Source organism: Equus przewalskii, chromosome 9, assembly GCF_037783145.1.
Source record: "Equus przewalskii isolate Varuska chromosome 9, EquPr2, whole genome shotgun sequence".
Lineage (NCBI taxonomy): Eukaryota > Metazoa > Chordata > Mammalia > Perissodactyla > Equidae > Equus > Equus przewalskii.
Genome location: NC_091839.1, coordinates 69,596,366 through 69,725,045, shown reverse-complemented (window position 1 = coordinate 69,725,045; position 128,680 = coordinate 69,596,366). Strand labels below are relative to the sequence as shown.

The 128,680-nt window shown below is 38.5% G+C and overlaps 1 protein-coding gene across 9 annotated transcripts; it reads right to left on the bottom strand.

The window, feature by feature from the left end:
• Nucleotides 1-29,505: 29,505 nt before the first annotated feature.
• On the bottom strand, nt 29,506-128,412 carry PKIB (cAMP-dependent protein kinase inhibitor beta). Of its 9 annotated transcripts, none has more exons than XM_070556921.1 (7): nt 128,058-128,326; nt 126,010-126,085; nt 105,187-105,284; nt 66,170-66,239; nt 49,312-49,416; nt 38,540-38,716; nt 29,506-30,786 (listed from the first exon to the last, which is right to left on the bottom strand). In XM_070556921.1, the coding sequence occupies exons 5-7, from the start codon at nt 49,394-49,396 to the stop codon at nt 30,719-30,721; spliced, it is 330 nt and encodes a 109-aa protein (XP_070413022.1). In that variant the 5' UTR covers nt 49,397-49,416; nt 66,170-66,239; nt 105,187-105,284; nt 126,010-126,085; nt 128,058-128,326; the 3' UTR covers nt 29,506-30,718. The 9 variants fall into 9 exon arrangements, with proteins under 9 accessions (XP_070413022.1, XP_070413023.1, XP_070413020.1 ...); XM_070556922.1 differs by lacking the exons at nt 126,010-126,085; nt 128,058-128,326 and adding exons at nt 76,974-77,257; nt 112,190-112,319; XM_070556919.1 differs by lacking the exon at nt 126,010-126,085 and having other exon boundaries at nt 128,058-128,201.
• Between the last annotated feature and the right edge of the window lie 268 nt (nt 128,413-128,680).

Below are 128,680 nucleotides of genomic sequence, written 5' to 3'. Positions count from 1 at the left end.
TATTGGTCTATGAAGTTTCTTCCTCTGTGAAATATATCTGTTTATCTTCTACCCAATTTCATACAGGTTGTTTGTTTTCTTATTCTTATTCTTGATCCTAACAATTTTAGAGTGTGGGTGTCATGAATAACTTCTGCCAGTTTGTAACTTTCGCTTTCTTTAAAGTAGCTTTTGATGCTCAAAAATTCTTACTTCAAATATGGCCAAATTTGTTAGTATTTTATTTTGTGGTCAATATCTTTTATCTTGTTTAAAGAAACAACCTACCAAAGGTCCAAAAGATAATCATCTTTATTTTCTACCAAGAATTTTAAAGTTTTGAGTCCTTAATTATCTGGACTATATTTTTATATATATCATGAGAATTTTATAGTTTTATAACAGTCCTAATATTTGGCAGAGCAAGTCTATTCATGGGCCTTTATTTATATATATATATATTAGAATTTTATTAACATCATGAAAAATTTTGGGTTTTTTAATTGGAATTGCATCTACTTTATAGATCAATTTGAAAGAGTTGACACCTTTATGATATTGACTTCCTATTCATGAAAATGATGTATCTATTTACATACATAGTCTTTAATATTGTGTAATAATGTTTTATAATATTCCCCATAGGGTTTTTATACATATTTTATAGATTTATTCTTAGATAACTGAGGTTCCTTGAGACTACTGAAAATGATGTCTTCTCCTTCATTATATTTTTCTAGTACTTTGTTGCTGTTATATAGAAATATGACTGAGTTTTGTATACATCTTATTTCTAGCCTGCTTTCTACATTATTCTATTATTTTTAATAATCCATAGGTTATTTTTCTATGTAAATAATAACCTATGCAACTAATGATATTTTAGTTTACTCTTTTCTGATTTAATTTTTCTTATGATATTATTGTAATGTCTAAAAACTTCAATTCAAAGTCAAATATAAGCTGTCACATAGGACATTGTTGTCACATTCCTGATTTTCAAAGGAAAGTTTCTAATGATCACCTATTTATTAAGTCATTTCCAAGCGTTTTGTAGTTAAACTTTTTTCAGGGTAAACACTTTCCCTTAAATTCCTAGTTCTCTAATTATTTCTATTATGAATGAGTCTGCTGGTGGGCCATATGCCTTTTGCCATCTAATGCCGTATGGTCTTTAATAAGGCCTAAAACAAAGCAAGAAAGTCTTTGATCTACCCCACCATCTGCCACCCGGCTATGAGATGCTACGTCTGTGTCAACCAGAAACCTAGCAAGAAGTTTTTCCTTGGATATTGTGAACAGGAACATTACATTTTAGATTATTATAGTTCTGCTTCCTCTTTCCTGCACTTTCTGTCTTCTCCCTCTAACCTCTTGAAATTAAAGAAGGAACAGAAGTAGCGTATTGCACCATAGGAAGTGTGGTTCCTACAAACAAGGTGGTATCATCTTGAACAAATACTCAAAACCCACTTAAAGCAGTAAATGATAGATATCATAGTTTTCCTGCACAGAACATATCAAAAATGTCAGAGAATTTGGCAGTGAGGGCAGAAGAATATCCCAACTCATTTCAAAGTTGTTTCACAACTGGTAGCTGATCCATCAGCTTATCTTCCAGCTGAGATAGCTAGCTCAGATAGCTCCTCTATCTGAGAGGAGGATCTTGCCAGTGACCATCTGGGCAGCAAGTTTAGTAAAAAAAAAAAAAAAAATCCACTCCCATTGTTTGTGACAAAAACCATGTCTGATGATTATTTCTCTTTGTTTAAAGAGGAGAGATGGAAAATAACAATCAAATGCAGCACGAAATCTGTGGCATATCTACAAAAAAGTAGAGGACACTATCATAAAGACAGAGAATAAGAGTACACCCTTGAAAAATGATTTATCAAAGAAACAGAAGGAAAAAACAGAAAAGTGTCTCTTTGGTATATTAATATGTACAAGTGGCTTGGATAAAACAGGAGCGAGAACCCATAAGAAAGGAACAGATTGAAATAAAAATATGAGCCAATTGAAAACAGACAAAAAAAGGGCCGAGATTCAAAAATAAGTTGGATGTGATCAGAAGATTCAAAGAAATTAATAACTAAATAGAAGAAGCTAGATCAACCAAGGAGACAGTAATAAATAGCATGATATTGAAATTTCCAGAATGTAGAGAGATGTTATGGGTAGTAAAGTAAAAATGTTGGACATGAAGAGAATGAAAATACAGCCTAATAATTGCAGATATTACAAAGAAGGACATCAAAACAATTGGAATAAGATACGTAATAAACAAAATCATAATTGAGGAAAACTTTCTGTAACAGTATATAGAGCAAAATGCCACGTCATTTGAGATAACGAATGTAAATAAAACTGAAATTCTCTAACGGTAACAGTATTTTTTAATGAAATGTAATCAAATAAGTAAATGTAAAAAATAAGGAAAAAAGCCAATAAACATTCAATCAGAGGAAGAGATGCATAAAATGTTATAAGAAGTATGGCCGACCATAGTCTTTTCCATTGCAGCATTTAGATACCAAGTAAATATAGAGTAATGTCACAGAGTTTTTGGAAAAAGCTGTGGCCCAATTTTTTTTCATTATAGCTGAATGTAGAAGAGATTTTCTCTTTGAAAATCAATCAGCAGGCATTCTCATTATACCGTTTTTGTGTGGTGTTGGTCTGCAGGAAAAGAGTATATTAAGCAACGGACTTGAGAACTCAATTTATTCTACAATTATATTTCTCTTGCAAAATAGTAAATATTAATTGCAGGCGTCAGTCTGGATGGCCTAATTGACTTGCATCTGCCCCTGAGACAAGATCAAGGTTTGCTGTCAATTCATGTTTCGAAATCCTTGGGAACAAGACCAGATTCTGACCAATGACAGACATTTGAAGGAAATGACTTTGAACTCATAGGAAAGATACACATGTACAGCACTTCCTTGAGGCGGAGGATTGTGGGTGTGGGAAGGGAGGCTCTCTTCAGTTTAAGCAACCATGTTCAAAACTCCATTGTTTTGCTTACCGTGTCAAGGGAAATCATATAGTTTTTATCAAAGAAAGGATGGATCAGAAAAGATTGAAGTAATGCTTCAGTTCAGAATTTCTTGGGGATCTTTCAGGAGAGGATTGTGCTTCTATCTCTTTGAACATTATCTTTTCAAAACTTGAACAGATCAGGGGCCAGGCTGGTGGTGCCGAGGTTAAGCGTGCGCTTTCTGCTTCGGGTTCCGGGGTCTGCCGGCCCGGATCCCGGGTGCGGACACGACACCGCTTGGCACGCCATGCTGTGGTAGGAATCCCACGTATAAAGTAGAGGAAGATGGACACGGATGTTAGCTCAGGGCCAGTCTTCCTCAGCAAAAAGAGGACGATTGGCAGATGTTAGCTCAGGGCTGATCTTCCTCAAAAAGAAAAAAAAACTTGAACAGATCAGAATTGAGTTAAAATTTATAAATTCTTTCAGAAAGGATTCTCATTATTATATGTATTTCCATTTACAGACCATAAGGTTTTAGCTCCATGTATTCAAAGTTCTTTCAGTAATATGTATATTTTCTATATAAAAGTCTATGTTCTCAATCTATTTATTCTCTTCAAGATATGCTTCAGTTGCAAAAAGAATTAAGACAAAAACTCCATAACCCAGGAATTAGCACTTTTAATCTTAAATCTATACAAGTCCAGTACTTAGAAAAATTAATATAATAATCTTTGGCTGTCCTATATTAAAATCCTATTATGAGAAGATTTTCTTGCTTTGACTTTGAAAGATTACCGTCCAGGCTCAAAACATACTGTTTCTTCCACTGGCGATCTGTGTATTTATCCTTAGATAAATTATCTAACCACTTTAGCATTTGTATCATAGTCTGGAAATGATGGTGTTACTCTGGATCACCAATTAGGTTTCTTCTTTCTCTAATGTCCTAGGAGTCTTTAGTATGTAGGGGAATAGAATTTGCTACTCCAAAATGTATCTCTTTGGCTTGATTATTTTTAAGAACAAAGGACTCAGGAAGAAGCTTTGACCCACCCTCTAACTGCCTAAAAGAATTTAAGTTAGGCCTGTTCCAGGAAGAAGCTATGACCTAGATAACTATAGTATGCCACGAACTAGGTGTGGTAGACAGGGAGGAACCTAGCAACACTCATTTAATCAAAGTCCTCTCCACATCTGGTTGTCTTTGCAAGGCAGGCAGACGTTTGTTTACCGAACATTTGCTTTTCCATCTCCATGTGAATTACCTTCGTCCCCTCCCCTTTGAAGTATCAAACCACTGCCCCCAACATCCGCCTTTGGCTTTAGTTGAAGTTGGTATTTAAGTGGTGGCTGTGGCCATTCAGTTTTCCTGGGTTTCTCCCATGTACACATGTTACTAAATTTGTTTGATTTTCTCCTGTTCTGTTTCATGTCAATTTAATTCTTAGACCAGCCAGAAGGACCTGGAAGATAGAGGAATATTTCTCCCTCTCCTACAGATACTTCTACATTATGTTGGTTCATTTGCAAATTTAACTTGAGGGAAACCCTACCCGAGAAGTTAAGACATCTTTGACGCTTGTATGTTAACAGTCACCTCGTAGGAGCCTCACTCTTCGTACGTCATGCACTCACCCAGAGGCACTCAGGATTCTAATTCAGGGGAAACAAAACAATTCTACTGAAGTAAAACTTGGAGATAAAAAAAATTTGTAATGTTTTTATGAGGATAAAATTGGAGAGGGGGCGAGAAGGAACTAAATAGCTGTTTGAGTTTCTCAGGTAAATAAAGCTAAATTTAACCTGGAAATCTCAAAAATTTTGCTTCACCATAAGTTTTATTAAATATTTAATTACCTACTTAATGAGGACTGTAAACTAATCATTTGCAAAATTGCAAAAACATGAATTTTCAGTTGTTGTATATGCTCAATTCACCATTTTCTTTCAAGTGTTTATGGCTAATAAAATAGCCGTAGTCAGCATCAAAGGGAACACTTGGCAAAGACTCATTTTATTGTTCACATCAATTTTGAAACAAGTAATTCACTGAAGATGCCTCACTTACAGAGTCATGCCTCAAAAACCTTCATTTTCTTATTTCTTACATTTTGTAGTTTTTTCATTATATCCATTTTATTAATTTTATTTAATTTGAATAAAAATAGTTCAATATAGTATAACAAATTGAGATATTTACTCTTTTAAAAAAAGAGCCACTGGGGCCTGACCCATGGCATAGTGGTTAAGTTTGGCATGCTCCACTTCAGCTGCCCAGGTACACAGGCTGGGATCCTGGGCACGGACCTACACCACTTGTCAGCCATGCTGTGGGGGCAACCCACATATAAAGTGAAGGAAGATTGGCAAAGTTGTTAGCTCAGGGCTGATCTTCCTCAACAAAGAAAAAAAAAGAGCCAGTTATAAAAAACTAGATGTTCAACTGACCGATTTAATAATAAATGCAAATTACTCCTCAGCCATATTTTTTAGAGTCAAAAATGAAATGAAAAGATTTATAGCTAATAAGCAAAAAGTGGCTATAAAAAAAAATGCTGAAAAAGATTAAGTTAATCCTAAAGAAGGCAGGAACAGAGGAAAAAAGGAACAAAGAACAGATAGAATTTAACATAGAAAACAAAAAGCAAGACAGTAGAATTAAAAAAAACAACCCAAGTATATGCTATCAGTAAGAATTTTTTTTTTTTTTTTTTTTTTAAAGATTTTTTATTATTTCCTTTTTCTCTCCAAAGCCCCCCGGTACATAGTTGTATATTCTTCGTTGTGGGTTCTTCTAGTTGCGGCATGTGGGACGCTGCCTCAGCGTGGTCTGATGAGCAGTGCCATGTCCGCGCCCAGGATTCGAACCAATGAAACACTGGGATGCCTGCAGCAGAGCGCGCGAACTTAACCACTCAGCCACGGGGCCAGCCCAGAAATTTTACTTTAATTATAAAATCACATAGGCTACAAGTAAAATGACAGAAAAAATATCATGCAAACGCTCATCGTAAGAAAGCTGAAGTGCTTGTGTTATTATGAGGCAAAGTAGACCAAGACAAGGAACCTTACTAGGGATTAAGAGAGACATATTATAATGATGAAAGGGTCAATTATTCAATTACTATTTCTTGCAAAGGGACTTGAGAGAACATTTTAGAGTGATGAAAATACTCTCCATCTTGATTACTTTGTTAGATACTTGGGTATGAACATTTGTCAGAACTATCAAACTGTACACTTTCAATGGATACATTTGTTGTATGTAAATTATATCTTAATAAAAGTTAAAAAGGAAAAAAAAGATGACATTTGCCAAATGAACCATAAGTGGGCTAGAGTTGTATTATAGCATAATAATTTGAAACAAATGCTCTGGAGCCAGACTGCCAGGAGCTAAGTCCTGCTTCTGCTCCGTACTGTAAATAAGATTAACTGAATTAATTAACTTCTCTGTTTCTCGGTTCCTCTTTAAAATGGGTATTGTCATAGTTAAATGGTCATTGTAAGGATTAAATGAGTTAATACAAATAAAGCGCTTAGAATAGTGAACCAGCAAGTACTCAATAGACGTTAGCTCTTATATTCTGTATCCTCTGCTTAACCCTGATTAACAGTAGGTGTTTCTGACAATTTGTAACATTACTATGATACATTCAAAGGAGAAAAATAAGAAGACAAAGAGAAACAGGAAGAAAAAAATAGCCCTTTATTGCAAATCAACTTTTAACCCAGGAATTAACTAGAATTCATTTGCATGTCTGGATTTTTAACTTGAGCAATGACAAACCTCTTCCTGTAATTTGATTTGCGTAGTTGGCACACACCCTATAGGGAAAGATGGCAGCCAAATACAATTTAGAATTAGTGCCGAGAATTCTTGTTAGTTAATTTGGAAACTCTGAGGAAGAACCTTTGGGCGCTGTACTGTCACGTTACACCTAGGATGTGCTTAATAAGTATATTTGAATAGATTAATGAATGGGAGGGCATGGGACACATTCTGAGTATATGACACTAGTGGCTGTGCTTTGTAGATTTACAAGGGGAAGACCCAAGAGGAGAACAAAATATGATGTTGTTGATCCCAAGGGATCTTGTTTCTTTAAGACTCTACTTAAAGCACTGTGTAGCTCTACCATTTTCCACTATAAAATTTAGAAGCAGACCTGCTAATTTGTGTCCTGTTGAACAACTGTCTCTAGATAATTTTTTATTTCACACTCTATCAATAAAATGCTTGTTAACCTCATATATGTGTATTTATTCATTGATAACTTGCATGAGTATATTGCCATATTAAGAGTATGAATATTATAATACATATTAAATAGAAATTGCTGAGAATGAGATAAAATAAATAATATTTTATATATTGTCTTGCTAATTACTTTATATATCGCCTTGCTAATTACTTCGTGTTACTGTTAGCTACTATTTTGAGGCCAAATGTACACTTAGGGTTGAGGATTATCTTCAGCAATAGAGGACATAAATTCACATTTCAAGTGGTCTTCTTGTAATTGTGAAGTTTCTTAGCCAAATTTTTTTTTTGTTAAAACTATTTTTATGCTCCCAATTTATGCCTTAGAATGTGGCTGGTAAGAACTTGCACTAGGAATGGAACACATATTGGCCCTCACTTTCTTTTGTTAGGTCATATGTTATTAGCATCGTTTTATATTTTATTTTTTATATTTTTTTTTATTGTGGTACCATTGGTTTATAACATCATATAAATTTCAGGTGTACATAACTATATTTCAATTTCTGTGTTGATTACATCATGTTCACCACCCAAAGACTAACTACAATCTATCACCATACACGTGTGTCTAATGACCACTTTCACCATCCTCCCTCTCTGCTTCCCCTCTGGTGACCACCAATCCAATCTCTGTCTCTTTCTGTTTGTTTATTGTTGTTATTATCTTCTATTTACGATTGAGACTATATGGTATTTGACTTTCTCCCTCTGACTTATTTCACTTAGCATAATACCCGCACAGTCCATCCATGTTATTGCAAATGGCCAGATTTTGCCCTTTTTATGGCTAAGTAGTATTCCATTGTGTATATATACCACATCTTCTTTATCCATTCATCCCTTGATGGAAACTTAGGTTGCTTCCAAGTCTTGGCTATTGTGAATAATGCTGCAGTGAAGATCGGGGTGCATATATCTTTATATATCTTTGACCTCTTGCTAAAAGATCTACTCTTTTACTCCCCTCCTCCCACATTCTATGTTTTTCATATCATATTTAACCTCTTTTTGTGCCCATGTTCCTATTACCCTCTTATCATGGAAATAGATAATTTTAATTCTTTTGTCTTTTGACCTTCATATTAGCTTCATAGGTGGGTGATCTGGAACTTTTACTGTATTTTTGTATTTACCACTGATTTTATGGGTGTTTTTCTTTTTTTTGATAACTTTATTATTCCTATTTTTGGTCTTCTCTTTCCCACTTAAATGAGTCCCTTTAGCATTTCTTGTAGGGGTGGTTTCTTGGTGATAAACTCTTTTAGTTTTTGCTTGTCTGGGAAATTTTTTATCTCTCCTTCCATTCTGAATGATAACCTTGCTGAGTATAGTATTTGGGCTATAAGTTTTTTCCTTTTAGCACTTTAAGTATATCATGCCACTCCCTTCCAGCCTGTAAGGTTTCTGCTGAGAAGTCAGCTGATGGCCTTATGGGGTTTCCTGTGTATGTGACTTATATTTCTCTTGTGTTTTTTAGGATTCTCTCTTTATCTTCAATTCTTGACATTTTAATTATAATGTGTCTTGGTGTGGGCCTCTTTGAGTTCATTTTACGTTGTGGTCTCTGCGCTTCCTGCACCTGGGAGTCTGTTTCCCTCCTTAGGTTAGAAAACTTTTCAGCTATTATTTCTTCAAATAGATCTTCCGCCCCTTGTCTCTCTCTTCTCCTTCTGGGACCCCTATAATACTGATGTTAGTGCACTTAATATTGTCCCGGGGATCCCCTAGAATATCCTCATTCTTTCTAATTCTTTTATCTTATATCCGTTCAGTTTGAGTGATTTCCTCTAGTCTTTCAGCCAGCTCGCTGACCTGTTCTTCTGCATCATCTACTCTGCTATTAAGTCCCTCTAGTGAAATTTTCATTTCCAATATTATATTCTTCACTTCTGATTAGTTCTTTTATATATTTTCCAATTCTTTGTGGAAGTTCTCACTGAGTTAATCCATTCTTCTCCCAACATCGGTGAACATCCTTACGACTATTAGTTTGTGCTCTTTGTCAGGCAGACTGTTTGTCCTCTCTGATTCATTTAGTTCTGTTCCTGGGGTTTTGTCCTATTCCCTTATTTGGAAGGTATTTTTTTGTCTCTTCATTTTACCTCTTTCTCTGTGCTTACATCTACGTATTAGGTAGGTCAGCTATGTATCCCAATATTGGAGAGGTGACCTATGTAAGAGATGCCTTATGAGGCTCAGCAGTATGCTTCCCTCTCCTCACCAGTTCCAAATGTTCAGGAGTGACCCCTGTGTGGGTCACATGTGCCCTTCTGTTGTGGCAGCACTCCTATTGCTGCAGGTACCCAGAGAAGCTAGGGTATCCCCCTGGCCAGCTGGTTGCAATGCTCAGTTGCGTGTGGCTGCTATGGTCTCTTCAGTCTCTTTATTGGACATGGGGAGCCCCAGCACAGTTGGCTGCAAGGTCTGATAGCACATTCCTGATGCAGTTTTTCTGTTAAGTGAGTAGGCTCCTAGCATGGGTGGTTGCTAGGCTCAGAGTCTTACATTTTCTTTAGGTCTCTAGCCTGCAAGGCTGTTGTCAGTTCCTTCATGACTGCAGCTGAGTGGGGCTGGCCCCAGGCAGGGGAGCACCCAACCATTTCAGGCTTTGGAGGGTGGGGCTGATGCCATATGTGGCTGTTTGAGAAACACAAGTCTGCTGCAGCTGATAAGCCCCACCACCTGCAAGGCCACACACCCTGTCAACATAGTCCTGCTTTGTGTGTATGCCCAAACCCACTGAAGCAGACCCAGCCACCCCACTGCAGAGACCCCACACACTCTAGCAATGCAGGCCCGCCCCTCACACATGCCCTGCCCCACAGAGGCAGACCCACTCACCTGGCTGTAGAGGTTCCAGGCAACCTGCCTATGTGGGCCCACAAGTTGTCCAAGGGCTTGCTATTGGGTGTGGACAGTCCCTAGGGTGGGCTGCCTGAGCTGATATTAGCATTGTTTTAAATCCAGTTTTTTAAAGACATTTTTCCAATCTTTTGTCTCAATCGATAATATTTAGTTTAAATAAAAATAGATAACATTATTTATGAATTTACTTAATTGGATCCACATGCAATACAAAGAGTCATAGTAAGCTGAAATGGGATGAAAAGTGAGACTGCCAGTGTCTATCATGCACTCTTTCCTCAGGATCCTTCATGACAAGTGACTGTCTGACATATGCCTAAGTAAAGGACCAATGTCTACCCACAACTAAATTGTAGTAAAGATTAATTTATATCTCATTTTACATAAAATTAAATATGAATGGAAATATTGATATTTTCTTCTGGCACCTTAATACATCTTCTTGCAGACTCACTGGGATTCATGTACCTTCCTTGAGTGACCAATCAGAAAAACAGGTCCACAAGCCACACAAGGAGGAGAGAAACCTCAAGGATAGTGGGTATGAATTTGCAGCCCAGACCTACATATAATAATACATATCTTTGTTTTTCTGTAACTGAACTTGATTACTAGCTCAACTTTTCATTTTTATCTAATAGCAGAAAACTTTATAATATAGTCATTTTTCTGCAAAGTCAGTAAAAGTTGTGATTATTGAGGCATTTTAGGTTTTCACTAAGTCGATTCAAGGATTCCTTCTTCCTCCTTCTCCATGAGGTTTCATCTAAGATCTGAAGACAGGGGATGAGATGAAAGAGCTAGGGGCCAGTGGGCAGGAAGGAACTAGTTACTATGGTAGCATCACAATATCTAGTCCTCAGTCATCTTCTTTGGACATTGGCATCATCCCAGTGCATCTGATGTTGGTGTTTCCTGCCCCAAATGGGAGAAAGGGTAATGTCAAGAAAGATTATAAGACATTTGGCTGGAGCAACTTATTGAATTGTAATTCCATTTAGTGCACTGAGGAATCTAAGGGAAAAACTAGTTTAGAAGGGGTTAACCAGCATTTAAGATGTCTATTATGCATTTAAGGCAGATATCTAGTAGATTCTTGAATATGGTAGTCTGGAGCTCAGAGGAGAGATTTACGGTTAAGATATACATTTAGGAGCCACTGGAAAGATATAAAACCATGGGACTGAATTGGGTCATTTAATCTTAGGTTCCCAGGAACAAATGTGGACAGCACAGAGAACTGATTCAAAGACTGAGCCTTAGGAATCCTCCATTAATAAATCAGGAAGAGTAGAAGAATCCAGAAAAGGAAACTGAGAAAAAGTGGCTGGTGAGGTGGGAGGAAAACAAGGATAAGTACCATGTATCAGAAGCAAAAGGAACAAGCACTGGAGAAGGAGTGACCGATTAACTTCGTGAAATGTGGGTGAGAAATCGGGAGAGATGAAGACAGAGTTTATCTTCAGACTGGGTAACATGGTGGTCACTGATGCCTTTGACAGGAGTGATTTTCATAGACTGGATGAGAGTAAGTTCCAGAGAAACTAAGAGAGAAATTGGATGCAGTGAGTACAGACAAATCGTTTAAAAAGTTTCTCATAAAGAAGAACCCATAAATTGGGGAAGTGGTTGGAAGGTTATGTGGAGTAATGGGAATTTTTTCTTTTTTAAGATGGGTGATATTACAGCATGTTGGTATGCTAATGAGAATTGTGCAGTAGATAGGGAATGATTGTAGGAACAAAGCACTTAGGTGAGGAAGAGAGCACAGGATCCAGGGAATAATTTGAAGTTTGAGATTAGATGCAAATAGAATGCAGATTATATGGCTATAAATGCGTGCATGTTGGTTAACGGAGTGTTGGAGGGAGGAAGTCCTTTTCTGATTGCGTCTATTTTCTCACTGTAGTTAGAAGCAACTTCATTAGTGGAATGAAGAGGGAAAGTGTTTGAGGAGAGGAAATGTATGAAATAGATGCCTCAGAGAGCGCAGGAAGGAACTCATTCAGGAAATGCCTTTGGAGGTATAGAAAGTGTTTAGGGTCTACTTCAGAATCATGGTTATAAATAGAAATTAATACTCTATATTATATACTTTATGACATAGTAGTTTATATTACATTAAAATAAAATATTATCTAAATATAAATTAGTAATGTAAAATAATCAGAATGGGTGTGTGTTTTTTAGCTATAAGTACAGCCCAGAGTAGGAAGAGAGATGGCTTTTACCAGATTGGGTTTCACATGGCGAGAACAATGGAAAGAGAGAGGGTCAAGTGACTTTAAGATACACATAAGGAAGTATAGCCATGAGTCATGGAGATCCCTGGTGGGTCAAAGGATTGTTGGGTGGGCAGTATTAGATGTAGAGAACTGGAAAAAAAAAAATAAGTGGTTGTTAGAGAATAAGAATCTAGAAGTGGTACAGTAATTGGTGATGCCAATATCTGGAATATGATCGGAAGAAGAGTTGGTGAGTAAAGGTAGAGAACAGAGTAATTGGAAGGGACACTAAGTAACTGCAAGGTCTGGGCGTTGGCTAGATCTTCTGTATGGATATTAAAGCTACAAAAATTATGAGGAGTTTAAGGGACAGACAATGAGCCAGGTGATTTAATCATCGTGAAATGAAGAGGTGTGATGGAAAGTTCTTAACCTAACAGGAGGAACAACAGAGAAGATTATCTTAAAGTATGTGCTTCAAAGGAGGCTATACATACAGAGCGGGAAGAAGCAATGATCTGGAAGAGTTGGAGAGAACAAGGAAGAAAGTTGCTCCACCTCCAGCTTCACATGTCCAAGAGGTGTGGGAGGAGACGGGTCACTGTTGTTCAGGGAAAACCAGAATTCAGTTAGAGCAAAGGATGTGAAGGAAAAATTTAAATAAGAAGATGAAGTATAGGAGGGTTTTTCTAATGATGGGCTTTTTTGAATTTCTGCAGGCTGGCACAGTGAAGTTTTAAAGGATTGGAGAGGGGCTATGTTAGAGCCATGAAGGACGAGACCATGAGTTATGAAAGATGACCAGGGAGGCTTGGACATCAGGGGCACTAAGGCTATTCCTAATGATTGTCCCTAGAGGCGGTCAGTGCTCAGTCCTCATTACAGCCTTCATGGAGATGGTATCATTGACTATTTGCAGTAGTAAGAAGTGGGAGTGGTGGGGGGCAGTGTGGTCTCGATAGAGGCACTGAGCACCCCATGGGTCTGCTTTAGAGCTGCTATGGGCAGGGTCAAAGCTTGAGGAGCCACAGTAACATTGTAAGTCTAAGTGAAATAGGATAATGTATTTTGCACTGTTTAACTAATGTGTTTTTTTCACCCTGGAAATTCTCTTTTATCTTGTTGCTCTTTCAAACTAGACTTCGAGGCACCTGGTGTCTCCACTGAAGCATAGGGAAAGGGAAAGGCAAAAAAAAAAAAAAAAAAGGTTTCAGAAGCTAACACTTTCAAGTTGAAAAAGCCTGACCATTTGAATTACTTGAAAGTCTCAGGGAAAATTAAGGAAAAGGTTATAATTTCAGGAGTGAAGTCCTGGAGGAGGTGGGAGGGTCTGAGAACTACAGCCCAGTACAGGAGTTGCCTGAGGAGAAGGGACGTTTCTTCCATTGAAAAAGGAGAGGATGGCAGAGCACGTGGGCACTGAAGCAGGCAAGATGGTGGGTTTGACCGGAGAAGATGAGGAAATGCTTGCTTGATTTTCCTCTATGAAATATGCTATATCCATCAGCTAAAAATAAACCTTAAATGAATTGAGATTATCTAGAATTGATAGAGATTAGGTGGAAACCACTTTGTGGAACTCTTAATTGAAACTAAGTTCTACTTTAGAGAGATAATGCTAAATTTCTTATGCAACTTAGTCTTGTGGGCTGATAGTGGTACCCACTGTGTGTAGGAGCCTGTCTGTAACAAATACATGAGCTGGAGAATCAAATCATCTTGAGGTGACAGATGGGAGGAAATTTGCATAAGGGGATGAGGCCGACTGCAAAGTCAATACTAATTTCAGATAAACTGCTGGACAGTGATGAGACTGAGTATGGACAAATTACTGAGTGCTTTAAATTTTCTAGGTAGAAGCATAGGAATCTATATAAGGAAAGAAACAGGAGTCAACAGAGCCTTATAAATTGCTACAGATTCAATTCTCTAAATCCCTGGAGAACACCTCAGAAGGAGTGAAAGTTTTATTTAGAGCCCATTCTTTAGGTTCTGAATCCCTAAAAAAAGCTGTCTACAAAAGCACAGCAAGACAGAGAGCCCCAATTAACTTGAAGAACTGCCATCAAGCAGTGACCTGGGGTACGTGCCCGGGGACAGACCATTCTTGGGGAGAGGAGTTTGGACTCTGTGGTAAAGCCAGAGGGAACCACTTAGTTCCAGAGAGAGAATTGTTTCAGACAGCTGCTAAACATTTAGTCTGGAGTAAGCAGTTTTCTTTTTCTTTGGCTTTATGAAAACAGTATTTTATTCTTAGCTGAGGCTCTTAAAAAGAAGCCAGAGCTAAAAACAGCAGAGACCATGTGGCTTAAGAGGACTCAACAAATCAGAGAGCGGCCGCTGACCCTTTGTAGCCTAAGCTAGGCCAGTATTTTCTTGGACTGGACAACTGATGGCAAAAGACAGCAATCACCATGTGAAAGGGAGGGATACGCCTAGAACTTTGGGTGGGAAACAGGCTATATTGCTGGTAAACTCTGAGTACCATAAAGCTTGGTTTGTGCAGTGGGAGAGAGGTTATCCCCAAGCACATGTGTTGTGTTGGCATACAGTAATCAGAAATAGCATCCCCCTTCACTTTCAAAAGTGTCCAAAGCTTAGATAAAGAGTAGTACAAGGCACCCTATCTATAAGCAAAGCTAACTCTTCACTCCTTGTGCAAGGGCTTTCATCAGGGCTTTCTCACGAAGACTAGCTTCTGTCAGCGTCATGACCAATGTCCCCAGAGGAGGGTAACGAAGGAAAGGAGAAGCCTAGGTAGCACTTGAAGGAGGGAAAAATCCCTATAAAATGACTGGCAATTCTAGTCAAGGGAGTTGCATGTGGAACCCACTATTTGGGCCTGACCCAGGAGAGGCAAGAGGAAATGTTACCCAGAGAACCACAGGCTGCATTGCACGATGAGGAGGTTCACATGCTTCTCACCCCTTTGGAAACTGCAGACAGGAGCAAACACATTTGCATGAGAAGTCAGTTTCCTTTCTCAGAACACAAAGAGTTACTAGAGCAAAATTGTATTTTAAAATATAAATCGTTGATTCTTTCTTTTTGCTCCTTGGCCTTTCTCTCAATCAAATCAGTAAACTATCTTGCTAGTCAGCTAAGTCACCAAGGGAGGGAGTCTGCCGCAGAGAAAAGCAGAGTGGGCACGGGGGTGGAAAGCTGGGGAGCGGCAGTGGATTTTCAGTGATAGAAGTCAAAGCATTTGAGTTTGGGGACCCAGGGATGTAAACAACGGATCTGGAAGAGTGCTTAATGATATAAGACCCAGTCCCCCCCAGATCAAATTCCATAAAACTCGATAGGAAGTAAAGATTACCTGGGCTGGGGCAAAGGGACAAGAAAAAAGGAAGTAGGGACCTAATCATGGAAGCCAGAGAGCTTGGGAGCTAGTGAGTACCTGCTGACGCCCAGTGTCTGCCACCAGCTTCCTTTTGCCAGATTGAGTCCTGATGTAGAGTACAGGACAAAAATCCTGTGTAGGTTTGGAAGGGTCTGAGAGACAAAGAGTCTGTGCCTGGGTTCTCAGGTGGAGCGAGAGAAGGTAGCAACCTTCGCTGAGTTCTTTTCTCACCCAGTAGTGCAGCAGAGCACTAGGCAGCCATTTGCATCTAAGTAGATATGTCTGACACAGAATTTTCCTGAGCTAAATGTGCTGAAAAGAGGTGTGAAAATTGCTAAGTGTGAAATGAAACCAGAAAGGCCTTGAAGACAGGATGTGGTAGCAACCTCAGTGGAAACATTAAAGGAACGTGACTTCTCAGCATGCATGCAGGCACGCATTGAAGATGGAATCAAGGACAAGATGCACCCCTGCCATACCTTGCTCCTTTACGACCACCGTCATCACCTGGAATGTAGGCCCAACAGCAAGGCTGAGAGCAGAGGTGATAACAATAGTAGCGAACACATAGGGCTTTCTATAGACCAGGCACTATTCTATGTAATTTACGTATATTAACACATTTAATTCTCACAACAGTCCTATGATGTAGATACCACTATAAACCCATTGTACAGATGAGGAAACAGGCACACAGAGGTTAAGAATAAAAATCTTGAATTAATTAAGATTAAGTAAAATTGACGTCAGTTTTATGATACCTTCTAGACTAGAGTGCTTAAAGAAAAAATGTAAGTATACGTACATATTTATGTATATATATGTGTGTATGAATTTATTACACACCTGAATTTTCACACAAAGATTTAATCCCACTAAAAATAAGCCTGATATGAATTTTTAATTATGAGGTGTTATATATACCAGATAATAGAGAATCAAAGTAACAGTATATTTGGCACAAAACCACAGAAAAAATCGGAGTAACTCTAGCAACCCAGAAGAACAGGAAAAATTCCACAGTCTGTCCTTTCCTCTTTAGCATAAACCTAGTCTTTCAATTTTTCCTTGTCCTCCCACCTATCAACTACCTCCTCCCTTCATTCCTCTCTCTTTAGACACCTTGCCCTAGAGTGAATCATCCCAATGCTGCTTTTATCAACACCTTTAACTCTCTCACGACCTCCAGGTGTACACCAAGTCTGTCGTCTTCTCTATTTATCCTGCCTTTGACATTAGCGGATTCAGGGTAAGAGTAAAGACAGAGGCCCAGAGACTGTTAAATGCATGTTCTATCTCCCTACCTTGTCAGGTATACCTTCATAATCACTCCCTCTCTTGATAAATAGCCCTTCGTATGACTCCCTACCTTGACAAGTATACCTTTGTAATCCAAAGTCATGCGTAACATTATTATTTCATAAGGCTGAATATTAGCAAAATATCAAAGACAAAAGAATTTAGTTATATTGCACGTCTACACTGTTAATAAACTATCAATGTGTGATCAATAATAATTACAAACATAATTTATGAATTATTATTCCATAAAATGTATTTTCTTGCGATGATTTAAATAATGATGTGATAATTGAGATTTTTCACTTATTTTGTATTCTATTTACAGTAGTTATTCTAAAGGATTAAAAGACAGTATGTAATTATATTCAATGTGCACAAAGCTTGAACACAGTTTTATTAAAAAGTAAATTAAAATAAAACAAAAAATCCCAAAATTAAAATTATTTTCTATATTTTCAAAGCATTTTTCTCCTGAAATATCCAACATTACCTATTAAAATTTTAAAGCAAATCTAAAATAAAAATTAATGGTATTAATGAGTGTTAAACATTAAAATTAATGAATATTAAACATTTTAATTTTAAAATTTGCATAATTCTTATTATATATGTTAATGAAATTAAAATTATTCAGAATTCTAGCATTCAGTTTTCATCTAGTTGAACTGGTATTGCAATTCCTGTTACATCTAAAAGTCATATAAATTGCTTAAAACTATAAAATGTTCCTTGCCTGCCATGTGCACCTGTTGTGAATGCTGTTATAATTTATGGTCAATACTGGAACCACAAGTTGCAACATGAAAAGAAGCAAGAAACAGTATGCCTGGTGTTATGGGAAATGATGTTTCATGATGCAAGAATCTACTGCATTCTCACTGCCTGTGAGAATTTGACAAGTTGATCTGTCTTCTATCTTAGCTAGATAATTCTCCTGCTCAAACCTTCCCCACACTCAAAGCATTGTCTGTCTCTGACAGTGACAGTAGCCCACAAACACTCCTGGCATTTAAGCATAGTTGCCTTTCATTTAAGAATATGGGCTATAGGAAAGGATATATGTGGAGAAGTGATTCCCTGGGGCCTGTACGGTGTTAGTCATGAAGCAGATATTTAGCGTTGTAAGTCAGGCTACTCCACCTGGGAGCACCAGGTCGTTAGAACAGAGAAGCCCTTCTTTTTCCTAATATAGATATGCTGACATACACACAGATGTAGAGAGAAAATATACTTGTAAAAAGCTGGCTATCATAACGCTCTCATATGTAAAACCTTTTTCCAACGTTAGTTCTTAATTCCTTTAAAGCAATGAAAATACTTAAATATATATATATATTTAAGTATTTTGTTTTATTGTGCATAATTCATTAGATGGAAAAGGTATTTTCTTAGTTAAAAAAACATGTTTTATGCCTAATACCTCCATATTTCTTGATGATTAAAGAGCCTAAATATAGGTAGCTATAGATTTATTGTAAATATATTAAACAAACTAGAAGAATCTCTCAAAAATCTTATATGAAAAATAAGCAATGTGGTAAAATCATGTAGTAACTGATTAGTGAAAAATGTCAATATTATTGCAGATAGACAAGTTTATTGAATTTAAGCGTAAAATTGCCCATAGTTAGGTTTTGAAAACTATACAGCTAGAAATTTTAGAGACTTGTGGGCATTACCAAAAAAATTTTTTAAATTAATATTCATCTGGAAAATCACCCGAAATAAATTTCTTAATTTTCGTAAATAAAATCTCATGTTTGTTCAAATTTTCAAAATAAGATACAAAATTTACTATACAATGGTGATAAATATACCCTTTAACAAACATCAATGAGATTTTATTTAGATTTTTTTTGTCTATATATATATATATGCACATGTATCTGTACATATATAGATGTATATATGTATATTGTATATGCACATATATATACACATATTAATGTATATGTGTATGTATATGCATATATATGTGTGTATATATATTATTCTCATAGAATAAGATATTGAGTCAAAACAGCCTAGAAGTTAATAGCTTTTGCAAAAGGGACAATCTAGGAAGATTTAATTCACTGTAGTTTCCAAACTGGGATTGCTAGATCCATTTTCTGGTGTTATTATAAACTATTTAAAGCGTGGTAAGGACTACTTAACATTTTACCAATACATTATCCAACTGCTTATTAAAATATCTGCGCCGTTGTACATTTCCACCAGCATGAGGGCAACGATAACTTAAGATTAAACTCTTAATATATGCTAGAGTCTGTGCTAAACACGTTACAGGAATCTCATTTAAATCATCATTAATCACCTATGAGGTGGATGCTATTATTACTCCCAATTTACTGTGGGGAAGTGGAGGCTTGCCCAAGGCTTGCAAGCTGTGAGAGGTACAGCAGCGACTCCAGTCAGGTCTGTGTCTCGGAGCTCAGGCTCTGTACCATCACGTCATCCTGGTTTATCTTGGCTCACTCAATAGGCAAAAAGTAAATAAGTTTGTATTTTATTTACATTCTCATCATTTTTTCAAACATTCATTTTTCCTTTTATGTGGCCTATTTTTTGTACCATTCTTTATTTCTCAATTTGAATACTAATGCTTTTCTTATTGTATTGAGTTCTTCTCCATTGTCTAAGTAACTATCAATATTTTCCCCAATTTTTATCTTTCCTTTGTTTTATATAATAAATTCTTCCTTAAATAATTAAACATACAGAATTTTTTCAGAATAGAAGTTTTGAAAGAGTGTCTAGTCCATTTCCCTCATGTAGTATTTGAGGACAGTCAAGGTCACACACAGCTAATTGTTAGTCTCTGAGTGTAACCTGGGAAGGAGCAGGTAAGAAATATACTATATGAACATTATAACACCAAATTTGATTGGAACTTCCAAAATTATTTGTTTCATTACAATCTTTATTCTTGAATTAGACTATTTTTTACTCTTCTATAAGATTTACTTAGAATTAAAATGTGTGACTATCTTGCTCAATTAAAACATACAAAGATTTGAAAAAAATGTGTGTGAATATTCATAAACTATGGGTAAGTGGTAGAAATGGAGATACGGTAATTATAGCTTTCTTTTTATTTATTTATTTTTTTAAGAAAGATTGCCCCTGAGCTAACTGCTGCCAATCCTCTTCTTTTTGCTGAGGAAGACTGGCCCTGAGCTAACCTGCTTCCTCTACTTTATATGTGGGACACCTACCACAGCATGGCATGCCAAGCAGTGCCATGTCCGCACCGAGGATCCGAACCGGCGAACCACAGGCTGCTGAAGCAAATGCAAACTTAACCACTGCGCCACCGGGCTGGCCCCTCTAGTTGACTTTCTTTTTCAATGTTAGCTAGATCCAGGAAAATAAATCGATACAACTAGAGCAAAATCCCACCATGATTTTCTTGACTTTCTCTGCCCCATTCTTATTTTGGAAACAATCTTGACCTTAATCCAGATGGGTGGCCAAGGGTTAAGTATTACTTTGCTTTGCTCCTAGTCCCGCTATGAACTTCTTAGATTTCTTTTTCCATACTAGATGAAAGTAAGGAGGAACAAATGACTGACAAAATGAATTCCAAGGAGGAAATTCAAACATTTGCCAAGAACCAAAGATAAGTTTTTTGTTTTATGCTATGCCTTTCCAATTTGTTGCCTACAAGCATAAATATTTGTGACCTAGGATTCGTTCTAAGCCAGAGGATAAAACATGATTTTGGAAGTTTCCCTTATAGAAAATGTGTGTTAATGTGAACAAAAATAGGGTGACAAAACCAAAGTATATTTCCAAACAACAGCAAAAATTCTCACACTCTTAACTCCTATTTTTGTTTAGAAAAGAGAGATGGTGTAAAACAACCCCTCTTACTCCTGTGGCCCCTTGCCCCCTCCCACACTACTCCAAACACACATACACACACACGCACACACATACACACGACACCCAAACTGAGAATTCAGCCAAAGAAATACAAGAGGGACAACTTCGTAGAGATGAGTTTATTTATAACAACGTAATATTAGCATTTTCTGGAAAATACAGTAAAATACAGGAAAGACAAAATCAAGTGGGAGCACTGAAGCATTCGGTCATGCTTTTTGTTCTTTATAATTCTTTGATTAAAAGGAAAACCCTGATAATAGGATCCATAGAAGCTGCATGTTAATGGAAGATAACAATCTGCTTTGGAATGTGAAATTTTTTTGTCTCTACACTACATGGCTTTAAGTGTACCAAGGTTTTTACAAGGAAAATGTTTTTCAGCAGCATGCTTGGCAAACTATGAAGATGATCTCGCTTTGCCAAATGGACTTTGAGCAGCTTCCTAAGTGACTTTCGTCACAGTGTGTTACTCAGTTACGCATGCTAACGTGCCATCCTAGATGAATCTGACCTCTCAAAAATCTCACCATGCCTCTGTTTCGAGCCCGCTATTCCTCCCCTGTTACCCTCTAAGACTGTCAAAATCAACCACTTCTACTGTCAGGAGAAAAGCATAATATAAAAAATGTAAGCATAACTAGTACGCCTGAAACTTGTTTGTTTTCCAGTTGTTGGTGGACGGTTGTTTAGGGCCAACAAACTCTAAATTCGGTGTGTCCTTCAACAGTTACTCAGCAGAGACAGAACCACTCCTACTTGTTTCCAGCCATTTGGTGAGAAATCTGCAGTTATATTTTTTCTCTCATTTTCAATTTTTATAGAACTAATTCTTTGCCCTTATTTTCCAATATCCATTCTTCCTCACATTTCTCTTTATATATTATCTTTAGTATTTCTTCTCTTTACTCTCTTCTTCTCTTTTCGTCTACTAATTATCTAAATTTCTTTCTCTTAGGAAAGAGATCAAAACAAATACTTGCCTGTAAAGTTGACCTGTCAACTACCATCTGGTTACTGTTTTGTTCCTTTTTAGAAAATCAACAGTAGATCTTTCACGAAAGTGGAAATTCTGAACACTTACGCTGCCAGAGTGTGGCTGTGTACCAGCCTATTAAAATGCAAGAGTCTTAGTGATAGAGACAACAGCGGTGCAGACTCTCATTTTCACCTCTGCCTGCTTTCTCAAAGGCTGAGAGCATTTGAAATGCTATTTCTTAAACAACACTAAAACCAATCAAAGAGAAAGGGTGGAGAAACTTCGATCTGAGGAGAGATTGCCTTTGTTAGCAGGTTTTTAGCCAGGGTTAAGTTAGATTTGCAAGAAACACATCAAGTATTCCAGGAGAGAAGATGTGAGTGCTGAGCAGCCATTTGTATGGTTGAGGTTTCTTGCAGCATGTACAGGTTGTTCTCTGATGTGGAGATCTTTTTGACAGAGTTGGCTAGTTTTTGTAAGTTGCCATCCATTTCCCATGTATTGGCTAAGAGTAAGGTATAAAATATTTTCATTTATACAACTTGAGAAACATAAGGATTTTGATAACTTTTATCTCATTGCTCCACTACTCGAAAAAAAAATCTTTAAGGGGCCGGCCAGGTGCGCGCAGTTAAGTTCACACATTCCACTTCAGTAGCCTGGGGTTCACTCTTTCTGATCCCAGGGGTGGACCTATGCACCACTTATCAAGCCATGCTGTGGCAGGCATCCCACATATAAAGTAGAGGAAGTTAGGCACAGATGTTAGCTCAGGGCCAGTCTTCCTCAAAAGAAAGAAAGAAAGAAAGAAAGAAACTTTAACTGTATCTATCACCTACAGGATACTGTCCAGATGCCTCAGCCTACCTTTCCCAAGTCTCTAGAATCTAATGTTAATCTCATTTGCAATCTTACTTGCCGTATCTTGCACTGCTTCTCTCTGCACTTCGATACTTCGATGCCAACCACACCAGCCCATTTCTCCCCACATGTGCTTCGTGCATTTCTGCCTCCTCTCAAGCTCTGGACACAGCGGAAATGCTGTCCCCGCTCCTTACTTTGCATTGTCCATCATCTCCGGCTGGGCCTGTATTCAGGGAGGCAGTAGATACTCTACAAGAACACCCAGAAAGGCAGCCACTGCTGGTTTCGCCTCCGCCTCCTCTCTTATCTGATTGTAGCCGGAAGACCTCAAATGTGCTAACTCCAAAGAGATCTGAGAATAGAGACCGGATGAGGTGAGGAGGAACGAGAAGATTATTTTGAGGGGTGAAAGCCTTAAGAAAGGGAGAGGAATGTCCTTATAGTCACCAGCCGCTCAGGTGGGGTGGCTCCTTACCAAGTGTAACAGGACGTATCAGGACAAGGTAAGTCGGACCTGAGTCAGAGTGGAGCTATTTCTGTATCTTGGAGAAGCAGCGAGGGAGGAGTGGGGACAGCTGTGGGAAGGCATTCAGCTGAATTAAACTGAGTAAGTGAAAGTTTTATATAGCATTGCTTGCTATAGAGAGTCTGATCATTCCTTCAGTCAATACTGAGAATTTATAATACCACTCATCTGAGTGTGTATTTGTGAATACTGCACACACAATGGACAGTGTGTCTCTTCTCAGCCAGAAAATTGAAATAAGTAGCGCAGAAAAAAAAAATAAAAACAAAACAAAATATGAATTTGTTTGCAGGGTAGAAGTACGTATGCTACCATTACTAAAAATCAATTTTATTCTCTCAAAATATCTCTTAAGATGAGTCCAAAAATCAGCTACTATCAGAATTAGGTAGGATTTAGAGGACTATTCAGTAACTTCATTCTATCTCTGAGAAAAGTGAAGTCCCAAGAAATTAAGAATGCTTGTATTTGAAAAGAACTTCTATGGAAAAGAACCTCTCCTTCTTCCTCTCTTGGATTTTCTGTCACTCCTGGTGACAGAATCATCCAGGCCACTTAGCCTCATTTTTTGCTAATAGGTGAAGTAATAGGTTATCTCCCTGGGTCTGCGTCCTCTGATGGAGCAAAGTCCGCTCACACTGTCTCCTGGCCAACCCCCCGAACGCCGATCGCTGTAGGGAAGCAGGTGTTCTTGTCGGAAGAGTGGGGCTGATCCTTTTGTTAATTACCAGTAGGGGTGACAAACATTTGGGGAGGAGACCCAAGGCCATCTTAGATGTGGGGGAAAGGGGAAGACTGGTGGGAGGATGGCGTCCATGGAGAGCAGGCTGGCTTCAGGGAAGTTGCCCCAGAACCTCGTTGCACTATTTCAGGGTGTAGCGCTCAGTGCAGACAAAGTTAGTGTTTCTTGTTCTCCCTTTATATTTAATGTCACATTGTTTTGAAAATCCCAGCCATGACAGGAGGCGCCAAGAGAAGAAGCTCATCCCCATACTTATACCAAAGCCACCCAAGAGAGGCAGGGAGCAGCCTGAAGGGGGCCGAGTCAATGGAAGTAAGAGAACTCCAAGAGAAAGGAAAAAGGGGAGATGGGCTAAGAGCTGAATTCTGCACCTGCTGAGCATTCTTCAAAGAGACTTTAAGTCCTGTCTTTAAACACACCCTCACCTTCAATCACCATCTTAACCATTTAATTAATCTGTGCCTCAGTTTCCTCAGCTGTAAAGTGGGAACAATAATATCTACACCACGGGGTTGTGAGAATTTAAAGAATTAAAATGGGTAAAGCCCATGGTATCAGGTTCTGGTATAAAGTTATTACTGTTTAAGTGTTTGCTTTCCTCTGGGGAGACGATACAGGTTAGTGGTTAAGGGCACAGATTCTGGATTCAACCTGATTTGGTTTGAAACTTGGTTCTGCCATGTACTAGTGTGACCTTGGGCAAGGACTTCTCTGGGCCCATTTTTTCATGTGTAGGGCCTTGTAAGAATTAAATAGGTTAACACACAAAAAGCACTGGAAACAGTCCTTAATGCATGTTGCCAGCTGTTAATGCTCATTATCTGTCCCTTCCCCTCTTTGTTTACCCACTTGCGGCCCATCATTGAATATGGAATTTCTTGTCCAGTGAAAGCACGCCAGAGACATCAAGAAGCTGTGCTCAGAGCCTCTTACTCCGAGCAGGTACCCTGCCAAGACTTACTTGGTCAGCACTCCCTGAGTGCACTCAACTTTCCCACATAAAATACAATGGGGTTTGTGGGAACAGGTAACCCTGTTTCCCTTCCTGCCCTTGGAAGATCAGGAACAATCACTTAGTTAACCCCCATTCTGTTTTCATGAGACCCACCTTTCTCCTAAGCAGAGGGGGAAACGGTTAAGTCATAGAAGATATTTTGAATTAAATCAAGAATAAAGCCACACATTCACATACCAATTACTCAGGCTCAAGCTGCTGGGAGCTTTTCAAAGTCTCAAGGTCAAGATTGAAAATCGTGCTTTTAACTTGAAAAACATCAAAGGTTAATTGTGAATCTAAAATTTTAGAGCATTCAGAACTGTTTTTAACTTGATTTTAACGAATAAAGCATTTGTTCATAATGGCTTAAATTTTTAAAAAAGAAAGAAATCCAGTCGACCTTGCAATACAGAAAAAAGAATTCTTTGTTGCATGGAAGAAAAAGTTGTAGCCTTTGTACTCCTAAGAAGTGTATTTTTAATATGTATTAGAGCACTCTTTTTTGGTACCTAAGAACATAGGGTATCCTAAAAATCAATAGCCAGGGGTTAGCACACTTTCTATTATGATTTCCTTTCCAAACTGTCTCTCAGAAAAATTGTGTTTGAATACTGTAGTTTTTGCTTGTCGTCTTATTTTGTTTTTGCAATAATCCTGCCCAACATATGTAGCAGACTTGGTAAAGCAAACAAATCAAAACAAATTGGAAACCTTAAGAAACTTGATAAAATTTTTTGTGAAGTCAAGAAGTGTGATGCTAGCACCACCTAGTGTCTATATTGCGTAATTGCCGCAAGTGAAATTATAAGAGGAAAATAATTAATCCAAGGTACACAGCCAATTTAGGTGAAAATCCTGGAATTAAATCCACATTGACTGATAGCGCCCTGCTTTTTTTCTATTGTTCTACACAATCTTATAATATCAAAGAAAGCAAAGATTTAAAAAGTAAATCCTTCCACTAACAGAAATCCAATTTAAGTGAAAATTTTATTATAAAACAGGAATATTTGAATGTCTAATATGTCTGAAGAACCACGAGAGCCTTCACAGAGCTGCCAAAGTCAATTCCATACACTCTACGGTGGGGCAAGACTGTTTGCATAATTTCTTGCTCTGAGAAGCACGGTTCCCCGAGGCCTCTGCAGCGAACCCCACCCAGGGCTTCCGGTGTTGCTGTGCCGTCAGTGTTGCCGTCAGTGTTGCCATACAGTATTCAACCTCTGGAATACATCTACATGGAACAAAGGAGATCATCTCATTCGCCTACGTGGCCCTACTTTTAAGATATTTAGTTACTTCATGCCACATTATTTTTGTGTTTCCCACAGAAAGTCGATGTGCCCTTTTCACAGGCATGACCAGCCCCAGGACAAATGTGAAATGAGTCAAGTTTGGGTTTGATGTCTCTGTTCTCTTCAGTTCAGCCTGTATACCCTTTGCCTCACTTCCGGGTACTACCTCCCACCCAAAAAAGCCACCGGCTCCTCGCCAATTTTCCATTCCTCAGGGTCCTGCAAGTCAACGGCAAATTAAATGGTAATTGTGCTCTCCACATAAAATCTTTTCTGGAATAAAGTAAAATGTGAATGAATGAAGGAGCAAATGAATGACTAAATACTAAACAAACAAGTCAAATTGCTTGTGCAAAAATATGAATGCCTCACGATGACTTAAGTGCTACTCTGCCTATATACGGCTTTTCAATTTTCCCTAGGAGTTCTGAGTGGAACTCAGACAAATTTAATAAGACCTGTGGATGAGATGGTTTGGGGCAGAGGGCCCTTTTGGTGCAGAGGTGGTGCACATCCTGGCTCAGATCCCCATCCCAGATCACTGTTGTCACTTTCTTACTTGCCTGAATTCCCAAAGGCACTCCCTGAATCTACATCCTTCATCTGTAAAGTGAGAAATATGAACAACTATTTCCTATGACTATTATTATGAAGTTTCAAAAGGATCTACTATGGTACTTAGTAATCACTAGTTACTCAAAGTATGACCATAATAATAATAATTACTGTTATTACTGTTCCTATTGATGTGTGCTCAATGTGAAATTCATTCGAGGATTTTAGCAGGTGGCAACAATACCTTCCCTAGCCCTTTGTTTGAGACAATGCGTCCATTTTTAAATACCTGCAGATTTTCAATGTTCTGAGAGTTGTCATCAATAACTCCGAAAAAAAGTGGAACCCACTCTGATTAATCGGTCCTAGTTTTAGCTAAGGAGGTGCTGCTCATGGAAAGAAATGAGAGCAAAGGAATAGAAGAAAAATCTACTTTGGCAAATAACAGAAAGGAATCGACAGATGTAGGACATTCACCTTAAAGTCTCCACCATCCTTTATGCTCAGGCAATTAATAATGATAGTAGTAATAGTTTTTGCTATATATCAGGTACTTTCCTTAGCAATGTACTCATTTAAGTCTCATAATAATTCACCATTTTGCACACTGAAGAAGCTGAAGCACAGAGAGTAAAATAACTTGACCAAAGTCTCGAGAACAAATGGCAGAGCTGTCATTTGAACTTGAGGTATCCGCTTCCACAGATAAGACAGCAGGCTCCGTGGTGGCCCTTCCTCTTTCTCTCTCTGCCTCTCCACCATCATCTGCCCCAGCCACCTGAGCTGGCAAAACTGAAGCGAATGCACCATTGCCTTTTGCAAGTAGGACGCCTCCCCTTGTGGTTGCTCACATTCTAAGAAGATTCAAACCTTTCCAGCCCAGATCACGAAAATATCTCTTGGCACATGACACAGAACAGTTTCCTTTTGTTCTTCTTTCTCCTCGTTCATACAGAGTCAAGTTTCCGGATAGCCACTTTATAGCGTTATCACCCCCTTTTGTCCTGGTTTGTCTGACAGTATTAATGAAGACTTTATAGCTATTGACTAAAGCAAGAGGCTTATAAAAAGAAAATGACAAAAATGGGCATGGAGACGTTCTTTACTGAGCTCCGACTAGGTAGCTTTGTTGAAAGTGTCTGCTTCCTATGACAAAACACCATAGCTTCCCCCAAATAGCTTGATTTTTTTAAAAACTTGGTAGGAGAATTCAATTTTGTCTTTAAACTACTACTGACCTTTCATTATTCTTTGTCTGGATTCCTTCGCAGCAAAAAAATCCTTTTGCTGGCAAATACTCAACAAACCTGATACCTTGGGTAACACAAAATACTTATAAATATGTATACAATGGGACATTTATGTGTGCATTGTGAGGAATAAGTGATTTAGGATATACATCACTCGGAATATGTCACCACTAGCAATAATGAAGATGGACATGGCTTCATTTCTGGTCTTCTAAATACCATATAACACTATGACCCAAGAGCTATAATGCTTTTTTTCCTTCTACATTTTTATGGAACAAGTTATTCATTTAAACACTGGCTCAAAATTCTGTTTCATTGCAGTAACTGTCATAAAACACTAGCGAGGTGACTCATTGTTACAGGGTAATACTCATCACCTGTCAGCAGCTCATTAGCATGAATGAGTTGGCACTAATGTGGCAATTACCATGAATTGTCAATTGCTATCCTTGTGTCTTCTCCCAGCACCAAGAATCAGGGATGTTTGTGAAATCGCAGAAGAGGGCAGAAGAGAGTCAAATTGACAAATCCAGCTGCCCACCACCTCTACTACCAGCGAATAATGGCAAAAGCATCTGGAATAAAAATGATGATGATGATGATAGCTAATATTTATTGAACAATTGTTCTTTGCTAGGCACTAGTCAAGTGTTTTACATATACAATCTCATTTACTACTTCCACTTGCCCCATAAAGTACATACTATTATTAATACCATTCCACAGAGGGTAAAACAGACTTCGAGACATGACGTAAATTGCCCAAGATCACACAGCTGGTGAGTAGGTCATCTGAATCCAAAATCCACGTGGTTAACAGTTTAACTGTCTTCCAGGATTTCTCAACCTCAGCTCTACTGACACACGTGGCCAGATAACTCTTTGCTGTGAGGCTCTGCCCTGTAGGACTGCAGGATGCTTAGCAGCTTAGCAGCATCCCTGGCCTCTGCCCACTAGATGCCAGTAGCGCCTTCTCTCCCCGGCCCCGTTCCCTAGTTGTGGTGGCCGAAAATGTCTCCAGACATTACCAAATGTCCTCCAGGGGCCAAAATTGCCACTACCCCCAAGCTGAAAACCACTGTTCTATTCTAACCCCTCTTTATACTGATTATATAATATCATGTCATTAAATAACTCTCAGAAATATAATTGTAATGGCTATAATACATTTTATTGAATATGAAATTAGTGCTACACCTTAAGTGTTACTTTTGATTATTTTATAAAGAAAAATCTATATTTGAGAACTTAAAACAATCAGGTGCTTTGGAATCTATCCCTTTGGTGTATATTAGACATAAAAGTAAACGTTGTCAATGAAATAACAAGCAGGGGGTGTTTTATGTTGCAGAGACAATCACCTTCCTGCTTTCAAACGTGCTGCTATTGTCACGTGGTCTACTTTAGAAGATAAAATGAAGGAGACTGTCAGCAACGAGTTTCTTAAACAGTGAAGAGTTTATTTGATTACTGTATACAGACATAGCCTAAGTCACATCAAAGAAAATATAATTGCATGCATATATATCTGAAAATGAAAACAGACTCATTAGTCAAATTTTTTTAAATTCAGAATTCTATTATTTTCTTAAAATGTCTAATAAATCAAAATTTACTAAAGCTTTGGTTTTGGTTTTGTTCCTTTTAAAATACATACTTCAATATATATTAAAAGCTAGTATTTTGCTATTCCTACTTACATCATTCACTAAATATTTAGGTGCCTATTCTCCTATTTACCTCTTTAGGAAAGATATAAAAATTAAGGTCTGCATTCCTGAGGAAATTATTTTAGGGACAAGATATTTATACACAAAAGCCCTAAGAATAAGAACAGATAGTGTAAAGCAACTAGTAAGGTGTTTTGTATAATTCACATTAAAGAAAAACGTATACAGACACTTACACACATCAAAGTTAAGGAAGATAGTGAAATTCATTTGATAGGCATGTCTATATAAACAATTTGTTGCAAATTTTGCATTTGAAGAGTCCGCATGAAAAAATCACAGTATGCATAGACTAGAGGCAAAATATAGCAGACAAAAACATCCCAGAGATGTTTAGGTTGTCAAACTTTTACTATTTTCCCAAATCTTTCTAGGGTTGGGGGAAAAACTGATGCACTTCTAATTAAAAACTGAGAATTAGAGACATGATGTAATTGCCCAAGATCACACAGCTACACCCTCTATCCATGAATTTGTGACTATTCTATTATTCCTTCTCCCTAAAAAACATAATTTCCCACATATTCCATCAAGTTTTAAATTAATTGTGCTTGGTTTATATCTACCAAGAGATGGTTTACTTGTTACCATAAAAATGGAATTGAAAATACATCTGGCTAAATTAATCCAAAAAGAACAGTGGATTTTGTTGGGTTTATAGACAATGTGTATTTAAGCGACTATACATTTTCAACCTTTTCTTTGGGTGCACTTTGGAAGTGATGTGCCTTTTAATAACCTACGTTGCACATCATGGTTGCAATCCAAGTGAATAGCATCACAACAAAATGATGTAGCACACACATGTTGCTGAGGGCTGCAATGTTAGCACAGTTACTACCAGATCAAACGTCTCTGGAGAGCAGAGCCACTACGTCTTCCAACGTGAAGAAATTCAGCACTTTTTTTAAGTTGTGAGCCTTCATTTTGCTTCATTGTTGGGCTTTTTCAGTTGATCTTGTGTTGTTTCTTCACCTTTCTTTTTCACATCTAAAAGGATAAATAATTTTCATTCATATATAGAATATATTGATATATATTTCACATTATATTGGAATAAAACAGTTGTTTTTTTTTCTTTATGCAGTCTAGTCATTTCCTACTTGATTAGGACACATTTTCCCTAAATCCAGATATGGAAACTACTGAAAGAAAAGAGATACCAGTAAGTTGGGGGATCTACGTTCTCCTAATTACCTTTCTCTCTTATTGTCCAAAATTACTATGTGCCAGGCAGTCTTCTAAGATATTATTACAATCTCTCATTACAGATTAGTCCTTTGAAGTACAAACAGGTTAAGTGACTCACCCAAAGTCACAGAACTAGGTAGTAACAGAGCCACAATTTGGACACAGGCTGACTGGCTCCATAGTCCACACAATTCCTCATCTCCCTATGCTGAATCACACTCTCTCCAGCTTCCCCACTTTTTCCTCCTCCTTTGCTCTTAGAAGATGATCACACTTTCTACTTCACAGGAAATAAAAATCAAGGCCATCAGATAAGAACTGCCTCAACTTTCTGCCATCAAACTTCTAAAACCCCCTGTGGTCGGCACCGATTCCTTCTGCCCTCCCTCCTAGAACAATGGAAGACGACGTGCTACTTAGGACTAGCTAGATAATTTATGGGAGCCCCGTGCAAAGTGAAAACACAGCATCCCTTATTCAAAACACATGGAAAATTTCAAGATGGCCACAGTAGACTATTAAACCAAGTGTGAGTCTCTTCCGAGCCCAGAGCCTTGTGCAACTACACTGGTTGCACAGCTTTGGAGCTGGCCCTGGTGCTGCTTACCCTATCTGAGTCTAATTCCTTCATGAACCAGGATCCTATCCATTTCTGCCTCATCAGGAAGCTGACTCTAATGATCATGCCCTCTCTCCATTTCATCTGACTTTCCCTCTTTCTCTTGGTTCCCTCATTTCCTCAAGTCACTACCATCTTCAAACTAACAAGCAAAGACCTTCTTTCAACGGCAATTCTTCCACTTATTGTCTTTTCCTTTGTCCTTTAAAATGTATCATCTTTCATTATCTCCATTTAAAAATAAAACGGTTAAGTCTCTACTACTTCTCGAAAACTGCTCTTACCAAAATCATCAATGGCATCTGAAGATAAATCTGATGAACTCTATTCAGTTCTTCAACTTTCATTCATGAAATATTTATTAAGCATATATTATGTACCAAGCAGTGAAAAAAATATGCATTCCAGCTCTCAGGGAACTTCTAGTGAAGGAAATGGACAATAAACAAAATAAACAAAATGTGTGGCAAGTGAGAAGTGATACGTGCTATGGAGAAAATTAAAGAATATGAATTGTGAAGTCTTGGGGCCTGGAGGTTGCAATTTTAGATAGGGTTGTCTGGGAATACCTCGTGGAGAAGGAGGCATGTGAGTAAAGACCTGAGGAGGTGATGGAGGGACCCCCTAGCTATGTGGATAAAAGAGAGAAGAGTATTCCTAGGAGAAGGAACAGAAAAGCCCAAGGCAGCAACGTGCAGGAAGGAACTGCGGGCGAGACAGTGTGGAGAATAAAAGAGTGGAAGAAGGGGTCAGATTGGTATCAAAGGACGAGATCTTTTAGGTGAAAAATGGCAGATTTCTGGACCAATTCTGAAAGTAGAGCTGAAAATATTTGCTGATGAATTAGATGGAGAGTTGAGAGAAGAGAGGAGATGAAGATGATTCCAAAGTTTTTGGCTTTAGCCACTGGACAAATGAAATTGCCATTCGCCAAGATGGTGAAGATGCAGGAAGAGCAGTTTTCAGGGACAATATCTGGAGTTCATTTTAGTATCCATCAAGTTTGAGATTCCTGTTAGATGTCCAAGTAGAGATGTCAAGTAGGCAATTAAACACGTGAGTGTGAAGTTCAGAGGAGCTTGAGGCTAAAGATGGCAAATGAGTGAGTTATCAGAAGGATGATCATTATCCCAGTGAGATTGGATAATATCACAAGAAAGGGAGTGTTGACAGAGAGGATGTCCAAAGACTGAGTTCTAGTACCAGCCAATTCATTAAAAGATAGAGGAAATAAAAAAACAAAAGTGTGAAGAGCAGCCAGTGAGGCAAGAAGAAAACCAGGAGAGTAGGGTGTCCTGGAAGCTGAGGGAAGAAAAGTGTTGAGAAGAAGGGACAATCAATCATGATAAAACTGCTAAGAGATCCTGTAAGATGAGAACTAAGAATTGGCCACTGAATTCAGCAGAGACGTCACTTATGATCCTGAAGTAGCAGTGGGGTGGTGCAGTGGGATGAAAGCCCTATATTAGGGTTAGAGAAAAAAATGGGACAGAGGATTTGGAGGCAGAAAAATAGTCTTTTGAAGAGCTTTGCTACAAAACAGTAGCTGGAAGGAGAATTGGGATCAAGAGAGGGTTTGAATCTTAGCAATCACACTCAATTGCCTTCTGATTAGTATGGCAGGTGCTTAATAAGTGTTTACTGAAACAACTCCCTCAGGAAAATGGTCTTGGTAATAAATGGTACGCAAAGCACTAAATTATTTCCAGAATGATTTCAGCAGCATTTGCCACCATAGGTTCTAAGCAAGCTACCCACATAGCATTAGAGCTTTCAGAGAAGAGCTGTCAGCTACGCTTTCTCTAAGTTGGTCTAATGAGGAGACGGTGATATGAAGGCGCCTTAAGTAGTCTTCTTGCTATGAAGTCAATTAGAAACTCAGGATAATGATTAGATGAAGACTAGCAGGAGATCATCTTTTGACGACCTAGTATCTTGCTCAGGACTATCAGCTAAAATATGAAATGTAGGTCCAAACACCTCTTATACCAGTCTCATTTTTTGCTTTAAAATATGAAATTGGATATTTAGAAATATACTGAAAGATGATTGGAGATTAAAGGAAACAATAAACTCAAAGAAGTTATGATTGTTGCTAACTTTGTATTGTAATGTTAATAAAAGGAAAACAGTAGTCAAACAAAGAAGTTATCTTATTTATAAAATCAAGCAATTTCTAGGATATTTATCATTATTATTATTATTCCGCCTTCTGCACTTGTCAATTGTTTTTCATTATAATTGAGTATATTTTCAGTATATTTCCCAAACATCATTTCTCTGAGTATACAACATCAAATTTTCCTTTCAAACCTGTTTCCTTTCAAATGTGGAAAAGCTTTGTACAACATTTGTTTATCTCATTTTCGCGGCCATAATTAGTAAGAACTTTTGGAAAGGTAAGAAAATGCTGGTTCCTAAATTATCTGTGTTGATTCTGTTTTCCTTATGTATAGCTTTGAAATGATTGTCTTTATATATATATATAGGTGGTAACCTGTGTTATTTTATATAAAGATCACATGCAGAATGCAATGATGTATCCTTTAGGCAATACACCACTTGAATTATTTACTGAACTATGCTTTTAAATTAATATAGGTTTAAAACATGCCATATCGAATAGTCTTTTTTTTCACATTTTTCTATTTCCATTATCATGTTCTCTTCGTGTCAGTTGCTTTTTCCACTTCTTGTGAGAACATGAGGTACAGTACAACATTTTCAGAGTGCCTCACAGAACAATAACTCTAAGATGCTTCTTCAAAGATGGCCAAATAAATGAGAGAAGGAAGTGCCGTGTGTCCTATCCTTAGAGGTATGTAGGCACAAGGGCATGGTAAAGTCTTTGTAACAAAGGATCTGAGAAGTCCTTGTTTATAAAGGAAACATTCTGAGAAGTGTAAAAAGCCAATTACATTTACATCAGTAATTCCGAACTTATGTGACCACAGCACCCTCTTCTGTATGTGACACATTAACATCCAGAAGAATTTCCATGAAATATTCGTCGAGAAAAGTTGGTATAATGAGAAAGATGAAAGCCCTGGAGCCAGAGATCTTATCGTCACCCAAGTTTGTGAGCTGGGCGAGTCACCTAATGTGCTTGGGGCTTAGTCATGGTAACATCTATATTTTGAAAGGCTGGATCTTCTAAAGGTCCTTCTCCTTCTTACATTTGTGTTTCCATAGGTATTAAAAGTCTACTCATGTGGCTTGTCAGTTATGGGGTAATTTCATTTGCACTGTTTTCTCCTCTATCATATAAAAGATATTTCGAAACTACAAATTCAAATATTCCAAAATGTACATCTCCAAATATCTTTTTTATTGTTCCCCCAGAACTATATATCCAGCTGCTTAACCAACATGTCCATTTGGACGTCATAAGCATCTCCTGGGCATCTCAAATGGAATATGGAGGAAGCAGAAATCACTCCTTTAACTCTCAAAATTCCCCCTCCTCCAGGCTGGCCCTTCTCAGTATATGGCACCACCATAAACTCTATTGCTTTAAGAATTATCCTCCATTTCCCTTCTTCATTATCTGTAGTCATCTCCACCACATCCAATTCATCAGCAAGTCCCATTGATTCTGCCTACAAAACATACCCCAAATTCATCTACCTTTCTCCATCTTTTATACCTATTGAAACTTTCATTTCTCACTGGACTATGGCAACAGTCCCCATGGGCAAAGGTTAACAAAACCCTTTCCCCTTCTCTAAAGAAATTTGAAATTCAGGTTAATTTTCTAGCTCTGTTACCCTGGAACCTGATTAAGGTGGAATGTCATCCTGGTTACTAAGCTTACGGAAAAAAGGATCCAAATGGTCAAATACAACTGTACAGAGAGAAACTATATAGGAACTATAAATACCACGTAAGAAACCATAGGGTTAGGCTTCCATGAATGCAACGACTCTGTAACTGCGCATGTCTCTTGCAGGGAAGCTACTTTGAAGGATTTGTTACAAAGTATTAGCTCCCATGAGACACAGGGCTTCTAACTCATTGCCTCCATTGATGCAGATCTTGTCTACCTGCAGCTGAGTTTTCACTTAGTGCTGAGGTGGGGGTGGCACAGAGACTAGCCCCCAGGACTGCTATATGGATTGCTGCAAGGACTCCCATGGAAGAAGACTTTGAGAGGCTGTCCTTCTGGTCTGCTGTGTTTTCAACCTGTATACTTCTGAGTAGATTGGTGCCCATGGGGTCTTGTGAGTCCGAATGTTTAATTTGGCCTCAAAAGATTTCCTAACAGGAGTTGCACCTCTTAATTCAACTATTTCCACGATTTCTCTTCTACAATCTATTCTCCACATAACAGATAAAGTGAACATTCAAACATATATGTCACTCTCCTTCTGAAAAGCCTCACATTTAGAATAAAATTCTATTCATTCATCTAGGTTTCTAAAACCATAAAAGATCTAGCCCTTGTTTATTTCTCCATCATTGTGTACCACTCTCCCTCTCACCCACTGCCTGCAAGTCATAGGATTTTGTTTCTTGGTCCCGTTCCTCTTCTTCCACTCTAAGAATTTTTTACTAACTGCTCCTTCTGCAAAGAACGCTCTTAGCTCTGATCTGCATGTGCCTGGATCATTCAGTGGCTATTCAAAATATATCACTGTCAGTTGTCAGATTTCAATTAGGGCTTTTCTAATTTCTTGATCTAATATAGCCATCCAGTAGCTCTCTACCATAGCATCTTATTTTAATTCTCTGATAGAACATATCTTGGTTGACTTCTATATTTATTTGTTTACAATCTAACTCTCCCATTGGAATATAAGATCCATGACAGCAAGAATTCATATCTGTCTTATTCACCACCATACTGCTGGTTTTGAGAATGGTGCTTAGCGCTTAGTGGGTGCTAAGTTGAATGATGGATCAAATGAATAGTAAATGATAGTGGGAGTTAAGAAAAGGACCTTTGTGACATTCACAGTTTCCTGGGCTGCCATCCTTTGTCACCTCTTGCTGATATGTTATAAGGCATCATTGTCCTCCTTACTATGGTTACCAATCAATAAGAGATAGATTAAGGCAGATTATGAACAAGGAAAATTTTGGATGGGTTAATTTCATGCGGGATTCAAGACGTTTGAGATCCTAGATTTCTTCCCACCTGAGAATATCAAAAAACAAAAACAAAGGAAGATAGATCTGAGGTAAACTTGCAGATCTTTCCCAGAATTTGTATTTTTAAATGACAAAAACATTGAAACCATAATGCCTGAGACAGACAGCTTTCCATTTTTACTAACAATTGGAAACTATTCATTTTAAAATTCTCAATAATATTTGTACTTAGCTAATGAAAAAGAAGATACGCATTAAAGCTACTTATTTATAGCTTTGTTAATAAAGCATCGTCTAAGCCATCTACCTATGTAACTTATTGCCTTTTGCATATTCTTCAACATCTGGTGTTATATGTTGATCCACTTTTAACATTTTGAGTTTCTTATTTAATACTTTGACTCTTTCAAAATTATTTAAAGAAAATCATAAAAATAGGAACAATGTTCTTTCAGATAATGGTGTCTTTAGTGAACAAAACAAAATGGAGAAGACTGACTGCTAACTCTCCCACTGTGGACTTGTTCTCTTTTGCTTAACTAAGTAATGTCAACAAGCATTATATGTAGGGTATATAAACTTAAATAGTCCTGTGATACTGGCAAGTAACTTATCTTCTCTACCTCGAAAGTTGAGGATGGCCTTTCAACAGCAACATCATGTTCTGATAACCACATTACATTTTCAAAATTAAAAGGTCAAAAACATTACACGTTTTTATTTCTTTTCTTCCTTTTATTTCTTCCATCTTTTCTTTCACCTTATAGTAGTTTATGTGTATGTGTATTTTTTTTACTATTACTTGTAGTGAGTATGAGAAATGCAGTTACCTCTGGAAAAAGGTGAGGTAGCCACAGGACTCCAGGATTTAGCCACTGTCCTGGCCTAACAAGGATGTATGTGTTTCATAGGGCTCAAACCAGGAACATTTATGACTTTACCAGGTAATAAACAATGTCCTGAGGCAAAGAACCAAGAGCCCTCCTCTAGGGCTCACATGAAAGGGTATATGTGCATGGGAAGCTTCCAGCTCTCTCTTGCCTCATTGCCACCAGGAATAAATTGCTACATACTCATTGGAGTCCTTCTTGAAGTCTAAAATGGGGCACAAGGCATAGGTATTTTGGTAATGACTTGGAATTAAAGTTATCTTTAACCTCTAAGAATATTTTTAAATGAAAGGACTCTTTTCACACTTTGTTGAAAGTATTGTTATTTATTTTCAGAAGACTAAACTCTGGGAGCTCTGTGAACTGTATGTAAGCAATGAGGAGAACGACCCAAGATTGTTCTTCATTGGTTTGACAGCTCTCCTTTTTCCTTAATTCGACTTTTTCTACTGGTTGAAGAATGATCATCTTTTATACAAATACTCACCTTAAAGATCTCATCTCTAGTTGATAATAAACTTCTTAGATACGAGAAACAGAAGGGCTTGTAGAATACCACAGTGAAGCAGAAGCTTCCAAAGAGATTTGTCAACGGATGGCAGAAGAAAACTTACTTAATTTCTGAGTGCTTTTTGGTAAATTTTGTAAGCACATTGAGCAAAGGGATCATATTTACTCACTTTTGTATTCCCAATCACCAGCTCTGTGCATGACCACACACATCCAACGAATAAACAAATGTTGTGTTTCCATATACATACCGTGAGATAAAAAGATGAAATTGTTTGCTTTCAGAAATCCACTTAGCCTTAAACAAAAGCTGAGAGGTTTTAGCAAACAAGTAAGGAAAAAAAGAGCACTTTTAACTAGATAACAGGGTGACTGATCCAGAGGCGAGGATTGATTAAGACGAGGTAAGTGCTGCTGATTTTATGAGCATTTTGCATGTTACCTTCCTTCATGGAGAGAGCCTCCAGTCTGTGGGGCAACTCTGAGGTTCCGCCTGTCGCAGCTGAGCCCTGGATGTCTGGTACAGCATTCCGGCGGCCTGTCCTTGCTGAAGATGCAAAATTGTTGACCATAGGCTCCACATCAGTCATTTCCGGTGAATCTGTCCTCATAGCAACATCTACAAATAGAATGTGCACATGAAGAAGATGATCAGCCTACTCAAGGTATATATTCACAAAGGTGGTTGAAAGGCACGACTAGATCAAAAACACAACAGGCTCGAGAGTTCATCACACTCTGCATCTCTGTCTACTGTTACGGTCCTGGAACTTCCATTCGCACATTCACACGTTCGCTAACAGAGCAGGAAGTTCTTGGTGTGAGCCAAATTGCTATAAATAACCCATGAGCGGAATGAGTCACTTGGATGCTGCAGGGTGCAGTAATCTCTTGCCTTTTGTTCTGCTTTTCTAAGGTTGGATCAGCCACACTAGGGCTTGGAGGAAATGAAAACTGACTCATTTGGCCACTCCCGGAGAGGCTCTGCCTGCTAGTATTTGCTTGTAGTGCTTGTTCAGGCTGAAACCAAATCACTGTAATTTGCAGGGACCAAACAAAATACACTCTGTTCCTACTCTTTAGAAATAAGGAAGTTTCTCTCAAAGGCTTTTTTCCCCAGTGAGAGCTGTGTATTTCTATCTGTTCTGGTCTCAGACCTAATTTTCAATAGCCTCATGTTCATGTTTGGGAGAGCAGAACCTGTTTTACCTTTTCTTGCCTTCAAGTGGACATGGTAATCACTAGTGCTTTCCTAAGCATCCTCTATCTTCCTAGTAATTGTCTCTGTTATGAGAGAATTCTCAAGAGGTCATTCCCTATACCGGGAGGGAGGTAGCAGATTTTAAATTTGAAAGGACCATATTGTCCAACCTTCCCGACCCAGACAGTAAAGGGATGCATTAACATAACACAGCAGGTGTGTGTACAACAGTTTTTCCCAAGTTCAGACAGTACTTCTTCTGCCATTATCATAATTGCTCCTACTCCTCTCCAGAACAGGTTCCTCTTTTTATTAGTACATAATCCTTAGTGGTGCATATGCGTGCGTGTGCATGCGTGTGTGTGTGTGTTTATGCGTAGTGGGTGGTATCCAGTTCACAGAATAATATTTTCAGTTGTTCTTTAGATGAGCGTAATTCTAAATGGTTTTAAGCCACAGCAGAGCATACTGCCTATCTCACATCTCACGTAGGTTTGGCCTTTCACCTCCCACCTTCTTATTTCTCTCTTTCTGAGTGATCAGCATTGAGAGGATTTGGCATGGATTAGAAGGAACGATTCTCATTCTTTTTTTCCCACTTTTTCCTCAAATCTTGCCTGTACTCCTTCATTCGCATTTATTTCTCGCATTACCCTTTCCAATCAGTGACTCAAATATAGTTCTATTCTTATTTTATTAAGGTCCTGGAGCCTGCTTAAAAAAGCACTTGGAATCAATGCAAAAAGTATTTATTTAACACCAACTCTGTGCAAAGTACAGTGCTAGTTACTGTGGGATTTGCCATAATAAGTAAGGACTTCCTCTGCCTCAACTGGAGACCTTGGAAGGCTGCATGCCAGGCAGCTCCCCCCATGCACAGAGGAGGGAGTGGGCAATTCCAAAAGAGAAAATGGGCCCAACTGCCCAGGGAACACAGTTTTTGAGTGGGGTCCCAGAGAATGAGTAAGCAGATGCTGGTAAAAGGCTGCTCTCCGACTACGCACTTCTCATCTTTGCCCTTTTCCAACTGCTTTTGGACACAAAGCATTCATAGATTTCCAAAGGAGCACAAAGACTCTCCAAGTTCACAAAAGCCCAAGAACTGAATTTGCACCAGTGGGAAAAATGATACAACTTTGAGGTTCATATGGTCTGCCTGCACTCCTACCGTCTCAGAGTGAATACAGCCTGTTGTACAGAAGGGTTTAAATGCAAGACTTAAGAAGTTGGTTCCCCTTTTAATGAGACAGTGGTTTTAAAATGTCAAGTGACTTTTGATGACATCAATAGAAAGGAGAGAAGGGGAAGTTAACTCTGACCAACGTGGTCACCGTAGAAAAGACTTTATATCCCTCTGCCAAGTACATGGACTGGAACATAGTTGCCTAATAAATTCAGTTAATAAATGTTGAATCAATACCTGATACCTATAAATTATTAGCAGGCAAGCACAGTCAGTTTAGGTGCTTTTAATTATTAATATCCTCAATACGGACTGAAAGTTCAATTATTAAATATTAAAATGAATTTGTTATGTTAACATTAAAATAGCTTTGGAGGCAGGCTGTAGACCAATGGTAAATACAATGTCTTGCAGGTGTGGGCAACACTGATTGCCATACGCAGAGCAGTAGTTAATGCAAAAATTCTTACAGAACGACCCTCATCCAGGGCATCTGGCCAGTTATTCTCTTCAGACACTGGCCCTCTCTGGAAGGGAGTCATAAACATTCAACTGTGAACAGTCTTGCCAACCTGAAGTCAGTTACACACAATTCATCAGCTTCCCCTTGTGCAAAGATGGAATCCTCTGACACTTTAAATAGACCAGATGCTATACTTCTAACTTATTGGACTGATTCTCTTTTGCCATTTTTATTCTTGACAAGAGGAAAAATTAAGCCCTTTATCCTCTAGACTTATTTTCTTTGCCTAAGATTATTATTGAGAGTGATGTATCTTTGATGAAAAATAGTCCCGTAATTACTCTTCCAATGTAAATGTAACTTAAAGCAGTAGCTTAAGAATGGACACTTTAAATTGCATGCTTCTGTTTCAGAAAATTTTATAATTTACATATACTTATCTGTCTTATAAAGGAAAAATGCAGCTGCGATACAAACTAATAGAATTATTTTTACTATCAAAATTTATACATTAAATGTTACCGTATCCATCAAAGCAATTACTTTAGGAAGCTACACGTTTATTTCACCTCTCAAAATATTTTTGTGACTCCATCAGTGCAACTCACTTTATACTTACATATATGATGGTAGAATAACACTGTATTTAAAATACAACATTATGTTTTACAGTAAACTGTTTTCAATTAAAAAACGTATGTCCTATTTGATCACCCATCTCTTTGTACTAAGAATGAATTCAAGTTAGTTTTGAAGCCTCCTTAAGCAATTTAGATTTGCATATATTCAAAAGAAAATTATTTCAAGGGAAGATTTCAGAGCAGAGCTTTGAGCACTGATAAAATTACTGAATTACATTAGCAGACTCTAGGATGACCGCCCTTAAATCAGTCCTCGTGTTTGTTAAGCAGTCCATATGGACCAATGGAAAGTTTGGTCACCTAAAAGGGAGCATTCCTGAAGTTGAATCCTGCATTGCCTTCTAATAGACTTGCAGCTTCCAGCAAGACATTTACCTCCTCTGTTAATTAAGTTTCCACATTTATCAAAAGTAGGATTAATATTACCTATTCTACTACCTTGGAATCAAGCAAACTAATGGATATAAATGTGCTTGCTTAACAGCTACAGAAATGACATTTGTTTAGAAATTAGTCATATTAACTTATAGGCACTATAATAGATTATCATTATAAATATCATTTATTCTGTTAAACTGTGGTATTGATGTGGCTCTAGAGATAACTTCTAATGTCATGAGTTATAAAGACAAAAGAGATTAACACAGATACATTGCCAGAAACTTGGTGTTTAAAAAAAAACAGTGTGTAAAAAAATCATTTAAAAAAATCACTTACAACCTCCCTGCCTGCCACACACACACGCACGACCACACAAATGCCTCACAGCTGGCTCCCTTTCTGCAACATCTCTTCCAGATAAGCCACCCGTCACAGAAGACCACAGCTCCTTTACACCATTCATCGAAGTCTCTCCCTAAAGGTGAACTTTCCATTTACTTTCAGGAACAAACCACGTTGAAGTGTTTCTTTAATAATTACAATGGGATTGAAAGTCTCAAAAACAGTTCTTAATCTGAGTAACAATATAATGACATGACACATAATGAGGAAAGAAGAGTCACAAAATATGCGAGAGAACTCTACTTTCCCTGTAGGCTCGCCCTGACCGCCATTTAAAACGGTGTCGCCTCCCTGTGGCTCCTGATTCTCCGTGCCTGGCTCTCCTTTCCCCTGGCACTTAGCAGCCTTGACATGCATTAGAACTTAGTATGATTGCCCTCAGTGTTTACTGTCTGTCCTCCTCCACAAAGGCAGAGGTTTTCTAGGCCGTTTCATGGATATTTTCAGAGCGCTAAAAGCTCTGCCTGGCACCCAGTGGGCACTCTAAACAATTTGTTTACTAAACAGTTATCTTTCCTTTTTTTTCAAAATGAATTCTTTTCTATTTGCATATGAAAATATGTGCTCATTGTTGGAAAAAAAATGACAATTCTGAAAGACATAAAATAGAAAAAACAAATTGCCTTATATCCCATTAACTGGTGACAGCACTGTTATAACTCTGGTGCATATCCTTCCAGCATTTTTTCAGTGCTCACATACACAAGCGTATCCAATATATATCTTACATGTGAATATTTCAAAGCTAGATAATACTTATTTGATACCACTGTATTATATCTTAAAAATACAATATGTTCAGGCCAAGATAATTCTAATCTTTTTTTTTTATTACTGAGGTAACATCGATTTAAAACATTATATAAATTTCAGGTGTACATCACTATATTTCAATTTATGTGTAAACTACATTGGGTTCACCACTCAAAGACTAATTGCCATCCATCACCACATCCATGTACCCTTTTACCCCTTTCGCCCTACCACCTCCCCGTAAATTTTTAGTGAAAGTTTTGTAAAAAGAAAATTTTCTAGAAAGCGAACATTTCAGGGTCTATGCCAAATATGTAAAATATGCATAGTCAAAAAGCCAAATGCAATGGCGAAAGTAAGAAACATGGCTGAGGACTGAAACCCTTCACAAACCTTTCCTTAATTAAACTGGATAAATCCAGTTGACATATACGTGAGATGCTTTTTAAGATGTGTGCAAGTTTAACAGTTCCAGTGATGTATTTTTCTTCTATTTCACCAATTTAAAGAAAAATTCTTTGGGATGTCTCTGAGTCCTTTTTTGAAAGGATTTAATTTCCATCTTTTTTTTTTGTTCCAATTGCGAAAAGGGGGAAAATGAGACTTTTCAAGCTCTGATTTGCTTTCTAAGTTCTCTTCAGTACTTTATTTTTCTTTGCAGAGGAAGTAATCATTTTAGTGTTTCATCAAGCACAAAATTCAATCAAAATCACAGTAGCAAAAATTTAAAAGTAGTTTTGAGGATTTTCTGGGTCATCATATAGGCGAAAAGCTCCCAACCAAATACAATAACTTCAGAAGGAAATGTCATACCATTGAAATATTTTTGTCCATCAAAGTATGTATTGATATTAACCTACAATTAAGTTAACAGAAGTGAAATTATTTATACAGATACATTTAACTTTTACAAAAACCTTTTGTAAAAATCAGAAATTGTTGCTACAGTTATTTAATATTATATAACTTCAATAGAAAAAAAGATTTCATGAAAAATATCTAAAATATATTCAATTGACATAACAAATGAAAAAAGAAGCTCAAAACCAGTATACATATAATATTAATTTTAAAAATATATGCACAGGAAAACATAGTAGGGAAAATACACCAAAATTTTAAGAGTAGTTCTTTCACGATAGTGTTCTTGTAAATGATTTCTATTTTCTTCTTTGAACTTTATTGAATTCTTCAAATATTCTGTAATGAAGATTTTTATAATATGAAAAATGGCATAAACATTTGTAGAGCACACAATGTTTTAAAGCACTTTAATAAGAATTAGCTCACGTGATTCTGTACTGCGTTGAAGTCTTTACTATCTTTATTTTAAAGTGAGGAAACTGATGATCACAGAACTGAAGTAGTTTGGCTAAAGCAACCCAGCTAGCAAGTGACAGAGTTAATACCAGAGCCCGCTTCATCTGAGACCTCATGCATTGCTCCTTGTATCACATCTGACCAAATATCTGTTGAAAAAAGACAATCTTAATTCAACAGATTGTTTTTAAACATCTACTATATCCTTCACTCAGTACCAGATTCCGGAGAAATAGTGCCAAATAAGACTAAACACTGTGATGGACACAGTGGGGACACAGAAAAAGCCTAATACGTGGTCTTCACTCTGAAAGTGTGTGATGGAATTGTACAGATGAAATACATGCATGTTAAAGGGAATGTAAAAATAGAAGTCAACATATGCTATATTAAAATAAGCGGTATAAATGAAAAATGCTATAGAAATGTAGAAGAAAAATGGTTACTGAATTTGGGGACTACTAAGAGAGATTTCACAGAAGCTGTAGAACTCATATTGGGGCCTAACATTTGGGAGGGATTCATACAGGTAGAAAGAAAAGGAAAAGGCCTACCAAACCAGAGAAATATCTTAAGCTAAATCAAGAAGATGGGAGTGTAAAAGGGAGGTTCCAAGTTAAGGAAAAGGAAACATCTGGCTGGAATGGAATGTTATGTCATATAGAGTTGGAAAATAAGTTGGACCATAGTCTTAACTAGAACCCAAGTTACAACGAAAATGAACATCATTAAAAAGGAGATTGGTGGCACAGCAGTTAAGTTCTCACATTCTGCTTCAGCGGCCCTGGGTTCGCAGGTTTGGATCCCTTGTGCAGACCACTTGTGCAGCCATACTATGGCAGGCGTCCCACATATATACAGTAGAGGAAGATAGGCACAGATGTTAGGTCAGGGCCAGTCTTCCTCTGCAAAATGAGGAGGATTGGTGTGGATGTTTGCTCAGGGCTAAGCTTCCTCAAAAAAAAAAAAGAAAGAAAGAAAAAGGAGATTGTATTTTTTCCTGTGAGCACTGAGGAACATGAACATTTCTAAGTCATATAGTAAAGGTGATTATAAGATGCATTGTCTGAAAACAGAGACTGAGGTGAAGGAGCGCCTTTAGAAGGATCAAAAGGGAAGTTTGGGAAGTAAATCCACCGTAATAAGAGTCATAGCTGATTATAAAATTTATATGTAAATAGCTTCTTATTTAAAAAAGGAATAAAAAGAAAAAAGGACTTACACTATCAGACCTGAAGGCTCATTATAAAGCTTGAGGATAAACATTTTCAGATATGAAGATTCATCACAGAGTATTAGTTATTAAGATAGTGTGATATCCTTCAAGGATAGGCAAATAGAAAAACAGAATAAAACAGAGACATATGGTCCCTTTATGTGTGACAAATGGTGTAACTACTGATGTGGTCACTGATTGCCCTCCCCAATGAGGATAAGCATCCAATCCATTGAAGGCCTCAATAGAAGAAAAGGCTGAGTGAGGAAGAATTTGCTCTCTCTGCCTGTCTTCCAGCTGGGACATTCAGACTCAGGTTGGACTGGAACTCACGCTCAGCTCTCCTGCTTCTCAGGCCTTCAGACTTGGAATAGAACTATGCCGTCCACTCTCCCGGGTCTCCTGCTTGCTGACTGCAGATCTGGGGCTTTCTCAGTCTCTACAACAGCATGAGCCAATTCCTTATACTAGATAAATATATATCTAGATCTAATAGATCTCATATATCTATTAAATATATATTTATCTATTATAAATATAATTATCTATATTTATATAATATACACATATTATATCTAGTAGATATATATTTATCTGTTATATAGAATTGGCTTATATATCCCATTGGTTCTGTTTCTCTGGAGAATCCTGATTAGCATATTGGTGGCATAATTGTCATTCTTTGTGGTGTGTGGAGAGCCTTATTTTCTGGCTTATTTTGAGGATTTATCATTTTGGTATTCTGCAACGGCATTACAGGTGCCTAGGTACTTTTTGTTTATCCTCCTTAGGATTTCTTAGGATTCTTGAATTTGAGACTTTAATCAATTCTGGAAAATTCTCAGGTATTATCTCTTTGGATATTGCCTTTTATCCTTTCTCTATTATTTCCTTGAGAATTCCAATTAGACATATGAGATAGACATGCTCATTCAATTGACCTTGTCTCTCAACCTTTCCTTCATATTTTTCTGTGTCCATCCAGGCTCTAAATTGGCCTATCTCTTGTCTTTCTGTGCTGCATTCTGCATAACGTCTTCAGATCTTCTTCCAGTTCACTAATTCTCTCTTAATCTCTGTCTAATCTGCTGCACAAACTATGCATCACTTTAATTTCTAATTATTTTGTTTTTCATTTCCAGACAATCTGTTTGGCTCTTTTCCAAGTCTGCTTCATTGTATTATACTATCTTATTCCTTAGGCATATGTAATTTAAATATCTTCGTTTATTCTTTTCAAATATATTAAGCCTATTTTGGGGGGGGGGGATTTTTTTGGCTGAGGAAGATTGGCCCTGAGCTAACATTTGTTGCCAATCTTCCTCTTTTTGCTTGAGGAAGATTGGTTCTGAGCTAATACCTGTACCAGTCTTCCTCTATTTTGCATGTGGGACACTGCCTCAGCATGGCTTGATGAGCACTGTGTAGGTCTGTGCCCAGGATCCAAACTCACAAACCCTGGGCCGCCAAAGCTGAGTGCATGAACTTAACCACTATGCCACCAGGCCAGACCCCTATTACACCTATTTTTTAGAATTCTGTGCAAATAATTCCAATATATGAATTCTTGGTAATCTGATTCTGTTATTTATTGTTTCTGCAGAATCTCTCTCATGTTGGCTTATTTCCTTGTACGTTTTATAGCTAGGGATTGTGAACTCATGTTTTTAAAAACTTTTTCTTTGGAATTATCTGAGACCTGGGTTAAAGTGTTTTCCTCTACATAGGCTCTGAATTTGCCTCTACTGGGTGCCTGGGGGCACCACCAAATTGGCTTGCTTTAAATTCTCAGCATGGACTTTTTCAGACTACAAGGACTACACAGTTGCAAATCTGTGAGGTTCTGCTTTTGGTAATAAACTATCGGGAGTGCCTTTTTCCCCTTTTCCACTCAAAGCAAGGCCAAGACTCACAAATATCCCTACTGTCTTTCTTTGAAGGCTGGGGTTTTGTCACATTACCTTTTGACTGAACACGTCACTCCTATCAGTGTAAACCTTATGCTGGGGACCCAATCTGACTTTTCACCCTGAGTGGGTCCTAAATTTCTTCCATTTCTCCACAAACATGGCTCTTTAAAAGAGGAGTTATGAATCACTAGGGAACCCAGGGAAGCCTTTGGGTGTAGCACTCACCTGCCTAGATTTGTGATTTCTCATTGTTCTGGGCTTATGAAGTATTCTCTTACTAATTTGCCAATATGAACATTCATTGAAAAAGAGTCGTGAAGATATTGTACCCTACACTTCAGTGTGCTGTGTACTAGGGCTTTGTAAAGAACATTAAGTCTTCCATAGTTCCAGAAAAGGAAGTTCTGGCTAAGGTTCAATGATTTCTTATTCAAGTAACAACAAGATATCTATTTCACTCAGTCACCAAAAACAGATGTGCAGTAACATAGTTGCATTATTCTTTAACAGAACTTATTTTAACTCACAGATCTCCATTTTTCCTTCACAGCAGAAAATAGTCTTGTGATTCAAAGCAAAATCATTCACTTCCACAATAAAATTTATTCTCTCTGGGGTAAATTTCCAACCAATTCATGATCATCCACAGGATTCATTCCTCCATGTGGTGGAAAGCCTAAAGTCAAGGCTCAATATTACGTGCTGCCCTGACATCTCGTAAAATTAGGAGGGCTTCAAATGGCCTAATCTTAAGTTTTCCACCCCATCATGCACCCATGGATAAGGTACCCTACCAAACAACGTGCCTTATCAGTGTGACCAAGAACGGTTCATGCTTATTCCTGAGTAGTGGTTTTCAGCTCCTTGCCAGTCTGTGGAATTATTCAAACAAGGCGATCACATCTTCTTGTGGGAACTAGGAGGTACCACACTCTTTTGTTACTATAAAGTCTGCCTCCCAAAGCCCTTGGTTTTTCCCTCTGTTCCTGTGTATAATCTCCATGTGATGTCTATGATGTCCTTCTCCCTGAGCTGTGAATATATGTGACTAATGAACTTCTGTGGAGCTCATCTGTCCAGTGTCAATGCTGTGTGTTTAGCCACCTCCATATCCCCAGGGCAGGAATCTCTCCCTCAACAATGAGGTGAATAGGAGGCAACAAAAACCATTGGTGTCACAAACCACATGACATGCCTGACCACAACTGAGGACACTTGGTTAGCTTTAATTAACTGCTCTTGGCTAACTTAACTAGTTCCACAATATGGTGAAGACTGCCTGAGATAGAACCACTAGTTGCTAGCAGGCTTGGGCTGTGCCCTGTGTGGTATTCTGTTGTCTTTGTCATCCATTGTCATCTCTTTCCACCCTAAAATGTTCTTGTCCTCAAGATGAGAATTGTTATTTGACTATACCCTGGCATAACCTGGTGCTGTCAAGCCTAGCCTGTCTTCGGCAGGCAGTCTCTGATGCTCCCACATGTAAAGGCTGTGAAAACACAGTGCCTGAACCAGTCAGTGCTTCAGTCTTGCTTACCAAGGGTCAGGTTAAGTCCCAGCATCTAGCCTGGTGACCATAACTGGCTTCTTGGGGAAGCTATACAGACTCTGTTTGTAACTGTGCACATCTAGGACAGACCCAGAGATAGCCCTTTGTGAGGTTTGTGGAAAGGAAGAAGACCACCATCCCACAGAGAATTAAGCATGGCATCCTGGTTGCTCTTATTCATGCAAGGGTAGTGACCTTTCTGGTCTCCTGTGCTTCTGCTTCCCTTGCTGCTGTTGCTTGCGCTCTCCTGACCCTCAAGGGTATTGAGGTGCACATCCATGGTGGCCTGTGGCCCAGGGGCTGATGGAAAAAAAAAAAAGAGTTGGGGGGAAGAAGGAGTATTTGGTACTCAACTGCTCTTCCAATGCAAAACCCATAGCCAATGCACCTAGGCTTTGCTTAGTACTGTGCTTACCAGCACACCAAAGGGCTAATCTTGCAAGCATGGGCCTTATGGCCTCCATCCATGTCATAGACAAAATGATTTTACTGTATGAGGACCCTGACTGCAGGAAAATTGGCATTCCCTGGAGGAAGAGGCAGCCACCTGCCAGAGAGGCCACCAATCTCCTGAATCTTTCCCCATAAACACCCAGAAGGTTGGCACCACAGGTCATTGTATAGACAGAAACTGAAAGCTGCAACTTTATGAGGCTAGAAACTCAAAATATTCTCCAGGAACTTGTACAGAGAAAAGAAAAAAAGGAAGCCTGCATGACAGAAAAGGTGGGGCTGTAGCAGAGGATGGTTTTGATCTATCAAGTCTAGGTGGTAGACCCAGCAATCTTCCAGTGTACCACTCTGCTATCTATGCCTTTGTTGTAACAATGACGCTAATCCTCAGGATTATACGGAAACACTCATGGCACCCTTGTGGAACCAGGAAGGAGTTAATTCGAACCCAACTTAAGCCCAGGGTCTCTAAATCATATAAATCAATCATTGCTATGGAAGAGACCCCTAACCTTGATGACATTGATTTGAGGCTTTCTGGAGGAAGAAACTTACAAATATGATAGGGATATAGAGGAACACTCCCCCACCCCTCACCAACATAAGATAAACCAAAAAAAAAATGGAAAGAAAGAAACCTGGAGGCAGGGAGATAAAACCAACAAAAACCAAGTTACAAGGGCTCATAATCTGACCCAACTGGAGATCCAAAATTTACTAAAAGAGTTTTATACATCCAATAATGAAAGGACACTGGTTGGCTTTTGTGCCTCTACAACACAGGTTCTGAATTAACTTCAGTATCAGCTGAAATTCACCAACTGGCAAAACTTCATGGCCTTGACATGTAAGGCTAACATTGCAGTTATGCCTGGGGATCCCACTAAATTTAAACATGGTATCCCCCATAATGGAGGATTTACTTAAGGGAATTACTGAATACAAAATAGAAGACAGGTATGCCTCACTCTAACTATCAGAACTCGTCTTGCTTAAATTCCCCATGGTAACAGCACTCCTTGCCCTAAAATATCCCATAGTGGGCATGGATGCTCTGACCCAATGAAAAATAAATGAAAATTAAATTGTCTTTGACATTTACAAATTGGCTTGACAAAATGAGAACCCGTGACCCATCCCCCACCTCATCCCCATAAAAATGGTTAACACGACTCAATGTAATTTAAAACAGGGTCCTCGAGGATTAAAACTTGTTATATAACTGGTAATGAGTGAAGGGTGATTAACTCTACTGCTTCTTCACTTAACAGCCCTATCTGGCCTGTTCTTAAACCTGGAACAAATGACTGCTGCCCCACAGTGAATTGCTGCAACAGTAACACCACGGTCCCAACCTTTTCAGCCTCTACAGCCAACAACCTAATTACTAAACTTGCTGACTCCATCCAATCAGCAACCGGTAAATATTTTGCTACTATAAATTTGACTAATACGTTCCATTTAATGCCTATGTCAACAGCCTCTGCACTACAGTTTGCCTTTACCACTAAAGGGAGACAATACATGTGGACAAGGCTACTCATGGGATGCCTCAGTAGTCTTGCCATTGTACACAATCTTTACAGGCAAGACCTTGACTATATCCCACTTTCTCCAGGGGCACAGGTATGCCATTACATTGATGACATCCTTCTCCAAGGAGATTTGGTTCACATACCACTAAAGACATACAAATATTCACAAAGTAGCTCAAAAAAGGGGATGGACCATTGTCCTACACATAGTGCAAGGCCCTGCCACCTCCATCAAATTCCTGAAAGTTACTTGGTCATCTGAAGGTTGCTCCATCCCTGACATTTTCAAGAAATAGATATTGACCCTCTCAGCACCCACAAGGTTAATACAAGTCCAACATCTTTTAATCCCTTTTGGGTTCTGGAGGTAACATATTCCTCATTTACAAATTTTACTTAATGTCACTGATGCTGTTATTTACAAATTAGCCCACCTTGTAGGAGGTCCCCTCCAACAAAAGGCTCTAGAAATCTGTCCAAATTGAAATCAACAAGAACTTCAGTTCGTGCCCTCAGACACCTCTTCACTGTAGAGGTTTCAGCACCTTCTCTCAGGGTTCCTGGAGTCTCCGGACCACCTCTGATGGTCATAAGTTGCCCATGGGCTCTGACGCAAGAAATTGCTTTTTTGGCCTTGTGGTATACAGCCTTAGAGTGGCAATTACTGGCTACAGACCGGGCTCTTCTGGAAATGGAGGCTTTCACAAACCTTGAGACTGTGACCCTCTGTACCCAGCTATCTACTATGCTTTGAGTTATTGAAGCAGCACTGCAAGAGCTTGGCATAGCTCCTGAAGCCTCCTTGCTATAGGATGGAATCAAACGTGGGCATGTTCCACCTGTAGGAGGGAGTGGCTTCCCCTGTCCTCAGTCCCTTGACAGACGCCACAGTGCTGGAAGAGGTCATCCCTCTCCCAGAGCCCCTGATTACCTAAGGAGCCCCTTGGGATCAACTGAATGAACGGCAATAGGAGTTCATATACTTTACTAACGATATCATCACCATCGTAAGTGATGGCTTTCAGTGGAGAACTGCTGCGTTTCATCCCTTAACCAGAATGTCCCTCATAAAAGAGAGAACTCAAGGGTCAGCATAATTGATACACTGCAGACAACTGACAATCAGCCCCATCTGTACATTTACACAGATTCTTAGACCATTACTTAAGAGTTGCCCCCTTTTGGGTAAGAACTTTGGGAATCTCTTGCTTCATAGATACAAAACATATAAATCAAGGTAATATATTTCTCTACATATACCAAGGCCATGATACAAGGCCTCACCAGGATACTCCTTAACCCTTTCAGAGTTCTACAATCTACTCATAGTGACCAAACCACTCATTTTACTTCTCAGAATATACAGTGCTGGGCTCTTGAAGAAAGCATTCACTTAAACTCCCACCTCCCCTATAGGACACAGGCAGCCAGCTCCAGGCAGCCAGTATAATTGAGGCTTATTTAGGGACTCCATTTAAGCCACAAAATGGAAAATTCACCCCAACCCCTTGGGGATACCCACTCCCTACACCCATGCCACAGAGACCTTTCAATTGCCTTTATTGTCTATAAATGGTGACACCTCTGAAGTTCATATTTTTGATGACAACCTCACCATGTAGCCGTCTCCCTCCTAGTCAGATGCTTTCTTTGCTCCCTAAAAGTCTCTGTCATCATCAAGATTTAAATCGATGTCAAGGCATCAAGGGGTCAATTGTGCCATAAGGCTAAAAATTAAGGATTGGTAGGATGTGCTGCCTTGACATTTGATAAAATAAGGCCTCGAATGGCTTAACCCAAGCTCCCCTCCCTACTCTGCTCCCACGAATAAGGTCCCTTCACCAAACAACCCTCCTTATCAAAGGCACCAGACATGATTCCTGCTCATCTCTGAGTAGTAGGTTTCAGTTCCCTGCCTGCCTGCAAAATTATTCAAACAAACCAATCATGTCTTCCCACAGCAACCAAAAGGCACGTCATCCTCTTAACACTACAAAGCCTGCCTCCCTCAGCCCTGGTTGTCACTCTGTTCCCAAGTGCATCCCCTGTGTGGCCCTGCATGGTGTCCTCCTCCTCAAGGTTGTGGGTATAAACTGCTGTTGATCTCATCTGATCACACCTGTCCAGGGTCAGGTGTCGTGTGTTTAGCCATCTCCATGGTGGGACTCCCTCCTTCACCAATGGGTTGAAAGGCGGGTGATTAAAATGCCCTATCACAATTACCACTTTCCTTTCTCTCTTGAAATTGAGCCTTAAGTATAGAGAGGACAAAGCATCAGGTTCACATATGTCCTGTGTCCATGCTGACCTTCACTGAGTTGCAACATGCCCTGTTTTGTCATTGTGCACTGGGATCCACTGTTGTTGTCTCAATATAACCATAACCTCAGGAGGAGGTATATGCATCTGCACTGACTTTGTTCCAACCTTAGGATATTTAGGGTTCATGGTCTATTTAAACCATTCTGTGCCCTTCTGGAGGTCATCTCAGTCTCTCTCCTGCACCCCTCTGAGGGTCTGGGGACTCCATGAGGTGTCCATTGCTTCCTTTCTAGGGTTATACTAGACGTAGAGCTTCTTTAAGATGCTCAGATTCCCTGAAAACGAAAGCATAGTCCTCTCTATACTTGGATTGCCTACCTCATTCAAATTTCTAATGCTTAATCCCCCTCCAGCTCAACTCAGTGAGCTGGGGTCCTGGGCACCTTCCCAGAGACTCAGACAATGTCTGGGGCCTCATGATATCTTTCATTCTTCTCCCACCACAGCCAATGATTCAATTCTCTTCCCAGAAACACAAAAACTCTTATGTCGTCATATACTTCCTTCCCATTCTAAGGTTTGGTCTCAGTTCTCCAGTCTCAGATCAAAACATCTTTTCTCTCATAATGTCAGGTATTTCCAGAGACAACTTTGACTTTCAAGACTATGGCTCTGTTCACCACAAATCAGAAACTTCAGTGAACTCTTGTTCTAGATTATGTGTACCATTCTTTGGGAAACAGTGTCCACAGAAAGCATTAAAGGAAGTGTAAAGGAGTAAAGAAATCTTAGTTGATAATTAAAATAATTATCAGCTATACACTTTAAAACAGGTATTCTTAATTGAGCCCTTACTTAGCGAGGTAGTACATTGCTTTATATACATTATTTTACTTAATCCTTACCACAAATGTCAGAGATGGAGAGGTGGGGTTATCTCCATAACTCAAATGAGACAACTTGAATTGAATCTTTCAGATACCAGGAACTTGCTTTAAATTAGGATTTAAGCCTTATTATATGTGATTACAAAACATAGGCTTTTAGTCATTTCATTATGCTGCCTCCCTTCTAGAGTCATAGACCCTTATATATTTAGAAGAGATTATAATAGCATAGAAATACCAAGAATTATAAAGTTAAGGACCCAGAAGCTACCTAAAACTCACCTACTATACCATTTACCATATGCATGAATTATTTCATAAGGAACAGTTTCTTTCTTTGAACCACATATTCTCCAGTGTTGAACCAAACTCAAAGCATTGCTCAAGCAATTCATCTGATATGAAACTTTAACTCAATTTTGAATCTTAAAAATGAAAATCTTATGATTGAAATAATATGCACAACTTTGAACAAAAATTACTTTTTTATTGTCTTGGTAATTTTCACTAACTGTTACACAATACACGTATATAGTATAATTATATATCTACGAACACACACATTCAGATACCTTAAAATTCTTTCACAGAATAAAATGGAAGCAAGTGCCTATTGCTGGTGGTATAATCTTATGTATAATTTAATTATTGTTATTTTCAGGTGTGTCAGTTTTACCTTCCAACTTATCTTCCATGTCACAACAATTAGCAGAATTCATTGAAAATAGTAAGGGATTGATAGAAACTTTTGTTGAAAGATTCTAAGACTTTTCTTTGTTTGATTTTAGACTTTTGTTTTGCTGCACTTTATCTTTGTAGTTTTTGATTAAAATATGAAAATAAGTTGGCATTTTATGGGAGGACATCTTCCAATTAAGAGGAGAGGGGCCCCAAAGAATGCCTCAAAGGAAACCCACTATCAGAATCCCTGGAGGAAACTGACAGTTGCCTGCACTGTATTTGCCAGACCTTGTAGTCATTTTTATATGGTAAGACAAATAAATATGCATTCCCCTTGAAAGATACAATTATGATTTGTGACCTTTTCCAAGCTGCCCTAGCTCACCACACCTTCGACCGAGTCTCAGTAGCTGCTAGATGATCAGGCACTCTGCTTCATCCATCTGCTCTAACAGTGACCTCTTTCGAATTCTTTTTTATAAGCTTTGGATATTTTCTTTTTATAGCTTTGCCAACATAATCATATTACATCCTGACAACAGGCAGTGTAAATTAATTCCTCTTCTGTCTTAGGAGCCTCGCCACAGAGAAGAACCAGATTTTGCACCTCAACACTTGATTAAATTGTGGAAAGGAGAAGACAAAGAAATGAGGTCTCTGGGAAAATTGTATCTCATTTATGCCAGCCTGGAGACTCACGGAGTGAATCTGAAGCAAATTAACTCTTCGTAAGATTTTTTTTAATGTCTTGATGGGGGTGAGGAGAGCAGTAGATAGAGCAAGAGAGCACGCAAGGGTGGGCAAAAAGCCTATTTACCTGAAAGTAATCTTACGCCAGATGAACCAGAGCAGCATTTCCCAAACATGCCTGCTCCGAAGGCTCGCCTGGGAAGTCTGTTAACAATGCAGATTCCCAGGGTCTTCCCTAGAGCCTCTGACAGTATGTTTGACACCGTACATTACAAGCACCCAAGAAGATTCTTGTTGTCACACAAGTTTGGGAATAACTGAATTGAAAGTTAGGTCAGATTCTCCTCCACCTTTCTCTAATAATACACTGAAAAAAACCCATAAATCCATAAATTATGTTGCTTCAGGGTCTATAGCATGTATCACTCAAAAGAATTGACTGTTTACCAATAGTTTTAGCAAAGCATACCAATGTGTACACACAGCCTTGGGAACCTAGTCGTCCACTTGCAGACCTTATTAAAACTTTCCTTGTAGCAAATGAGAAATTAAATAAATCACAAAATTAACTTTGTCCATGCCTGCTCTATCAGGACACATACTGATGACCTTGGCTACATCAGTCGTCCCCTGCGCTCTTTCACCTTTCACTCTAATAACCAACTCTGACGCCCGCCACTAACCCAGTTTAATATGTTGTTCACTCAACATTCTATGAGAATGACTTGTTTTACCCCCAGAAGGCCATACCTCCTGGGAGGCAAGAACAAGTAGATTCTAGGTGTGGACAGTGGATAGTAGATGTGCAATGAGCACTTTCCAAATGAACTTCACATTGATCTGACAGTGTGAAATCTACATCATTTGCAGATCTTGTCTGTGTAGACAGGAAGCTTATGTTATTGAAATTGATAAAAGAGCTCTGTTGGCATTTTAAGCATTACTGCATTTATTCCTAGGTCAGCACTATGTCTGAACCAAGAAAGACCTTTCACGTCATCCTGCCACTCTGACCAGTTCACACCAGATTTTTCACTGTTATCTTTTGACATTTGATTAAGGATGCTGAAGAATTTTAGTTGGAAAAATTCCCCCACATCCATCATAATTAAAATAACTAAAGAAAATACTATAAAGCTGACTCCATTTGTAATAATCTGCAAATTAGTATAATTACAGACATTTCTCAAAGATCCTCACCAGCAGGGGCAGGTGGAAAGGAAAGGAAGCACAGATACATTGAAAATAACAGAAGAAATTGCTCACCAAAGCTTATTTAGGCTGGAGAGTCAGCCTGAGGGGCCAGAACACCGAGGATGATGTCAACTAAGATCTCTCTGGGTATATCTCAAAAACATTGTAAGAAAATGGACTAAGAAAAAGGCTGATTGAAGATCTCATTTAATTCAACTAGTATTTGGGGGGTGTCATTTATAGATGTTCATCTTCCGAATAAAAAATTCAAAAGCAATCTTTTGAAACGTAATCAATGTAAAACAGCTGTTGGTAATAGGACAAATACTGAGAAAGAATATATGAAGGCAGAAAAGGAAGGGAGAAAAGCCTGCATCATCACTTTGGAATACATGGTAGGGCACAATTTCACTACAGCACTATGTCCAGGCTCCGGCCAACAGCTGAATCCCAGACTAATTGCTTTGCGCCCTTCACCGTCTTCCTTCATCAACCTCCTCTCGTTCCCTCCCAGCCTCCGCTGGGGCCCCGGATCTTCCAATGGCCTCTTCCTCTTCATCCTAGCCAAACCAGTTCTTGGAAAATATGTACCTAATTCATTCACAGGGGTATCCTCTATGTGTTCTTCTCTACAAGGAGAATTCCAGACAAACTCAGACCAAAGAAGCAAATCATTAATGGCAGCATTTCCACAAATTAGTTAATAGAAAAGGGGTGTTATTTGGGAAAGACGGAGGATTTTCCTGAATTGTCAGCATTTTGTCTTCTGCCCATTCTTAAGGCTGGTAGGGGTTATGGAGTCAAACCTGTGTTCCCAGCATCATCAATTGTGTAATATGGGGCAGATTCCTTAACCTCTTTGAGCCTCGTCCCTTCCTCGTCCCTGCCGTGTAATGTTCCCTCAATGACTAAAGTCTCCCTGTATTTTTCCTTTGCAGTGTAGGCGGGAGAACCTCAATTTTGACAGTTTCTTTCTAGTAATTAAGTAGCTTTCAGCTGTGGCCTCTTTGATTCCTCTTACCTTACACACAAGTCTGCTGAAATCCAGCCCACCTAAATTTCCCAAATAACCAGGAACTAAAGAGGAAAGTAGTGACTAAAACATATTCTACTTCACTTATAGGCATTTAAAACCAATTTACTTTACTTTTAAGACCTATGGATTTAGGTGCCTTCACTGTAGCAACCTCAAAACTTGGAGTGTTCTGAGCTGGATGGATAAAATTTACAAAAAATATATTTTGCTTGCACTAAAAATTGTGAGTTTAAAGAAAAATCGAATTAGTGTGTATGTGCTAGCTCTTGTTTCACTTGAATGAAGAGTGCTCTGGTTGTCTCTGGGTCTTTTAGTTTCAGAGGAGTTGATTCATAAGTTCCCAGCTATACAGTCCATCCTGGAACACTGAGGTTTCCAAAAACTTCGAAGCCTTGCGTGCTGGAGTCTCCAGGACACAGACAATAATCATACATCACAGGGGACTGAGAGAGGAGCATTCTGGCATTTTCAGAAGCCTCTAATGCAGACGTAGAAATAATGAAAAACAATATAAATGTTCTTTTTTTTACCTACTTGTGTGTGTTGCTTTCCCCAGCAAACCCTCTGTGGAGCAGGGAGAGAAAGTAGAGTTGCCTATCTTCTGTTAACTTGAATACTCTTTATATTTTAAAGCATTGTTCAATTGCCTTGAATAATTGATTAAAATTCAAAACCTGTTTCCCAGTGAATTCTAAATCAGCAGTCTTTCTGTAGTTTGAAACCTCATGATTCTTTGATGTGTTTTTAACATAAGCTAGCCCAGTCATAGCAGCATATTTTTACTGAGTAAATTTTTTTTCAGAGGCATTTGTTCAACTGAGGTCAAGTAGAGTGGCCATTTTGCTGCTGTATTAATGCATGGGGTAAACTCTTTTGAGCCTAAGAATCTTCTCTTTCTTTTAACCCTTTCTATGACTTGCCTTCAGCTTTATCTGGGAAACATATGTTGTCATTCTCATCTCTATTTCTCATATACATAGTATTAATTATAACTGTAAATAGAATTTTTAGTCTTTTTAAAACTGCAGCTTTTTTGTATCTGCACTCTGGCAAAATCTCTCCCTTTTTTTTTAGTGGCGACTCTCATTTTTTTTAAATTAAGAGTAGTGATGGAAACATATGATTCAGCTCCTAAGTCTATCACCATCTATAACTGGGAGCAAGTGACTAACTTTTCATAACACATTTTTAATGACCCGTGAAGTTCAGTAGCTGGGTGAAGATTAATAAGTGTGTTTTCTAAAGTTAAAAATATGTAGAAATATCTCAATGGGCTAATTTTGAATATTGAGATGTAAGATTTTGCACAAGAGACTCAAATGTCTGTCTGACCTTGACCACTGCGTACCTAATCCAGTTTCTTTTTCTTATTTTACAATTCAATGGAATTGATGCAAAGTCAAACTAATCAATGCTATCATAGACGGTTAAGAGAAAAACAAAACAACTGACAATCCATAAGTAACTTGGAGATATATGAGAATTGTGGAGCTAGAAGACACTTTAGTCATCAGCAAATTAATAAACAAAAAGTAAACAAACAAACAAAGTAACCCTGACTTCAGAGATAAGGAAAAGGCAATCAGATTACTGACAGGACAGAGATCTGGTTGATTTCAGAATAAAGTTTAGACATCATGTTACTGGACATCTGAAACAGTACTTATCCCACAATAATGGTAGTTTCTAATGTTTTCAAGGATAAAATCACTTTTTAACATCAGACCCCCTGTGGACATAATGAGTGTAATTCGTAAAGGAAAAAGGGCCAGCCTCTGGGCAGGGATGGGGAGGGGGGGGGGTAGGAGGGGTGGGGAGGGGCTGGGAGAGGAAGGTAGATCTTCTGCTACCCCTCTCTATGACGACCAGGGTTTCATGTGCTTAGGGGAGGGTTTCTGACTGCAAAGTCTATTAGGGAAAGACATGTCCATATCTTGACCTTGAGTCTTGCTTAGAAGTCAATTTGTGTTCTTCTAGGGCTTTATGAAAAAAATCACCCACTCCTTTGATTGGCAAACTCTCTTGCTTGGGAGTAGATTGTTGGAGGGAAAGAGGCTTGGTTAAATGAGAATCGCACTTTGGAAAGATGAAATTCAGACAATAAAAGTTACTCATTGTTGCGATTTGAAAGTTATATCCATTGAGGACTGAATTGCAGATCTGCCAGAATATAACAATCACAACATGTACTGATTTATCATGTGCAGGGAGAGATTCTAGCCTAGATTTCAAGGAGGCAAGACAAGACTGAAGCAGGCTTTGCCTATAGAAGGTGTGTAGACACCTGAATCAAAGTGACAGGCTGGACACCAAGGAGAGAGCCAAATAGTGGGGGACCCCTGTGAACAGGCATAATGGACTCTAGTAGTAATGATGTCAAATATCCAATTCTAAATTTCCCATTTCTGCACTATAATTCCGGTAAAGTTTACTATGCACTGCAACCATCTAAGTGACATCTCTGTATTGGGAAACAAAGGGAGGATGCTGAGGACAATCCTAAGGTGATGTGGACTAGAGAGCACTGTAGCAGCACCAAAATCTTTAGGAGACAGCAGGAACTGGGGATCAGAGAGACCAGAGCACCAGACCAGAGAAAGTGGCAGATAGCATGCAGAACAGATTCACAGAATCAGGATTCTCAGAAATACTAGGTGTGGGGAAAACAAAAAGATTGTATACTCTGTAGTATGGGAGCTACAACTGTGTTTATTGAGGTTTAATGGCAAGATGATCCCTCAAGGTTGGAGAACCTACAGTCTTTAGATATCTGTTGATTGAGAAAATATATAATGGATGAAAAGGTACTATGAAATAAATATTTCAAAGAAATTAATTCTTATTTTTATAGTAATAATCTGTATATATTTGAAAATGGTAGTATATATAGTATGTGACAGTATTTATTTGGACACAGATATATAACTTTGTGGACCCCTCTAATAATTCTACAGAATCCTAGGAGACCAAGATCCCCAGGTTGGCAAACGCTGGACTAGATCATAAATCATGGCCCTAGTGGCCAGCACCCTGTCTCCTGTAACAACTGTAAGTCTAATCTCTAACATGTGAGCCTTCCTCCACCTAATTTTAATTCCTTCCTTCTTCCGTGTATAATTATGGACTATTCAAGCTAAAAGAAAATTGTTTAGCACTCACCTAATCTAATCCCTTCAGTTAGCTCTTTGAGACTGAAAGACTATGTAACTATGATGGTCAATGTTCAGTAAACAATTCCAGGGGGTTTCAGCAATATATCTGGAGAATAGAATGGAAAAACCTTTTATGCTAGATTCTATCCCACAGTCCAATCATTTGTTTAGTCCAGAATCCTGGGAGCCAATATTGAGCACTCACAGCCCACCTCCGCATGAGGGCTATAGGCTGACACATTAGTGGCATCCTTCTCTGGGCCTTTTCCAAGTCTCACTTGTCAGACTACAATAGGCACATGGCACAGAATCATTCTAGAGGGAAAAACATAAAATATCACTCCTGAAAATTCTAAATTATTTTCAGCGAGGCTGGGATGGAAAAGTCTCACTTAATTAGCAAGTGCAATAAAGACGTGAGATTTAAAAACAAATTATAACACATTTCCATCCTTCATTGGTACACTGAATAATGACATACTGTTTTTTTATGGTTGTCATTCCCAAGTTTTAATTGCTTTGGTTTAATTGGTTTAATCCAAAAAAATGTCAATTTGGTAATTACCCCTATGCTGTTGGAATTAGTGTCATTTATTGAGCAAAATAAAATTGACTTCAGAAAGGGAAAATCAATTACAATACAATACCAGGGGAAATACTATATCATTGAGGTATTAAAAGAAACAATATGGTATGTGACTGAAACTCAGTTTATTTTGTGAGATTAAAAGAAAATGTTCTTTTTTCAATTCTAAACAGTAATATACAAAATAATCAAATATAAGTTAGTTAACCCAGAATCACTTTCATTCAATTATAAATTTATTAATTCAGCTGGAAAATATCTTTTCAGTGCCAATTATGTGCCTGGCAAAACAGTTATACAACTGCTCTCATGGATTCTAATGGGTAAGAAAAAATAATCAACAGAAATCCTTGTAAGAATACAAAGTGTGGTGAGTCTTAGATGAAACACTACAAGGTGTTATGTGAGTGTATCAGAACCTGACTCATTGACAATAGGAGCTGAGATATGAAGGAAGAAAAGGGGCTAGCTGGTATAGAGGTAGAAAAAGAGGATTTTATGCAGAAGAGAAGAGCAAAGCACAGTTTAGGAACTGAAGGAAGGCTAGTGTGGCCAGGGTACAGAGAAGAAGGTTGAAACTGGCACAAGATGAAGTGGATCAGTTAGCAGGGGCCACATCATTGAGGCGTGTTAAGGATGTGGTCTATCCTAACAGCGATGGGAAGTCATTGAAGGTTTTTAAGCTGTAGCGTGAAAATCAAAATTGAACTTTGGAAAGATCACTTTGGCTGCAGCAAATGGAAAAGATTGGGAAAGAAGAAGAGTAGATTCAAGAGATGAGTCTGGAGGCAACTGCAGTATTCCAAGTGAGAGGTGATGATAAATTCGAAGGTAGAGTTTATACCTTCAATTTAACAATCCACAAAGTCTAAAGTTATTTTCGGTCTATAAGTGACCTATTTTCACAGGATTATATGTGTCAGAGCTAAAAGGAAAGCAAAGTGATACAACAGAAGGTACGTGTGCTTTAGAACGAAATACACCTTGCCTGAGCACTCTGGTCTGAACTTTTGGCTCCACTACTTAATAGCTAATGGACCTTATGCAAGGCATTAGGCTCTCTGAGCCTCAGCTTCCGCATCTTTTGAGTGCACATAATAATACCTCCCACAGCTGAGAAGATTAAGTGTGACAACATGTGTGATATTCTCAGCATGTGGAAGGCCAGTTAATATTGAAGAGCCCCAGGACAGATCAGCTGGTCTCATTCCCTACGTTAGAGATCTTCGTCTTCCTTTTGAAGCCTGTTCCTCCTCCTGGGTTTTCTTTCTCAAGGAACAGCACCATAATCCACCCAGTTGCACAAGTCAGAAGCCCAGGAGGCATCCTTTTCCCTCATCCTCCATGATCATCAAGTCGTAGAAGCTATGCTCCAAATAGCTCTTCAGGTGATGGACTGACTGCTCTTCTCACCCTCCTTTACCGCCCTAGTTAAGGTCTGCAGCCTCTCTAGATTATTCTCTTCACATATTATCCTGCTCAGTTTTGTTGCCCTCTAGTCCATTCTTCACATCAGCCAAGCAAATCTCACTATCAGCTCCTCAGTCATTCCCCTTATTCAAGGAAAAATTCACCCAGTTCCTTGGCCCAACACCACACTACATGATCTACACTCTGCTCACTTCCCAGGCTCACCTCTTGCCACTCCTTCCCCCGACCCCGGTCCAGCAGTTGAAAGAAACTGCTCCTCCTTCAGTACTCTCTTCACCTCGAGATCCAGGCCAATGGACAGACGCATTTCCTCCTTGCTGGAGCGCTCTCCTTCCAAAGCTTCTCTTCACCGGTCAACAACTACTCAAAACTGAGGCCTCAGCTCAGACAGCACTTCTTCTGGGATGCACTTTTCCTCCATCTGACTATCCCAGTATGTAGGATGCCAATAACATGAATTTCATTATCAACTGAGAGTCTGACTGGCTTGCCTGTGGTCATATAGGTCTCCTGCCACATGTTGCAGTGTCCCTTTCTCTCCATTGTGCTGACACCTGCCTTATAAATTTCAATTGCCTCAGCTCTCTTCATTAAGCCTTAAAAACATTCCCTTCATGTGGTTTCAAAATGTTACACCACCTATACTGTGGGTTGTGATTTCTGCACCCAAAACAGATCAATGTAATTTCCTCACCAAAACCTTCTTTGACTCCCTCAGAAGTGGTAGCCGTGTCTCCTGTGGCTCTCTCTCAAGTGCTCCGCAGCAGTTTTCATGTTGGCCTCCCCATGATACTGTGAGCTCTTCTGAAACTAGGACCATGCTGGATTCATTTCACATCTCTGGCACCCAAGACCGTTCTTGGGACAGAGTAGTAGTTAATATTTGTTTAACTTAATGGCACTCCAGAAATGAATAGTGTTGAAATCAGGGCAACTAAAGTGATGTAATGGACACCATGAAAAAAAAATATGCAAGAATAAGATGCACTAAATGATGATGGTTCTGCCAGGAAGAGATATGGAGCTTGAGAAAAGACATGGACAGCTCTGGCTAAGATAAAGATCCAAGAAAGGGACAGAGGGGTTAGTTGATCGTGTAGTGGCGAGGTGTGACCCTCACTTTCTTCCTCCATGAAATAAGAAGTTTGAATGAGATGGCTCCAACAGTCCTTTCTCAATCAGGAATTCTGCAATTCGTTGGTCTGGCACTTGGATTTACTTAAAGCAGCTATGCAATCCAGGGTGAGACTGTCAATCTGGTTACTGCATGCAATGTAGACATCCCAATTCATCCTTTTCATTCCTGTAACTTCATCTGGACTAGACGAAATTGGATAATGATATCCCCTTATCCACATATGACAAGCAGAGCCAAAAGCTTTATCAATAAAAAGTCAGAGATACAGTGAGGCTGGAAAGCAGTGGTTTGCAAATATCAAAATCGGCATGGCACCCTTTTGAAAATCCCAGATCCAAAGCCTTGCTCCAGATCTGCCAAATCAGAATCTCCAAGGTGAAGCCTTAGGAATATGTATTTTTTTACAAAGCTCCCACAAGACTTTAATAATCAACTAGTTTGGGGACCATTTTTAAAGGAAAACAGGTGTTTCTCAAAGGGTAATCTGTAGATCACTTTCACGTGAATTATCTAAGATGCTTGTTAAAAATACTGGGAATGTGGTCAATACGGATTTTAACAATTCTTTTACTGATTTTATAAACATCAACTTCATCCACAAAATAGCTTATATATGCTGACAAACGACATCATTATGTGGACAAAACCTCAAAGTCTATGAAACAATATAGTAGAGAGAGGAAATTCTGATAGCAGTCTAGGTTTATTTCATTATCATCTATATTGTATTGTTTCATCATTTCATTTAGAGTTCAGGTAACTTGCCCAAAACCACAAGACTCATAGATTGATGCATTGGAACTGAAAATTAATGCCATATAGCTAAGAAACAGCCAATATTGCTACAGAATGTGTAAGTAAGAGTTCAGTACAACTTTTAATTAAACAATTTGCTGAGATCTTATCTGATGAAGCAAGTTAGCAACATGTCTCAGTTTCTGTTGGTTGGTTTTGTTAGCTACTACGCAAATGTTACTGTCATTATAATAACCAAGCCAAGATAAAATGACTATTACCTACTAAGCAACAATGTTTCAGAGATTTCCTGCTATCATAAAATGATCTAAGGCAGCCATCATTTCTCGTCAACACCTTCAAACACAAATACAGTTGAGAAGCCCAGCTCCATGCTGCCCAAAGTCTTACACACCTAACATGGAACCCTCCCAGCTCCAGACCTTAAGTTACCTGACTCTGCTTCGTTAATCTCCTTCACACCACAGGTCCTAGACTCCATGCTCTGCAACTCAATATGCCGACTATTTGCTTTAGTGCTGGAATAAGACTACAGTAGACTTGAAATGTTTTTCAACAAACAAAATACAAAATGCTACTACTACAGAGATCTTTTTAGGAAAAAGTATTTTTTTTCTCACTGGTTCTTCTCAATTCCTGTAATAAAATAACTCTTGCTAAGTTGAAATAGGAAGGATCTCCCAGATTCTCCATTCTTGAGTTGACCAGTTTGGGGTATAGCACAATAATAGGCATTTCAAAAACATGGTGAAACTGAATGGACCTTAGCTATTATAAGACTCAGCTTTGATTTTTCAAAAATCCACTAAAAATGTTAATGGAAAATGCAAAGTTGTCCAAAGCCACGTAACTTTTAACAGAGAACAAATTCTTCCCTTTTCTGTGTTCACACCCTACCCTTTTCCTCTTCCTTCCCACTGATGTTTCAGACTTTCTAAAAGATGTGGACATACAGGTATTTTCACAAAACGGAAAAAGTAATGAAAACAACACAAAGAAAGAGAAATTGCCAAAAAATAAATCAAACATTCACTAGCTGTAGCTAGATTTGGTAAAGATTTTTTGACTGAGGTTTTGATTTTTTTGTTTTGATTTCTGAGTGGTGATTTCTGTGTGTGTTTTACTCTCATTCAAATTTCGCATGCCAACTCAGATTTTATAGCTATATGCTATCAAGTGTTTTACTGAGGGAGCCAATTCTTCCATAAAATCAATATCTAATTTCCTAAATAAAGAAGAAAAGGATACTTACAAATCTCTGATTAAAATATGCTGTTATTTCTAAGACAGGTTTAGGAAGAAACTCTGATAAACTTTCTTTCCTGTAAATTAAAAGAAAACAAACCATGAAAGCCAGAAAAGGTAAAAACATCCAGATAGATTATCACATTTTAATCATCTTGTCTGTGTGTGTGTGGTTTTTTTTTTTTTTTAGTTAAAACTGGTAAACACCATGACTCTCCTGACTTCCTTGGGAAAGGCAGACCCTTTAATTCTACAAAAAAATTTTCCATTAAAAGTCAAAAAGGCTTCATTTCAAACAACAGGTATTAGTACGTAGGACTGCCACCTACGAAATGCAGTGGATAATTACTTCATCAATGCTTTTAGGGATTAATGTCAAGTTGAGAAATTCATCACCTAAAAACGACCAACCAATACAGCAAAGAGGCAGAGAAAAATGGCTGTAACAAAATACTTATCATGACGACACCTTTGGGAGGTTGTGGAAACTTATTGTGCTTTTAGAATATGACTGTAGAGAATGGTCTGCATCTTTTAACTTCCCTGAGACATTGTACCAGTATCCCCAGCACACACATAGGGACCGTGTGGAAGGAATCCAACCACTTCACTCCTAGAAACTAAGATAAACTACATACATATAATTCCTGTTGACAGAATGGGCCCTGTATCTTGGGGCTTAGCACCTGACACAGGAAAGGTGAAAAATATTAGGAGTATGAACCATCAGTATTCTCCTCAGCCACTCAGAGCAATAGGACACTTTGCAAATTCCCTCCACCACATTCCCACTGCCTTAGTTCAGACTGCCATTCACTCTTCTTGGACAGTTGCATCACGTCCCAAATTATTTTCTTACACTCTTTCTTGCTTTCTGCAACTTTATTCTTTACGCAGATGTCAGTGGAATTATTTCAAAGTTAATCTGCTTATGATTATTCTATGATTAATCCTTCACAGCCTTCCCATCACCCACAGGATCAAGCCCAAACCCTTCACAGGGTGCATCGTACCCTCCAGGAGTTGGCCCCAGGCTACCTGTCCTTCATTTTCACCCACGCTTGACCTGTACCCATCCTAAAGCTGTGCAGTCACACCCAGCCAATGGCACCCCTGTGCCTTGCTCATATTGCCCCAGAGGCTGAGGTTCTTTGCCCTCAATCCCAACGCCCCCACCCCCGCCATCCCCTGGCTAACATCTATTCATACCTTCAGGGGTAACCTGGGCACCCTTTCCCAGAAGGCTTCTCTGCCTCCTAGGGCTAGGTAGCTTCCCTCCTCTGTGTTCTGAAACACTCCGGCATATTTCTATCATCGAATTTATCACATACATTATAAATTTCTGATTAGTGTCAGCCTTCCTGTCCCCACCTCACATAAGTTTTTTAAGCCTTTTGAGGACATGGGCTGTGACTCATTTGTCTTGTACGATGTTTTGCACGTGGTAGGAGGAATGCAATAAATATCTGTTGAATGTCAAGGTGCATGAAGTGCTTTTCAGACTCAGAGCTGCCTGCATGCATATTTTATCACCCTGGAAGAATATTAAAATCAAAAGTAAACATCTTTTAATGTCGTTCCTATACCTAACTTCTCATATAGTTTTGGCTGTTCCTCTCACTCTGTCTCTAGGTCTGTTTCCCTTCAGTGAGGCCTCTTTGTTGAGGCTGAATATAAGGAACCGAGAAGAGGAAGAGAAAAAGAAATGAAAAAAAAAGATCATATGGGAAGTAGTTAAAAAATAAAAACTTAGAAGCTTCAAAATTTATGTAATGTAACGTAAACATGCATCCCTAAAAAAACGAGATTAAGAAAACATATTTTTTTTTTAAAGATTGGCACCTGGGCTAACAACTGTTGCCAATCTTCTTTTTTTTTTTTCCTACTTTTTCTCCCAAAGCCCCCAAGTACATAGTTGTATATTTTTAGTTGTGGGTCTTTCTAGTTGTAGTATGTGGGATGTCGCCTCAACGTGGCCTAATGAGCGCTGCCATGTCTGTGCCCAGGATCCAAACCTGCAAAACACTGGGCCGCCGAAGCAGAGCATGCAAACTTAACCACTCGGACACGGAGCCAGCCCCGAAAACATATTTTTAGAATCCTAATTTTTCAAACATTTGCATGCAGCTTTTGGCAAAGATCTAGAAGAAACTGCAAACAGGAATCCAGTTTAAAGTCAATTACATAAAACTAAACACTGTTATTTGTGTTGTTAAAATTCATGTTTTAAAAAAAACAATTTCTATTCCTTTTCCATAATTAAATCTGTGCTTTCATTTTATGAATTTTCACCTCTCTGCCCATTGCAAGAGAATCAAAAAGCAACAAATAAACAGAAGAGTAACATAGTTATTTTTCCCTTTCCACTTCTTTGCAGTTTGTTACATCAAAATATACTTATGCAATGGATTTTGAAAATAATATCCCATACACATTTTTGATTACTCACACACATAAAAATTCAGATTTATGGGGGATATGCTAAACACAAATATGCTAAAGATTAAGACACAGAGAGTCTCTACTCATCCTTTAAGTTATCAAAGATCAAAAATTTTACTAATGAGGGCAGCCCGGTGGTGCAGTACTTAAGTTCAGTGCATTCTGCTTCAGTGGCCCACGTTACTGGGTTTGAATCCTGGGCGCGGACCTACACCACTCATCAAGCCATGCTGTGGTGGTGACCCACATACAAAATAGAGGACGATTGACACAGATGTTAACTCAGGGTCAATCTTCCTCACCAAAAAAAAAAATTTTACTAGTGAAAGAGAAGCAATTCCTGAAAAGGTTTCAAGAACAGTGGCATGCCCCAACAAGGAAAACAAATTTTTTTTGAGCACACATCTCCTATTTATGAATATTTATTTTTATAAATTATAAATATTATTATACTAATAGACTAATATAATTTATATGCTCTGTTATAACTATTATATATGTTAAATGCATTAACAGAAATTTAAAACAAAATAAAAATATAACTAGGTGTTCTTCCTGTTCTTCAATATAGGATGCAGAATTTGCAGGACGTTGCTACCACACAAGGCCTAAATCTCTCCGTTATCCTTCTTGGAATTACAATTAAATCTAGAGAAACTCTGGTGATATTTATGGCAGCTAAGAGATACCCAAGGCAAAAAAGCCAGTGGTCTCACTAAGGGTGACGTACACCTTGCAGGGTGACCAGATCAAGGTGTGGGTGGATATGCAGAAATCCATGTTAGAAACACACGCACACTCAGAATTGTGAATTAGCAGAGACCTTGAAAATTACCTAGTGCTGTGATTTTCTTTTTTAGCTGAGGATTTCTCCCCCATCAAATGAACTCTTTAGGAAATGGAGAATATATAAGATGAATATGAACTGAATTGCTCTGGCTAACTGCAGCTTCAGGGTCTGAGGCTCCACCCACTCTCTCTTCCTCCTCCTCTCCTCCCCCTCCAGAGGTGTAGTTTGAAGCCTACAGGACTACACTGCCATTTTAGAGATGGGGCTGCCAGGCTGCAGATGGAACAAGACCAGCCATTTCAAGACAACATAATAAAGTAGATAAAGTGGTTAATCCTGGGTGCTTGTCCATCTTCCCTTTTGTTGTCTCTACTTGTTTTCATGGACTGGCTTCCCTGCATGTCCAAATCTTATCTCAGTTGTAAACATAAATATTTACACTTTGAGCTGATGGTAATTAAGGTAATTTTTTATTATAGGTTTTGGTAAAATAATGAATACCTATTTTCTCTTTGAAATATATATTTTCTAACTTGAAAGTTTTAATGATTTAAGCAGCCATTCACGTCAATATGCAAATAATGTGTGTAAAGGAGAAGGACCCAATACACCTCAGACACAAGATGTCAGGGGGTCCCCAAAAATCTCAGAAGTCAAGGTAAACAATATTTTAATGCAGCATTTTTTACAAATAAAAATTAGTGCAAAAAATCCATGATGAGGGGCTGGCCCCGTGGCCGAGTAGTTAAGTTCTCGCGCTCCGCTGCAGGCGGCCCAGTGTTTCGTTAGTTCGAATCCTGGGCGCGGACATGGCACTGCTCATCAGACCACGCTGAGGCAGTGTCCCACATGCCACAACTAGAAGAACCCACAATGAAGAATACACAACTATGTACCGGGGGGAGAAAAAGGAAAAAAAACAAAAAAAATCTAAAAAAAAAAAATAATCCATGATGAACAAAATACCAAAACTTTAATTAAATAAAGATTTGACCCTGCACTTGTACCATTCAGCCTCTTCTCCATCACCCTAGCCCTGGAGCTGGTCCAGCGACTTCTCCGGAAGAATGAAGTACAAATACAAAAATGACATCAAGTTAGTTGTATTACATAAATGTGTGCCTCGACAATACCTAGGACTGTAGAAGGAGAAGGAAACGCAGTTGGAGGGCAAGCCCAGTCGAGGTGTATTGTGTGAGGTAGACCTTTATACCTCAGTCTGTGGGACTTAGGCTGAGGTTAAGTTGACCGGAAACAAATAAGCAACTAGAAAATCTAACACGTGAGGTAATACTCAGTCCACGCTTGCATTTGAGGTGTTCTAAATTTCAATGAGCTACCAAATCTATTATAGCTGCTTCAATAAGCATTCTTTTCTATTCTTGTTTTTAAAGGCAAACCACAGTTCTAAACACAGGTTTCACAAACCTGAAAGTCCAAAATGTGAACATCATCTGCTTCATAAAAGCAAAATTAACCACTTCAACTTCAAGATCTGGTTTTAAAAGGCTGTTCTTAAGATACATTTAACCTCTCAAGCATTACAATGGCAAAAACAACCATCAGAAATGAATCATTGTGACATTAGAAAGCATGGACAGTCATGAGGATGTTTTCTCTCCACAGAACCCAAAAAAACTAGCTTAGGAAAACAAATGACTCCAGCCTGAGAGCTAGTAGGCACTCAACACATATTTACTGGATAAATAAATGAACTAATGAATGAATAAAAGTTTAAAGAAGACTGGAAAAGGAGAATAGGACCAGATTATAAGAGCATTGAAACAGAGACTTCATGTTGTGGGCTATTAAGCTGAGGTTTAACAAGAAAAAAAAGATGGCTCTTCAAAAGAAAGAATGGGTGAATTGATAGTGAGCAAACAGTCAATCCAGCTGGAAGTAAGCTATAAGTCTCTAGAAGTAATCCTGGCATTGGGCAACACAGGTCCACCAAAGGGATGTAAAATTGGATGAAGGAAGGTGTGGCAGATACTGCTGGTTGGCCCCCAACAGCTTGGCTCCCCTTCTTCTCTAGAAATAGAAAGTTTAGCTGGGTACAAGGACTTTAGCTAAGGACCCTGTTACCAAGCCTCTTGCAGCTACATATGGCCATGCAACTAGATTTTGTCATTAAAACATAAGCTATGAGCAAAAAGGATGTATTCCATTTCTGGGGTTATACCCTAGAAGAGTGTGGCCCTTCCCTCCTCAGCTCCTCTTTCTGAAAACTGGACTGTGTCTGTGGTGGTGAGCTATCAATTGCCAAGTGGCAAGGACAATACCTAAGTGATGACAAAGCAGCAAGATGGAAGGAGCCTGCAACCTTAACACAGTTAAGCTACTATACCACCCCTGAACCATCTACCTGGGCTGTACATCAGACAGAACTAAACTTACATTGTGTTTAACCCATTGTTTCTTTTGGACTTTGTTATAACTGTCAAACCAATGTCTTGACTAATACAGATGAATATAAAAAAAATTTGAAAATGGAAAAAACCATGGAATGTGGTGATAGGCTACAGTGAATGAAGGGGAACAGCGAACTGAAACAATTTCAAGGTTTTATGTTTAGGGATAAACGGACAAGATACTGTCCTTTCCTAAAACTATGATAATGGAAGCTAGTTCCCTACACAAAACAACAGTTGAGAAGGAGAGCTGGTGGAGGTTAGATGGTGGCCATCACTAAGCAGTTGGAACTATGGGCCTGGAACTCAGACAGGAGGAGAAAATGGAAAATGGAATTTCAGTGATTTTGTATAGTACGGATAGTTGAAAAGATGAGAATTGATGGAATCTCAGGCTAAGAGAGATCAGAGTATGCCAAAAACTGAACAATAGGATGTTATCTCAAAAGGCAGGAAGAGGAAGCAGTAATCAGCAAGAGAAAAAAAAGAACATTATTACATTAATAAGAGAAGCGTAATGATTGAAAACATGGAACAAAAGACTTAACTTTAACCCAAGATGACAAACTAATTTAAAAGGAATTTGATGTGATTTAAACTTCTTAAATCTGTTTAAAAGTCTCATGAAAAATTTAAAGTAATCATCCCTTGAGATAGACAAGCTTTCATCAGGATTCTGAACAAGGCAGGTCTCAATCATGCTTTAGTTTCAATTTAAATTTCCAGAATTCCAGGGGAACAAAGAACAAACAGGTACTTACATCATTCTCTCCTTTCTTTATTCTCATAATAGAGGAAGGAATGAGGTGAGAGGAGTAAAGGAAAATTAAAGCAGAAGTGTTTTGCTACTGTCCTCATTCTTTCTAGGCAGATGATGTTTGTAAGTGGAAATGACAAACACACAAAAGCCTCCTCCCCGACTTTTATGAAGTTATATTCAAAGTTACAGTGGATCTAAACTTCAAATTTACGCTTTGAAGTTAACACAAAGTTGGCAGCATGGAAGTCAACTGTTACTATAAGAAGCAAGAGTTTGGGAATCTGTATCATTTGCCAGATGCCTTCCAATTACTGGAAGGTCACTGTCATTCCAGAATATTCAGGTAACGTTGTTGTAACATGCCTTCCAGCAATCCTTCCCCACCCGGCCTCGATCATCCAACCAGGAGGAGTCAGACCAAAGTTTTCTGGTTTTCATCCTACTATCCATGTCAGATTGTTGAAGCTCACCACCATATTAACTTTTTCCTAGATGATTTTCTCTTTATCTTTAGCCTGCAGAATGTACATTATCACTACCCAAGGGACATCAGAGAAAATTCCAGGATTCTTTACCACTACGTTTTCATCGAAACCAATCATACAAATTCACTTGGTATGAGAAATTGATATTCCTCTGCATTCCTTTGAAGAGAAGTCTGTTAGTAATTTCCTTTCTTCTTCACATAGTGATTGCATTATCCATGGTCTTTACACTGTTTCGGAGACTGTTTTTGTCCTTGTTGCTTCAGTGTTATACTGGAGTTTCATAATCTATCTTTTTAAAAGTCCTTAATACTGGCTCAAATTTTGGGATTCCATATCTCCTCTTTTTATTTATATATATAATGACCAGACACGACTACTCAGTCCTTCAGGTAAATCAAGATGGGAAGGCCTATCCGAAAATGACCTCTCCTTTATAGATCATTGCCAAATATCTGAACAAGGGTTGCTGTACACCATCAAATTAGCTTGGGAGAAAAAAGCTTTTTTCTTATTTTGAGTTGGTATCAGCGAAGAGTGGAGGGGGCAGGGGTGGAGGCAGGAGGGAAGATCCTGTTTCACGGTACTTAGTATTCAACACGCAAAATTGTCATGCTTCACTCTCATCTGCTCTGCCCATCTCCTCGAGTGGTTTGTGTGGTTTTAGAATTCCTGGCATTTGACATATAATCTGAAAGCCACTCTGATCATTCAGGAAAGCCCCTCTCTCTACCCTCTCACCATGCGTCCTATGAAAACCACACCACTAAAGCACCAGAGGCACATTTCTTATAAGCTACTCACTGCTTCTTCATGTTTGCTTGCAAAGCTCCAATAAAGGAAGTAACTTTTAAATTTTTCCAACAATATTAAACTTCTTAGCCTATTTTACTTTCTTGCCTATATCATAATCCTAAAACACCAGGAAATCAGCTCATAAGCCCCTGATGTGTTCCACACGACTTCCAACATTTTAATAGGTGTATCTTGGGCTGAAGAGAAAACTGTTAGCCATCATAGTGAATAAAGTAATTCTGAAGTTAATAATAAAAGAGAGTTACAATTTTAAGTACTAATCCCAAGACTGCTCCATCCATACTAGCTGATTTAGATCTGGCATTCAAACATTGATGCTCACAAAAGAAAGCCAGTAAAAACTGCTATATACGAAAGTGAATATACCAACTCTTTGGGAGGGAAGGGAACAAATAATTGCTGAGTGCCCACGATTTTCCAGATGATTTAAGCACTCTCACTGAATCCTTAAAAAAGCTCTCAGAAGGAAATATTAATACCACTGGATGCCTGAAGGAGCCTGAGTTTGTATGGAGCCAGCGCCAAGAGGAGTCAGGAATGGAACCTAGGTCTGCCAGACACAAAGTCATACTGACTCATTATTAGTAGTGGTGCTTGACTAAGTCAACCCACAGGAGCAGCAAAGAGTAAATATGTGGGAAAGTAGAGTTGACGAACTCACTTCAGAGGTCACTTTGAACACACAATATATTTTTTTCAAAGTAGTTTTTATAAGACATCCTATTAGCATTATATTTTTAACACCAGATGCTCCATCCCCACCTTGATAAGATCGGTAATCTGTTCAAAGCAGCCTGATCTTTTTTGAAAAAGCACAGCAATGTCCTTGAAGGCAGTTCAGGACTAACACAAAATGTGTTGTCATCTTGCCTATGTACAAGAAGTGATCTTCCAGTAACACAGGTGGGAGGTGGGGGAGGAGCACGAAAAAACCATAATAGCTCTCCAATTTTAAAAGCTGTTCGTGAAATAGATATTGTTGTAATTTGGTGCTCTTTTGGGTAAGATAAGATGCTCTTATGAAGTGGACAGAGTGACTCTCTGTCCAAACAGTAAACACTTTGGACTTTAGTTTTCATAGCTGCACAGACAGCCTGTTGGAGCTCTACGGGCGGTTGTAAGTTGACCTTCCTGAGTCTGGTTGAGAGGCAGTGTCAACGGTGAGAACACTGGGAAAAGGAAGACAGATGGCCATAAAGGTTTGGTCAGAGAGGGCTAAAGCTGGGAGAGATTCTAACACTAAACACAGCATAATGCTTCGTACACGAGATTTGGAGCCAGACCAGCTCTAGAACATGACAGCTATAACTTGGGCAACTTCAGCCCAACTTTTTATTTATAATGTGGAAACAAAACTTCTGTCTCACAGGGTGTTATGAAGATTAAATGAGACAATGTCTGAAAAGTACTTAGCATAATACCTACCACATAGTAAGTGATTAATAAACGGCAGTCATTATTAAGATGTTCTTTGTACCAAAGGACAAACTACACTTTAGAAGGTTAAATGACTAGCAGTACTTCACAGGTCATTTCTTTACTGGGGGGAAGGGAGAATAAACTCAGCTTTATCTTGTACCAAATTGCCTCTAAATAACTAACTACCACCACAGGACCAGAGAAGATTTGTGAAATTTTCAAATGCAAATTTAATTATTTTGTTTCATTAATACAATTGATCATTTTTGCAATATATACAAATATCAAATCATTATGTTGTATAGCTGAATATAATGTTATATGTCAATTATACCTCAATTAAAAAAAACATTGACTTTATAGCCAAGCTTTTTTCCTCTTCCTGACCTCCATATCCTTTCAAAACTAACTCTGAATTCCTGCTTGAGACTGACGCTGTTATTTCTTGGGCCGAAGGTCTCCCTCTTGAACCTACTGTGTCCTGATATTCTTGGTCATTGCTATTTCTTTCTAGGAAAAGCACCAGAGAAGAGAAATGTATTAGAGGACTCATTCAGAGGCATGTATCTTTGCTAACTATTTAACATGCTGCAGGTTTAGATGCTTCTAGCTAAGATACAGATTGTTAGTTTCAGATTTTAGAATGGAATTCAGGAAAAAAATCTGAAACAGAATTTTGAGGTAAAGCCATTCCTAAAGGGTCTTTCGAAGAGTGACTCTTAAGCAGCGTCTGTAAGAACAATCTCTGAAGAATAAACTGACCTCATTAGGATTTCATACTTAATCCATCAAGAAAGAGGCTTAGGCTGAAATGCTCATTGCTGGTTTTCTGTCTTATCTTCACTAAGGGATGCAGTCTAGTCTTGTTTATTTTTGTCTTTGTTGTCATCATCATCATCATTTTGAGGATTTTTTTTTAAATCCAGGTATATAGGTCAACTTAAAAAAAGCTTTAGGAGCCAGTCCGGTGGTGCAGCAGTTAAGTTCACACGTCCTGCTTCTCGGCAGCCCTGGGTTCACCGGTTCCGATCCCAGGTGCGGAAATTGCACCACTTGGCAAAACTCATGCTGTGGCAGGCGTCCCACGTATAAAGTAGAGGAAGATGGGCACGGATGTTAGCTCAGGGCCAATCTTCCTTGGTAAAAAGGGGAGGATTGGCAGTGGTTAGCTCAGGGCTAATCTTCCTCAAAATAAATAAATAAATAAAAATTTCTTTTTAAAAAAAGCTTTACTTTTCTAATTCATCACCTGTCTAGAACTGGAGAGGTACGCACAGCAGGCCATAGCATTAGGCTGTACAGGCTATGCATTCCATGACTGTCATTCACACTGTTGTCCAAGGAATGCTCATAGCTGAATTTAAAAACTGTTTATGACATTATAAGTCCAGATTTAGAATAAAAGGAAGTCTTAATATACTTTTTACAAAGATGTATTTTCCCCCAGAGTGTCATTTACTAGGTACACTAAATTCTTTACATTAACTATATTTGCTTTTTGGAAGATGAATTCACTTATTTAGATAAGCTTTACTCCAAGACATTAAATTCAAGGCAAGAAGACTATGAACAGGAGACAAAAAGAGACAAAACTCAACAAAATATATTTAATGTCAAAATTATCTCTTTCCTTGTACTTGAGAATGATTACATATCTCATACCCAGGCCAGTGACATTCATTACTCACTGAATTTACACCTCCTGTAACAGCCCCTTGTTCACGTCAGGAGTTCTCTGGCTCAGGGAAAAATGGCAGCCGCAGTGGGGATTCACTGAAACCAATTCTCAGAGAAGCAGCTGCTGCTGAAAGCTGTGCTTCACACATCAATCATTTGCTGATTGTCGCAGCTAGTTCAGTCACAGCATCTGCTCAGTCTATTGGTTTTGCGGTTGTTGATATTTGCATTTGCACTGCAGCGTCACTGTTGTCATATCATGTTGCATGAGTTGAAACAACACCATCTTGTGGACCTTCAAATATGAGAAAATCCACATAATCATGAAAATACAACTGTTTTTGTGAAGGAGGTGGTGAAAAGAGCATTCCTTCTAAATGCGAAGAGACTAACTGATTTTCAGTAGAATGATTCCACCCACCTCTGTGTTTCTCTGAGGGGCTGGTCTCAATCAGTCACACTAAAGCAGTATCACAAATGCCAGATTTGGTGTTAAGGGTTGACTTGTGTCCCCCAAAAGATATTTTACATCCTAACCCTCAATGTCTGTAAATATGATCTTATTTGGAAATAGAATCTTTGTAGTTATAACCAAGTTACAATGAGGTCGGATTGAAGTAAGGTAGGTCCTTAATCCACTATGACTGATATCCTTGTAAAAGGAGGGAAGACAATGTGGAGGCAGACACATACAGGGAGAACATCATGTGATGATGGAGGCAGACCCGGGACTAATGCATCTACAAGCTGAGGAGTACCTGGGGCTACCAGAAGCTGGAGGAGACAGGGAAGGATCCTCCCCTAGGGGCTCTGGAGGCAGCGTAGCCCTGCCAAAACTTTGGTTTCAGGCTTCTAGCCTCCAGACTGTGAAAAAAGAAATTTCTGTTGTTTTAAGCCAGCCAGTTTGTGGTACTTTGTATGGCAGCCCTTTAGAGGCATCCATCTGGGGCAAGTGAAGGAATATCAGTGGCTCCTGGAGGGCATGGGTATAAACTGTGCTGACCTGGGGAACCAGAGTGACTTAAGGGACTCTTCTTTCAGGCCACGTTTACTCAGATTAGACACTTTCCTCAAATTAGAGCGTCCCTAAGTGTGTAGATAATTCTGAGGATCAGGCTAATAGATCTTAGATTAAAAAATACATAAAACTTGAGATAATACATAAAAAATACATAAAAGCTTGAGATAAACCAAATATCCCATAAAAGCTTTTGTTTCTACCTCTTCCTGGTGTCATCTCATGACCTCTCGCTATTAGCAGATATCAAGCCATCCATCACCACATCTACCCATGCTTAGAAGTTCCAACACACGCAAAAGAACAAAGAGATGCCTAAAATCACTAGAGTGCCTATTTCCATGAAATTCTTCAAAGCAAAAGAAGTGCAGAAGAAATGGCACAATCAGTATAAGGGAAATAGAGATTGTTTAAGGAATTGAGCCATTAAACTAAGCCTTCATAATTCTTGCTTAAGCTTGTCTCTTAGAAGGTAGCAAAACATAGCAGCTAGACTCCCACCCTTGAGTTATGCTAGCTCCACCACTGACTTGCTCTGTCTTTGGGCTAGTTACATACCCTCTGTAAACTTCAATTCACTCATTAGTAAAGTGAGACTAGTAATTCCACCAACTTTATAAAGAAAGCATTCAGTAAATATTAGCAATTATTGTTATTACTAATCTCAATGTTAGCTTAGGTTGCCACTTCACTCATGAAGAGATGTTCCTCCATGCTTTTGCTTTCTGTTTTTAAACCAGAAAGAAATAAAGCCAGCTGAAAAATGGGTCAACTCTAAAAAGTACTCATAATTCCATAACCTCACTGGGACTATATGCTATTGGACAGAAAGAGTAAATCCTTTGCAAAGCTTATTCATAAGAATCTTTCTAAAATGTTCTAACCCTTTTTTCCTGTTTGGTAAATAGAAGGTACTGGACACGACAGTATCTTTTTAATCACTGAGCCTCTTGCAGTTTTTGATAGTCATTATTCTGAATATCAAATATTATTAGGATGATCTTTTTACATAATACTTTTAAACTAATAAATATATCAGAATAGCCTTTTATAATGTACAAAACACGCTCATATGCTGAATCAATCTCCTTATAATGTCATCCTATTCTTTTGCTAAATACAGTTATTTACTTTTAAGGCTGACAAATTTCAAATTGTTGATTTCAGTTCACTAATCTGGTCTGACATAAGCATCAATTCTACCAAATGTTGCCCTTCCCAGTCTTGTGTCATCAACAAAGTTGAAACAAAAAATACTGTCTAATATTAAAGAGAGCTCTGCCAAGAACGGTGCTATGGAGAATGTCACTAGAGATTTTCCTCCACCTTGAAATGGGCCCACTCAAGAAAGATAGAGTTTATGGATAGATCTGAAGACTTAATATCGTTAAGATGGCAATATTCTCCAAATTGATCTACAGATCCAAATACAAGCCCCATCAAAATCCCAGCTTGTTTTTTTTTTTGCAGAAATTTTTTCTAAATTCATCTGGAATGTAAAAAATATAAAATAGCCAAAACAATCTTATAAAAGAACAAAGTTGGAAGGCTCACATGTTTCAATTTCAAAACTTATTACAAAGCTATAATAATCAAGACAGGGTGATACTGATATAATGATAGACATGTCAATCAATGGAATAGAATTGAGGGCCTAGGAAAAAACCCATGTGTTTATGATGAATTGATTTTCAACAAGAGCGCCAAGACAATTCAATGGGGGAAAGAATAATATTTTCAACAACTGGTGCAGGGACAACTGGATTTCCAGATGCAAAAGAACAAAGTTGGACCCATACCTCATACCATACACAAGAATTAACTCGAAATGGATCATAGATCTAAATATAAGAGCTAAGACTATAGAACTTTTAGAAGAAAAATAAGAGTAAAACTTCATGACTTTGGGTTATGAAACTCTTTCTTAAATATGACACCAAGAGCACAAGTGACAAAAGAAAAAATAGATAAATTGAACTTCGCCAAAAGTAACAACTTTTGCACAGTAAAAACCACCATCAAAAAGTGAAAAGTTTATCCACAACAGTGGAAAAACTACTTTCCAATCATATATCTGATAAGTGACTTGTATCTAGAGTATATAAGAACTATTACAACTAAATAATAAAAGATAAATAATCTGATTTATCTACGGTAAATTTAGATAATCTAATGCTTTAAATGGGTGACTTTTATGGTATGCGAATTATATGTCAATAAAGGTATTTTTTAAAAGTTAAATTTACTGCAAAACATCCTCAGAGGATGTTAATGTTTAGTGTGAATATCTGAGGGGCGATTGACATGCAGTACTTCAATCAAGTTTATCCTTAGAGCCATTTATTCTTGAAGCATCTTGAAAAACATACTGATTGCAGATCCCAACTTGAGCTTGTTTTCTCTTTTTCCTAACCACAGAGTGTAGAATTAGGATGCCAGTTTGCCACATTTCACATCTTGTGTACGCTCTACCTTTTGATTATTCTTCTAAGATAGTAAGAAATGTCTAACTATGAATATTCAATCTATAAATATAATTGCTTTGTACAGAGAAAAGTTTATTAAACGGGTGAGTTTTTTAGATGAATGGTAATATCGATTGCAGGAATATGTCAATCACTGAGATTTTCTCTTCTACTTACAACTTAGTTCCAAGTCTGTTTTCCTCAAGAACCCAAACATTTCCATATAAAAACATGCTTTCTCTGGTCACTTAACAATAGACAGAATCATCCTTTAGACCACAAAATGGCATGGAGAGGGGGTTGCCTCATCTTATTCTGATCAAGAATTTGCGCTTAATGGAACAGGAACTTTTTAGTATAAGTAACCATGCACTTATTTAATTCCAAGATATTCATACCTTTTAGGCTTTCTAGTGATTACCATTCTAAACATATAGTGAGCTCTCTTGGCCAGGAAGTCTACGCAAGGAGGCCATGACTGCATCTATGATTTAGTTTGTAAGAGAACAACAGATCACAGAGCTACAGAATGCTAGAGTTAGGAGGAGCCTTAGAGAAGAATATATTTCACTCTTTACTCTCAATCCTCCAATTTTAGAACTGAGGGCCTATATGCCCTAGTCCCTGAATGAGTTGCCCAAGTGAAGAGCAGAGGCAGAATTAGAACCCAGGTCTTCTGAAATCTTTCACCATGTTCTTTTCATCACATCATATTGTCTTTCAATGCATAAGGCAACATGGGCTTCTTTGCTCTTGACCATGTTGTCAACAACAATGAATGTGCATACAAGTATGATAAACCCACCATGTTTTGTGGGGTTTTTCTTATGCACGTCAGAATCCTCTAAGTTCTGCTGTGTTCAGAAAACATCTGCAAATGATGCACCACTTAGCCGTCTCATTTATCCAGAAATTTATTTGAAATTTCCAACTCATTTATGAAGGCAAACTAAAGTAGATAATTAATTTTCAAGCTCTTTCACAATATTTTAATATCATGCACAGGATAAATGTTTTGATTCTTTTTTTCTTTTGTGCAGCTCTTTCTATTGTTGACTGTCATTCTCCATGTCTTTTTATTTAAAAACATCTTGTTTTTGACTTTTTTTTATTTGTGTCCTCTAAAGATAGCATGAGCTGAAATCTCTCAGCTAATAGATTTTCAAATTACTTCACTTTTGCATTTACAAATTCCCCTCTTGCTACTTCATTAAATCAACGTTAGTTACATACATAAATAACTTTACCCAAAAATGTTCGAGACTGAGAGTTTACTAAATTAGCATTTTAAATGCTAGTTAGGAATATGTCTCCTTTCAAACAGTGAAATTTTTGCCTTGAGCTTTAAGGATGACAAAATAATATTCTCCTTCACTAAGTTAAAGCTTGCTCAGTGCTTGTGTGGAAAAATAAAAATCAAGTACCTATTAGATAAATCACATAACAGCCAAATGGTCTTGCAGAATGATCTCACACTTAGTTTGATTTATCATTAGATTCATCATTCACAATATCTTTTAGAAGCCTAATTAAATTTCGGATCATCTCTGAGGGAAACAGCATGGTAAGGGCTGAATACTCCCGATGCCAACAATTTTAAAAGTACGCCCTAACTCTATAGCTAGAAATTTTAAAATACATTCAAGTGTATTTTATATGCATATATAAAGCCTCATTAATTTTGATAAGTAAATTAATAGAGTAAATAAAATTCAAATGAGGCTTGTCAAGAAAACAAATTATTTTAACATATTTAGAAGTATCCATTTCCATTTAAGTAATATGCAAATAAAAACATCTTTATTCATGTAAAAAGTCCATATGACTTCTATTTGGTAAAGTTTAGTTTTTGTTCCTCATGAAAAAAATTGCTTTGATTAAAAATATTAAATAGAGGGCAGCCCTGTGGCCAAGTGGTTAAGTTCGTGCGTTCTGCTTCGGCGGCCCAGCGTTTCACTGGTTTGGATCCTGGGCGCAGACATGGCACTTTCATCAGGCCACGCTGGGGCAGTGTCCCACATAGCACAACCAGAAGGACCTAGAACTAGAATATACAACTATGGACTGGGGGGCTTTGGGGAGAAGAAGAAAAAAAAGAGAGAGAGAGAGAAATAAAAAGATTGGCAACAGATGTTAGCTCAGGTGCCAATCTTTAAAAAGAATTAAATAATTTAAGCCTACTGTCTAATATTATTGCAAAATGTTAGTTCCGTTAGGCTACGATTCTGTTAGATTCAACACTATACCCCCAGTATCTACAAGTGTTCCTGGCAGATGGTAAGTAGGAGCTTAATAAAAATTTGTCAAATGAGTGCTAAATAACTGTCACTGTTTATATAAACATCTAACATTACTAAGTGCTTCAAATGTGCCAGAAACTATGCTAAACTCTCTATGTTGTTGATTTTCATCCTCAAACAGCCCTACTGGAGACGAACCACTGTCATCTCCATTTTATGGAGGAGACTAATTTCAGATGCTCAGTAAATACCCAAGGTTGCCCGCTTAGAAAGTTTAGGGATTTAAACCCAGTTCTCCCTGATTACAGAGCCTCAGCTTAATCCCTACTCTACATTAACAATAATAGTAGAAATAATACCAGCAATTACATAATAATAATAATAAACACATTGTTGAGCTATTCCTGTGTGATACACGTGGTTTGAAGCCTTCATCTATGTCAGCTCATGTAATCCTCATAATAATCTTATAAATCAGATACTACTACCTCCGATTTACAGATGAGCACACAGTGTATGTTATTCTGCTTTGGCCTCAATTATTTCTAATCATTAATCTTGTTTTCATTATGGCTCTTTTTGAGTAATAAGCCAAAAAAGAAAGGTATAGTACGGTCTTCTCCAAATACTTTGTTCCAAGTCCTTCTTTCGGTGGGACCCTAGCTAAGGCATAAACATATAATAAAAATAACTTCTACTGAGGAACTAAAATATGCTAGGCAACTAACCTGAATTATTATCATAGTCTTCCTAACATTCTCAAGATAGAAATGATTATCCTCATTTTGCTGATGAGAAAGCTGAGGCAGGGAGAGTTTGCCCAAGCGATCAGCTAGTTAGCGCCAGGGTCAAGATTTAAACTTAGGTCATGAGTCCAACCCAAACACACTAACCAATTATTACTAATACTTCTCATTTTCTGAGGATAAAGGTTTTCCTAGAGCTTTGGCAAACTAGAATTGACCCATTCCTGAACCTGCTCCCAAAAAGCAGCCTCTTCCCTATGAGCCTCACCACTGCGATTTCAATGGCACATCAGAGCAATAAAGACGGAAGGGGCACATATCACAGGGATTCTTTTCAACAGAGGACCCAGAGTAGTTCCTGGACAAGAAATCCATTAATGGTTACCTGGTTTATTTTCACTCCACCTTCTCATGGAATATAAACCCTTCCATTTGCCTTTAGTAATGTTAGTGCCTTATGGCTCTGATACTGCGTTTTTCATGTTTTAGCACATCCAAAGTTGACCAAATCCACTCCTAGGAATATCACTAGTTCTCACAACTTTTCTGAGGTAATAATACAGTCTTTGTTCATTTTGTGATGAACCGTAGAAGCAAAGGCACAATTAGAACTAATGTTGAGGACTTCCCTATTGAAGAGACCCACGTTTCCTCCAGACCCCTTGTCTTCAGTAAACCCTGGTTCAGATTTAAGGTAAGAACATGTAGCAGCCAGCAATGGTCCTGAGTCAGGTCTGTTCTTGTTCAGAACATGATACTCTCCCCTGGCCTTAATTTAGGAAGTGTTCTTACCTCACAGAGAGGGTCCCTACTACTAAGGAAAAGTCAAGCTTCAACTCCAACCTTATTAAACTTCCATCGTGATGTGCACATTATATTATAATGAGAATAATAGCAAGCTTGAAAAGAGGAAAAATGCAGTATAAATGAATGAAGGCAATTAGTGAAAAGTTGGATTTATTGCACCTCAAGGGATAATATTTAAGTCATCTTAAAGCACTTAGCAAACTACGTCAATAAACTTTCTACTCTATTTTGGAGTAATATGTAGCCAAAACTTATATATATCTCATTACTTTACTGAATTTGTAAATCAAATCTGACTCATTGTTTAGTGAGGATCATTCAATTACTATAATTATATAGTAACTAATCCAGTGCCCATATGTGCAGGTGTTGTCAAGGCATAATATAATGACCTCGTCCCAACCACTTCTGCAAATATAAGTTATATCTACTATTTCCTACTTATCATTTAAGAACTAGCACAAAACCAACCTATTCTAAAAACATTTTAGGCCCCCAGAAGATCTAGAGGACATAATATATTTAATTATTCTTAATTCATAAACTCAGGTTCTGGGCAGGTTTCTCTGAAATTTGCATGAAAGATTAATAACTTAATTTTAATATATATCCTAATCAACATGATGTAAAGAGCTTAATCCAGAGATTCAGGACAAGAGTAGAGAATTAAAATTTGTAAGTGTTCCTTTAAGGTTATCATACACCCCACCAGGTACCTGATACATGATAAAGCCCTTATCTTTAATTATGCCCCTTAATTGCTCTAGGAAGAGCTGCATGGTTCCTCCATCTGTGAAGCTGGACTGTGAGAACTTTTATTGGTTTTATTTTATTGAGTTCACTGAGATATGACCAAAAGTTGAATTACTCCCTAATCTTTCAAAGCTTAGAAACACGCAGTGGAAAAAGAGTTCAATAAATATCAATAGAGTTTGTTGGAAACATCAACATAAGGAAGATCCCAAGCAGCTCTTGCTTAACCATGATGAAAAAGGAAGCAGCATGCAGATATCCCCAAAACAGGAGACAATCCAAATACTTCTGGAATCATTCACTCATAAATTCCCCTCTCTACCAATTCTACATATTACCCTCAAAACTAAAGCTAAATAGCCCCCAAATATCATCTTAACATCAGTCAATGTTATCAATAAAGAGTAATGACATGACTTAAATTGTGATACTAAATTATGATGAATAGCTGCATTTTTGGTGTAAACAATCACCAACACCTATTGCAAGCCACCTGAATAACCACTCTGAAGGAAAACACGAACATTTCTGAGCATTTTGGTGATATTCATGAGAGATCCAAATGAATAAGTAGCCAACAGCAGCAGTTTTAGACTCCAGTTCTATTGGATAAAGGGAAAAGCCAAGAGCAACCAATCAAAAGCTTTGCTTGTCATTCATTCATTTAACAAATATGCTTTGAAGAACTAGAAGCTAGTGTGCAGGGGCAGGGGGGTACTTGGTAAACAAGAAAGACAAGATCCTAAAGACTAAGGAGACTATAGGACATATATAAGCAATCAAATACATAATTTAGTCTTGATGAGGGCTATAAAGGGGAAAATTAGGCTGTTAGGGAACAACGAGAACTCAAGGAGGACCTAAACTGGATAGAGAAATCAGAGGCAGCTTGTTGGAGATGGTGAACCAGGTGGAGCTGCATGTGGATCACTGGTGGCTTTGTCCTCATTGACAAAATCATTTACCTTCCCTCCGGTTCTGCAGAACCTAAGCCACTTCTGCCTCTACACCCTCAGTACCACAGATACAGTCCAGGGATGTCCTTGTTTCCCAGAGGGGAACTCCTACTCCCAGGCATCCCAACTCCATCAACCTCCTTGCCTCCTCATCCTCCCAGCTGGGCTTCTCACTGGCTGGCCTCATGCCTAAAGCCATAGCTGCATGGTCCCTCTGCACTGTGAAGCCAAGGTCAGAGGAGTGAGAACCAGCCAGGTGACACACCTGGGGATGATTCTCAGCACTAATAAAACAGTTTGGCTAAAAATCTTTTCTTGATGTTATAGGAGCAATTCCCTACCAAACAACAGCTGGGCAAGATTTATTTTCTTCAAATTCAAGTACCATACTTAAAATCTGTTTAAGTAAAGAAATCTCATTTAATTCTCCATGAACTGATTTTTTTTCAATTGTTTAGGAATATACTTAACATCTTAGTGTTTGGTTCACCTAAGATAAAAATGAGATTTATGCTATTGTTACTATTCTTTAAAAGAGCATTTAAAGTTTGATGATATAATGTCTGGAACATGATATTCTTTTATGTAACAGATTTACTGGATTTGTTATTTAATAGAGATAAACACGACCCTGATCAGATTCTGCTGTCACACACAATAGCTCAATAACCAATTGTTGTTTTTAGGTATAAACATTTGTGGGTGCTAAAACTGAAGATTCCTAGTTAGAAAGAAAAAAAAATCTAAGAATATTACATCCAGGTGAACAAAACTCGCAATACCATGAAAGATAAATTACTATCAAGGGAAGAAAAAAATTCTAAAGTATAACACTGCCACTGAGCTCAGATTTTGCAATTTCAAGCATCTTCTTAAGTTTCTAAGTTTCAAAACCCTATAGCTGCACAGAACACAAATAGTTGTTTCTCTCTCAGTGTTTTATATATAGAAGAATAAAACCTAAAATGACTATTTTCCTATAAGCTTTCTTTTATTGGCTATCTAATTTTTTAAAAAATTAAGTTACTTCTTTTAGCACTATAAATATTGTCTAGTCTCTCTAGCAATCTACATTTTTTTCCATAATACCCATCACAATTGTAGCTATATATTTGTATGTTTATTTATGTCTATCTTCTCTACTAGACTGTTACCTCCATGAAGGCAGGTACCATTTCCATTTTTATTGCATCCTCAGGCCCTAGTAGGCAGGCCTTCAATATATTTTTATTGAATGAATGAATACTTATGATGATAAAGAACTATATAGTACTTATATATAAGAATTTTAAAAATCCCTGGATATGAGCTGAATGCAGGAAGGAAAACATGAAGGCCAAAAGTAATTTGAATTTCTAACCATATTAGCAGTATAAACAAAAAAATGAACTGATATGACCCATATTTTTCTTGTACCTGAAAAACTAAATCCAAAGAATTCAAATGTCACCCCAAATAGCCAAAGGAATCCTAAGAAAAAAAGAACAAAACTGGAGGTATCACACTCGCTGATTTCAAAATATACTGCAAAGCTATAGTAACCAAAACAGCATGGTACTGGCACAAAAACAGACACACAGAGCAATGGAACAGAATTGAGAGCCCAGAAATAAACCCACACATCTAGGGACAGCTAATTTTTGACAAGGGAGCCAAGAACACACAATGGAGAAAGGAAAGTCTCTCCAATAAATGGTGTTGGGAAAAGTGGACAGCCACATGCAAAAGAATGAAAGCAGACCATCATCTTATACCACCCACAAAAATTAACTCAAAATGGACTAAAGACTTGAACGTAAGACCTTAAGCCATGAAACTTCTGGATGAAAACATAGGCAGTAAGCTCTTCAACACTGGTCTTAGCAGCATATTTTCAAGTACCATGTCTGACCGGACAAGGGAAACAATAGAAAAAATAAACAAATGGACTACATCAAATTAAAAAGCTTCTGCACAGCAAAGGAAACCATCAACAAAATGAAAAGACAAGCTAACAATTGGGAGAAGATATTTGCAAGCATATATCTGATAAAGGGTGAATATCCAAAATATATAAAGAACACATACACCTCAAGAACAGAAAAACTAACAACCCAAATTAAAAACGGGTAAAAGATCTGGACATATATTTCTCCAAAGATATACAGATGACCAACAGGCACATGAAAAGATATTCAACATCATTAACTATTAGGGAAATGCAAATCAAAACTACAATGAGATATCACCTCACTCCCATCAGAATGGCTGTAGTTAACAAGTCAGGAAACAAAAAGTGTTGGAGAGCATGTGAAGAAAAGGGAACCCTCATACACTGCTGGTGGGAGTGCAAACTGGTGCAGCCACTATGGAAAGCAGTATGGAGTTTCCTCAAAAAGTTAAGAATAGAACTACCATATGATCCAGCTATTCTACTGCTGTGTATTTATCCAAAGAACATGAAAACATGAATGCATAAAGATATATGCAACCCTATGTTCACCGCAGTATTATTCACAATGGCCAAAACCTGGAAGCGACCTAGGTACCCATCGAGGGATGAATGGATAAAGAAAATGTGGTATATATACACAATGGAATACTACTCAGCCATAAGAAATGACGAAATCTTGCTGCTTGTGATCACATGGATGGACCTTGAGGGTACTATGCTAAGTGAAATAAGTCAGAGGGAGAAAGTCAAATACCATATGATCTCACTCATAAGTAGAAGATAAAAACAATGAGAAACAAACACACAGAAACAGACATTGGATTGGCAGTTACCATACAAGAAGGGGGAGGAGGGAGAGAGGAGGATGAAAGGGGTTATTAGGCACATGGGTGTGGTGATGGATTGTAATTAGTCTCTGGGTGGTGAACATGATGTAATCTACACAGAAATCGAAATAGAACGATGTACACCTGAAATTTATATAATGTTATAAACCAATGTTACGGCAATGAAAAAAAAAAGAATTCAGACGTCAAAATTTCTCTTCTTAATACTAAAATTGTGAGAAGATATGAAATGAAAAAAGAATAAAAAGAGAGTGTAAAATATTCCAACAGATTAAGAGTAAATCAGTACAGAAAAATATAACAACTAATGACCGGGAGGGAACAAGGCTTGCATCTGCTTTTAGAGTTTCAGGCTAGAATACCAAAATGTAGGTTACATTCTTAAAATCTACAGTCACACAATAAGGCCAGTTGGTATTTATGCTCCACCCTAGCTTTGGTTCACAACCCTGAACACCGTAGACTTTCAATAAATGCCTATTAATGCAAACAATATTCTAAAAGTAAACAGTAACTAGCGTGAGTTTACCTTTAGAATGTAATTATGGAACTACAACTGAAGGACTAGAGGAAATGACGCGAATGACGACTCTCATCTCCACTCTAAATGCTATTTCTGTACATATTTTTACGTTCAGGAAATGGACTGGGGTAGCAAGGAAAATACATTTTGTTATGTGCCTATCCTGTACCATGCACTTTTCACACACACACCTTATTCCAACATAATGCTCTGAATTATCTGCATTTTCTTTATGAGGAAACCAAGGTTTAGAAAATTTAACTAACGTCTTACACTTAGGAAGATAAGGTAAAATAACGAAAGACCAGGAGAGGCAGCAGAAGGAGTTTGGCTGGCCTCAAGCCCCAAGATTATCTGCTCTAAAATAAAACAGAAGTGACGTCCTGCTGATCATAAATGGAGATGTGAAAAGCACTCCATGAAGAGGGAGCTGCTGACTATTGCCAGGAAGCCCTCAACACCAATTCTTTTTTTTTCTTCAAACAATCCTTTCAAGTTGTATTAAATAGGATGCTGGGAGTTCAATATGGAAGAAAAAGTCCATGTTTTGGAATCAGACTCCTCCTTCTCCCAATCTCCCTTCTCCCATCTGTTCGAATTGTAAAGCATCGATTAAGCTGCCCTAGACATTTCCCACAAAAATCTTTCTCCCAGCCATAGATTGCACCTGAAATCCTGTCAAAGCAATTTATGTCTTGCCACTTGGCCACCAGAACAAACACAAGAGAAGAGAATGGCCGAACACACACCATTATTCCAAGTAAACAAGTCACGTGAGCTTGGCTGAAGGTGATAGTCACCTGGAAAAAGCAATCCAGGAAGCCCTGTCATCTTGTTTTGTGATTAACAACCAAATGTTCACTCAGGAACGTGCCCCTTTCCCCTAGCAGAGATAACATTTTAGTCACACGTCAACCTAACTTCTTTTTTTTGAAGTACATTCTAAACAAGATACTGAGAAAGCTCAGATATCCAAGGACCAGCCTTCTGGGATTTACAGAATCTAGAATTCTCAGCTAAATAAAACTAAATTCTAAACCTCTTAGCAAAATCAGATCAATAGGTAAATATTGTCAATTTAAAGACGCTGATAGCCATAGACCCTAGATAAGATGATTTTCTGGAGGATGAAAAGAAAAAAAAACTGTTGAGAAAAAGTCACTACGGCTAATTCTCTTTGCAAAGAAAAACCAACCACATTATGGTACCAAAAAGCATATTGTAGCTGCAATACTTCATTCTATTTTTGTAGGAAAAATAAATGACCCAAAAGCAAACTATTAGCTAGAACTTTTTCAAGAAACCAAGTTTGAGAGCCTGTGCTTGAGTAATTGGCTGTAGTCTTTGTGGATACATCATTTACATCTGCCTACAAGTGTGTGACGGCTATGAGTTATCAAGAACAAAACTGAACAATCAGAAAGGTCAGTTTTATGTGTTAACTTGACTAGGCTATAGTCCCCAGTTATTCAATCAAACACCAATCTGGTGGTGTTGTAAAGGAATTTTGTAGATGTGATTAACATCCATAATCAATTGATTTAAGTGAACGAGATTATCCTCAATAATCTGGGCATGCCTTACTTGAAAGAACAGAACAGTAGTTTCCCTGAGAAAGAAGTAGTTCCACCTGTACACTGCAGCTTCAGTTGCTGCCAGAGAGTTCCCAGCCTGCCAACCTGCCCTGTGGATTTTGGACTCGCCTAGCCAGCCTCTATAATCACATAAACCATACTTATATAATCTCTCTCTTGGCCAGTTGCTCCAAACTGCAATGCAGAAAAGAGTAAAAAAAAGGATGAGCTCATGGTTTGAGATTTCCAGTTCAACCTCTGCATAAATGACCTGAAAGCTTCTGTGTCTACCCAGAAGGAAACGCTTATCTCCTGTGGCTGTAGGGTTGAGATTTTAAACCCAGAATCCCATCCTCTAAATTGCTGAATTACAACACAAATTGAATTCCCAACCTTGCAGAACATCTTCTGTTCAAGTGAGGGCATCGATTGGGAAGGAATGGGATCTTGAAAATTGGAATGGAGACATCTGGGGAATCCTAATGAAGCTGAGGATATCAAACTCTTAAATTCTGTGAGTCATCTTTGCCAGTAGAAGCCACCCTTCCACCCCTGTCTGAGGAAGTTAACCCCTGCTTTTCTGGAAGAACCTGTAATAGTCTCCTGAGGTACAGGTCTTGCAAGACACCGTTGATTCTCCTCAGGACCTACCCGTCACCCGTCTTTGCTTCTAGACTTATGTTCCAGCAGGTTCAAAAGGGTGAGGTACAAAGTTTGGCCCATGAAGAAGTGTGCTACACATAAAAAGAAATGTCTGATTTTTCCAGTTGATATGGATAGAAATCTAGGGAATATGTATGTGGATGGATATTAATGATATTGGATAATTGTGGAAGGAACATATAGTTGGATCAGAATGAATTTATGATATGAGCTTCTTAAGCAGAGATTCTGGACTCAAAGGGCTAGAAAGAGGTCTAACATTTTGGTTGGTTGGTTGAAAAATGGACCAACATTATATTAAATCAAAATGCCACAACAAATTGCTTTGGTATACTGTGGAATAAATGTTAAGGTGGCTTTATCATGTAAAACCTGTTCTTTGGACTCCTGAAGGATCCAAAGGACACACCTTTACTATGATTATGAGAAATACATTTGTGAGGGGAGTCCCAGCATCCTTGAAGAAGTCTTAGGTAACTCTTCTCTATAGGTCAGAAATTACAGTGAGAATTGCTGCCGCTGAACTGGAATCCCCAAATACAATGGGAAAAATTGGGTGCCAGGGCAACAGGGCCAAGTGGCAGCACTTAATCACCAAAGAAAATGTAGATGTGGTTACCATAGTGGACCGCACAGCCAAAGCAGTAATCAGAATAGTCTGACTTGCAGAGAGAGACCTGTGGTGTTGGCTAGCTGACCATGGTGTCTCTAGGAAATAAATAAAGGACGGTCTAGTAAATTCTTACATGATCTGTATAAACATAAGAATTCTAGGGCTGATATACAGAAGTATATCTAGAATAATCAAAACAGAGTCACTACCTCTCAATTAATTCCTAGTCTTGACCTAGTTTACAGACCCAGAGCCCTTTGAATGAAGGGGAGGTTAACTCCCATTGAGAACCTGCTATACTGCCTCAAATTTCATACTGTTGATCTTTCTCCCAGCCTTCTCCTATGAAAGCCAGTGGCAGACAGAGATGCTGCTTGGAGATTTGGCAGCCCCTATAGGTAAATCAGAACGCAAACTCTGAGGCTTTTGGAACAAAGCCCTACCTTCTTCTGCAGATATCTACTCTACTTTTGAGATACAACTTTTGGCTCACAACTGGGCCTTAGTAGAAAATGAATGCCCAATCATGGGGACCAAATTACCATGAAAGCTGAGCTGCACATCGTGAACTGATTGCTGTCTGACCACCAAGCCATAAAGCTGGGCATGCACAGAAGCTCTCCAATACCAACTGGAGGAGGTCTATACAAGATTGGGCTCAAGCAGGCCCTGGAGGCCCTAAGTAAATTACATGGGGAAGTGGCCCAAATGCCCATGGCCCCTACTCTTGCTACATTACCTACTCTCTACCAGTCCATACTTAATGCCTCATGGGAGTTCCCAAAACTAGCTGACTGAGGAAGAGAAAACTTGGGTCTGGCTTACAGATGGTTCTGGATGGTATGAAGGCGTCATTTGAAAGCAGACAGTTGTTACACTACAGCCCCTTTCTAATAAATCTCTGAAGGACAACGATGAAGGGAAATCCTCCCAGGGGTCAGACCTTTGACAGTGCTGAAAGGTGCTCACATTGCTTGGAAGGAAAAATAGCCAAAGGTACAAAAGTGTACTGATTCATAGACTGTGACCAATGGTTTGACTGGATGGTCAGTAATTTGCAAAAGAAAATGATTGGAAAGTGGTGACAAAGAAATCTGGGGAAGAGGCATGTGGATAGACTCCTCTGAATGGGTAAGAACGAGGAGATACTTGTGTTCCATGTGAATACTCACCAAAGGGCGACCTCAGCAGAGGAGTATTTTGATAACCAAATAGATAGGATGACCTATTTTGTGGATACTGTGTCTCTTTTAACAGCCCCTGGTGTCAGTGCCCAATGGGCTCATGAACAGCAGCCATGATGGCAAAGGTAAAGATTATACATAGGCTCCGCAACATGGAGTTGCCCTCACTAAGGCCTACCTGGTTACAGCCACTACTGAGTGCCCAATCAGCCAACAGCAGACGCAACACTGAGTTCCTGATATGGCACCATTCCCCAGGATCATCAGCCAGCTCTCTGGTGGCAGGTTGATTATACTGGACTGCTTCCACCAGAGAAGGAGTGGTGCTTTACTCTTACTCCAATAGACGTTCTTGATATAGAGATGCTGTCCTTGAATGCAATACTTCTTCCAAAACTATCATATGTGGATTTACAGAATGCCTTACCCACCATCACGGTATTCCATACAGCATTATTTCTGATCAAGAAGTTCACTTCACAGCAAATGAAGTCCAACAATGCTCATTCACTGCTATTACCATGTTCATCGTCTTGAAGCAGATGGCATGATGGAACAGTGGGATGGCCTTTGAAGATGCAGTTACAGTGCTTGTGAGGTGGCAGTACTTGACGGGGCTCTGGCAATATCCTCCAAGAGGCTATATATACTCTAAATCAGCATCCAATATATGACATTCTGTCTCCCCAGATAGGATTCATGGGTCCAGGAATCAAGGGGTATAAATGGGGGTGGCACCACTCACTATTATCCCTAGCAAAATTTTGCCTCCCATCCCTGTGATCCTATGCTTTGCTGGTTGAGGGGTCGTAGTTTCAAAGGAAAGAGTGCTTCCACCAGGAGACACAACAATTCCATTGAACTGAGAGTAAAGACTGATACCAGGCACTTTAGGCTCCCCAGGCCTCTGAGTCAATAGGAAAAGATGGGAGTTTCTATATTGCCTGGGGTGATTACCAAGTGGCAATTGGGCTGTACTACACAATGGAGGGTCGGGAATAAAGGAGATCCCTTAGGGCGTCTCTTATTACTGCCATTGAAAACCACAGTTCAATTCACAAGTCAATAAAACCCACAAAACAACTGCTAATGGCTCAGACCCTTCGGGAATGAAGGTTTGGGTCACCCCACCAGGCAAAGAATAATAAACAGCTGATGTACCTGCTTGAGAGCAAAGGGAATATGGAATATATGGAATGGGTAGTGGAAGAAGGGAGTTGTAAATACCAGCTATGACCATGTGACCAATTCCAGAAATGAGGACTCTAAGATATAAGTATTTCTTACTTATTTGTTATAATGTTTGTGTGTGTATGTTTGTATCAAATATATTTGCTTTGTTCCCTCTCGTGTGCTTATCATCTAACATAAGATATATTAATAATAGCTGACTTTACATCGCTGTATTTTAAGTTACAGGACATGAGGAGAAGAGTGAACACCCAATGACCTTGCATCCTCTTCTGGGGAAGGGATAGCATGCTTTCAATTACACACTGGATGGCTGTATCATGTCAGGTGGAAGTATGACTTTGTTGTTGTCTTGATCTTGAGATTAAGTCTGATGTGAGGAAATGGGTATGGGTGCTAAGTCGACAAGAAGTGGACTGTGATGGTCAAGTTTATGCATCAACTTGGCTAGGCTGTGGTCCCCACTTGTTCAATCAAACACTGATGTAAACGCTGCTGTGAAGGAATTTTGTAGATGTGATTAACATCTACAATAAATTGATTTAAGTAAAGGAGATGATTCTCAATAATCTGGGTGGGCCTGATCCAATCATCCGAAAGACCTTCAGAGCAGAACTGTGCTTTCCTTGAGGAAGAAGAAAGCCAGTACGGACTGCAGCATTAGTTCTGCCCCAGAGCTTCCAGTCTGCCCTTCCTGCCCTAAAATTTCAGACTCTTCTAGCCAGCATCCACAAATACTTAAGCTGATCCTTTGCAATAAGTGTTTTAATATATATCTTCTACTGGTTCTGTTCTATGGTGGAACCCTGACTAATACAATTATGTTCAAATTATGAGGGCATATAAGAGTGGGACATATTAAAGTGATTTCCACTAAAAAATTTCCATTAAAAAAAGGGAAGGTTGATTATCCATTGCGATTCTCAAAGGTATACCAGAAATACAGCATTTCTATGAAGATAGTGGAAAGAGATATGAAACTAAAACACAGTCTGGTAAATAACTTGCCCCAAATCTACAAAGAAGGTCAGAATTTTAAACTAGATTTCTGACAGCCAAGTTTATCCTGATCCTAATTACTTGAATTAACTCATTTGATAAATGAATGCGTAGTTTTCTAGACAATATTCACCATTATGAAGAAAGTCTATTAGAAAGAATCATGAGTTTTCTTCTACTGAAAACAGTACTTGGAGAAACAATGATGAAGCTTTGGAATTTCATAAGAACCAAGTAAAATCTAAAAAAGATAAGCAAACATCAGCCTAAGATTTAATTCAAAATGCAAGGAATGGGAATGCTTGAATTTTGTTTCATTTGAGGGTTTCTTTTCTTTAACCACAAATATGTCAGAGGCATAAAATCTAGATCAGGAGCAGAAAGCTGTTAAAAGCTAAGACACAAGCGAAAGAACCAGTGCCCAATTTTCTCTCTTAGTCCTTGGAGGTGGAGGCCCCAGTTTGATGCAGAGCATTCCCAAGTAGCAAAACTAGGTCTGACATTCCCCTAAACAGTGATAGCCAGAGAAAAGGCCAGTTAACACCATGTCATTATAAGGAAATTAATTCAGCAACTTACATGCCATTTTCTCCTCCGTTTCAAACAAGCTCAGCCAGAAAAAAACACTTACTTGCTAATCCTCTCATTTTATCTTTTCTTCCCTGATACATGACCTCCTCCTTAGGATAAATCCAAGAAGCGTAGGGAATAATATCTCTATACTGTATGCTTCACTTAACCTAGGCTCCATGTGGCCAGTTTCAACTGCATGGGATTTAGTCTGATCTGAAGGTTATTGCAAGCTTTACAAAATGACAAGGCTGATTACATCAAAGGTGCCTTCTAGCAATAAACTCAGTAGCAACAAAGTAAAGCATAGTTTAGTAATTAACACGCTTGAGTTTCTCAATTTTCAAAAGACAGTCACATGAGTCTATACTAAGGACTATGAAAGCTAGCATCTATAAAGATCTGCCTGGCTCTCTACTCTAGTCTCCCTCCAGATCACACATCCCCCAAAACTAAGGGTGTTACAAGTTCCCTTTAACCTGTGGCCCCACATAAGAGTCTCTGCTTTAATGCCCTGGATAGTACTCTACTGTCTCCAAAATGGGCCTCTGCACTAGCCTATCCAGCTTTCCTAGGGCCTGAATGTGAGGCAGTCCCAGCCCCAACCCTGGAGCCCCACTATCTGTGATCAGATCTCTGTTTATCTGCCTGGATATCACCTACTGCCAGACTCTATGTCACCATGGCCCGCCCACCCACCGGGACACCATCTGCTGCATCTTCCTGGTCTTCCCAGACTCCGACCTCCTGCCTCTCAGGACAGCCTCCTGTTGACATCATCATTCTCTCCAGGTGATAAGCCCACCAGCTTGGCCGGACTTTCTCCCATCAGCTGAAATGAGTTCCAATTTCAATGGCTGCTTCCGCCCTGGTGGGTGTGTTCTGTCTTTAAAAAACAAACGAATCCATCCCTCTACCACCAAGTTCTGATTCTGACATTAAACTGCTCTACGCCCTACAAAATATTTCAATTTAACAGGTTTCAAGCTTAATTAAAAGAGACTGTGAATTGCTTCACAAAGAGTTATGGGTGTGTGATATGCTTAAAAAGATAAAAGTCGTGTACCAACCTGTACTAAAGAAACCTGATAGACAGTGGAATATTTTCACTGACACCACAGAGGTGAAAAGCAATAATCAAATTCAGTTTTCCAAAGAGCCTGCCATCCAACCGCACATTTATAATGACATAAATTGAAAAAAGTAAGTGACGATAACCCTTTAGAAGGTACATAAAATGTCTACACAATACAAAAACAAGTTCCAACCCCAGTTAGAGAGGTTGTCAGTCTATACAACTATGATATAGATATTTTGCCCCAATTTTAAGACAATTTTTTAGTTATGCATAGGGCCTTAATTTAAAACAAGTGACAAAAATATCGTCAATGTTAGACCATGTAGCCACTAATACTCTGCATAGAAACAATGTTTTCACCAACATAAGTTTAATAAGTTAAAGGTGTTCAAAACAAAGGTAAGAAACAGGAGCTTGAAACTGGAAATTCACTTAATAGAAATCAGACCCAATGAAATTCAATCACATTAAAAATTTATTAAACAAATAGTCATATAGGCATTATTCAAAGTGCTTCACAAATATCAATTGATTTAATCTTCTTAATAACTTTATAAGATAGGTACTATTGTCAGTTCCATTTTACAAGTAAGAAACCTGAGACAGAGAGGTTACGTAATTTACCTGAAGACAAATAGCTAAAAAATGGCACAAGAGGGACTCAAATGTGCCCTCAATGATTTGCTCCACTGCGCTGTGCCGCAAATGCAGGGTATCTCTGAATGACTAAGACTCATGCAGTGGCAAAGCAAGGTACAAAATAGAGATTTGACTTCTAACATTCCACCAAATCTTTTGTTTCATTCAAATGTTCACCTACTGTCAGAAAGACTATGGAAATCCCAGACGGTGGGCTAGCAAATTGCCATAAGCAAAACAGCCAAAGAAATATTATAAAGTACTGTTGAAATTACAACGTGATGTGGTGTGATTAAGTTATGATATGCATTTACTGAAAACAGACTCCACAAACTAACATGCAGAATAATTTTAAGTGAAGTGGCTCATTTTGGGTAGCCCTCTAGCATCAGCTCACAAAGTTGAGCCATGTCCCACATAACAAACAAGTAACGTATAACCAAAACCCAAACTAAACCAAAGAAGAGTCTTCACAGATAGGCAACATGGATATGACTTTGAGAGACACTGTCCTTCCAGCCACCCTGCAGCAGCCGTGCCCACACATACAGAACCGTTATACACTGAAGACTAATAATAATCAGGGCCGACGCCATGGCTGAGCACTTAAGTTCCCTTGCTCCACTTCGGTGGCCCAGGGTTTCGCTGGTTCGGATCCTGGGCACGGACCTACACACCACTCATCAGGCCATGCTGAGGCAGCATCCCACATAGCACAACCGGAAGGATCTACAACTTGAATATACAGCTATGTATTGAGGAGCTTTGGGCAGAAGAAGAAGAAGAAAAAAGCTCAGGTGCCAATATTTAAAAAATAATAATAATCAGCAGCAGCAGCTAAAATATTCATGACATCTTCCAGCAATCTGAAGATACATCATCTGAGACAAACAATAATCAGCTCATGCGCAGCTTTTGGACAATGATTTCATTTTTTCAACAGTTATGTCCTTGACCTTTTAGGGCTGCGTTTAAAAGCAACCATAAGTTCCTACATTTCCCTACCAATGGATTTTTATTTTTTATGACTATAGTTAAAATTTCTTTGTTATTTACAAGGCAGGATAATAGGCTGACAATCAAAATACTGTCTGTTCTCAAGCATCTGTAAATTAGGACTTTATAGGCTGAATTTATGTGTAAAATAATCAAATTAGCACACTTTTAATAAGAACATAATTAGGTGCAACTTGATACTTAACACAAGATAAATCTTCACTTTCAATATATCACCTAACTTTCCAGCATGTAGTCAAGAATACTGGTTTTGTTTATCTTGTAAATGTATAAAACATCTTGGGAAAACAACTTTGAAACAAGTAAAATTTAAAAACCATTTGCAAGACTTTTAATCCCAGGAGTTGCATTAGTTTAGAAGTTTAAAATAAAAATGAAATGATGAATCATTTGTCCTAACTCCATGTACTATAAATGATATAATTGCAATACCACCTTACACCCGAGACTGGGTCTGGTTCAGGGAAATTGCAGACCTGAGTTGGAACTGAAAAGCCTTAGTTAATCAGCCAGTCAGTTCTCTATCTCCAGCACAATCTTGGCACACCCAAACCTTGCAGAAACAGACACGTCCCATTTCTTAACTGGCCACCTGTTAAAAAGACAAGTGCAGAGCAAAATGAAGCTGACGAGTAACTGGAAAAGAGATGACTTCTGATCACCAGTGAAATCTGATTTACCTGGCCACATTCCACTACCTATTGGGACAACTGGGACAGAGTGTTTTATCCAGGGGAAAGAGGCAACAGTTAGGTTTACCTGCACAGGGAGAGAGCGATCATAAGGAAAAAATGATGGATTAAAACCATACCGTAACCAGCCATTCTGAAGCAGAATATCAGGCACTTTCCTGATGAGGTGGTCCTAAGAATCCATTATCTTACTTCTCTACATCTTTTTAAACATAAGTAGCATGATGAAAAGAACAAAAGACTAGAAAGCTTTCTGTATCTTCCCTATGCAATTGTTTGATTTTGAGGTTTGGGCTGGGTATTTCAAGGAATGGTATTTCAAGGCCATTAACCAGCTGTGTAACCCAGAAAGTCATTTCACCCCAAGCCAGCCTTGTTTTCTTCATATGCAGGTTAATCCTCCATTGTGGTTGGCCTGGGAAAGTCCTAGTTTATTTACATTTTCCTGACTTCCCCTCTGGCTCTGCTTTTGTCATTTTCAAAAATTCCCAGTGTTGATAATATATAAAGACATAAATTGGAAAAAAAATATTTTCTCCTAACTCTTCCAGCAATAACATCCTGTCATCCATAGGCCCAATTTAGGAGTAGTGAAGGCCACTAGATGTAAACAGCAAATGTCTTATCAAGGAAAACACAAATTCCACCAGAGAGAACAGAGCTAGAACTATATATAACTCCATAGATCGCAAAAACATAGTGCTGTGAAAAGCAGTGTGACATTATTTTCATAAATTTTGAAAACACAAACCAGGGCTAAATATTGGAATGGTTGCATAAATACATGGGTAAAAGTACAAAATGGATTGGAACAATACACACTAATTCATAGATGCTTCCGAAAGGAGACAACTAATTGTGGCACTTTATTTCTTTAAAGAAGACTTCAAGCAAATATTATCAAACAAAATGTGTCAATTCTGTGAGGTTGGAATTGATTTTATTCTTTGTTCTTCTCTGCATTGTTTAAAGGTCTGAATGTATAAATTACCTAGTGGAAAACAGCACATGGACTACGGAAACACAGAGAAGATGGAGCTAATCAAAGATAGGCCTGGAAAAGTAAGCATAGAGTATTGAAATAGCTCGTTTATTTAGCTGGTAAGCATAACTCCCAGTCAACCACAGTCTGTTGAGTTGATATTACAGGCAACCAGCAATTGCTGTATTGGCTCATGTTGGCGTAACCTGGCTGTAGAACAACCATCTGAGATCCTATTGGCCTTCTTAATGGCTAATTCAAGTTATTTGACGGTTGATACCAGCAACATGACTGAAACAGAGGAACTGATTGCAACACAGATACTGAGTTACAACCAAAGCCCCGACAACTTTAAAACTCATCTAACACACACCGTACAGGTCATAACGCATTGTCCAAGACCCTTTTGCCATGACAAAAAGAGGTTGACAATATAGGTCGCTTAGTATAATTCAAAGAGCTAGAGACTAAGCTAAAAAAGGAATCTTTCCAGTATCTAAGGACAGACAAATAATAAGCAAATGCTAACAAATGGAACAACTGGTCCCATGTGTTTTGTAATGTCAAACATGTTTACTATTTCTCACTGCACATTTCAGAAAGATTTTGTTTTTATAAATCTCCGGTTAGGGAGAGAGGGACTTTCTACACTAATGGGCATCATTTTAACTTTCTGGATTGCTTAAGGCATTATCCCAAGATAAGACTGTAGGTCCCCATAATAACAGTGCCATTTCTTGAGTGTCTGTTATAGGCTGAACACTTTAAATTAGTTCGTTTACACTCATTATTTTATTCCATTCTTACCCCAGTCCTGTGAGACATATACAATTACTATCTCCATGTCTCCAATGTAGGAACTAAGGCTCAGAGATAAGAAATTTGGCCAAAGTCTAAGAGTTAAGTGCAAAGCTGGTGTGCCTGACTCCAAAGCGGCCTCGGAGTCCCTTACTGCACTGTCTTCAGGGAAGCCCTTTCCACATCAGTGATCTCAATAACAGATCCTGGAACTTTTGTCCTCAAAGACGAGTTAACTACCAACCCTTCATCCCCAGCCCCTCGCCATCCCGTATATGAATCCTTTGTGCTATATTCCTTCCTAGTGGTAAGAAGCTTCTGGAACCATCTCGGTTACCAGAATTAGCTTGTTATAATTTCAGGCAGCCATTCCTTTGATTAAAAAAAAAAAAATGTGTCTTCCTCTGATTCCCATCTGCTCACCCTCCTCAGTCACACAGAACAGATGACATTCCTCACGTGGTTGAAGAAAGTGAGCACGTCCTTCCTAGGACCTCCTCAAAGTACTGACCATCAGCCACTTGTAATATACGCTCTTTTGGGTCTCCTCACAATCCACTAGTCAGTTTTTCTCCAATCAGCATTTCCATTCTGGCAGTTCGCAAACCCTGGGGAATTGCAAAGTGTCTTCAGCTCTGTGTCCTCAGTGCCCACAACAGTGCCTGGCACAGGGTAAATGACGTACGTGTTCAGTAAATATTTACTGAATGAAGGAATGAGAAAATGAGTTTTGCAAATACTATGAACATTAAATAACACTTGTTTTCATCAGTCGTAATTAGGCTAAACTGTCAATGACCACCCCCACTCTCGTATACATTCCCTTTTCTCTCCTTTACAAAGGTGTCTGTTCTGCTCTTAGGATTGTTGGTTGTTTTATTTGCTTTGTTGCCCGTTTTCCCCTCCAGAATTCAAGATTTACAAATAGCTTTTTAACAGTCTTCAAAAGTGACAGCCTGGCTAGCATGAAAATTAACAAGATTTATTTCTTTATCTTAGAGTTGTGCTTGTTTGATTTTGTGACTCTTATTTAACACAAAATGGCTAAGCCTAACTTTTGCTTTTATTACTCATAAGAAGAAGAAAACCTTTTTTACATTTCTTTTGGCTACTTGCAGGCCATTTTCTGAGGATGGTCAATAACACGTATGCTAAGTGTGTATCTAAGAACAAATAAAGATGCATGCTTAAACTAACATTTGTTTAGCAAAGGTATTAGAGCTCGGGTCTAAGCTGTATTTTTTTTTTTTTTAGATTTGTATATTTCCAGGCATGTCTTATGAGCCAGCAGGATGGATCTGCCAAGGATATAACTTCACGAGGACCTAAAAGGCTTTATAAGTAGGACACGATGATGGCTGTTAGCCAACCCTAGGACCAAGACCTTTAAGCTTCCTAAGAAAAAGCCACCTATTAACAGCAAAAAATGTACACATTTTAAGGAAAAAAGATATCACCTCTTTTCTAATAATTATAACCTTTGAGAAGCAGCATGTACTACTTAAGATTAAAGACTCATAAGTTAAAGCACTTGAGTTCTAATTCAGCTCTACCACTTATTAGCTGTGTGACCTTGGCCAACCAACTTAGCTTCTCTGAGCCTCAGCTTCCTAATTGGTAAAATGAGAATGATAGTAGTTCATACCTCTTAGATTGTTGTGAAGATTAAATGAATTAATATTTATAAAGTATTTAGAACCAATTCTAGCATATATTATAAGAACTTTAAAATGTTAGTCATTGTTTAAATTTATTGCATTGGCTAAAATTTATAGAACAATGCTAACTATAGGTGATGCAATTGGGCATGTAGCAAGTCTCTAACGTTTGTCTGTTTTCTTGAAATTGTTTTTTCACAATTTAATAACATCTCTCTATTCCTAAATTACTATGTTGTACTTATCTGTGTTTTCTTAAAAGAAATATAGCTGCATTTTATCAAATGTCATTTGGAATCTATTAGGAAGTAAAAAAATAGGAGTTTTATTCTTTAGTTTATTCTTTAGACTATGAAATTATTTTAACAAATTTCCCAATATTGAGCCACTTGTACATTCCTAGAATAAACACCATTTGCTATTTTATTGTTTTGTTGATTTCTACAACGTTAGATTTCCCGTATCTAACATTGCAATGAATTTTTGTGATTTTTCTTTCTTGTGCTACTTTTACTAGGTTGTTTTTTGTTTTTTTAGTATTACACTTTTTACTAAATGAGTCAGAAAAATGCTTCATCTCTTTTGTAGAGTTCATAGAGCATGGGATAATGTGTTCCTTAAAAGTGTGTATTTTCAACCACTGATTATAAATACCTGATATAAACAAGATACTTTGCTCATCTAAACAGAGTATTTTAGTTCCTGCCAAATCTTTCTATCCAAGCTGGTCAAGGACATAGGCTTAAGTATCAGATAAAATTAGGCTCAGATCCTAACTTCACCACCCTCTAGTTAAATGTGTGCACTTGGCAAGGTGCGCTTTATCACAGGGAATAACCGTACCTTCCTTATCTTCCCCACACAGAGATACCGTGAGAATTACATCAGATTATGTTTATAAATCACTATACACTCCAGCCACAATAAAGACTCCATCAATTATTTTATATGTTAGTTTTAATTTTCCTTAAAGAAAAAGTCAATGTTTATGATTTTACTTGCTATTTTTCCTTATTATGGAGATTTTAGTTGTTTATGTAGAAATATGAAGGCTTTTGATAACATTTTTGGTGTGAAATTCCTTCAAAATAAATGGTAGATTCAATTAAGGTATATTACTCTCTGCTGACACAAGTTTAAAAGTTAAATTGAAGTAAAAATGCTCTGATAACACATGAAAATGAACCCATGGTAGGTTAAAAGGAAAGTTGTGCTGGTTTTGAGAAAACCAGGCAATGAGCCTAAACCAAATTTAATGTCTTCCACTCTTTCCTGTTCCCTTGGAGCTTTGTTCTCCTGGGAATCCGAGAGTGGGAGGAGGATGTTAGAGCCTTCGCAAGGGCTGCAGCTGACTCCATCCTCTCTGATCCACCGTCTCAACAGCAACAAGGGAGCCAGTCTCTCACTCCAGGAGGGAAAACACAGCACAACAGGATTGAAGTGGCCTCAAATACATACCCTACCATCATAACAGAAGTGTTGTGAAATATTAATAAGATTGCAACAGGAATGTAGCCTCATGTTTAAAGGACACGTAATTTGTGTAGGTGAATATGAGTATATAGAGATACATACAGTATGATAGTACATATACAGATGAGTATATACAGAGATCTATATATATTTATATTCACCTACACAAATAGATGTCTTTTATATATGTATATATCACTGTTATATATATGCATTTATACATATAAAACAAACGCTATCTATATGGATATATAGATATATATCACCAGCACAGAGAAACCTGTTTCTCAAAAAAGTATTTGAGATTTATGTCACCCAGTCAGCTTCATCAAGAAAATTTGCTTGTACGTACTGATTATAAATCTATTACTATGGTCTCTGAGAAGATTAGTATTAGAATAGTAGTAAGTTTATAAGACCTGATAGGTAACATTATGAGCTTCTCTTCTGTCTTAAAGGCTATAAATCTAAAACATTATTTTGGTGGACCAGCTGCCTCTGCTGAGAACAATTTAAATGAGCCCAGCAACAAATGTAAACATCAAACCAAGCTTGGTCGCTGTGCTGATCACTGGTCCCTGGCAGACACAGATGGAAATGTGTATCTCAAGTTCTCGACATGCATTATTTCCTTTTCATTTAACATTAATAATAGATTCTATGAAGCTCTGATTAAACTATATTGATTTGTTTTCTAAAATAAAGACCTCCCATGCTAGCTTTTCTTTGCTATCCTCTGGCTTTATAGCAACAAAGATATTTTCAGGAATAATAGCAGGATCAATGGATCAAATGTGTACCTACCTCTATGTCTTCTGCCCCGTGTGGCCTCAATAACTTGATGGTTTCCAGCTTCCCCCAGATTTCTCTTGATGGAGTGGCTTTTCAGTATCCCATGACCCCTGAAGGAAACAAAGGAGGAAAGAAGATTTATTAAGAGAAATATCTTTTGTTCCTTCTGTCTTTTGGAAAAAATAAATGATTCCTTGGACAATAACATCTAATTTAATGCCAAATACTACACAATTTTCCAACACTGTTCAATGTTATTTTTTCATTCCTCATCCTGATTTCTTTTTCTTTTATACTTCTCTGATTTATAGGAGGATGGAATCTCTTCTTTGAGTAAGCATCCCAATACTCCCTTATAAATGAGGAGTGTGTTTCTTTTTATTTTTTTGTTCACCATTCAAACCCATCAATTGTATTTTGAGCAATCTTTCCTGTGTTTTGCTATAAGACTGTGTAACATGAGCAGCTAGAGGCACTCCTACTAAATAGCAACATCAACGATATAGCAATATATATATTTTTCTTCAGTTTCTCAAATTTCTATTGAAAGTACGCTGAGTGACAGCCTTCCTCAAATGTATGATTTTAAAAGCAGTAAATCCCTGTAGCAGTTTGTCTTTGAATTCCGATACCGGGGAGCAAGGACACTGTTTCCCTCAATTATATGATATGGTGATTGCAATTCTGGAAGAGACAATGAACCCAGTAAAATCCAGCCCACATACAACGCTTCAGCATCAAGAGATAACTTGAAAATTTGCTATGAATAGGCATCCGACCCACTTGCATGGTTTTCCTGTTCATATCCTTTTAGGTATGTATATATCAAAAGCCCCCATTTTAAAACCAATAATACAAAAAACAACTTAGTTACCTTCATTTCCAAATATACTCTTGAAAGTGGTGGCTACAACTGAGCCATCCTTTCACTTGGGCAGTCTACACATTTGAGCAAACACATAGTAAACACTTAGTTGTCCTAGATGAGAAAGCCATGTTTCTTTCATATTATAGAGATCATCTGTTCCTTTTTCTGCAAAGTGTAGGGCCAGGAATGTCAAAATTCCTATGCTTGTATGAGCCGTCTAACTTTACTAGAATCATTCAGAATGGGGGAAGAGTCCAGTGCTGTCTGCTGTTTTCTTCTCTCCTCTCTTTCTTCCTAATAAACCACCAAATTCTGTCTATTCTAGGCTCATAATGTTCCTCAGCTTACTGTTCCTTCCAGTTCATCCCCCTAGGCACCATCTAGCTCGAAGCTTCTTACTCATACCTTCCTCCATCTCATGAACTCTTACAGAGATGATGACATCTCTCACTAGTCCCTGGTTCGAGGCATGTTCCTTCCAATCCATGTTCCACAGACCATTCACATCGGAACAGTAACTGAATTTTTAATTTGTATAAAACCTAAGAATTATATATGGCGGAAATATTTCACCACGATTCTCAAATAAAGTATCTTTTTCCCCACATGCCAACAACATTATGCTAGCCATATTTTAAGTTAATTTTCAAATAATTCCATTACTCTTCTCTTTTCCTTTCTTCTCACATTTCCTCATAGCTTACAAGTAATCCAGTAAAAGAAAGTCCTAAGGGCACTACAATATAGAGATGGAAGCACTGAACTTAGCCCCAGTTCCAGCTCACCCATCTATCAGCTGTTGACTCTGAGCACTCATCTCCTTTCTTATAGGTAAATGACAGAGCCTTTCTTATCACCTGGGGATGAAAATATTTATCTTGCTGATCTCTCCAGGTTGCTCTGGGAATCAAGGAAGATCACATACAATAAAATACCAATTCTGCAGCATTGTTATTACCCTCCCTGAAGAACTACAAAAGTAAAAACTGTGCTTCTCGTGCTTAACACTAGATTCAGATTGGGATCCTGGAAAGGTAGCCGTGGTCACAGTCCTTTTGGGATTGCAATGTTGTAAAGAGTTTTGTTTTGACTTCCAAAGGGAAAAAAAATACCAAAGGAATCATACGCTAATATATTTGAATTTCCAAGACATGCTGAATCTAAAAGGGAAAGAAAAGGCAAAGGAGCTCAAAACAGTGACAAATCTTAATTGGCTCAAACTGCTGTTTGACTAAAATAACCCAACTGTCATCTGTGGCACAAATGTTAATACCATCTCCTTGAAACCCAGCTAAGGACTCCAGATATTCCTGGACACTTTCTAATGGGAAATATATGCCTATTCTCCATCATTGTGTTGTAGGTTTTTAATTGAAGAATGTGGAACATATATAACAGGAAGAGTTTGTTTTGCTTCTAAAAAGGAAATGAAAAATATCAACCCAATATCACTTCACATACAAGCAGCAGTGTGGCCTCAGTTCAAGGAAGTTTTACTTTGAGACTAAGAAAACCAGGGGGATATATTTGAACTCATGTATCTAAACAAACCATGAAACTGTAGAAATTAAGTATAGAACGAGAAGAGCAGAGTGGTAGGAATAAAGACCACAGCTATATTTTCTTAAAATTTGGTGAGATGAATGTTAATTAGAGTTCACAAAGTTTAAATTTTCCTGTGAAGAAAAACAACACTCAATGAAGTATAATTTTTTTCTTTGAAAATTATTGTCCCATATTAAGAAGGATCTATAATTTTGTTCATTCATTCATTCATTCACTCAGATATTCAAAAACCAATTCTTCCTGAGTTCCTCCTGTGCGTGGCTGGTTTGGCCCCCCTGGCCACAAGAGGCTGGCAATGAATGCCAAAAGAATTGCATGAACAGGCCACATAAAAAACATCCTGCTTCTTCCATCTAGAATGCGCATCACCCTTCACTCTCAGGAGCAGGCCCTAGACCATCTTTAAAGGCCCAACTCAAACGCTGCTTCATTTGTAAAGCTCTTTGGAACTGCACCAGTTGGGTATTAATCATAATCCCTGCCCCTGGATCCCTTTGTTCATAACTCTCTGATGCACTTATCACCGTCTGCTTGCATTACAGCTGTGTGTGTGTATCAGTCTTCTCCAGCAGGCTGTGAACGTCTTGAATGGCCATGTTTTATTCATCCATCTACAGGACTTAGTGAGATATGCTGTTGGTACTCAATTAGTGATTAGTGAATGGATAATTCATGCATCTGTACTTGCATGAGCAAAAGATATATCATAGCTTTAAAATGAAGCATTGCAAATGTTTTACGCTCACTCTTACTCCATGCACACCTAAAAAGATGAATTTATAACTTTGTGAAAATACGGAAAACTTGTGTATTCATTTATAAAAGTGTTCACCACAAAATCAGCATCATTCTATTCAAATTCTTTTATTTACTTATTCTTAGGTTTCCCTCTAACTGACACTTAGCCTATTCTCTTCTATTTTTTCCTACTATATATGCCTGATTTCTACAACTGTTGTAGTTTTTAAACTAACCTACTAACTAGATCTTTGGCAATTGCAACATTTTCAAGAGCTTTAATGGTTATTGTATGTGCATAAAATTGCAAATAACCTGTTTGTCAATTCATTAATTCAGCAAATATTATTGTCTACAATGTGGTAGATACCATGGAGGAAACACAGACCCTATTTCAGGGGACAAAGGGGTAAAGCTAGACTAGTTGGTAATAAATATACACAGATAAACAAAATCAAAACTGTATCTAAGTGTCACATTTCTAACTTATCTGAAATTATTAATTAAAAAAATCTTTTGATTGAAACATCAATAGCTGAAGAATGAATTAAGAGGAACTGAAGAAAATAACTAAGAATTAGAGATATATTCGTGTTTCAGATTCAGCTAATAAAAACAGTTAAACATCCAGTCTAATCATCTTCTTAGTTGCAAGTCAATACCATCAACATTTGAAATAGCCAAGTACAATCAGGTTTTCTAATCAAAAATGTACTGACTGCATTGTACAACTGCTTTTACACAGCAATTTGGCAAAGTTGACCAAGAGTCTTAAAAATGTTGATAAACTTTGACCCCATAATGCCACTGTGAGACTCCCCTGACCCTTCAGCTCCCAGGATAAACTCTCTTTTTACTTTGTCGTTGGCGCTGCTGCCGGGAGGAAGAGGAGATAAAGGGATTTGAACAGTTAGTAACATCTGCTCTACATCACAAACCTTGCATTTTACACTTTGCATTTTCCTCCATTTAATCATCACAATTAATCTACCACATAGTGGACTTGATTCAAAGCTCAGAGATGGTGAGATACCTCCCTAAGGTCACATAGCTAATAAGTCACAAAGACAGGAATCAAGATCAGCTCTGTCTGACTCTAAAGTCTGTGATAGATCCACTATGCGCCATAATGACTCACAAGATTCTTGAACTATTGACCTAGATTTTATATATAACTTTTCCTCTATACGACTTTTTTCTTATGACTAAACAGAAGTTCCTTGATGCTTATTATTTTGGTTCTTATCTCAAAGCTCTAAGAAAATGAATTTTTTTTGAGAACTGACTCAAAAACAATTTACTTATTCACTTCCTCTAATTATTCTTTTAACCATTTCCCCTTCCTTCACATCTCATACACCAAAGAAAATATACTTCACATCTCACACTGAAGAGAAACGACTTCAGTGCTAAATGCCTGCAGAATTTACCTTTCACATTCATAGAATTTGGATGGATGTAAAGAAGCTTGCTTAAAAAGGCTTCCTGCTGTAGACTATAGGCCCAAAGAATAAAATAAGAAACTAAAATAAGAAAGAAAGAAATAAATAAATAAAAATAAATAAATGAATAAATAAAATAACAAAACAAATGATTGCATAGTTTTCACTCTCTTGCATTCTCATTATATTGTTTTAAGGTAAAAACAAGCTTGTTGTGAATACCAACTGGGTTCTCTTCATGAAATAACGTGGTACTTTCTGGGACCAGCCCGGTGGCACAGCTGTTAAGTGCGCACATTCTGCTTCAGCGGTCCAGGATTCGCTGGTTCGGATCCTGGGTGCGGACATGGCACCGCTTGACATGCCATGCTGTGGTAGGCGTCCCACATATAAAGTAAAGGAAGATGGGAACGGATGTTAGCTCAGGGCCAATCTTCCTCAGCAAAAAGAGGAGGATTGGCAGCAGATGTTAGTTCAGGGCTAATCTTCCTCAAAATATATATATATATACTGTGATGATGGAGAGCACACATTCTGAAGACAGACTTTCTGATTATAAATCTTTACTGTGCACATTTGGCCTGATCACTTACCCTTTCTGGGCAGGCCTACACTTTTCCATATGTAAAATATCCGTAATAATAGTATCTATGACATGGAGTTGTTGGGAGATTTAAATGACATGCTTATTTTAAGTCATACACAACAATGCCTGGCACATACTGTGCTTAATATACTTTCGATTTATAAATATCCTTATATAACAAAGACAAGTAGACTGCTCCTGCTGATGACACATATGATAAAATAGTAAAAGGATCACTTTCAAAAGCTAAATAACTTTAAATAGAGCATCTTAGAAAAACATTTAAATTTTCTATTACTATTGATAGAATAGCTCAGTATACTCTAATAGAATGGCTTAGACACATTAGTGAGTGTGCATGCATGTATGCAAAACAAAAACCTGTGTGCATTCTTGAGAGAAATTTTTTTTTTTTTAAAGATTTTGTTTAATTTTTTTTCCTTCCCAAAGCCCCCCGGTACATAGTTGTATATTCTTCGTTGTGGGTCCTTCTAGTTGTGGCATGTGGGACGCTGCCTCAGCGTGGTTTGATGAGCAGTGCCATGTCCGCGCCCAGGATTCGAACCACCGAAACACTGGGCCGCCTGCAGCGGAGCGCGCGAACTTAACCACTCGGCCACGGGGCCAGCCCCTTGAGAGAAATTTTTAAATTTTTAACTATTTTTTTTTTTTAAAGAATACAGATCCCTCAAAGAGTGCGAGTCCCAATGCCAGAAAGGAAGCTTCCCCTTTGTACCCAGAGCAAAACCCTGTCTCCGGAACCCTTTGGATCAACAGGCAGTTACAGCCCACGGCCAGAAGTGCAAAACTAGTGGGAGGGAGAGAGGTAAAAAAGGTTTATATTACTTCTTTTAGCTGGCCATTGTTAATTATTTCTCAGATCTGACAATGGCATCTTCCTCTTCTTCACACTTTAGGCTTAGATACAACTATGAGTTATCCCAAGATATTGAAAGAGCTGTTTCGGCCTTTAAAATCTGTGCCTGGGGGGGCCGGCCTGGTGGCGCAGCGGTTAAGTTCCCACGTTCCCACGTTCGGATCCCTGGTGCCGACGTTTGGCAAGCCATGCTGTGGTAGGCGTCCCACATATATAAAGTAGAGGAAGATGGGCACGGATGTTAGCTCAGGGCCAGGCTTCCTCAGCAAAAAGAGGAGGACTGGCAGTAGTTAGCTCAGGGCTAATCTACCCCCCCCCCCCCAAAAAAAAACATATCTGTGTCTGGATCTTCGGGAGAAGCCATTGCTCAACACAGGCAAGGTTAAGTCCTAAAAGCAGAACTCAGCCTTCTTAGGAGAGCTGATTCATTTCCACATGTTATCAACTCTCCCAAACAGTCATTTATGGACTACGTTAAATTTTAAAAATAAAATAAGATGTAGTCCTTATGTTCTGACTTTTCTATACAGAAAGAAAACTCAAAGCAGTATCTCAAATATTAGTAGCAAGTTCTTACATTGATATTGAGTCAAATATTTTGCCATTCCGGCCTACTTGGTCAGTCCACAGTTAGCTTGCTGGTTTTTCTCAAATGTAAATATTTGCTTTGGCTAAATAATGTTAATAGGGAAAGTTACATATGCCATGTGGCATGAAGAAAAATTACTTTCCATTGACCCAGAAAACTTACCTTGCAACTAAGCCTGAAGGAGAAAGAAACTGGAATGAAAGTATTTGAAATGAGAACTCTAGCTGCTACAGCTACCTGCCTTGCTCCAAGTTCATGTTTAATTAAATTTACATCAATAATTCCATAAATTGCTTGCAAGTTCACAGAACATAAGTTATTGTCTTTGATTCTAAGGTCAAATACTTACTGCTAACAACCCTTGTCCCCCTGAGGGAGGCTTGGCCCCCGGCCAGACTGTACAGGTCCACCACTGTTGTAAAACTCCGTGGGGGATGGTGCGCCACCATGCGCCCCCCGGTTGCTCAGCAACAAGCTCTTATGACTGCTCTTCTGGGACTGCTAGGCAACAGGGCTGAGTCTGACCTAGCTGCTCCCAGCTCACTGCCTCTGAAGAGGGCCAGGTTAACAGGAGGCCAGGGGCCTTGAGTCACTAGTTACATAATCTATACACATTTCTCAGAACGCTCTCCAACTGTCGCTAAATAAAAATCAGTGTGGCTAGTTCCTACCCTGAAGGGCACCCTTGAATGTATCCTTAATTTAAACTCTATCCTTGGATCTTTAGAGAAGCTGACAGAAAACTAATGTATCAGAGCCAAAATCTGTGGCCAAAAAAGTCTATTAAAAAAAGCACGCTCACACACAGAAAGGAGGCCATTCCCTTTAAAAGCATGTTTGAAATATGACTTTCAAAGCTTTCAAAATTTCAAAGTATTTTGCTATTTAGGTATTTTCTGTTAACAGACAAAAAAGGGAAAAATATAAGAATTAAACCACATTACTCTTATGACAAGTCTGTTCCTAAAATATTTTAACACAGATTCCTTTTTAAGGATAGCAATTCCTAGGAAAGACCTTCAATTCTTATCTATAGTTAAATCCACATTTATATCTTCAGTCTCAATGTCTCCTTCTTTCTAGACTCAACTCAAACTCGATACATCTAAATCTTTCAAGATCTAGCAATAACAACACCTCCTCTGAAAGACCTGATTTTAGAATTACTTATATCCACCTTTGAGAGTCTTTATACTTGATTCATACTGCAACGGTGGCATTAGTCACAATGTTTTAGTTATTTACCTTCTCAACATTAATCCCATGTTCTTCAAGGGCTAGGATCTTGTTTTGTTTGACCTGGTCTCCTTGATGCCTGGCATATTCCTTAGCACTAAGGAGGTGATATATCATAGTTTACTAATGATTAGAGAACAGTACTCCTAGGCAAAATTGTAAAATACACGAGGATGGGGTATGTTTAACCTCTTAATTAACCAGGGATGGGTGATAAAGTAACTTGCCGAAAACCAAATCAAAAACTTAATCTCCTGTCTTCTGGGCTGGTTTTCTTCCCTCTAAACCATGATGAGTCCTCGAGGGCAAAGAAGCAGATACCTCTGCAGTGATCCAATCCACCCAGTAATGTGGTTAAAATAATCAGATGCCTGTGCCGCTTTTATTATAATCATAACAACATGCAACTCAAGAGAGCTACCTGGTCACTAAAAGCTGGTCTGGAGCTGCTCTGGGAAGATAATTTCCCATTCAGATTAGCAACTCTGAAAGCAGTTTTTTCAGGAATCTTGGTCCAACGAAAGTAGGAAAGAGAGTATAAAAGAAACCAAAAAAAATGAAGGCTAAATAAAAAGCAAGAAAAAGTTATTCTCATTTTAAAACCTCCTAAATAATACCTCACAAAATAGCATTTAGTCAACATCTGTCTCCCTCAAAGCACTAATTAAAAAAATAAATACGAACAGGAGCAAACACACAAAATCTCACAAATGCAGCAGCCAAGTGTAATATCAGGATGCTGCTCAACCTAAGCTCACCACCTCGAGTGGTGGAGACACAGGCCTCTACGTTCACATACAGCAATGCTTCTGTGCTTTTTCTGTAATTTCTTAAGTTCACATATATGTTTATGCAACTCCATTGCCAAATATTTTGATATTAGTAGTAACATAACGGTCTAAATTAATCCACACAACACAAATTCTAATCAATGGAAATCTGAATTGTTAGCCTATCTGCATAATTTAAGTTTAATTGTTAGCCTGTCTGTGTAGACTCATCTAGAGAGAGATTCTTAGCCTACCACAAGCTTGTGAGTTCAATATACTGCTATGGCTATCCTTCGTACCCTTGGAAATAGTTAACTGCAGGCCGGAAGGTACTCGCAACCAACCACATGACAAATTGTGTATATCAAAGCAGTTTTCCTCAAAGCATTAATTATATATTAAAGCAAAATAGACACATGATAAAGTAGAATGCAAAATTTATACAAATTTCTAAGATGAATATGAAATTTCAAAGAAATTCTGTACTTTTCAATGGAGTGCTTCGAGTTATGCCTCCAGTTTATTGGGAGTTCTTTGGTGGAAAAGAGTGAGAAGCCCTTCGCTTGGGGAATCTATCCTGGCTTATGCTGAGGGCAGATTCCTTCCCTTTCATGTGAAAGACACATTCTGCCTTGGCTCTCGCCGACCACCACCACCAGTGAACTCAAAGAGTGCTACCCGACTTAGACACACCATTACTTTTTTACTGCAGCTTCACCTTTATAACATCTTTTTTATTTTGAGGTATAAATCTTTCTGCAGGTGCTTCACAGGACCAGTCTAAACCCCTATACCTGTAAGACAGTCCTTCAAATAAAATAATGGTCACAAGTAATGGAGGTGTCCTAGATGCCAGGAAATGTGCTGGGTAATTAACAATCATTAACCATAACACTAAAACTGCAAGTAAAGAGTATCATCTCAATGCTACAAAAAAAAACGAGAGAGAGAGAGAGAGAAACTAAGCCTGCAAAAGGATAAGTGACTTTTGCAAAATAACACAGCTGGTTAGGAGCAAAGCTGAGATTTAAACCCAGATCTAACTCCAAAACTTGTGCTTGTTTCTCTCTCTTTTTTTATACATATGTTACACCACATTTTCATGCCCTCTCTCCTGAGTATTCATTTCTTCTAGCTAAATATCTCCATTTTATGACTATTCCTTCTGTCACTTCTGCAGTAACTCACCTTCCTGATCAATGTGTGTGTGTGTGTGTGTTTACTTGTAGGAGTAGAGTATCCAGAACGATTTGGCCAGGGCAGAAGAGAGGTGGGCCATCACTTCCCGTGTTCTGGATAAGATACTGCTATTAACACAACTTAAAAATACATCACCTTTGTTGGACAGTCACTTGACATTACCAATTCATATTGAATTTGCCACAAACCAAAATCCTTTAGTATTCTTTTTAACAGATTCTGCTAATAAACATTTCTTCTCTATCTGGTTTCTTCTTAAAAATGTATACAACTCTTGTATTTATCCACATATAAATAACCTGTCAAAATAATTTTTGACTCATAGAATATAGCACTCATTATATGATTCCCTAAAAACTTTCAAGGATGCAAATTAGCCACAAATTTAAGTCCAAAGTCTTCATGCCAGCATTTAAGATTCTTCACTACAGCCTCAATGTATCTTTCCACCCTTATCTTCTTCCAGTCCCTGAAATTCTTCACAGTTCTGTCCCATTCTTTTCTGTGTTTGTGCCTTTGTTCATGCTGTTCTCTCAGTCTGGAATGTTTTGCCCATTCATTGAAAGCCCATCAGTCCTTCAAGGACCATCCATCTCAATTACTACATCCTCTATAAAGTCTTTTTGATTAATTTCAAAGTTTATCTTTCTCTTCTTTGAAACCCCACAGTACTTTTTAGTTTTCACGGCACTTATTGCCTTCTTCCTCACAAGAAGGTCTGTGCATCTTATCTTCCCTCATCTCCCCGAAACAGATGTGATTCTAAGCTTCTTATGGAAAGGATGGAGGCTCACTCATTCCTGTATGCATACCACTAAACACAAGTGCCTGAATCCAGGAGGATACTTTTTAATAGATATTTCTTTGTTTGAATTTAGTTAACTATTCATCTCAGATATGCCTGTACTGAGTTCCAAAATTCATTAAACACTTAAATAAAGGATGTCTATAATCATCCACAGAAATGAACCTGAAAATGAATGGGCACATGTAGCAATAAAATAAAGAATTATAGACTCTGGAATAATACAAGTACCTTTTCAAGGTACTGATCTCCTGATGAGGAACTGAAACCATATTATTCATACTGGTGTAATCATGTTGACAAAAAACTGAAATCTCAAGAGATTAAGAGACTTCTTGAGGGTCACATGGCAAATTAAAAGTTGATGGCCTCACGACAAAGCTTTTTAATTTCCAGTTTAGTGATTTTTCCCACAATTATCTCCCAAATTATGTGTCGATGTGTTTTCTTAAATGTTAGCTGTAAAAATATTTACATAACAAAGAAAGATTCCCTTCTTTCTTATTTTTATCTTCAAAATACTATTTTGTCATGCAGAATTTAAAATAAAATCTATTAATGATAACTAAAGACAGTTACATTGAACAAAATTTGTCTATACAAAGCTTACTTGTTTTGCAACTTAAACTACAAAGAATAAAGTCAAAAATAAGTGTATTAAAAATACTGCTATTCACCCTATCAAAGTTCCAACAACATTTTTCACAGAAGTAGAACAAAGAATCCTAAAATTTATATGGAACAACAAAAGACCCCGAATAGGGCCTGGCCCCGTGGCTGAGTGGTTAAGTTCACGCGCTCCGCTGCAGACGGCCCAGTGTTTCGTTGGTTCGAATCCTGGGTGCAGACATGGCACTGCTCATCAAACCACGCTGAGGCGGCGTCCCACATGCCACAACTAGAAGGACCCACAACAAAGAATATACAACTATGTACCAGGGGGCTTTGGGGAGAAAAAGGAAAAAATAAAATCTTTAAAAAGAAAAAAAAAAAGACCCCGAATAGCCAAAGGATTCCTGAGAAAAAAGAACAAAGCTGGAGGTATCACACTCCCTGATTTCAAATTATACTACAAAGCCATAGTAACCAAAACAGCATGGTACTGGCACAAAAACAGACACACAGATCAATGGAACAAAATTGAGAGCCCAGAAGTAAACCCACACGTTTATGGACAGCTAATATTTGACAAGGGAGCCAAGAGCATACGATGGAGAAAGGAGAGTCTCTTCAATAAATGGTGTTGGGAAAACTGGACAGCCACATGCAAAAGAATGAAAGTAGACCATTCCCTTACACCATGCACAAAAATCAACTCAAAATGGATTAAACACTTGAATGTAAGACCCAAAACCATGAGACTTCTAGAAGAAAACATAGGCAGTACGCTCTATGACATTGGTCTGAGCAGCATATTTTCAAGTCCCATGTCTGATTGGGCAAGGGAAACAAAAGAAAAAATGAACAAATGGGACTACATCAAACTAAAAAGCTTCTGCACAGCAAAGGAAACCATCAACAAAACGAAAAGACAAGCTAACAATTGGGATAAGATATTTGCAAACCATATAACAGATAAGGGGTTAATATCCAAAATATACAAAGAACTCATACAGCTCAACAACAAAAAAACCAACAATCCAATTAGAAAATGGGTAAAAGATCTGAACATAGATTTCTCCAAAGAAGACATACAGATGGCCAACAGGCATATGAAAAGATGCTCAACATCATTAGCTATCAGGGAAACGCAAATCAAAACTACAATGAGGTATCACCTCACTCCGGTCAGAATGGCTATAATTAACAAGGCAGGAAATGACAAATGTTGGAGAGGGTGTGGAGAGAAGGGAACCGTTGTTCACTGCTGGTGGCAGTGCAAACTGGTGCAGCCACTATGGAAAGCAGTTTGGAGTATCCTCAGAAAATTAAGGATAGATCTACCATATGATCCAGCTATTCCACTGCTGGGTATTTATCCAAAGAACTTGAAAACACAAAGGCATAAAGATACTTGCACCCCTATATTCACTGCGGCATTATACACAATAGCCAAGACATGGAAGCAACCTAGGTGCCCATCAAGGGACGAATGGATAAAGAAGATGTGGTATTTATACATGACGGACTACTACTCAGCCATAAGAAATGACGAAATCCGGCCATTTGTGACAACATGGATGGACCTTGAGGGTATTATGCTGAATGAAATATGTCAGAGGGAGAAAGTCAAATACCATATGATCTCACTCATAAGTTGAAGATAAAAATGACAAAAAAAAAAACCACATAGCATTGGAGATTGGACTGGTGGTTACCTTTGGGGAAGGGGGGAGGGGAGAGGGAAAAAGGGGTGATTAGGCTCACATGTGAGGGGATGCACCATAATTAGTGTTCGGGTGGTGAACATGATGTAACGTATACAGAATTTGAAATATGATGTACATCCGAAAAAACAAATTAAAAAAAAAAATTGAGGGAACTATGTGGGAGGGAATATGTGTGAACTCTGCACAACTTGCTCATTTTTCTGTATATCTAAAACTTCTGAAAAATAAAGTTTATTCATAATAACAAAAAAAAATACTCCTATTCAGTCAAAATTAATTTCATAAAACCTTTGCACTAATGATGTTGGCAGGTTTAATTAGAGCCTGTTTATGCCTCTGTTTTCTTTTTAACCTGTTTGTCCTCAGTTCGGAGGATAGTGATAACTTTGCCTGCCAAATATCCGTTTCCCCTTTGAGGAGCCTTCCCTCCTACCTCATTCCACACGATTCAGTTGTTTCCAAGAATGAAGCTGAGACCCAGACCTTACAAATCAGAGCTCCAAATGCCCCTAGTCACAGTGATTGGTGCAGAAGTGGCATGTGACTCAAACCTGCCCCAGCAGGCTTATTACATTTTTCCAACCCAGCAAACGCTTAAAGAGTGGGCTGATGAGCAAGTTAGTCCATCCTAGGACTGGTGCCAAAGCTACTAAGTAAAGACACTTTTTTCTCTTTGAATTTAAACTTGAGACGTTAGGCCCATAGCTGTTGATAGCTATTTTTTCTTAGAATGAAGCCAAGTTGAAGGAGAGTAGAGCCAAAAGTAGAAGGAAATTGGCTCCTAACAAAATAATTTGACCTCTAGGTCAAGCTATGACTGAAATCTGGGTTACATAAATCTGATAAATTCTCTCTGTCTCTTTAAGGCAATTTGACATGGATTTTTCTATCATGGGCAACTGTAACATTCCTAACTAATGCACTTAGTTACCTGAGTTTCTCAACACACAAGAGATTAAAAGGATCATACAGAAAACAGGAACAGTAAGAGCTATCACATACTTCAGATGAAATAATAGCTTGTAGCTTGAAAGTGAAGATGAAAACAGGTGATGTGTAAAAAGAAAATAAGGAATTTCAAAATTTTCAAAGGTGTGGAGTCTTTATGTCAAGGACTTACTCCACATAGCATTCTGGAAATCCCCTCAGTCCCAGGAAAACCAGGATAGTTGGTCGAGCTATTTGAGAATATACATATTTCTGCAGTGATTTGCATAAACAAGAAGATAAAGAGTCATTAGGTCATGGAGGACTCAAAGCAAATGGCGATGAGACTCTGAGGTTGCTGTGGTTGTTGGGGAGAGGGGTAAGGGACTAGCCAGAAGTACAAAGAATTCTTAGGTTCTCCGTTGACTTGCGCTGACAAAAACATGAAATCCACTGAGAAACATCTTAATTCAAACACTAAGAACACAGAGAATGAAAATAGATGGATTAAAGAATCAGCCATCCCAATGAAGGCAAAGGACAAGCGTAGTGTGAATCTTTGGATTGGCATAAAAAAAGGATATACGATGCTATGCCCAGAGAGTTTCTAAATTTGAGAGTTTAGGAAGAAACAATTCATATGATAACAAGTACAGGGTGTGGCCACAGAAGTGGTTGGGTGAGAACAGATAAAAGAGAAGATTACTGCTTGAGTTGTGGAGGTCAAAAACTGAGAGGTTGTGGTGTTGGATGCAGACATGAAGTCACCCAGACTGAGGACAAGAGAAATGTGGAAGAAAATGACTGTACACCAGTTGCTGGAGTTCAGTGAAGGAGAAATTTGTCCAGATGACAGGCAGATGATAGGAATGAGCAATGATAAAGGACAGTACAGGCAGATGGCTCAAAAGAACAAGGCTAAGTCTAAGAGGGTGGAGAAATAATGGTCTAGAGGTAGGATATGGCATATGGAGGGCATGTGACTCACCTCCCTACCCTGAGATTGAGGGTCTTCAATAGAAAGGGCTCAAGGGGAAGTGAGATGCCCAGGAGAGAGTCGAGTTTCAGGGCTAGGGAAAAGAGTGAAGGTTAAGAGGAGTTTATTGTTATTGAACAGGTGTTCCAGAGGGCATAATGGAATGGTTTAGAAGGAAGAATAAAAAGCAGAGGCCAGGTCAGGGAGAGGCAGCACAAAGCATAATAAAGTCTCAAAGCAGAGAGGAAAAATGAGTAGACAAATGATAAAAACAGAGATTTGGAACATTAGAAAACTATCTGTTTTGCAGGGCTAAAATAATTATATGTTCCCAAACTGGCAATGTGGGAATTTAGGAAGAAAGAGCATCTGTGATGTGGGACATGAATTCCTTTGCCTTCTGGGGTGAGGTGGTGAGTACAGATGTGGATCAAGGTAGCTTAGGAAGATAACTGAAGAGCCTAGAGTCATGTGCAGGAATGGCAGGCAGGAAAGCATGTGGGTGGAAAGTATGTGGGACTTCACAATGGGCAGGACAGCTATAAGAGGAGGGCTCCAAGCAGGTACAGTGGTGAGGAAGCACGGATGCTATTTCTAATCAGCAGGGGAAGAATCAGTTACAGAACAAACGGATTTGAGACAAGACCAGCCATTAAAAAATAATCATAATCAAGTTAGACTCCCTACTTCGTTCCCTATTAAAATAACTTCCAAAGGATTAAATATTTAAATTTTTAAAAAAGAGATCAAAAGTACTATAAAAAAATGCAGGGGAATATTTTTACAAGTGGGAAAGTCCTTCTCAAGCTTAATAAAATGAAAAACTATGCGAGAAGAAATTGATAGCTTTGACATCATAAAATTTAAGTTTTTTCCACAAAGCAATACACCCTAACTAGAGTTGATATCCTTATGAGTAAAAAATTCTTGCAAACAAAGAAAGGATTGAAAAATAGGCAAAGAATATAAAAAGGCAATTAATAAAAATGATCCAAAATATCCAATAAACATATTGGCTAACTAAAATTACTCAGCCTCACTAGCAGTCAAAGAAAAAGAAATATGAGCTATTTTTTCCTTCTGATTTTTAAATTTCAAATTTTTGAAACAGTGTTGATATGTGATTAGAATGTTGAGTATAAATTGCTATAGGCTTTCTGAAAAGGATATTAGCAAAATGTATCAAAAAATCTTTTAAAAAGTGAATATCCTCTGACTTGGCAATTCTATGTCTAGAAATTTATTTAAAGGAATTAATGATACAGGTGTGTACAATGTTATAAAGATTATGAAGAGCGGGGGCCGGCCCCATGGCCGAGTGGTTAAGTTCGAGCACTCTGCTTCGGTGGCCCAGGGTTTCACCGGTTCGGATCCTGGGCATGGACCTAGTACACAGAAAACAGAGCCACAAGACCATCTCCACAAGTCGGAGAATAAAGGAAATATGTGAAAGTACCTAGTTGGGGGTCTGGCCTGTTGTTCAGTAAATAGTAGTTTCCCTTCTTTTAACATGTACTACTATCAATTTTATGGAAAGGAAAAATAACTACTGTGCCTTAGAAAAAATTTCAAGCTTCTATTACATATTGAAAAGTAAAATATATGTTTAAGCCCTCTACCTTTACCCTAATCCCATTTCCTCCTTTGGAACTCAGCTCCATGAATTATCTTTTCTGTACCTTCAGCCTCTCCCACACTAATGAGTCCTTCATAACATCTAAGGAGAGAACCAAGGCTCTCCTTGGAACATTAACTAAAAATTAATTTGACTCTGTGTCCTGACATGCCCTCCCTCCTTCCCCTGCCCCAAACTTTTTTTCTATCTTTAAGCTATAATCATCCTGGGATAAGCGCTCAACACTGGCTGATCCCATTTCATTACTTCCCATTTCTTACCCAACACAATCTGGCTTCTACCTCCCAATCGTAAACCCATTACTCTCACTTTCCACTTGTCAAACCAAAAGTCCTTTCAAACTCTTCTTCTGCTAGGTCTTCTGATCACTATGACCTATTGATCATGCCACACATTTTGAAGATCTATATAGCCGTGTTGCTATGACAATGCCCTTTCCGGCTTCTCTTCTTGAGCTCCCAGGGCAAATCGCTTCCCAGGTTTCCACTTTCTCCCATTTCCCTTCTCATTCTATGTGCTTGACATAGGAGGTCTCATCATTATATTTACCTCCTAGAAGCCAAGATCAACTAAATCCATGCCTGCTGAACTTGTTATACAATAGCCTCTTGGATATCTTCACTTCTGATTCATCTTTTATTCATTATCTTCCCCGAGACGTGCTAGTTTCCTAGGGCTACCATAACAAATTGCCACAAACCAAGTGCTTTAAAATGACAGGAGCTTATTCTCACACAGTTCAGGAGGCCAGCGATTCAAAATCAAGGTGTCAGCAGGGTTAGTTGCTTCTTGGGGACTCATAAGGAAAATCTGTTCCACATCTCTCTTCTTGCTTCTGGTGGTGGCTGGCAAATCTTGGAATCCCTTGCAGTTCCGTAACTCCAATCACTGCCTCTATCATCATGTGTTTTCTTCCCTCTATGTGTCTCTATCTCTGTGTCTCTTCTCTTCTTATAAGGGCACCAGTTGTATTGGGATAAGGACCAACCCTATTCCAATATGTCCTCATGTTAACCAATTACCACTACAATGACCCTATTTCTAAAAAAGAGTCACATTCTAGGAAGTGCATGAAATTTGAGACATTATCCAACCCAATAAACCCACCAAATGTGCCGTCATTCTTGTATTTCCATCTATGTAAATAGTGCCAGGCCTCAACCTCAAGCGAAGACTCTAGAAGCACTCTTCATTCCCACTTCTCCTTAACTGCATATCCCAATTATCATCAAGACTGATCATTTTTGGTTCCTGATATTTCTAGACTTTGAATACTCTTGTTTATCTCTAATTCTTCATCCCTAATCCCTGACTCATTCTTTAGCATCCTTGCTCGGACTACCACAACAGTCTGTCTAACACCCCTCAAATCCAAAGTCCTCACAGCTACAAGAGTATACACAGATACATACACTCAACTTCATGGCATGTTAGAGAGATGTAGAGTTGTTTTTTATTTTTTGGTTTTCTAACTTTTCACAGTAGTGAAAAATGCTTCTTTACTGCAATCACACAATTATGATAGACATCTTTCTTCAGGGGTGGAGGAACTGAGAGGCAGAGTGGTTTCTGTGGAAGCCCTGGCCTTTGTAACATCTGCTTTTGGCCCGATAGACTCTTTACAAACCTTCAGAATGTGACAAAATCCATCATATCTATGAGCTGGCTTTTTATTAGGAAAAATAAAAGATTTCAAGACCTCTTTGGGAAAGGCAAAAAAGAGGGACTTATTTCAGTGTTTTGAGATTTATTATTATACCTGGCTCCAGAGGCATATCATAGAAGTACTTATTCTAATTTTTAAAATAAACAAACATAATAAACCAATGCAATTGCATGAGTAGTAAGCCATCCTTGCTTACACACATACACACACACACACACAGACTGATTTTAAGAACAGTATTTTCTTCTAAGACATATTAGCCCAGTCCATAGAGATTAGTCTAGAAGTAAATCATTTCGTGATCATTTAAATATAAGCATGCTTGGGCAGACTGTTCCTGTCTTCCGTGGCTTTATTCCTGAAACTGTCACACTGGACCTCAGTTTCCTCCTTTACTTCACTCAAAAAGCCTACAGTTAACCGTGTAAATTTCCACACTCCCAAATGGGACTTTTTTCATCAGCATAGATTTTAGGGCTTAGAAGGAAGTAGAGGGTGCAGAAGGGAGAATCTCAGAGGCAGAGGAAGGCATTTAGCTCCATTAATATTGTCTGTAAATGCTTCTGCTGCTGCTCCCCAGACAAGTGTTCAAGCTATCTTGGCTCCAGACTACATAATCTTAAAGTGTTCATTCCCCGGGCCCTCTTTCCAGTCTAAAAAATCCTATTCTCACTGATCCAGGATTCTAGGTGAGATTACCTCCTCCTGTTCAGAAATATATGCAAATCTGAATTGTTCTATTATTTAGACAGCTCTGAACTTCTCCAATCAAGCACCAAATTCTTGGACACCATCACATTTAAGAATAGGAGTGACTGAAGGACACAGATCCACTCTGCTCTACAAAGTCCTGAGCGTGTGCACTCTACCTGGGCAGACGTCCAAAACTGCTATTTGCAACGAGGCTGGAATGAAAAGTGTATCTCACTTGAGTAAAAAGTGGACTATCTAGGGGCCAGCCTGATGGCATAGTGGTTGAGTCCATGCACTCTGCCTTGGTGGCCCAGGGTTCACAAGTTCAATCCCTGGTGCAGACCTACCCTCTGCTCATGGGGCTGAGCTGTGGCGGCATCCCACATGCAAAATAGAAGAAAATAGGCACAGATGTTAGCTCAGGGTCAATCTTCCTCACACAAAAAAACAAGAAAGCAGACTATCTATTTGATTTCTCAAAATCAAAATCAATTGTACTTCCAATAAAAAGAAAAAATAGTAATAACCATTTTTGTTTTCATGAGTATCTTCAAATGCTTAACCTAGACTTCTTCACTTGTAATGTCACTAACTGATAATGACTTATAAAAAGTACATAGAGCATATTAATATGAAAATTTCTGAGACCAACAGGACTCAGAAGAGCATGTACTAATGGCAGAAGTTTTAAAACAGGAAGATAAGAGCCCTGGATTTATCTCTAATATGTGATTTTTTTTTTTTTTATGAGGAAGATAGGTCCTGAGCTAACATCTGTGCCAATCATCCTCTATCTTATGAGAGACGCTGCCACAGCATGGTTTGACGGTGGTGCTAATTCTTCCCCGGGATGTGAACACACAAACCTTGGGCCTCCGAAGTGGAGTGCACAAACTTAACTGCTAAGCCACAAGACTGGGCCCCTTAATACATGATTTTTGTACATTTAAATAACTTAATCTTGAGCCTTAGATCTCTACATCTAATAATAGAACATGTTTAATTAATATTGAAAAGAATTATGTGGCATCACGATTAAGGAAGCTTACTTTATCATAGCATTTATAGGTTTTCTGTTTTTTTGGTATTTAGAAAGGAATGATTTTTTTCTAACTCAGTTAAAATCTTGTGTTGAAGGAATGGAAAACCACTGAATTTACCATCAAGCCGTTCAAGTCTAAGTCTCTTCAACAACTTAAAATACAATTTTCAAATCATCTTCTCTCTCATTTTCAATGGATATTAAAGGAAATTTAATCTTGATTAAGCCTAATTTATTCTCATTTAGCATTAAAAAAAGACATTGGGAGGACAGATGGATAAGCAGAAAGAAGAGGATTTTTAGGGCAGTGGAAATATTCTGTATGACATTATAATGATGGATACATGTGATTATACATTTGTCCAAATCCATAGAATGTACAAGAGTGAACCTTAAAATCTGGACTTTGGGTGATTATGACGTGTCAATGTAGGTTCATCTATTGTAACAAATGGACCACTCTGGGGAGTGACGTTGATAATGAGGCAGGCTATGCATGTGTGGGGACAGGAGTACATCAGAAATCTCTGTACCTTCCTTTCAATTTTTCTGTGAATCTAAAACCACTCCAAAAATTATCTTTAAAAATATTTTATTACTTCTGAGAAATATTACATTTTTTTCAAAATTCTTTACTATATTTGAGCTCTAAATTTGAAAGGAAGCAAAATGTTTCTTCTCCCAACCTTCTCTCTACTATGTATCAAATCATATACAATCCAGTAAGGAACATTTATTTCTCCAGAATTTTCTACATTTGTAAATATATAACTTCTACATAAAAGTCATTCTATAGTGTACTTAAAAGGTAGACATAAGCTTATCATACAACCCAGCAATTCCATTGCTAGACATCTACCAAAGAGAAATAAAAACACATGTACTCACAAAGACTTGCATGTGAATGTTCTTAACATCACACCTCATAATGGCCAAGACTGAAAACAACCCAAATGTCCATCCTCTGGTGAATGGAGAGACAGAATGTGGTACAACCATATAAGGAAAACTGCTCAACAATAAAGAGGAATGAAGTGCTGATACACGTTACAACATGGATGAATCTCAAAAACATTATGCTAAGTTAAAGAAGCCATAAACAGAAGATCACACACTGTATGATTCCATTTATATGAAATGTCCAGAAAAGGCAACTCTGTAGGGAGAAAGTAAATTAGTGGCTGCCCGAAGCTGCGAATAAGAATAGGGATTAACTATAAATGGGCATGAGGGATCTTTTTGGGGTGATGAAAATGTTCTAAAACCAACTCATTGTGATGGTTTTACAACTTGGTAAAATTTCTCTAAAAGTCATTGAAAGGGATAAATTTCTAGAAATCTAAATTTCTAGTTTAAAATTGACTAAAAAGAAGAAAAATTCTCTAACAAAAAACAAATTTGACACATTTTTAAATATTCTGCATAAGCTATTCCATTAGCCTTTGATATTTTGTTGAAGAAAGTTGCGGTAAAAATAAGACTAAAAAGTCAATTACTAAAAACTTTTTTAATAAATTTTTTTCCAAAGTATACTTCCCTTCAAAACTGAATCATTTGATCTTCCAAAACATCTTTTTTAGAAAATATACGCCCTTGAGATAGCATCAGTAAAGGAGCATTGACCAGCATGGGTTATAGTAACAGGAAACAAAAAAGGTTTTCAAAACACTGTTCTAACCAACCTTGATCCAGGACCTACCCCCATTACACCATTTCCTCTGAGATTTATGGCCATCAGATTTCTTCTTAATAATCCAAATTCTGAGCTCTATGAGTATTAAATCCAAGAAGGAATTTTGTTCATGGCAATGGCAGTAAAAAGAAAGGCATCTTGTGAAGAGAGAATGCCGACAGTTGGATTTTGAATTTACATGTACACAGAGAAATGCAATACTCGGAGTAATTCTAATCCAACACTTTTTCCAGTATCCAAACCAATAATATGAGTGTTTTAGTTTTTGATTTTTTCCTTGGTGAATGTTTAAGTATCATCGGCCTCGAATCTCCACTTGCCAGTCCTGCACAGACTCTAATAGTACCACCTGCAGTTTTTGGTTTTCAGTTTAGATTTTGCCGTGTGCCCCGCTGATGCCCTGCGCTTTTCCAAAGGAGCCCATTTCGGCCGCGTTCCCTGGGATGAACTCTACGAAGACTTGGCCTCTGTCTTAGCCTCACTGGGCAGCGACCTGCCGCCGGGGCAGCTGGTAAAGCAGGGTCGTCTCCTCCAGAAGGTGCTCCCTCGGGGTTGCAGCAGCAGCCGCAGCAGCTTCCAGAACCCACGCCCCCAACGCCCTCCATCCCCTCAGCCTTGCGACCACGTAACACTCTAGTCCTCCCTGGTTCCCGGCCAGAGTCCTAGGCTCAGAGGAAATCCAAGAGCTGCAGGGGACACTTGGGATCATCTGGGCTAATTACCTCCAAATTTTATCAAAGAATGGACGGAGACTGGCGAAGTGAAGTGACTTGGCTGAAGCCACACAGTTCGACTCTGGCAGAGCCACTTAGAACTCGGGTCTCTGCTGACCGGTGGCCGCGAGCGGCTACCTGGGACTCAGAACGCGCAGCCCAGGGAAAACGACGTGGCATCCCCGGCGGGAGAGGCGAAGGGCTCAGCAAGTTATGACAGGAAGACACCAAGGTCCACGTTCAGGGTGTAATAGGCAAAAAGCAGGTGACCGGACCTCTCTGGTTACGCCTGGTGACCTGAGCGCCCTCTTGTATCTAAAAGTACCCTCGTTCGCTTGTTAATGATGTGCTCGCCCTGGCAAAGGGGCATCTGCTTTGAGTTGCCCCCGCGCTTGTGCAGACGGGATGGAAAATGGGAAAGTTGCAGTTCTATAGCCTCGCTCGCTCTGTCTCCCCGACTCTCCAAGCCCTTTCCCTCCAGCCTCGCACCAGCGACACCCACTCCCGCTGCCCCTCCGCCAGCTACGTACCACCGCGCGCAGAGCCGCCCGCCGCGCCCGGGCCGGGTCCCCTCGCGCTCGGGCTCGCCCAGCCGCTCGGTGGCCGGGGCAGCGCCGCGGGCTCTAGCTCGCTGCCGCCTCTACCGTCCGCCGGGATGCGGCCGCGTCTGAGAGGCTGGGCTGGGGCGCAGCCAGGCGGTGGCGGCGACTCCGGGGGCGGAGGGAGCGGCCGCGGGGAGCCGCCCCGAGCGCAGAGCGTGGCTCGCGGGCCGTGTCCAGCCTTCGGGGCAGCCCAGGCCACCGCCGAGCTCTCGGGGCAAGAGCGACGGTGTCTCTTCCCTGCGGGCACCGGGGGCAGGACTCTTGTTCCTGTGTGCGTGTTAACAGACAACTAATCTGAGATCATCACAGAATGCGTATCCTCCCCCGCCCCCCGGCCCCCGCCACCGTCAGCGCCCCTGGGTGACTGTTCAGCTTCTAAGAATTAGATTGATATGACTGCTACAACTTGTTGGTCCCACGCGTTTGTGAGCGCCCGGAGGGTTTGTGCTCCAAGTGTCAGGAGATTGCCCTTTCACGTAATCGTGGCTGCTTGCAGAAGGCACGAATGTGCATAGTTTTCTTATCTGCACCAGGAATCTGGGTCTTCCTTA

Coding starts and splice junctions, on each gene's coding strand:
- PKIB (XM_070556918.1), bottom strand. CDS start 126,038: ATGTTAAGAACATTCACATGCAAGTCTTT. Junction 105,285..126,009: donor ACATTCACATGCAAGTCTTT/GTGAGTACATGT, acceptor TGTTTCCTTCAG/GGGTCATGGGATACTGAAAA. Junction 30,787..38,539: donor GGCTCTCTCCATGAAGGAAG/GTAACATGCAAA, acceptor TTATCCTTTTAG/ATGTGAAAAAGAAAGGTGAA.